The sequence below is a fragment of the Watersipora subatra genome, chromosome 3 (genome assembly GCF_963576615.1).
Source record: "Watersipora subatra chromosome 3, tzWatSuba1.1, whole genome shotgun sequence".
NCBI lineage: Eukaryota > Metazoa > Bryozoa > Gymnolaemata > Cheilostomatida > Watersiporidae > Watersipora > Watersipora subatra.
This window is the reverse complement of record NC_088710.1, coordinates 61,924,743-62,068,921: the sequence shown is the minus strand read 5'-3', so window position 1 is coordinate 62,068,921 and position 144,179 is coordinate 61,924,743. Positions and strand designations below refer to the sequence as shown.

The 144,179-nt window shown below is 36.3% G+C and overlaps 7 protein-coding genes and 1 non-coding gene across 13 annotated transcripts; 6 read left to right on the top strand and 2 right to left on the bottom strand.

Annotated features, from left to right (window-relative positions):
- Nucleotides 1-22,722: 22,722 nt before the first annotated feature.
- Nucleotides 22,723-49,462, top strand: LOC137390832 (laminin-like protein lam-2). The gene is made up of 20 exons (XM_068077148.1): nt 22,723-22,803; nt 24,034-24,249; nt 25,191-25,331; nt 25,416-25,548; nt 25,724-25,870; nt 26,236-26,389; nt 27,239-27,332; nt 28,649-28,787; nt 29,989-30,169; nt 30,581-30,762; nt 35,207-35,341; nt 35,490-35,642; nt 36,112-36,261; nt 37,375-37,737; nt 39,440-39,636; nt 40,420-40,561; nt 42,007-42,139; nt 47,996-48,228; nt 49,133-49,288; nt 49,335-49,462. Exons 1-20 carry the CDS (start codon nt 22,723-22,725, stop codon nt 49,460-49,462), a joined length of 3,258 nt encoding a protein of 1,085 aa, XP_067933249.1.
- Nucleotides 49,463-50,894: 1,432 nt separating this feature from the next.
- LOC137390831 (laminin subunit alpha-1-like) lies at nt 50,895-65,171 on the top strand. The gene is made up of 12 exons (XM_068077147.1): nt 50,895-51,016; nt 52,450-52,611; nt 54,532-55,141; nt 55,615-55,895; nt 58,948-59,115; nt 59,630-59,842; nt 60,676-60,910; nt 61,017-61,142; nt 62,464-62,635; nt 62,720-62,853; nt 64,045-64,270; nt 64,384-65,171. Exons 1-12 carry the CDS (start codon nt 50,895-50,897, stop codon nt 64,518-64,520), a joined length of 2,586 nt encoding a protein of 861 aa, XP_067933248.1. The 3' UTR covers nt 64,521-65,171.
- LOC137390241 (UPF0489 protein C5orf22 homolog) lies at nt 65,096-70,040 on the bottom strand. Of its 2 annotated transcripts, XM_068076561.1 has the most exons (10): nt 69,758-70,040; nt 69,582-69,652; nt 69,325-69,386; nt 68,995-69,120; nt 68,417-68,590; nt 68,131-68,229; nt 67,667-67,880; nt 67,000-67,147; nt 66,640-66,795; nt 65,096-65,408 (listed from the first exon to the last, which is right to left on the bottom strand). In XM_068076561.1, the coding sequence occupies exons 1-10, from the start codon at nt 69,928-69,930 to the stop codon at nt 65,096-65,098; spliced, it is 1,536 nt and encodes a 511-aa protein (XP_067932662.1). In that variant the 5' UTR covers nt 69,931-70,040. The 2 variants fall into 2 exon arrangements, with proteins under 2 accessions (XP_067932662.1, XP_067932663.1); XM_068076562.1 differs by lacking the exon at nt 68,995-69,120.
- A 257-nt stretch (nt 70,041-70,297) lies between these two features.
- Nucleotides 70,298-84,424, top strand: LOC137389629 (ubiquitin-conjugating enzyme E2 Q2-like). 2 transcript variants are annotated; one of them, XM_068075689.1, is made up of 10 exons: nt 70,298-70,651; nt 71,274-71,369; nt 71,560-71,655; nt 71,993-72,146; nt 75,612-75,758; nt 79,264-79,324; nt 80,705-80,795; nt 81,056-81,163; nt 81,773-81,938; nt 83,899-84,424. In XM_068075689.1, the coding sequence occupies exons 1-10, from the start codon at nt 70,475-70,477 to the stop codon at nt 83,928-83,930; spliced, it is 1,128 nt and encodes a 375-aa protein (XP_067931790.1). In that variant the 5' UTR covers nt 70,298-70,474; the 3' UTR covers nt 83,931-84,424. The 2 variants fall into 2 exon arrangements, with proteins under 2 accessions (XP_067931790.1, XP_067931789.1); XM_068075688.1 differs by lacking the exon at nt 83,899-84,424 and adding an exon at nt 83,828-83,859.
- On the top strand, nt 75,866-75,965 carry Trnay-gua (transfer RNA tyrosine (anticodon GUA)). The gene is made up of 2 exons: nt 75,866-75,902; nt 75,930-75,965. It is a non-coding gene; the product is annotated as a tRNA-Tyr (tRNA).
- Nucleotides 84,425-84,857: 433 nt separating the features above from the next.
- LOC137392190 (polycomb protein SCMH1-like) lies at nt 84,858-95,225 on the top strand. Of its 2 annotated transcripts, none has more exons than XM_068078833.1 (12): nt 84,858-84,963; nt 88,041-88,105; nt 88,249-88,354; nt 88,450-88,578; nt 89,652-89,843; nt 92,481-92,627; nt 92,723-92,947; nt 93,111-93,311; nt 93,558-93,722; nt 94,207-94,386; nt 94,529-94,674; nt 94,767-95,225. In XM_068078833.1, exons 3-12 carry the CDS (start codon nt 88,285-88,287, stop codon nt 94,893-94,895), a joined length of 1,584 nt encoding a protein of 527 aa, XP_067934934.1. In that variant the 5' UTR covers nt 84,858-84,963; nt 88,041-88,105; nt 88,249-88,284; the 3' UTR covers nt 94,896-95,225. The 2 variants fall into 2 exon arrangements, with proteins under 2 accessions (XP_067934934.1, XP_067934933.1); XM_068078832.1 differs by lacking the exon at nt 84,858-84,963 and adding an exon at nt 85,565-85,785.
- Nucleotides 95,223-113,343, bottom strand: LOC137390830 (testis-expressed protein 10 homolog). The gene is made up of 17 exons (XM_068077146.1): nt 113,299-113,343; nt 112,996-113,190; nt 112,413-112,576; nt 110,999-111,140; nt 109,645-109,764; nt 105,691-105,914; nt 103,238-103,347; nt 101,751-101,851; nt 101,474-101,599; nt 99,600-99,759; nt 99,398-99,509; nt 98,796-98,950; nt 98,075-98,267; nt 97,781-97,967; nt 97,074-97,203; nt 96,854-96,970; nt 95,223-95,350 (listed from the first exon to the last, which is right to left on the bottom strand). The coding sequence occupies exons 1-17, from the start codon at nt 113,341-113,343 to the stop codon at nt 95,262-95,264; spliced, it is 2,370 nt and encodes a 789-aa protein (XP_067933247.1). The 3' UTR covers nt 95,223-95,261.
- Nucleotides 113,344-119,072: 5,729 nt separating this feature from the next.
- LOC137392147 (glycerol-3-phosphate dehydrogenase, mitochondrial-like) lies at nt 119,073-142,981 on the top strand. Of its 3 annotated transcripts, none has more exons than XM_068078778.1 (16): nt 119,073-119,209; nt 121,336-121,449; nt 121,557-121,704; nt 122,067-122,191; nt 124,037-124,134; nt 128,265-128,428; nt 129,014-129,172; nt 129,647-129,791; nt 137,667-137,860; nt 138,289-138,423; nt 138,570-138,748; nt 138,858-138,989; nt 139,994-140,155; nt 140,584-140,769; nt 141,918-142,016; nt 142,385-142,981. In XM_068078778.1, the coding sequence occupies exons 2-16, from the start codon at nt 121,336-121,338 to the stop codon at nt 142,490-142,492; spliced, it is 2,148 nt and encodes a 715-aa protein (XP_067934879.1). In that variant the 5' UTR covers nt 119,073-119,209; the 3' UTR covers nt 142,493-142,981. The 3 variants fall into 3 exon arrangements, with proteins under 3 accessions (XP_067934879.1, XP_067934878.1, XP_067934880.1); XM_068078777.1 differs by having other exon boundaries at nt 119,139-119,231; XM_068078779.1 differs by having other exon boundaries at nt 119,158-119,179.
- Nucleotides 142,982-144,179: the final 1,198 nt, after the last annotated feature.

The following is a 144,179-nucleotide window of genomic DNA, read 5'->3' as shown; positions in this document are numbered from 1 at the left end:
CACATGATAGATGGGTTGTTGGGGACGTTTTGGCAGAGTGCCTCAAGAAGCAGACTTTATTCTAGTTCATCACTAGGAGATGATGAGATGGACTCAGTCATAGATATAGACCTACAGCAGGTAGTGTGTTAGTTACTTGTGCCGCCATAGATATAGACCTACAGCAGGTAGTGTGTCGGTTACTTGTTCTGTCATAGATATAGACCTACAGCAGGTAGTGTGTCAGTTACTTGTGCTGTCATAGATATAGACCTACAGCAGGTAGTGTGTCGGTTACTTGTGCTGTCATAGATATAGACCTACAGCAGGTAGTGTGTTAGTTACTTGCACTGTTATAGATATAGACATACAGCAGGTAGTGTGCAAGTTACTAGTGCTGTCATAGATATAGACCTACAGCAGGTAGTGTGTCAGTTACTTGTGCTGTCATAGATATAGACCTACAGCAGGTAGTGTGTAAGTTACTTGTACTGTTATAGATATAGACCTACAGCAGGTAGTGTGTCAGTTACTTGTACTGTTATAGATATAGACATACAGCAGGTAGTGTGTCGGTTACTAGTGCTGTCATAGATATAGACCTACAGCAGGTTGTGTGTTAGTTACTTGTGCTGTCGTAGATATAGACCTAAAGCAGGTAGTGTGTTAGTTACTTGTACTGTTATAGATATAGACATACAGCAGGTAGTGTGCAAGTTACTAGTGCTGTCATAGATATAGACCTACAGCAGGTAGTGTGTTAGTTACTTGTACTGTTATAGATATAGACATACAGCAGGTAGTGTGTAAGTTACTTGTACTGTTATAGATATAGACCTACAGCAGGTAGTGTGTCAGTTACTTGTACTGTTATAGATATAGACATACAGCAGGTAGTGTGTCGGTTACTAGTGCTGTCATAGATATAGACCTACAGCAGGTTGTGTGTTAGTTACTTGTACTGTCATAGATATAGACCTACAGCAGGTAGTGTGTAAGTTACTTGTACTGTTATAGATATAGACATACAGCAGGTAGTGTGTAAGTTACTTGTGCTGTCATAGATATAGACCTACAGCAGGTAGTGTGTAAGTTACTTGTACTGTTATAGATATAGACATACAGCAGGTAGTGTGTAAGTTACTTATGCTGTCATAGATATAGACCTACAGCAGGTAGTGTGTAAGTTACTTGTACTGTTATAGATATAGACATACAGCAGGTAGTGTGTAAGTTACTTGTGCTGTCATAGATATAGACCTACAGCAGGTAGTGTGTCAGTTACTTGTACTGTTATAGATATAGACATACAGCAGGTAGTGTGTCGGTTACTAGTGCTGTCATAGATATAGACCTACAGCAGGTAGTGTGTTAGTTACTTGTACTGTTATAGATATAGACCTATAGCAGGTAGTGTGTTAGTTACTTGTACTGTTATAGATATAGACATACAGCAGGTAGTGTGTCAGTTGCTGGTGACACTAGTTTGTTGTGTGGACAACTCCTATCGCTGTTTAACATTTGCGAAAGTTTAAGATGACCTTAAATTTTGACAAGAAAATTGTTTTCAACTTTTGCATTATCCAATTTTTAGTTCACAAAAACTTTCATCAATTTTTTTTCTGATCCTTAAAATTTCTTATTAGCTAAAATTTTGTAGGCATACTATTCTACTTAAATATGACAAAAATGGAATCAGTCAACTCATGCTAGTAGCGTGCTAGGCTTGCGAATATCTTATAAACTTGTTAACGCCGATACTTGTGATCAAAGTACAGTTTGGTCTACTCCAGCACTTAAAATTACTCGTAAAGCTTTTTATTTATTTTCACAGACATTTCTTATTGAACGGCTAATTCTAAAGCTAGGAGATTCCAAAAGACCAAATCACATCTCTCTTTCTAAGTCTGATGATGGTCAAACATGGGTACCCATAGCTTACAAAGTTACCATAGATACGGAATGCCGTGACCAGTTTGGAGTCATGCTGTCTTCTCAGCCAGTGGAAGGCAATAGATATATATGTACGAGTTATGGACAAGAAATGAACAACAGGGATGAAACGGTAATTATTCTGCTTCAAACTTTTACATTTAGAGAGGAACTTGCCAGTTGTCAGTCCCACTGAATAAACTATATTGCAGTGAGTGGACCCTCTAATTTCTAGCAAATTAATTTAGTTTTTGTTGTACAAATTATCGTTTTTTGTAACATCGATTATTTTAACAAGCGTTAGACGTGTTAAATATGTTTTGATTTTGTATATTTTCAGCCAAACTTTGAATTACAATCTTCTCTACATGCGAATTATTTGACAGATGGCATAAAGTTTGAGTGAATATTTTGTTTTGACATACAACGTGGTATTCAACATACGAGAGAGGCTTGCAACTTCTCGAAAAATTACAGTTTTTTAAGCGATAAAAAGCTGATAAAAATTAAAAATAGAATGTAAACATAATATGAAGTACATTCATAAAGATAATTAAATTATTACGTTAAAATTATTTTAACCTATATCTAGTGTAAGTAAATATCACTCATTTAATCCTGAGCTTACCATTCTGTACACAGTCTCTGAGGTTACATGACAATAAAAACATGTTTTACTGTATTATTAAGTATTAAAATTAAGTTGATTATTATAAGTATGTGGTTAATTTGGTTTTTAAACATAATTTAGGCTTATATAGGCCTACTTGACTTTTACACGGTTTCATATAATGCTATATGTGATCACCCGAAGTAATTATAATTGTTTCTTTGGCTCTCAAACGAATTTTACAAAATAAAATTTATTCTCTCTCATTTTATTTATGTATTCAGAACAGTTTCAACATAAAAAACAATTACTAGAATAGATTAGCTTGTATTTCAAAAATTTTTTGTATGTCAATTTATTATAATGTGACGGTAATGATATGCGTATATCATAGTGTTTTAAAAGACCCAATAAGATATATAGCACAGCCCAGTTTTAGTAGTAGAGAACAAGTAGAAGAATTGCGTGCTTCTTTTATAATTGGCAAGAACACTTCGCGTACTTGGGTGGTCCTAACACGGGTCAAAGGCTTCTGTCAAGCTTCTATTCTACCAAGCTACGATAAAGACAGACCCAATATGTTGGAGAGAATTCCAAATGCAATAGCTGCTGACAAAACCTGTACAAAGGAGTACAAAACCTGTACAAGGAGTACAACGTCTGTACAACGAGTACAAAACCTTAATGGGGCTTTAACTACATGTCACATTGAGACACAAGAACAATTTGAAACAGGATGTCATTCCTGACATCCCATAGCAAGGCTCAAACTGCTGACCTTCCATTTGGCAGTCCAAAGCGCTGACCACTGACTGCTCTAGAACTATAACTACACCACTGACTACTTCAGAACTATAACTACACCACTGACTGCTCCAGAACTATAACTACATCACTGACTGCTCCAGAACTATAACTACACCACTGACTGCTCCGGAACTATAACTACACCACTGTCTGCTTCAGAACTATAACTACACCACTGTCTCACCAGAACCTAAGCCTAGTAGTGTAGCTTAATTAAACATGAGGCACACGCTGTATGCTATGCTTATGTGCTTACAGATAGTGTTTGACCTGTCGCAGTCCGAACAGTCGAGCTGGAGGGAAGCACGCTATCTACGACTTAGCTTCTATCAGATGCACCTGACACTTGGCATCAGCGGAGATAAGTTTGTGAGTATATATTATGTCATGCTGTATGCTGTTTTTACAGTAACATTTGCATGCATATCTGGGTGGAGAGAAGGAATAGGGCAGTTGGATGTAAAGTGATGGAAAGGATTTCCTCTCATGCAAATTAGACACTGATGTTACTCAGCGTAGTGATTAATGCCTTTCCTAACCAATAGAGGCTTATCAGCAGTCAGTCATCCATGCAGCGCTTAGTAGGATGAATTGAATTTCTTTCATAAAAAGGACAGCGCACTGCTATACGAAAAGGTTTGACAGGCACTCTATCAGATGCTGTTTTCTTTGAGATGCACTGCGAGCTCAGCGGGTTTATCATATACATGTCTGCTTAGACTATGGTCTGCTTTGCTTGTAATGTTCTCTTGCTTCAACTACACCATCTTTCATGATATCCTTATCGTTAGCGTGTCTCTACAGCTTAAGCAAAATTTCACTTACTATATTTACATGACATTTGAGTCATTGTAGTCAGTCAGGTATTATAACTACACTCACATCAACACTCAAGATAGGTTATAATATTGATTATGGCAGTAAAAATATGTTCGTATTACTATAACTGGTACCCTGACAGTCTAGTGTGCTATAAGAGATCCTCAGGTGTAATAACTATATTTACAATTATTCTGAAATATGGCGATGGTTGATGGTTGATGGTCGCTGGTGCAGATGGACGAATGGATGAACACGGCTCATATTATAGGAAAGACTCATACCCTAGCAGTCTAATGTGCTGTAAGAAATCATCGGGTGTAAAAACTATGTGCACAGTTATTATATAATGTGCCAAGGTGGCTGCGTGGTGCACTAGTTAGTATGTTGGTCCACACAGCCTAATATCTGAGTTTGATTCTCATGCGATGCTTAATTTTTTTCTTTATCTGTAAGCATGACTTTAGACACCCACTGTTCAAATTCTGTTTGCATATTCATAACATAACATTCATAACCATATGTACATGTAATCCAACTGGCATCTGTTAATTAAGTTTTGAAACGAATTAATAAAAAAAGTTGTTTTGATGGTCATAATATTTGTGGATGGCCCACAACCTCTACAGGAAAGCAGTTCAACATGAGCTTCCCCAAGTAATAACAACTGACAAAATAATTAATTTTCTTCCAAAGATATCTTTTTAATGTCACGCCCAGATTAGACTATTTGGTCACCAGTCTTATAAGACTGCCAATAGATAAGCTACAGTGATGCTTAATCCGCTTCCCCAGGTTTGCCAGTGATCTGTCTTTAATAAGGTAACAGGATAACTCCCCGTGCTAATAATTGGAGGTCTCACCTGTTATATGAAAAAGCAACTATGTTTTTCAATTTAGGGCTAACAAATAGTAAGGTAAATTTGTTTTCAAGTAGTAGTATTTGCAGAATACTATAAAATCAATCTGGTCCATCTTTTAATTGCAGCAACACTACACTGTGAGAGAGCTACAGGTACTAGCAGGGTGTCTCTGCAATGGTTTAGCTACCAAATGCCTTTGGAACAATGTTACTGCTGAATATGAGTGTCTGTGTGGGTACAACTCTGTTGGGAGGCAATGTGAGGGTTGTCTTCCATTATACAATGCAGTGGCTTACCAGCCTGGTGTACCTTGTCAAGGTGAGTTTTGCGTCTGGTATTTCCTTTAGTCGATGGTTTTTTGATAATGTTATTGGTGCAGAGCAGATGCGCTGAAAGACCCTTTCGTTTCAATTTGTGACAAATTATTGAGTACCAGCAATGATATACAGCCTCCCAAAGATAGCCGACGGCTGTTATATGGGCGGGGTTTACTGATGGAGCTCTGTTAGGATTATGCTAGCCTGGGTTTCGGAGCTAACACAACTTTCGCGGGGCGATCGCATTGCCTTGTTAGGTTTTGAAAAACACGACTCGCTGTTATCGTTTCATTAGCTCATTCAGTCAGTAGACCCGCGGTTCACAATAGTAAACCTTGAATTTCTACAATATAGGGGTGATACCTAACCAAAATAATACATCCATACAGAATAAGACATTTCAAATTACGTACTTTTAGTAATTTTAAAATTTGTAAAGGTTGTAGTATATGCTTAAAGTTGAATATAATTTACCCGAACAACGGCTTTTTTTCCTAGTTTTTGATTAATATTTTGCCACCCCTAATATAAAATGACAAAGTCTTTCATCGTTTTCACCTTGTTTTACCTGGTCAATAAGATGGGACAGCAGGCAAAGCTGTGCAGTGTAGTTTTCATACTCAAAATCTAAATGCAAAACCGAATTTGAGCTATTTTACGATAGCGAATGGCAACTGACTGATCATAATGGTGACAATATTGGGATACTATATTTATTTGAAAACAAAGTGAATTTACCAGATAAGTAAAATAACCACTATAGTTCATAATATTTGTAAATTTACAGGGGGCTTTATTCAGCATATTTGCTTGTTCGGGTGCCGTGTTCGGGTTCATCCCAACAGAGCTCCATCATTAAACCCCGCCCATATGAGAGCCGTCGGCTATCCTTGGGGGCTGTATATCATTGGTACCAGATTGTGTTTTGTACTTGGAAAATGCCCAACCCTAGTTAGCCCTACAACACAATTGCTCTTCCTACAGATAGACTATTTCATGCTTACATTTAGCTCCTCTGGAAACATTTTACATAAAATAAATTTTTATAAATTTCTTAAAATAGCAATTTATGCCATCCGCAACATGACTCGGTGTTATTTTTAGTGAGAGAACATCTACTTTGTTACATCTCCTGGTTGGAGAGTCATTATTCATAGTAAGCATGCTAGCTAGTCATCACATTACTGCATTTGCTATCATCACTCTATGTTAAACAGTATTATGTAGAGTTATTTCCCTCTATACACCCCTTGATAGATTTTTGTTGAGCTTTGTGTATTGTTTGTCGTAAACAAAGATAACTTTTGAATAATTAGATGTAGTCATTTGTCTCCTAAACTGATGCTAATGAATAAAGAACCCTGTATGAGTATTATAAGTTAATTTGCGTCACTTTTAGTACAGTATTACTCAGCTCATTCTTGGTAAGGACCACGAAGTCATTGATTCAAACAAAGTTACCAATCTGCAGCTAATTGTAATTGTTTTATAATAGAATGAGCAATTCTGTCAACATATTACTGTAGTTATTTTAAATAATTCATAATGGAGTTAGTTAATTACTAGAAATTTGAAAATTGGAGCAAAAGAATATATAACAAGTTGTCTGCCCTTGCTAACAGAGGTTAAAATGCAAGAAAAGACAACTGCTAGTTTCAAGCCTTGAAATTAGTGTGATGCACTGTAATGTTCTGCAATGCTCACGATATGTTTATGACTCAGAACTGCTGCCGAAATCGGTTAGATATGTGTTCATTAAGCAGCTAGTGAATATTCTGTTAATTTTCCTATCATAATGAATCATACCTAACTCAATGAATAATACATCATTATTACTGTCACTAAATAACTTGCTGTTGCCATCTCATGTTTCATATTGACTGGTCGAATGTTCACCTGTTTTTATTCTCAGCATGTGAGTGCAATGGCCATGCAGACTCTTGTGAGTACAATGAAACTCTAGCTGAAATAAATCTATTGAGTAATAAGAAGGAAGGAGGAGTCTGTCTTAACTGTTCCAACTTTACAACAGGCACGTTTGTATTCCGAAACTTGTCTTGTCTTTAACAATGTTACTACTGTGCTTCTATTATCTTATGTCCAAAACTAACTACTGTCTATCTGCAGTCATACTGAACTGTGTTCGTGTTGCAGATTGAAGAAGCATGTCGACCAATAATACAACTGTCACATGTAGGCATAGAGTTGTGACTGCTGTATCATCCTTTGTCATATGAATAGACTAGCTCAGTGTTGCTTGGGTAACAAAATAATTGCTCAACGAATTTGAGTAACTTAAGCTAGTAACTTAAGCTAGTAACTTAAGCTAGTCTGAATCTTAACTATAATAATAGCCGTGAAGCCAGCTTGATGTTATGCGTAATGACGTTACGCGTAACGTCATTACGCATAACATCAAGCTGCCTTAAAGTATTTTTGTAAGCGCTGCACAATACAGCATATGCACGATTATTCTGCCATATGGCAGAGACAATGTAGTGTAGTGGTTTAGCACGTTTGTCTGCAGACCTGGAGGTTCGGAGTTCAGATCCAGTGTAAAGCTGATTTTTTGCTCCTAGATTTTAATAGCTATGACTGGACTCAAGAACACAACTGAGATTTATATACATGTACATGTTATAGGTAGAAAATGTCCTCACTGTATGTTGTGCAAATAAAGATAGGTATTTTAGAATACTGTCCTCTTTGCTTTCTTGCCCACTGCTTTGCATATGATAGCTGATACACCTTACAGGCCATTCTTTATAGTGGTAATTTTGTTTTGGAATGATACGCTACAAAGTAGGCATACCATGCAAGCTTCTGTACATTTGAAATCACCAGTAATCTAGGTGATCAACTGGGATAGTAGAGTGGCCATAGCCTAGTGGCCTTGAGCGTGTAGTCTATGAACCACAGGTTGGAATTCAATAAAAAAAACTTTGATTCTAAAACAGCAGAAATAGTTTATTGCAATTTTTGCTTTTGCATATGGCTTTTCTTTTTCTTATCAAATGATGTATCCTTGAAAATAGAAAAAAATTTTAAACCATTTGTTCTAGCTCTGATACTGTTTTACTAGACAATAGAGAGTGGTACAAGCATGTAATTTGCCTTATGCAATGATCAGTAAATATAAAATGCTGGGATAACAGGCTTTCATTATTACAGGTATCAACTGCGAGCATTGTCTTGACTTCTACTATCGCCCAGTTAATGTTTCTCAGAATCACTCAGAGCCATGTCTACCCTGTAACTGCTGGTTAGATGGAGTTATCCCCTCTCCTCACACTGGACTTCTGGGAGACTGTGTCAGTAGCTCTGCAAAACTTCCTAGCTTTGTAAACACTACAGAGGGCATGGTGGGTAATAGTGAGCACTGTTTATTTATGTTTGGTTATACAGATACATCTGGTTGCTAAATTGCCTTACTACTTCCTGTTACACAGCATCCTTGACTTACAGGTGCCTGGCGACTGCTATTGCAAACTATATGTGGGTGGAGCTAAGTGTGACAAGTGCCTAGAAACCTACTACAATCTATCAAGCGACAACCTCCTCGGCTGCCAAGGTGAGAAGACAATTCATGAGGTTAATCGTTAATATGTAGCTCATAATCCAATATCCTTTAAGATCATAGAACATCCTTCGATGATACCTTTAATGGTTTATTATTGCTATGTCCTTCTGTACCTAGTTTCAATTGCTTATTAGACTTTTTAGTGTTTAATATCAAACTGATTTGATAATCAGGTGCTAGACTTCTGTCAGTATCTTTGCTCAGCATGATATCTTACTAAGCATGGATCATAGATGGTAGGTAATGTGCTAATCAAATGTACCTTTAAAATGGATTAAGCCGCCATAGTTTGGAACTGACTTTTATAGTATGACATCCTAGTGCTCCATACACTAACAATATCCTTGACCTTGGTTGCAAGCAAAGGCTTCAAAGTGTACAACTGCACTCCTATCTTGCTCAGTTATATCATGTTTGTAAGGTGGTGCCGAGAGAGTTAGCACCTCTAAAATATTTAAACAATGCTCAATGTTGCAGATCATAATTATTGGTGTTCGATCAAACCAGTAGCTTATAGTGCTTCAATCATTGCTTACGATGGTATGCAATAGACAGTGAGCATACGTTAGCATGAGTATACTTGGTATGAACATGAATAGTGAGCATATAGTAGCATGAGTATATTTGGTATGAACACAAATAGCGAGCATATGTTAGCATGAGTATACTTGGTATGAACATGAATAGTGAGCATATAGTAGCATGAGTATAGTTGGTATGAACACGAATAGCGAGCATATGTTAGCATGAGTATACTTGGTATGAACATGAATAGTGAGCATATATTAGCATGAGTATACTTGGTATGAACATGAATAGTGAGCATATAGTAGCATGAGTATACTTGGTATGAACATGAATAGTGAGCATATAGTAGCATGAGTATACTTGGTATGAACATGAATAGTGGACATATGTTAGCATGAGTATACTTGGTATGAACATGAATAGTGAGCATATGTTAGCAGAGTATACTTGGTATGTACATGAATAGTGAGCATATAGTAGCATGAGTATACTTGGTATGAACATGAATAGTGAGCATATTTTAGCATGAGTATACTTGGTATGAACATGAATAGTGAGCATATGTTAGCATGAGTATACTTGGTATGAACATGAATAGTGAGCATATAGTAGCATGAGTATACTTGGTATGTACATGAGTAGTAAGCATACATTAGCATGAGTATACTTGGTATGAACATGAATAGTGAGCATATGTTAGCATGAGTATACTTGATATGAACATGACTAGTGAGCATATGTTAGCATGAGTATACTAGGTATGAACATGAATAGTGAGCATACGTTAGCATGAGTATACTTGGTATGTACATGAATAGTGAGCATATAGTAGCATGAGTATACTTGGTATGAACATGAATAGTGAGCATACATTAGCATGAGTATACTTGGTATGTACATTTATAGTGAGCATATGTTAACATGAGCATCCTTGGTATGAACATGAATAGTGAGCATACGTTAGCATGAGTATATTTGGTATGAACATGAATAGTGAGCATATGTTAGCATGAGTATACTTGGTATGTACATGAGTAGTGAGCATATGTTACCATGAGTATATTTGGTATGTACACAAATAGTTAGCATATGTTAGGATGAGTATACTTGGTATGTACATGAATAGTGAGCATATGTTAGGATGAGTATATGTGGTATGTACTTGAGTAAAAACAATTATTTCACTGCTTGACACACCAAAACGGTGAGACTCTAGTCTGTATATCTGCAATTATTACATGTAATCATAAAGGGCTTTGATCATGTATGCTGTTGCAGGCTGCCAGTGCGATCTAGCTGGTACAGTCAGAGGCAGCAATGTTTGTGACTACATCGATGGCAGCTGCCTTTGCAAAGATGCTGTTGTTGGACTCAATTGTGATGAATGCTTGGATGGTTTTTATGGGCTCTCCCATAGCAACCCGCAAGGTACGGTAGATCTATGGTTATGCTGGTGTTCAATAGGTGTTCAAATGTTGTTTTGGCTCACAAGTCACACATGTACCCTTTCCTTTTGTCTTTCATAATCATGCGTATGTTTACAATGCCAAGAGTAATATTATTAGAAGGTAACTGGAGAATTACAATCAGTAGAATATAGATAGTGATGAGAAATAATATTTTCATTCCAGTGTGTTTAGTTGCTGTAAGCATTTACTGAGACTAGAAGTAGCTTAGTTCTAAATCTCTGATAGGTTAGGTTGCTATCAGTTACCTTAAGTGTATTATTCCAATTGTGTCTGATTATTTTTCTAGAATAATTTTTTGTTCCTAAAACTCATAGAGAATAATTGCATATGCATATTCACTGCCTTATAGACAGTGAATATGCATAGACCTCTATGATGCATCAGTGATGACACGATATGAAATATTCATCAATGTTTACTGTTTGTGTGCTATGATAACAGATTATTTATTGAGGTGCTAAAGGTTTTGTTAATAAATTTATTTGCGGGTTTGTCTCTAGTCAATAGAGGAACTACTGCTTACAAGTTTATTGGGGTATGTACAGGCCTCAGCAATCATTCGCTGTGTATATTTCATCAAGAACAGAAACGTTTCATGTCAGCCTATGAAGCATAAGGCTGGCTTGCTATGCCAGCCTCATGTTTAGATCGTATGTAGGGCTGTCAGAATGTTTCCGAGGGCCCTATCGATAGCCTGAGGGGTTTTCATTGGAAATTCAAAAGCACTTCTGTAATGATTAAAAAGTGACTTTAACACACCAGTTTAAAGATAAAACAGTCTGCATAAAATATATAGTATGTTAGATTACCTGCATTTCTTAGAAAACTCATGCAAGTAATACATAGTAATACAAGTAATACATAGTAATACAAGTAATACACAGTTGATAACTATGGAGTTATTAGGTCTTAACAGGTAAATTATGTTATAAATAAAGATTAGCTTGAATGATTTTGAGGACAAAATAGAAATATGTTAGTTTTTTTTCTTTTGATGAAAGTGGTATAATGTAAAGCTAAAAAATTGACATTAACCGAAACAGTTGTTACCGAAATTTCATGTCAGATTTTAATCTGTAACTGGTTTTTAAAAATTTAATATTAACCTATTATTAATATGGGTAAAAGCCATGTAAGATTTCATACATTTTCCCGGTTATTTTTTTAACATGAATAGAAGATTTTTAACCCAACATCTATAAGCAAGAATGCTTTCCTTTTTGCTTGCTTATTTTTATGGTGCCAAATTGTACTTAACCTCTGGTGGGAGTGATATTGTGCTTTTGAAGTACATGTAGTACAATATCACCTGAATGGTAGTACAATATCACCAGAATGTTAGTACAATATCACCTGAATGTTAGTAAAATATCACCTGAATATTAGTACAATATCACCTGAATGTTGGTAAAATATCACCTGAATATTAGTACAATATCACCTGAATGTTAGTACAATATCACTTGAATGTTAGTATAATATCACCTGAATGTTAGTACAATATCACCTGAATGTTAGTATAATATCACCTGAATGTTAGTACAATATCACCTGAATGTTAGTAAAATATCACCTGAATGTTAGTACAATATCACCTGAATGTTAGTACAATATCACCTGAATGTTAGTACAATATCACCTGAATGTTAGTACAATATCACCTGAATATTAGTACGATATCACCTGAATGTTAGTACAATATCACCTGTATGTTAGTTCAATATCACCTGAATATTAGTACAATATCACCTGAATGTTAGTACAATATCATCTGAATATTAGTACAATATCACCTGAATGTTAGTACAATATCACCTGAATGTTAGTGCAATATCACCTGAATGTTAGTACAATATCACCTGAATGTTAATATAGTACCACCTGAATGTTAGTACAATATCACCTGTATTTTAGTACAGTATCACCTAAATGTTAGTACAATATCACTTGAATATTAGTACAATATCACCTGAATATTAGTACAATATCACCTGAATATTAGTACAATATCACCTGAATGTTAGTACAATATCACCTGAATGTTAGTACAATATCACCTGAATGTTAGTAAAATATCACCTGAATATTAGTACAATATCACCTGAATGTTAATACAATATCACCTGAATATTAGTACAATATCACCTGAATGTTAGTACAATATCACCTAAATGTTAGTACAATATCACCGGAATATTAGTACAATATCACCTGAATGTTAGTATAGTATCACGTGAATGTTAGTACAATATCACCTGAATGTTAGTACAACATCACTTGAATGTTAGTACAATATCACCTGAATGTTAGTACAATATTACCTAAGTGTTTGTACAATATCACCTGAATGTTAGTAAAATATCACCTGAATATTAGTACAATATCACCTGAATGTTAGTACAATATCACCTGAATATTAGTACAATATCACCTGAATGTTAGTACAATATCACCTAAATGTTAGTACAATATCACCGGAATATTAGTACAATATCACCTGAGTGTTAGTATAATATCACATGAATGTTAGTACAATATCACCTGAATGTTAGTACAATGTTACCTGATTGTTAGTATAATATCACCTGAATGTTAATACAATATCACCTGAATGTTAGTACAATATTACCTAAATGTTAGTACAATATCACCTGAATGTTAGTAAAATATCACCTGAATATTAGTACAATATTACCTGAATGTTAGTACAATATCACCTGAATATTAGTACAATATCACCTGAATGTTAGTACAATATCACCTAAATGTTAGTACAATATCACCGGAATATTAGTACAATATCACCTGAATGTTAGTATAATATCACGTGAATGTTAGTACAATATCACCTGAATGTTAGTACAACATCACCTGAATGTTAGTACAATATCACCTGAATGTTAGTACAATATTACCTAAGTGTTTGTACAATACCACCTGAATGTTAGTAAAATATCACCTGAATGTTAGTACAATATCACCTGAATGTTAGTACAATATCACCTGAATATTAGTACAATATCACCTGAATGTTAGTACAATATCACCTAAATGTTAGTACAATATCACCGGAATATTAGTACAATATCACCTGAGTGTTAGTATAATATCACATGAATGTTAGTACAATATCACCTGAATGTTAGTACAATGTTACCTGATTGTTAGTATAATATCACCTGAATGTTAATACAATATCACCTGAATGTTAGTACAATATTACCTAAATGTTAGTACAATATCACCTGAATGTTAGTAAAATATCACCTGAATATTAGTACAATATTACCTGAATGTTAGTACAATATCACCTGAATATTAGTACAATATCACCTGAATGTTAGTACAATATCACCTAAATGTTAGTACAATATCACCGGAATATTAGTACAATATCACCTGAATGTTAGTATAATATCACGTGAATGTTAGTACAATATCACCTGAATGTTAGTACAACATCACCTGAATGTTAGTACAATATCACCTGAATGTTAGTACAATATTACCTAAATGTTAGTACAATATCACCTGAATGTTAGTACAATGTTACCTGATTGTTAGTATAATATCACCTGAATGTTAATACAATATCACCTGAATGTTAGTAAAATATCACCTGAATGTTAGTACAATATCACCTGAATGTTAGTACAATATCACCTGAATGTTAGTACAATATCACCTGAATGTTAGTATAATATCACCTGAATGTTAGTACAACATCACCTGAATGTTAGTAAAATATCACCTGAATAATATTACAATATCACCTGAATGTTAGTACAATATCACCTGAATGTTAGTACAATATCACCTGAATGTTAGTATAATATCACCTGAATGTTGGTACGATATCACCTGAATGTTTGTACAATATCACCTGAATGTTAGTATAATATCACCTGAATGTTAGTACAATATCACCTGAATGTTAGTATGATATCACCTGAATGTTAGTACATCATCACCTGAATGTTAGTAAAATATCACCTGAATGTTAGTACAATATCACCTGAATGTTAGTACAATATCATCTGAATATTAGTACAATATCACCTGAATGTTAGTACAATATCACCTGAATGTTAGTACAATATCACCTGAATGTTAGTACAATATCACCTGAATGTTAGTATAGTACCACCTGAATGTTAGTACAATATCACCTGTATTTTAGTACAGTATCACCTGAATGTTAGTACAGTATCACCTGAATGTTAGTACAATATCACCTGAATGTTAGTATAATATCACCTGAATGTTAGTATACTACCAATTGAATATTAGTAGGCTACAATATCATCTGAATGTCAGTACAATATCACCTGAATATCGGTACAGTATCATCTGAATGTCAGTACAATCTCATTTAAATGTTAGACCAGAATAATAGAAAATATTACTGTGACAATGATAAATACTGCTAACAGACAAGCACCAAAATAAAAACTGTTTTGCATCTTTATTTTAGTTCTCTTTCTTTTCAACTTAAAATATACATTTGTCTATTAACTATGTTAACTGTTAACACGTATTTCTATATATTATAGTAATATATAGCTCGCTATACCAGACTCTCAACCATGTTAAAACTTGATAACAAATTTAAATTACAGTTGTGTTGCGATGCTTAATGTCTTTACTGTTGTTCATTACCTTTTTTGTAGGATGTGAACCTTGCAACTGCATAATTGGTGCAAGTATCTCTCCAGTTTGTAACAAAACATCAGCTCAATGTGAATGTATACAAACGGTAATTGGTCTTCGATGTGAGAGGTATGGCTGTTAAACCATACTGTTAAGGCTTGTTTAAGAGAATCACTGTCTTTTATTCTCATGCCAGGCTTATACATGTAGATGGCAATAGAATACAGAGAGTTGAAATGGTTACAAATTGACTTAACATACCTCTTTGTCTTTACATTATTTGTATATGTGAATATGTTATGTATGACAGTAGCACTTAGTTCATTAGAGTTGGTTTATGCAACCAAGACTTCCCATGGCTTAATGTTTGCTTTGCTCATTGCCTTTTATGCAGCTCAATTCTCTACAGCCATTAACACTTTTGAGTGCAAACTTAGCATTATCTAGAGTTGTCTTCTTTCTTTGCATTACTGCGCTCTGCCTTACAGATTAACACTTTTGAGTGCATACCAGCATTATCTAGAGTTGTCTTCTTTCTTTGCATTACTGCGCGTTGCCTTACAGATTAACACTTTTGAGTGCAAACCTAGCATTATCTAGAGTTGTCTTCTTTCTTTGTATCACTGCCTTACAGATTAACACTTTTGAGTGCAAACCAGCATTATCTAGAGTTGTCTTCTTTTTTTGCATCACTGCACGCTGCCTTTCAAATCATATAGCTAAGAAACACAGATAACTGAAAATAATCTTATTCTCTGACAGCATGCTTGAGGGTTATTACTACCCAGATATGGACACCATGTTGATAGAGACTGAAAGCTTCGCTCATTCTTCTGATGTTTCATTTTCGAATAATGGAACTGCTTATATCACAGTAAGTGCCTGAAGATTTATTGTTCCTCATCACATATTGCTGTAGCAGACGGTTTTGGTGGCATACTGTTAGTATCTATAACAGGGTATTCCAAAAGAAATGCTGCTAAAGAGGAGAGACAACTCAACATTAGATTCACATAGTACAATCTATATCATTGCAGGTAAATACCAGCTGGGCTGTAGACTTCCCCTTCCCTGTTGGTCTAGGTGAGAAAGATTTGGAAGGAGTGTTTGATGTGTACATGAGGTACAGCTGTGACAGAAGTTTCTTTACAGCTGCTACAGTTGCTATTCTCTTTCAAGGTACTGTGTCCTGTGGGAAGCATGTTCGCATGACATCTTGAGTCCTCGTATTTTTCAAAGTTAAACTTATGGCTGTTTTATGGCTCTAATGAAAGAACTCTGTGGTTATTTTAACTGGCATTAGGCAGCCGCTGTCTCATTATTAGTTATCTTAAATAGAAAACTGGAATCATATTTGCTTGGGCTATGTATGATGGGTTACGACCTGTTCTTGCAAGTATTGAGGTGGGTTATTACCTGATTGACTCCATCCGTGTATAAACTGGCATTATTAGCAACCATTCTGAACATTTTTTTTACCATATCAACATTCATGTGCAAGACACCCCTCATTTGGTTGGACTAATACAGACTGGGAAGATTGAAAAAGTCTATAAATTGAAAATTGATTACTGTATGTTACAGTCATACATCGACATATGAGTCTCCAAACATACGATAAAATCGAGATACGAGCAGAGTTTCGAGCAAGTTTCTTCTTTGAGATACGAGCGTACTATCCAGTTCTCGATGGCCACTATACGGTGAAGTACGTGAAAGGCCGCTTTCGAGAACAGCATCACTCGGTCTTTCTCCTCGAATCATTTTGAAAAGAGTTTTTAAAAGGTGGGCTAAAAGTAATAGCGAAAAGGGGGCAAAAAGCGCCAAACTGAAAACGGATAATAAAAAGTTAAGATGACAAAATTAAAGTAACTTTAGCAAAAGATTAAAATTTAGCTTTACATGTGTGTTTAGTAAGCTAAATTCATTTAAATTATATTCAAAGCTTCTGTTATGTAGGGTCACATAAGTCTAGTGTACTAAATGCGTTGCTGTCTCTCCGACCGCCGTTAGCCACTCCGTTCGCCACTCCGTTCGTTTCGAAAGTAAAAACTTACGGTTGTGTACATAGTAATGTTACATTTTATTGCAGACTTTACAAACTAAATAGGTGTTTGTTACTTGGTTAGTTAAGGTACTGAATTACAATAATTAAAAACACGTCATTCCACTGTCATGTCCTGTTTTATGTGGTTTTTCTCATAGCATGGTAACGAATTAATTTGTGTTTAGTTATTTCATATAGGAAATAGTGCCTTGAGACACAAGTAAATTGACATACGAGCTCAGTCCTAGAAGGCATTAGGCTCGTATGTTGAGGTATGACTGTGTTGTAACGCAGATTAAACAGCCTATATTGTCTCGCAATACGGTACAACATGCATGTGCACTATACATGAGAAAATAAAATATGTTTATACCTGTAATAGGGTTCAGTATAATATTAATAGCAGTAATAATAACAATAAAAATTTACAGGACAACACTCACTAAGGTCCACGTGTCGCATGCATCATCTGTCATAAGAGCTACCTATTGGTCAATGTTGTAAGTCTTCGGACAGACACAACCACATTGGGCAATCGCCGAACGCCAGACAATGTACAGACAATAGAAAGTCCGAGAAGTGAAGTCTAAAGAAGCGGGAGTCCACTGTATGTTGACCCAGCATGTACCATCCTTTGTTATGGATGACTATACATACTGCTAATGTTTTTCAGTTGTAGAAAGCATCACTTCTCATCCTGCTTGCCCTCAGACATGGTGTTATAGTAAACTCTTCTCAGAGGTTATATCTGCCAAGTCTGGCCAGCTCACGTTTATTAGCATTGAGGTCAATGCCAGCATGCAGCTGGACTCCATAGTTCTCGTACCCCATGAGTTCACAACAGGGATGATGCATGACATGTCTGTGGGTGTGCCAAATGAGTGCAACCTTTCCTCTAGGTCAGTGCCTAAATGCAATAAAAGCAATTGTCACATGCTTCACCAAAAGTTCCTCATTGTATTGATATCTTAATATAATTGATATATCGTGATTGCATTGAGACTTTTAGATCGGAGCTTGTTTTGAGAGCTATTTTTGCTATAGTGAATCGCTGTTATAGTTATGATCATACCAAAAACAAAAAAATATTTCACGGATATAAATCATTGACAGTTAAAAGTTGACTTGCAACAAAATTCACATTACAGTTATTTGGTATCAAAAGATTTACCATGTCTTACTCTGTTATGTTGTAGGTGCCAAATATGTGGAAATGTGATTACAAGCTTTTAAAAGCTCAAAAACGAAAAGCCACTGTAGATTGGAATCTCTTTATTTCTCTGACGTAGTCATGAAATTAGGTTATTGTTTTGTCACGTGATGTTCTCACGTGAATTGAAAGGCCAATAAAAAGCTCAATATAAAACTTATTGTAGCAATAGTTTATGGCAAACACTTCGGGTTTTACCAAAGACCCCGTATCAAATATAGATGCTTGGTACTTTACAGTTTTGTTTCGGTTTGGTCTAATCGGCAAGTCTTAATCTGCTCATGTGACCCAATACTCCGCAAATAATTTCTGCAGCACTTTTCGATTATCACAAGAGACCAACAGGCTCGTCATGATTATCAGACAATGATATGTACTCCTTCGAGGTAAGGTTAAAAAAATTAAACGAATTTTTACAGTAAGTTATAAGATATCACTGCTAAAAGTGACAGCGTTACAATGACGATAAAACAGACGCGTAAGAACAATAAACATGGTTTTATTGAATGTGTAAAGTATATTTGTGAAAATATTCCAACGAATAAGGTTGCATGAAAGTGTAAACAGAAACCATCTCTCACAGCTACGACACATTTGAGCCGTTTTGGAAAGGGAATCCAAACTACGGCGGTCTCGCGTGGCTGCGATTAACTGTTCGTTTTTTAGCTTTTGAGAGCTTGTCATCACATTTCCACATATTTTGCACCTACAACACAACAGAGTAAGACATGGTGAATTTTTTGATATCAAATAACTGTAATGTGAATTTTGTTGCAAGTCAACCTTTAACTAAAACTCAACCTTCCATGCTGTAAACTTTATACAGGCTAGTGATAGTCTAACGATAGTTAGTCTAGTGATAGTCAGTCTAACGATAGTTAATCTAGCGATAGTTAGTCTAACGATAGTCAGTCTAGCGATAGTTAGTCTAACGATAGTTAGTCTAGCGATAGTTAGTCTAGCAATAGTTAATTTAACGATAGTCAGTCTAGCGATAGTTAGTATAGGGATAGTCAGTCTAGCGATAGTCAGTCTAGCGATAGTTAATCTAGCGATAGTTAATTTGACGATAGTCAGTTTAGCGATAGTTAGTCTAGCGACAGTTAGTCTAGCGCTAGTTAATCTAGCGATAGTTAGTCTAGTGATAGTTAGTCTAGCGATAGTCAGTCTAGCGATAGTTAGTATAGGGATAGTCAGTCTAGCGATAGTCAGTTTAGCGATAGTTAGTCTAGCGATAATTAATCTAGCGATAGTTAATCTAGCGATAGTTAGTCTAGCAACAGTTAGTCTAGCAACAGTTAGTCTAGCGATAGTTAGTCTAGCGATAGTTAGTCTATCGATAGTTAATCTAGCGATAGTTAGTCTAGCGATAGTTATTCTAGCGATAGTTAATCTAGCGATAGTTAGTCTAGCGATAGTTGGTATAGCGATAGTTAGTCTAGCGATAGTTAGCCTAGTGACTAACTCATTTTTCTTCTACTCCTCAGTCTATTATGAAAATTCTTTTTCAAATATTATGTATCCATAACAGATTGAACATCATCACAAAATAATTTATCACAGGGCATTTGGAACATGAGTAAATTAAACATAGTTTTGTTATTGCCTTTTTCACTAACTAATCCGAAGAGTATATAAAAGTAAAGACATTATAGTAATTTTTATTAGTGAAAATACTGATTCTTTGGATTTAGACAGTGACTGCTCATACCAAACTTGAAACCAAATTGTGTATTAAATTAACATATCACTACCACATACCTTCAGCACCCCTCTAATTGTGTATTAAATTAACATATCACTACCACATACCTTCAGCACCCCTCTAATTGTGTATTAAATTAACATATCACTACCACATACCTTCAGCACCCTTCTAATTGTGTATTAAATTAACATATCACTACCACATACCTTCAGCACCCCTCTAATTATGTATTAAATTAACATATCACTACCGCATACCTTCAGCACCCCTCTAATTGTGTATTAAATTAACATATCACTACCACATACCTTCAGCACCCCTCTAATTGTGTATTAAATTAACATATCACTACCGCATACCTTCAGCACCCCTCTAATTGTGTATTAAATTAACATATCGCTACCACATACCTTCAGCACCCCTTTAATTGTGTATTAAATTAACATATCACTACCACATACCTTCAGCACCCCTCTAATTGTGTATTAAATTAACATATCACTACCGCATACCTTCAGCACCCCTCTACTCACACATGAGATTGTTTAAAACACTCTAAGGCTGCATATTGGACAGCTAAGAAACTATTGTGTTTATGTTACATGTGAGACAGGTTACAATATTGCTATATTACAATATTGCTAGCAATGATGCTCTTCAAAGATTTTTATTAATACAGTTTAATATGCATAAGATTCTATTAGTTGACTTTTATCTTTGCCTTTTGGAACACTTTTTGTATTTATAATCAAAATTTGTGGGAACTGTTGAGCGCGAGGAACCACTTAACATTGCATAGACAACTGTGAATTAACGCTTCTGTCCCCTTCTTTTTTGTGTTATTCAGTCATGAAATGGAATAAATGATAAACTGATGTGGCAAGCAATATAAATGTTGATGGAAAGTAAATTTTAAATATTGTGTCATGTATGACTACAAAAATATACTACCTTTTTCATGTTGTTTTTTTATCAATGTTAAAGCACCTCGATTTAAAGCTGAAAGTTTTCTTATTTCAATTACTTTCTCAGCAAATCTAAAATATCTAAAGTTAGATTATATAATTAACAATTTTATTATTTACCTGAACTTTATTAGTGGCAGGTTATTCTTTTCATGCCAATAGTTAATTATTAATTAGATTTATTTTGCACATTTGAATATTTCAATATGGGGCTGGTTGTCAGGTCAATGAATCAGCCAATAGGAGAAGAGTGTGAAAACTATATCTACTCAATGTCCCTGCTGTACTATGGACAGAGTTATGCATGTGGATGTGATGTCACAGGCAGCCTTTCTACCGTTTGTCATACTCGAGGCGGCAGCTGCAATTGCAAGAGAGGAGTTGGTGGCCGCAATTGTGACACCTGCTTGCCTGGCTTCTACAATTTCACAGCAGAAGGATGTGATGGTGAGTTTAATGTATGGGGGTAATTTGATATCTTCAAGTCAATTCTCACTTATTACTTTTCGCAATAGGGAAATCTCTGAGTTTTTTAGATGTTAGTCTAGTTATCAAAGCATGAAGATTCTTCACACTTCATGCTTTGAGAATTTAGCATATTGTGATGGAAGACGATTAAGCCCCCAGCCGGACAACGCCAACACTGTCAACCAGCCGGTTACTGCACCAGCTGGCTGGCAGGAAGACTGCTCGGCCCAGTTGGGCCGAGAAGGCCTAGTAGATCAAAAGGTGACTGACCTGGTGGGGAGTACGGCTGGTGGCCAGACGGTAAAGGACAGCCAACCAGCCACCAAGCTGGCGCTAAAAAGATCGACCAGCCTCCAGGCTGGCATTGAGAAGACCATCCGGCCCCAGAAGAAGAAGGCAGAGCCTAGCCATAGCCTAGCCGTATATAAGGAGGTGCTACAGCAAAGGAAGAACAGAGCAAGGGAAAGCCTCACCTAATGCAGTTATATGTATGCGCACACTATTAACTGTATTACAGATATTTGATACAAATATATACTCTATACTCAAACAAAGCGGTTGAATCTAAATGGAGCAGTAAAGGGTTCACAGCGAATCCTTTACAATATATCATTATGTAGCATAGTTTGGGTTTCTGTGCATCTAATTGTTTTTAAACCAAAAAATCCTAATCTTTCAACAAAGTAGTAGAGATCCTTATAGATTATTTTATTACAGTTTGCAGATGCGCTGGAGAGAATAGCCTGTGTGACAGTGTATCGGGAGATTGCATGTGCCCGCCTTCTACTCAAGGACCTCTGTGTGAAAGATGTATCCCTGACCACTGGGGCTGGAACCCTACTGGATGTGAGGTGAGACAAGCTGCTGCACTGCTAGCGGTATTTCTGGTCAACTATCATAATCACAGTGAATATAATTGCCGAGTAGTAACTATATAGTATGTTATTATTGCTTCAGCATTAGTGGTGAGATAACTCCAATTTACTTAGCTTTGCACTTTTGTTGATGAGATGTCGCAAAAGAGCCGAAAATCTTTAAGAAGTTTGGTAATCTCAGTGCTTACATAAATGCTGTCAGAGCAATGTTTAGTTTAAGATGAAAAGCTTCAATTTAAATTATTATAAACTATTATAAATTATCATAAATTATCATAGACTGTTATAAACTATTGTAAACTATTATAAACTATATTAAAGATTCTTTGACTGAAGTATGAGATGCCATCTAAATCCCTGCTCCTGGTTTAGCAGAAACTCTGAACTTCATGTAGGACTTCTTTTTTATCTTTATCGTCTCGTATAATTATTGTTTATCTCCATTTTTAGCAGTCAAAACCAAAATTAATCAAACTAAACATTTAAAATAAGAAGAACGTCACTAGAGACTAACCAACAAGCAGTTTTATAATGATTAGCTAGCATAGAATTCCTACCTGAATGAAACAGATGAGAAAGAAGGTTAAAAAGATTTACAAACATGTTGATCACACGTTTCACGTAAACTTCACATTTTACCTGTTTACTGATGAGAAGGTGACCCTGATTATATAATAATCAGGGCAGGATTTACCTTGCAGCTGAGTATTCTTGTGCGTGCTATCGCTAACAACCCAATTCTTAGTGTAAGTCAGCTATGAGCTACTAGAATAGTATTAATACTGTTACAGCTCGGCTTGGGAACCTCTCAAGAGTTAAAACAAGATCAAACAATCAACTTGTCAATAGAGCAGCGTATACTGTCAAAAACTAAAGTGATGTAAAATTTTTAGTTGCTAACACAAAATACTAATAATTGCCAACTCACTCATAGCTTTATACAGTTTATAAGTTTACAGTTTTACAAGCTTACAGTTTTATAAGTTTGTGATTTTACTAATATATATATCTTAGCTAACATGTCTATACATAGTAGAACTGAAAATTCAACATCCATAATTCTTATGTAACATCATACAGCATTTGTTGAGTTTAGGTTTATTAGCTTAAATGCATTTGAAAAAACACACTGAAAGCACCTGCTCTTGCTGTCAAACTGTCTTATGCCTTGGAGAGTTGGAGTCACACTGAAATTCTTGTTTGTAGCCATGCGACTGCAATCCTATTGGCTCTCGCGTGACCCAATGTGATTCTTTCACTGGGGACTGCTCCTGCATGTCTGGAGTAACTGGGGCTAAATGTGACTCATGCCTAACAGGGTTCTATAATTTTACTGCTGATGGCTGCACAGAGTGTAACTGCAGTGCTCTAGGGAGTGTAGGGGACACCTGCAACAACGTGTCAGGACAATGTTTTTGCAAGGTATGTCATTGAGTTGATAATCCTATTTGACAACCTTATTACTATTATAGCTCTTTTATTATGCTGAGCAAGAAAATAACTTACTTTTTCGACGCACAATCATAGTTGGACAACTCTCCATTAAACAAAACTTATCAATATGGTGCAATGTAGTTGCCTAGAACATGGTTTTTATCTCAGAATAGGTCATCAGGCTAACTAGTAGAATGGATTCATGAGAAGAGCCACAGGCTATCCGTGTCATGAGCACCTCATGCACTAAGCCTATGCATATTGACTTCATATCTGTGTTTGAATGTTTAAACCTTTTTACTGTTTTACATTCAATTATTGATGAAGTATGTTTGATTAACATTCCTGCTTCTCCACAGCCCAGCGAGCTGTTGTCTGCTGCAAGGAACTTTGCTGTTGTATTTTGCTTTGCTCAGTGAAATACTAAGATATAAGTTAAAAGTTTGAGAAGAATATCCTGATCATAATCCTCGTGCACACGCCAACTGGCAACACTTATGTTCTTATTGAGTGTTGTGTGTATTCTATATTTACTAGCATGCTGACATGAGGTAAGTAGCTCCTTGGTATTTACATTCTGCTTAAATAATCAACCTTTCTATGACCTTTACTTAGCTTTCTCTAACCTCTTGTCTAATTGCCTTGTTCTTCTTGCTAGTTGATTTGTGCTGTATTCGCTATCCCTATTAAGTGTTGTATTGTCTGGTGGAGTTGTTTTCCTCAAGAAGTTGTCCTGTCTTTGTTTCTAAATCTATTGGATATTTTTTTTGTTCCTGCTGCTACATTGCGTGGCCTGCATATTATGCTGGGAACTGCATGTTTATAGTGACGTGCTGCATTAACAATCTTATTTGTTTGAATATTTAATATATGAGCTTAAACTGTCTCCTTACTCCGCTAAAAGTCTATTGGATAACATTGCATTGTAGGAGAATGTCATTGGAAGATTGTGTGACCAGTGTAATCACAGTTCCTTTTATCTCGATGGAGAAGACAACTCTGGATGTACTCCTTGTTACTGTTCAGGGGCAGGCGTTGACTGTGACAGTTATCTCCTAGATGTTCCCCAGGTATTGCATCAGCTTGAACGTTTGACCATTAAACAGTCTAATTCAAAGTGAAATGAAAATAAGTTGAGGTCTTCTCTATTCCAGGTATTTCTGGACTTGTCTTCTGCAACAGTGAGTCTTTTAAACTTTAGTAGCATCAGCAGAGAGTTTTCTATAGAAAGCAACACCAGCATTACAGTTGACAGCTCCCTCTCATACCTTAGAGTTATCTCTCCTGGTAATTAGTTACCTTCCTTTTGCTATTTTTACGTTATTACTATATTATTTATATTATATTGTTATAGTTTTACGGTTTTATCCATATTGCATTGACATGTGTCAGGACTTCTATGCAATTCAGTTGATTCTTGGAACTTGTGATCAGACATTAAACGGATAGCCTTTATTGTTAGGGGGAGATAACTTGCTGCTATACTATGGATCTAACCTGGAGGTGACATACACAACTACACCTGTACTTGTACCTGATGTACAACTCAACTTTTATATACAGTCATCCAGTAATGAACTGATTGTCGCTCAGATGAACGTGACCAAGGGTTAGTATATTATAGTATGTAGTCACTTGAGTAGCAGATTCAGTGAGCAATGGTGCAACACATTTTGAAGGCAAGTTCAATCCATTCCAGCATCTATAATGACTCCAAGCTTGTCCAGGAATAATTGGAATTAATAATTTCAACTATTAAATTGGAATTCTTGTTGAAGAGTTCTTAATTTATTAATTAAAAATTATTATTAATTAAATTAAGAATAAATTAATTATTATTAATTTACTGAAATTAATAATAATTAATTTCTGTTAAAATTATTTTTAACAATTTTAACAGAAAATTGTTAAAAAATGTTAAAGCATTTAAAAAAAAATTTTTAACAAAAAATTTGTTAAAATATACACTACCAGGTGTCTACCCTTCCCTTCCTCTGAGGATCTTGCTAAGGGAGAGCCAATGGTGGGCCGCTACTGGAGACAGAGTTTCTAGAGTGAAGTTTCTGGAGGTGTTTTCTACTGCTGACAGCATTTACTTTCCCTTGAATGTTGGAGAAGGCAGCATAAGGTAGGCTTACTCTGTTTAAAAACATATTTGCTTGCATAGTACTGTCTTGTCTACCAAAATCCTGCATTGTAGATTTCTTGACCTTCCAATACTAACATATATTAGACTTTTCTCATTACCTTTGTTGATAGGTTTAGAACTTGCATTGACATGGATGTAGAGTCATTCTTACCCGAGGTTCATCTGAAGGTTAACTTTTTGTACCTGCTCCCAGCTCATACTGCTTATAGGGACTTTGTTTTTGATGTCTAGATAAGATGGTTAACTTGACAGCAAAATTCAAATAAAATTATGCAATGATATTTTCTAATAATGTCCATCATTACAGCATTCCTTGTGGTTAAACTTTCCGTTTCAGAACTAAGGCTGGGCTGCTGAAAAGGTTACATACCGGTAACTTAATTTAGTTATCTATACCTCATACAACCACCATGTCTAATGCTAGTCACAAGAGTGTTCATATTAATAACCATATGAGTTTCATATGTCCGTCTTAGGTGCTTTCTAGATCATACACAAACCATGTCATTATAGTACTTAAACAGTTTGTAATATATATATATAAAAATATAAAATATTTTATATAAATATATATATATATATATATATACATATATATATATATATATATATACATACATATATATATATATACATGTATATATATATATATACATGTATATCTGATACATCAGAGAACTATCTTACTTTAATGTAGTTACGTGTTATGTGCATGCTACACCCATATTTTACAGATATGAAGATTGTACATGTATGTTATTACAAAATTGGTTGAATTCTCTTGTCTTTGTTATTGCACCACAACGTAGTAATCTGTACTTTTTTTAGAATATCAGACGCTAAACTCGTGCCAACTAACCAATCACCTCTGTTGGTAGAAAGGTGTGAGTGTCAGGAGGGTTATACTGGTCTCTCATGTGAGGTGAGGGTTCTCTTACTGCGCATTCGATATCAAATAAGAGAAATAGTCCAAACATTTGTGTTGAAGGAGGCTTCGTCTTTTCTGATTTGCCAATGGCTCATAAGGCAAACTTACCTTCTATAGTGATGGCAAGTTGGTGGTACATAAACACTGGTATATACTACAGTCTACAGGATAAGTGCTATGGTCACTCAGACTTCAGTAAACATATACTTCGAGTAGTTAGGTGATGACCCGACCTGTTTTTAGTTACTGCAGTCACTACCTGCTAGCACCTGCCAATGATATTGTTGGGCAGAATGCCTGCATGTCACTGTGTTTGTTGAGAGCAGCGCATGTTTTTATACTGGTAGACCTGACTTCATTTTGCAGCTCAGGATTTTTGAAGACGCGTAAAGCTTGTTTAGAAGTGCTGTTGTATTATTTTGCAGTTGGCACAGTATTCTCTCTGTTGACATGTGAGAACTGCCTGGAAGCGCAGTCTTAAAAGGTTCATAGCCATACATGTACGCATTAACATGGCATGCATTAAACACATGCACTAACATGTTCACATTTCCATGGCATGCATTAAACATATATACTAACATGTTTACATTAACATAGCATGCATTTAACACATGTACTAACATGTTCACATTAACATGTCATGCGTTAAACACATGTACTAACATATTCACATTACCATGGCATACATTAAACACATCTGCTAACATTGCATATTAACATAGGATGCATTAAACACATACTAATATGGCATGTTAACGTAGGATGCATTAAACATATGTACTAATGTGTTCACATTACCATGGCATGCATTAAACACATGTACTAACACGTTCACATTACCATGGTATGCATTAAAAACATGTACTAACATGTTCAAACTAACATGGTATGCATTAAACACAAGTACTAACATTGCATATTAGTATAGCATGCATTAATCACATGTACCAATATGGCATATTAACATGGCATGCATTAAACATAAGAACTTATGGAGTTGCTGCGTCAGCAATAGTGCTCATTAACTCTATGGAATTTTTGAGAGTTGCTTGTCTTAGATCTATTTTAACATTTTCAAACAGTTTGGACTTGAGTTTGGCAAGTTTTTTGTATCGTTCTATTATTTTTATCAGAGCTTACAATTCTCAGCTATATTTCTATTTTACTCTGGAAACTAGTTCAGACCATAGTAAACTTTTCATACCTCCAGAGCATGAGAGCTGTAGACTAAAAATTGAGTCTCCAGTATTGCTTTAGTTAGTTGCTTTAAGACTCCTCTAATTTCCATAAACATTACTTTTTGGTAGGCATGTGATTTTGGCTACACGAGACATGCAGTTCTTAACCATTCTAAAGGTGTCTGCTTAACCTGTGATTGTAATGGCTACGCTTCAGAATGCTCTCCCACCTCCGGGGAGTGCATCAACTGCCTCAACAATACTGCTGGTGAGTTTATAAAGCTAAGTCACTGATAAAAGCATTTGCAGTCGACTTCAGCAAATAATATAAGTAGTTGTGCAACAGGCGTGTTGATGAGTCATCTCAACTAAACGACTAACATGCCTCTACTAGATCGATGGCAAAGCATATGTGAGGTGGGTTTATTTTTCTCTTATACATATATAGGTTCTTAAAATCATTTCTGACCAGTGCATTACTGTAAACATCGATCACTGAAGAGATGTTTTAGTTGAAATTGAATGGATATGTAAATGTTAACAGTACATGTGAGTGTTAAAAGTACATGTAAGTGTTAACAGTACATGTAAGTGTTAACAGTACATGTAAGTGTTAACAGTATATGTAAGTGTTAACAGTACATGTAAGTGTTAACAGTACATGTAAGTGTTAACAGTACATGTAAGTGTTAACAGTACATGTAAGTGTTAACAGTACATGTAAGTGTTAACAATACATGTAAGTGTTAACAGTACATGTAAGTGTTAACAGTACATGTAAGTGTTAACAGTACATGTAAGTGTTAACAGTACATGTAAGTGTTAACAGTACATGTAAGTGTTAACAGTACATGTAAGTGTTAACAGTACATGTAAGTGTTAACAGTACATGTAAGTGTTAACAGTACATGTAAGTGTTAACAGTACATGTAAGTGTTAACAGTACATGTAAGTGTTAACAGTACATGTAAGTGTTAGCAATACTTGTGTTTTGGCATAATAATTAATACTTCAATTTTATTTGTTCAAGAAATTATTTTTATTTTTCATTGAACACTTTGCTTTGATTCATAAACACCTTGTGTTTCATCCGATAGCATACAACTCATCGTGTTTCATCCGATAGCATACAACTCATCGTGTTTCATCCGATAACATACACCTCCTTGTGTTTCATCCAATAACATACAACTCCTTTTGTTTCATCTGATAACATACACCTCCTTGTGTTTCATCCATAACCTTTAACAAAGCGAACCATCAAAATTTACTCATCAAATAGAATGTTAGCTATGCCGTTATGTTGTAGATATTCAAACCTGCACTGCCGGTTAAACTCACTTTATCTGCGTATAGACAGCCTAGTATATATCTATATACATACGTATACATGTATATGTATATATATATATATGTATATATCTATACACATACGTATACATGTATAAATGTATTACTTTATTTTCAAGGCTTCTTCTGTGACCTCTGCTTACCTGGGTACTATGGTGGAGCTTTCCACGATTATGAGCAGGGCTGCAGCCCGTGCCCTTGCTATGCTCCTGGCAGTGAATCTATGCAATGTGACATTGTCAATGGATCTGTTACATGCGAGTCATGCAAAGACGGCTACACTGGGGATCTATGCAATCAGTATGTTTATTTCATAAGTAGTTTTTTATTTAAATGAAACTTTTAGTCCTGTCTATTGACGTAACTATAGCGGGTTGACCTGCAGTGTTCATCTGTTTAGTATTTGTAACTTTAAACTAGGCAGGTACCAGAGACTCATTCTAACTTCTGAGACCTACCGTACATTGTAAGGTAAGTATTACTTCTTTTTTGACGTACTACATCTTTTTAGCAGCTGGAGGATACAGCCTGATATAAGCCAGAAGTCAGTGTTAACGCATTTTGTCAGGGCTTTTTATTGCTAGCGTCTACACAACAACCAGGTTTAATCCTATCATTGTGATGGTTACGTCTGATAGCTCATTGTTGCTGGTATTTCACTGATTGCTTGCTAGTTGCACTTATTACTGAAGTTATTATTACAACTTGTAGATGCGAAGAGAGACGGTGGTTCAATGGTACCCACTGCAATCTCTGTGAGTGTAGTGGTAACAGCTTGACCTGTAACTATAGTACTGGAGAGTGCATAGCATGTGAGAACAACTCCAAAGGGTGGCATTGTGATGCTTGCGTTGAGGGTTACCACGGATACGCAGCTTTTCAGAATTGCACAGGTCAGAGTAGCATTGTGGATGCACTGATAGCTCTGACAGACACTTTGTTGTGATTTTGTTCTAAGCTTGTGTTCCAAGCAAACAAGATTCTTACTACAGGCACACAATTAGTAGCAATTGACGAATGCTCGTACATGTTGCATAGTTCAAATATGCTGGTGAATGAACTATACTCAGCAATCATGCTGTGAAAATAAAACTGTGATTGTGAGTATGTACGAGTGGGTGATAGTTCTCTGTTAAATTTTTTTTCGATTTGATTGTGTTTTACTGAAAATATCTCTTGTTTTGATTGCTAAAAACTGCAACTGAAATAATAATGAAATTATGCAATACGTTGTTTTCATTATTACGCTTTTTCATGTAGACCCTCAAACTTTGAAGATTCATAAAATCTAAGATTCTGACAATTTGTTCTGTATAGTCTAGTTGGTAGAGGGGGTCTGCGTGCACCCCCCGGAAATCAATTTCTAATTGATGTCTTCCTATGGGGAAAAATGTGTAGAAAACAGTTTGCTATGTTAAAAATTTGAAATATTGTCCCACGTGCCTATTTTATGCAAATTAAGCCGCCATTACATGAAAATACTAAAATCGCTATAACTCCGCCAATGCAACAGATAACTGCAAAAATAAGGTGTCTAGACCCAGGTTTTGAGGGTCTAGCATCAATATAAGACCAGTCTCATAGTGACCACACGTGTTCCTGAAATGTAAGATATGCAAATTAGTGCCGCCATTACTGAAAAACCTATTTTTACCATATCTTTGCAAATGTTATAGCAATCGTGAAGAACGTGTTGTCTGTACCCTTGTTTTATGGGTTGATGTTTATTATTAGACTATATTTGAATGTGCCTTTTGCTTATTTGTTTTATTATAATGAGATATAGTCAGGTAATGAGAGATTCTGAGGGTACTTACCAATTAGTGTTTATTAAGCAGTGAAATATTTTTTATCATTTCATCATAGGTGGCAACACTTTACTGAATAGGAGAGGATGTGATTCATTGAATCCGTGTCATTTGTATTGGATGAAGCAGTGTGTTTTTCAGCAATTTATGAATCATTCTAGGTTTATCTTTTCTAGGTTTATCATAATTTAGTCTGCTTATAGTCAGATAGGTAAAAGGTGTTTATATAATCTCTCAAGCTCTATTTGATAAGACAATTAATGCAATTACTTGCATGACTTAGTGTCATTGGTAGTAATATTTCAAAACACTTCATCATGTTGGTTATAGGCCTATACTTCTCATTTCAGAGTAATAGTTTTGGTATAAGTTTGCCATCATGCCAAAGCGAAGGAATGCTGAATTTGCCAGCACTGAACGCACCAGCCTGAGCAAAAAGCCTGCTTCACCTGCACCTGTATGCATGCTTCATGTGTTATCCATCTCTGATCATGGGCCTTTTACCCCACTCAGTAGAATCAAAGGAACTGCATTTGATAAACTAAAGCACCTTCATGAAATCCGGGACCTGCGGCTCTGTCAGCCACATGCATCTCCCTATCGTATGCAGTCTGTATGCGACCAGATTCCTGAGACTGTCCCCGAGGACCTTGAAAATAATGGGTATCACCGTCAGTGTTATCAGCGGTTCTCTGGCAATCTGCATCTTATAGAAAATAAGACAACTGAGGAACCACAGGCATCCACCTCGCTATTGCATTCACCTCGTAGACATTCAACTGGACCTGTCTTTTCAGAGGAGTGCATTTTTTGTGAGAAAGTAGAGATCAAAAGTGCTGATCGAAAAACTGTACGACCTGTCCATTTCTCATCTTGGAGAAACAAGGAAAATGCATGGGAACAAATTGAATCGAGAGCTGAAAAAATGGGCATGTTTCGGCTTCATAGACGTGTGAAAAATGTAGACCTCTTTGCTGTAGAAGCAAAACATCACCCATCATGTTTGAGATCATTCCACACCGCATTTGCTAACTTTGAACGCGGGGTTAACAGAGCAAATGACCCAAAGCGTACTGAACACGCGAAGATTTCGGCCGCTTATGAGAAGGCACTGAATTTTGTACGGGAGCACATTCGAACTCATGTCATCCAACGGAATGAAGTCCTGCGTCTAACATCATTGCGCTTGCTCTATATTGAAGAACTGAAACGCAATGGGCAGGAGAATGAAAACTACCGCTCAGAGAAACTCCTGAAACGTCTACAAAATGATTCAATCAAGGAGCATGTGTCCTTTCTGAAGGTTGATCATGACAAACTTGATGCAATTTCATTTTGGCTTGTGTACAATTCCAATATTTCGGTTAACGATGCTTTAGCACAAGCTTACACGCTTGGTAGCAAAGACAAATACCAAAACGCTGCTCTGCTTCTTCGCAGTAATATTCTACAGGCTTAAAAGACTCCAAAGTCCTCCCATGGCCGCCAACATTAGATGATATGGACCTCAGCTGTGATGATCTACTACCATCTGATCTCATTCGTTTTCTAAGCATGGTGATGTCAGGAAAAGAAGACATAGATACAAGTGAAAAGATGAAGCGACTGGTATTCTCCATTGGGCAAGACATTTGCCGTGCAGTGTCAGATGGAAAATGGAAATTACCAAAGCACATGCTACTGTGTGTGACCGTTCGACACTTGTTTCGTAGCAAGCAGCTCACCAAGATATTGCACCGACTTGGTCACTCCGAGACATATGATTTTGGTTTAGAGATGGAAACTGCACTGGCCAAGGTCCTGGATGAGGTATCAACCTATCTCACACCCCAGATTGTGACAGGAGAGGGCAACATGGTATTTCATTGTGAGTGGGACAACCTCAACAAAACTACAACGAATGTTCATGGCAGCAATATTGTCAACAGTGCTGGGAGAATCATGGTACAGGAGGTCAAGCCCGGGATCCAAAATTCAAATGTCCGAATGCTTCCAATGATGGATAAATCCAAACAGCGTAGCTTGAAAGTTGATACACCAGAAACCCTCCCACCCCTGCACTTCACTCGTATTGGACCAGTGTTTCCAGATGGCTCTTCATTCACACCACCTGTTAAAAATGAAACAGTTTATACTACCAAGAAAGAAGAGTACTACGTCTGGCTCTTCAGCAGGTATATTGGAAGCAGTGGTGAACAGCCTGTGCCTGGACTAGGGGGGTTCATCTCTGCAACTGGAACTCCGCCACCAAGGAAATCAACTGTTGACTACTTTACACCTATTCATCAACCAATAACTGACAACAGTCGTTCGTGAGCTACTGAAGCGGTCTGAGGCAGCCACAGCCGAGGTGGGTCAGAAATGGGTCCTCAATACATTTGACCTTGGCGTTTGTATGAAGGCACTCCCCATTATTTGGCGTTGGCCAGAAGAGTTTGCCAAACATGTTGTAATGATTGGCCCCTTTCACACATCCATGAACTTCATCGGCATGCTCACAGGCCACAAAATGAAGGGTTCAGGATACACTGAGATTCTCTCAGAGGCACAGCTTGTGACAAGTGGATCCATAAAAGGTGTTCTTAGCGGAAAAGCATATGCCAAGTCCCTGTTTTGCATTAAAACTGTTTGCGAAGCAATGGAAAGGCTGTTGATTTAACAGTTTGCTGAGGAAGAGAACACATTGATGATTTGACAATCCTTCCACACTACTGGAGATTATCGAGTCATGCAACCGGGAGAACCTTGAGGACGCACTCAAAGATGACTCCACCATGAACCTTATCAGAAAGTATCAAGCCTATGAGGACAAAGTACGCCAGGGCCACTTGGGCAAGACTGCTACTTTCTGGATGTTGCCAGTTGATCTCCTTGAAACTATTGATGATCAGGAGGAAGCAGAAGATAATTGCGAAGACGAAGAAACAGATTCATTTGACTTCGACAGCAATGAAAGCGATGACGATTGAAGCTTGTGATGACAGGGAACATTTAGATGATTTCCAGAAGCATCTATATCTTAATTTTTTTTTCTTCTTAATGTGCAAATGACACTTGTGATGAAAAAACGACTGGTCTTATGATGTTCTTTCACCCTTAAAATACGAGTACAGGCAACACGTTCTTCACGATTGCTATAACATTTGCAAAGATATGGTAAAAATAGGTTTTTCAGTAATGGCGGCACTAATTTGCATATCATACATGTCAGGAACATGTGTGGTCACTATGAGACTGGTCTTATATTGATGCTAGACCCTCAAAACCTGGGTCTAGACACCTTATTTTTGCAGTTATCTGTTGTATTGGCGGAGTTATAGCGATTTTAGTATTTTCATGTAATGGCGGCTTAATTTGCATAAAAAAGGCACGTGGGACAATATTTCAAATTTTTAACATAGCAAACCGTTTTCTACACATTTTTCCCCATAGGAAGACACCAATTAGAAATTGATTTCCGGGGGGTGCACGCAGACCCCCTCTACCAACTGTACTAGTAGGCAAGGGTCTAAATTCTGTCTTGTTGTAGAGTGTTACTGCGACAGCGTTGGCAGCGTCAATCAGTTATGTGACTCACTAACGGGGCAGTGCGAGTGTCGAAACAATGTGGAGACAACTAGTTGTGCTGAGTGCACTCCTGGCTACTGGAACTTCTCTTCACAAGGTATTATTTCTTTACGTGCTTTTGTCTACATCGGATGTTTCATACATATTTAAATGTTTTTTCTTATATAGTGCATTCATATTGCACAGTGCCTTACATTAGATGCCTAGTGAACTATTTGTTGATGATCACCTTGCTCTGTATTCAGGCTGCAGCCAGTGCCAATGTGACCCAACTGGTAGCGTGTCAGAGGTATGTGATGTGCTCACTGGACTTTGCTTATGCAAAACAAATGCTACAGGAAGTCAATGTGAATTGTGCGCTCTTGGCTCATTTGGCCTCCCTGAGCAAGAGTGTCAAGGTAAGCCAGAAGCTCTAACTTATCACTGCACTTAAAACATAGAATAGATCAGCATTTATTTCCTGTTTTATTGAGAAGTTAGCTGCCCTTGCATCTAGCGGCTCTGTTTATAAGGGGTAAATGAAAGTATCATACAAAAGTCTGCAGTGTATAACTCAGTGTAGATGTTTGAAAACAGGGAGGAAAGGAGAACAGTGAGAAAGTCAAGGAATAGAGTTTACTGTCACTATACATTTTCCTTATTTCCAGCCAATGAATGTGTTATGCTGTGCAAAATACTATTTGTGGGCTGTATTCACTCCAACATGCAATTTAGCATATAAAAGATAATGATACAACCGTATTGGGGTCAAAGAAATATTTCTGTATGACTGTACAGCAGTATAAGTTTATATCCTTTTGTGAAACTGTAGTAAGCAAATAGTCTTCTAACTGTATGCATGCAGTTACCTGTAAGTTCCTTCCGTAGACTGTGATTGTAATATGACGGGCAGTTATGACTCCATCCCATCTTGTGATGCCTACACTGGGGCCTGCAACTGCAGAGAAGGTGTTACTGGCAGGAAGTGTGACCAGTGCCTCGACATGTTTGACAACTTCACCAGCAGTGGCTGTACAGGTGCTTCTTTTCATCTCACTCCTTACCTAGTCATATTGCTCTAGTTTAGGTACATCTTTGGTGTAGTCTCAGGTGACTAGCATCAGCTGTAGTAACTCTAATATTTGGATCAGAAAAAAAGAGCAAATTATTTTTGCTTCAGCTTATGTTTTCTCAGTTGTGATGTTTCTACTTAATTTTTTAATCTTATGTCTACATTGAAATGCCCTGGAAACACGTACAACCGTCTGTGTAGAATGTGGAATCTGTGAAAGGAAGTTGGCAAGGCTAGCAGACGACAAGAATACTTTAACCATAAGCTACATCCATCTTGGAGAAGACCTCCTTAGATTAGCTAACCACACAGCCATCTTAATTGACCTCTACAGACAGCTACAGCTCAGCAATGACTCAGGTTGTTTGCGATTTCTGATAAGTTTTAGAGTTCATAGCGTTGCAACTGTTTTTGGCTTCCTAGCATTGCTAAGGCACTCATGCTAGAGTGGTACTAGTTCTGTAGCTGAAGATGAGTTATGGGCTCGAAAATCTGCTGCTGGCTGTTTTATCTCCCATTGCAGGCTGCAGTATTGCTTTTGTTGAAATATCATGAAATCACATCTAAAAACAGGCTTGATTAGAGGAAAACTGGTCATGTATGCAACCAGCCAATCATGCCAAGGGCATGCAATCATGGATACAACCGGCCACCCACGTTGGTCATGTATCCATGTATTCATGCCTGTAACCATACAAAGATAAACCTAGCATGTGAGCAGATAAATTAAACTCAACCCTTACATGACATGGTACAATAAACCTAGCATGTATTCAATTGTGTGGAGAAAAACTAGTAGCATATTTAACTATCAAACGAGGAATTTTTTATTAACAACTAGAGTTTTTAAGCTGTGCATTTGACCAAAATAAAACTGCCCATCTATTTCAAGTCAGCCTACCAATGATCTCCGCTCATTCATTATTTATTGCTCTCTAGATTTTTATTGATGATTTTGGTTCTTACAACCTTGCCAACAAGTTTTCGCTTTGCGCTATTTGAAAATGTTATACTAGGCTAGCTGTGGCTGATGCACAGCTAAGTAAGTCTTTAAGTCATAAGTACTTACGCTGCTGCAGTGAGTGGAATTCAAGAGCAAGCGAGAAGGCTGCTAGCTGACACCAATGAACTGGCCAGCATATTCACTGCCAACTACAATTCACTGAGAAGTTCTGCCTCTGCATATCTCATCGCTGCCGAAGAGTTGAAGAACTCGACTCAGATGTCATATGATGCTCTAACTGACATATATGAGGAGGTAAAGGAAGTATCACAAAGCCTGCAGTTGCTTAGCAACCTGACACTCATGAGTGACGCTCGTAAAAATACTTTAGATGAGGAATTGTCTGCTTACTTACTAACCTGGCAAGGATATGAGAGTCATGACAGGCGGCTAGGAGAGGAGCTTATTCTAGCCTCTGAACTAGAACTTTTCGTTAGCGGTAAGTTGTATATCTGAGCATTCTGGTTTAAAGTATTTCTATTGTTTATCAAAAAGTATGTTTCTATTTTTATTGTTTATAATCTGCTGTATTAAAAGACATAGTCATGATTGGATAATGGTAAAAAAGTTTAATTGTACAAGATTCCAACTTATGTCATTCGGTTTGGTAGGCTGACACGCTAACACCTTTGCCAGTCGACTGACATAAGGACTAATTGTGCACATAGTTATTACACCTGATGATCTCTTACTGCACACTAGACTGTGGGGGTACCAGTTATAGCAGAGTACTGGTCTTTACTATAATAATCGCCGTGTTCCTGCATCCCAAACCACTCCTAGAGCTTTAAAAAAAATTGAACTTAGATATTCAGATTCCAGCTAAGCACACTACCATCTGCACCACTTGACTACTTTTCCACAGCTAAGAATATTTGCGCACACGGTTATTACACATGGTGATCTTTCATGGGAAATGAGACTGTCATCATACTAGTGATCATAATATTTGGCTGTACGAATTACTTAAATTAAAAAATTAAAATAACAACTTTTAAATAAGTAGCAGTTGTTTACTCTTGAACTCTTCTGTATGTCACAGTTATTATTATTATCATTATTATTGTCAACAACTCTTATGTTAACAACAAATTATGTTACTTATTTACTCATTTAAGTAATGAGTAAATAACTTCTGTTGTTTACTCATTACTTAAAGGTTGCCTTGCAATAAAATTCACATTACAGTTATTTGGTGTCACAAAGTTCATGATATCTTACACTACTGTGTTGTAGATGCAAAATATGTGGAAATGTGATTACAAGCTCTTAAAAGCTCAAAAACAAACAGTTAGTCGCAGCCATCACTTACTCAAATCGACGTGGTTATTGTTTTGACATGTTATGTTTTCACGTGAATTGAAAGGCCAATAAAAGGCTCAATATAACACTTTTCGTAGCACTAGTTTAAGACAAACACTTCGGGTTCTACCGGAAGACCTTTATCAAATTTAGACGCTTGCTACTTTACAGTTTCGTTTCGGCTTGGTCTAATCATCTCGTCGTAATTTGATCATGTGACCCGTACTTCCTGCCAAATGACGCGAACAATTTCTGCAGCATTTTTCGACTATCACAAGTAACTAGCAGGCTTCTCATGTTCATCAGAGGATGATATGCACTCCTTCGAGCTAAGGTTAAAAATCTAAACTAATCTTTAGGCTAGGTTTTGAGATATCAATGCTCATAGTGACAACATTACAATGATGATGAAGTAGACGCCTAAGAACAATAGACAGGGTTTTATTGAATGTGTGAAGTATATTTATGAAAACATTTCGACGAATGAGGTTGCAAGAAAGTTTAAATAGCAGCACATCGTGTTCAACTACGCCCCATTTGAGCCGTTTTGGAGAGGGATTCCAATTTACGGCGTTTTCGTGATGCCTGCAATTAATTGTTCGTTTTTGAGCTTTTAAGAGCTTGAAATCACATTTCCACATATTTTGCACCTACAACACAGCAGAGTAAGACATAGTGAATCTTTTGATACTAAATAACTGTATTGTGAATTTTGTTGCAAGTCAACCTTAAAATGAGTAGCAGTTGTTTCCTCTTGAACACCTCTGCACGTGTTACCGCTGTTATTATTATTATCAACACCTCTTATGCTACTTATTGTTTTGAGCCTCTTATCACAGGTTATGTAGAGATACTTGAGTCTTATAACACCAACTCAACCAGAGTCAAAGAGGAAGTGCTGAACATCCACAACATATCAGCCGCCTGTGTTGCTCAGTATATGAGACTGGACTCTGCTGTTGCGAAGTTGTCGCTATTAATATCTGAGGCAACGCTCGACACAGACAATACATCTAGTCTTTACAATAGCACACAGGTATGTTTTTGTGTCTTTCAGAGTTTTGTACGCTGTTTGTTTGCAAGCAATGCATACAGAAGGTATAAATCATCCGAACTTTTGATGGCTGATGTTTCTCACTTACTTTATACTCTCATTTTAATCAGATTATTGTTATTTCTATTATCTTCTGATTGATTCATACTACAGTAAGCCTAGTTGCGCCACTGTGGATTGGTGCATAACTTTATATAAAGATATCCATAAAACTTTTAAAGAAAACCTGCTATAATAATAGCAATGGTATCAACATATTTTATGAAACTCTTTTAAACTTGATTCAACAATCACCAAAATACAATATAATTCGCAGTCAAAAGCTCGATGAGTTGTTGTTACATTGACTAGATAGCCGAGGCTGAATAGAGGCTGATTTTTGAATTATATGTTGAAATGTTAAAGATATAAATATAAATTCGTCTAGATTTTTATTTATTTCTAAATTCACCTTTTTTGGGAATTGTTTTGTTTATTGAAAGTTGTTTTAATAAACGACTTTATTATTTTGAGTCTTGAGAGTTTAATTCTTTTTTCTTTATCAAATTTTCGAATTGAGAAACCATTATATTTTCTATATTGTATACTATATTTTAATAGTTACAGAGGGTAAACTGCCGGTGCATACTGTTTTTATATTTATTGTGTACATGTATACTCTGTTAAGTGAATCAGAGCCTTCATTTTTTTTAAAGTTCCAAGTAAATGACGAATATCACAGGATAGAAATGCATTAATATTGACTCAGCCTGTTTTCTATTACAGATATTGGCTGAGGACGGTGATTTGGTGTATGAGTCAGCAATAGCATCCATCAACAGCTCTACCATCCTTCTTGAGGCAGCGTTCTTACAGCACTTTTCCAATCAGCAAGATACGCAAGAGATTGCTCTTTCCCAGAAACAATGTTGGTACAACTGTAGTGCTTTCTTGGAGTTATCTTCTTCTGCTCAGTTTAGGTTTTTGAGTGTGTAGAGAGTAGTGGTATAGCTTCATACTATGCATAAATAGTATAGTTTTACATGCTGCCACAAGGTATGTATGTGTAACTTTTATTGGCATTGATAATCATCTACAAAAGGATGCTTTTTATTACATGCCAAAACACAGAAAAACATATAAAGACAGAAGTCGGGAACTATTGAGTGAATTGAACAGATGTGTTTTAAAAGTTGGTAATCAGATAGTGTTAGTGAGGCTTTCTGTTACATTGTCAAGGGAAGTGCTAACGACTTTATAAACTCTACTATTTGTTATTGAAAAACATTGCTAAGGTCAAGTACTAATGATGCCACATATATAAAAATATTTACATGCTAGTTTGACATTGTGCAATGCCTTAATAAGTTTAGTTAAAAACATTGACCAGTCTGGGGTACTGGTTTCACTTGTCAAATGAAAGAAAACTAGAGTATTGCTAAAACACTCAATTGAAAGTTTGTCTTCAATCCATTTCCTTCTCCATGGCTGCATGGGACTATATGAAGAAGGGTTTTTGTTCAAAGCATTACCTGCAATGTGTGTATCTACATAGAGGCATAGAAACATAGATGCATAGAGACATAGAGGCATAGAGACATAGAGACATAGAAACATAGAGATATAGAGGCATAGAGACATAGAGACATAGAGGCATAGAGGCATAGAGACATAGAGATTACAATTATAAAGCATTAGAGCTGTGCTATTTTCTAGTACTGTTATTTAAATTTCAAGCAAACACAAGCATGGCATGAAGTTCAATGCTACGAAATCCTACGCTTGGAAGGTCTTGCAAGATTGTGAAAAATTTATTTTTAAAAGCTCTCAGGTGTGAAGTTGCCACTCACCGCTGCAGTAACTAGATAGAATGATTGATCAATTAAGATGTGATATTTATTTTGATTGGTTAAATGATGGTCTATGAGTCGTATGGCAACATAGCAATACAGTGGAAGTGTCTCTACCCGAGAAGACTTACCTTTCACTGAAGAGAGAATTCCTATTTTATTGCTAATATTCTTAGGCATTAAATTCTATTATTACATGTTTTGTTTTTTGATGTTCATAATTCCTTTTACTGACTGTTCATCTGTTCATGGCATTGCTAATGGTTAAAGAAGACTAGTTAGGCAGACCTTGCAGGAAGTGGGATATAAAATTAGACGCGCTAAGTTTCTTCACAAAACTTTCCTACTAACCAATGAGGGACACAAGACACTGCTCGACGCTTCTTGATCGCCATATTTGGCGGATTCGGTGGACCTCAATAGATAGAATGTCCTATGACCATATAAGTAAATATCTCTGTTAAAATAGCCTTGGCTTCTTATCTCACTCATATTGTGAATAAAATTGTGTGAATTTTTGCAGTGAATAGAAGCCTGGAGGAGACTCGGCAGGACCTAAACTCTGTATCACAAAGATTCAATGAATCACTGACAATGCTAGCAGAAGCAGAGCTCAAAGTGGATACCCTCCGTCAGGCAGTACTTGATGTTACCAGGTAACATAGTTTCATAATTGAATGTTTATGTAATCATGAATCTAGTTGGTAACTAACTCTTTAGCTTAGAAACTAAACAATAAAGAGTAAAACAAGTGTATCAGCACATGAAAAATTATTCATTTGTAATCTATTTGGGCCACAGGCTCTTATTTTGGTAGAAGTATTGATATATAGGGCTGCATGCTCTGTATAAAGAAGTTTTGATATATAGGGCTGCATGCTCTGTATAAAGAAGTATTGATATATAGGGCTGCATGCTCTGTATAAAGAAGTATTGATATATAGGGCTGCATGCTCTGTATAAAGAAGTTTTGATATATAGGGCTGCATGCTCTGTATAAAGAAGTATTGATATATAGGGCTACATGCTCTGTATAAAGAAGTATTGATATATAGGGCTGCATGCTCTGTATAAAGAAGTATTGATATATAGGGCTGCATGCTCTGTATAAAGAAGTATTGATATATAGGGCTGCATGCTCTGTATAAAGAAGTATTGATATATAGGACTACAGGCTCTGTATAAAGAAGTATTGATATATAGGGCTGCATGCTCTGTATAAAGAAGTATTGATATATAGGGCTGCATGCTCTGTATAAAGAAGTATTGATATATAAGGCTGCATGCTCTGTATAAAGAAGTATTGATATATAGGGCTGCATGCTCTGTATAAAGAAGTATTGATATATAGGGCTGCATGCTCTGTATAAAGAAGTATTGATATATAGGGCTGCATGCTCTGTATAAAGAAGTATTGATATATAGGGCTGCATGCTCTGTATAAAGAAGTATTGATATATAGGGCTGCATGCTCTGTATAAAGAAGTATTGATATATAGGGCTGCATGCTCTGTATAAAGAAGTATTGATATATAGGGCTGCATGCTCTGTATAAAGAAGTATTGATATATAGGGCTACATGCTCTGTATAAAGAAGTATTGATATATAGGGCTGCATGCTCTGTATAAAGAAGTATTGATATATAGGGCTGCATGCTCTGTATAAAGAAGTATTGATATATAGGGCTGCATGCTCTGTATAAAGAAGTATTGATATATAGGGCTGCATGCTCTGTATAAAGAAGTATTGATATATAGGACTACAGGCTCTGTATAAAAAAGTATTGATATATAGGGCTGCATGCTCTGTATAAAGAAGTATTGATATATAGGGCTGCATGCTCTGTATAAAGAAGTATTGATATATAGGGCTGCATGCTCTGTATAAAGAAGTATTGATATATAGGGCTGCATGCTCTGTATAAAGAAGTATTGATATATAGGACTACAGGCTCTGTATAAAGAAGTATTGATATATAGGGCTGCATGCTCTGTATAAAGAAGTATTGATATATAGGGCTGCATGCTCTGTATAAAGAAGTATTGATATATAGGGCTGCATGCTCTGTATAAAGAAGTATTGATATATAGGGCTGCATGCTCTGTATAAAGAAGTATTGATATATAGGGCTACATGCTCTGTATAAAGAAGTATTGATATATAGGGCTGCATGCTCTGTATAAAGAAGTATTGATATATAGGGCTGCATGCTCTGTATAAAGAAGTATTGATATATAGGGCTGCATGCTCTGTATAAAGAAGTATTGATATATAGGACTACAGGCTCTGTATAAAGAAGTATTGATATATAGGGCTGCATGCTCTGTATAAAGAAGTATTGATATATAGGGCTGCATGCTCTGTATAAAGAAGTATTGATATATAGGGCTGCATGCTCTGTATAAAGAAGTATTGATATATAGGGCTACATGCTCTGTATAAAGAAGTATTGATATATAGGGCTGCATGCTCTGTATAAAGAAGTATTGATATATAGGGCTGCATGCTCTGTATAAAGAAGTATTGATATATAGGGCTGCATGCTCTGTATAAAGAAGTATTGATATATAGGGCTGCATGCTCTGTATAAAGAAGTATTGATATATAGGGCTGCATGCTCTGTATAAAGAAGTATTGATATATAGGGCTGCATGCTCTGTATAAAGAAGTATTGATATATAGGGCTGCATGCTCTGTATAAAGAAGTATTGATATATAGGACTACATGCTCTGTATAAAGAAGTATTGATATATAGGGCTGCATGCTCTGTATAAAGAAGTATTGATATATAGGGCTGCATGCTCTGTATAAAGAAGTATTGATATATAGGGCTGCATGCTCTGTATAAAGAAGTATTGATATATAGGGCTACATGCTCTGTATAAAGAAGTATTGATATATAGGGCTGCATGCTCTGTATAAAGAAGTTTGGCAAGTTTAGAAGGTAAATAGATATAAACTATTGTAAGGTACAGTAATACTTCAACTTATGAGTGCTCCAACGTACGAGAAACTTGAGATACGAGCCAGCTTTCAAGCAAGTTTTAGCACTAACATACGAGCCATGTTTGAGATACGAGCACTTGAGTCAGTTGCCAAGTATGCCGGAGGTGTTTTATGAGAACAGCATCACTCTGTATTTTTCAACTGCTCAGGTTATACTGTTGTACCGTGTTTTTGTGCACGATTTTCTGTGCAGAATTGTGTGAATTAAACGTACTGTGCGTAGACCGAAAGTTTGCCAGTAAAATGAAAGATAATACAAAGAAAAAGCAAATGATAACAATTGATATTAAACGGAAAAATATTGAAAAATATGCGAAATGTGTATGCGTGTTTGAGCTAGCTCGGCAATATGACAGAAATACATTCATAATTAGCCTGTCTTGACAAGCTGTTGTTTTTGCGTAGTTGTCCCCCCGTCGAGCGGCGAGCAACAACGTTGTTGCTCGCCGCTCGACGGGGGGACAACTATGCAAAAACAACAGCTTGTCAAGACAGGCTAATTCATAATTATCAAACAGAAGGATTATATTCAGGGCATTTAGTTCGCAAAAGAACTAACCATAGTTTCTAAACGGTGCAGCGATCTTCACGACCGCTTATGGCATTGGACAAACAATTGGCCGGTGACAGCTTAACTGAAACTATGCTATGTGAAAAGGCCGGCGCTATCTATCCAAACTGTTTAATACACATTCGGACAAGTTGGCTAGTAGTCGTGCATTAACCCTTTGTGATGACACTTGTGTTCGTCCTAATCGCAACATGTTGAAAGGGCGACAAAGGCAAACGTCCTTAGATAGGTTTATCTTAAAACGGCCGGCTAATCGTGAAAGCGAAAAAAAAGGAAAAATTAGCTAACCAGCGAGAAACTTCAAACTATGAACGCCGAAGAAATTTTAATTACGTTTAGTTAAAAATGAAAGTTTGCTTTTAGGTTTGCTTCTAAGTTTGTCTTTTAACACTTTGATAAAATCCAAATTTATCTAAGTCAACTGTTGTAACGAAGGATAACTTATATCTCCCTCCCTGGCAAATGCGAGCGTTAACTGCTATTGTATGTATTTAATTTTACATTTTAATTAATCACATTTCCTTGCATTATTTTCTATTTGTTGTTTTTGAAAGCATGTAGTATGTTAGGACAATAACCGACATGTTCTTTCTGTTACAATATCTTGTTTTGAGTGTTTTATTTGCTTTTTTTAGACTATGGAAACCAATCAATATATATTTAATTGTTTTATATATAAATAAATTGCACCAACATGCGAGTAAATTGACATACGAGCTGTCTCGGAACGCATTAAGCTCGTAAGTCGAAGTATGACTGTATTATGGGGAAACTCCTTGGCGTGAGCCTGTAACTTTTAGCCTTTTCAACTGTTTAATTTATATAAATATTAAAGTCTGTGTGTGTGTAATTCAGTATGTCCAGCTATAGCTATTAAAATATTGGAATGAAGAATCCGTTTCGTGGAAGATTTGATCTCGGAACCTCCCATTCACCAGGCAAATGCCTTAGTAATTTAGCTGCAGGGATTGATGGATTAATTGTGAGCGAAAATACCCTACCGCTTTCCGTTATGGTGCAACGTCATTCTATGTATTAGTAAGAGCTTACTTAAATTAGCCATTGGCAATGTGCCATACTAATAGCAAGTGGCATTGTTTATAAGCCGAGTTTGTAAGTGTGGCATAGCTATCACTATTTATAAGCTGATTTTTAATACCTGTGCAACGCTGGGAATTCCACTAGTCTTTACTATAATAGGAGCTATGTCCATCAGTCTGTCTGTTTGTCCGGAGCCATGCTAAGAGCGTTAGCAAAAAAGATTGCACAACGCTGTAACCGAACTTGGATAGGCAGTTTATTAGTCAAACACGCTACCGTCTGTGCTACTTGTTCACTTTTGTACATTTATGAATAATTGTGTACATAGTTATTACAGATGGCAATTGCTTACAGCCCATAGGGCTGTCTGGGTACTAGTAATAATAAACTAGCATTATATGTGGCTACTGTAAACATTTTTACTAAAATGTAAAGCCTTTGTATTTGATCAATGTAACTTACGTAATAAGGAAGGTTTGTATACTAATAAGTCTCTTTTTATCTTAGAAGAAAGGCTAATCAACATGTAGTGTATCTATTACAGCGGGGCCTCCATTACGATGGTGCGCATCTATTACAGGGATGTATCTATTACAGTGGTGCCTCTATTACAATGGTGCCTCTATTACAGTGGTGCCTCTATTACAGTGGTGCATCTATTACAGTGATGCATCTATTAAAGTGATGCTTCTATTACGATGGTGCACATCTATTGCAGGGGTGTATCTATTACAGTGGTGCCTCTATTACAGTGGTGCCTCTATTACAGTGTTGCATCTATTACAGTGGCGCTTGTATTACAGTGGTGTATCTATTACAGTGGTGCATCTATTACAGTGGTGCATCTATTACAGTGGTGCCTCTATTACAGTGGTGCATCTATTACAGTGGCGCTTGTATTACAGTGGTGTATCTATTACAGTGGTGCATCTATTACAGTGGTGCATCTATTACAGGGGATGTATATATTACAGTGGTGCCTCTATTACAGTGGTGTATCTATACAGGGGTGTATCTATTACAGTGGTGTATCTATTACAGTGGTGTATCTATTACAGTGGTGCATCTATTACAGTGGTGCATCTATTACAGTGGTGCCTCTATTACAGTGGTGCTTCTATTACAGTGGTGCATCTATTACAGTGGCGCTTGTATTACAGTGGTGCCTCTATCACAATGGTGCATCTATTACAGTGGTGCATCTATTACAGGGGATGTATATATTACAGTGGTGCCTCTATTACAGTGGTGTATCTATACAGGGGTGTATCTATTACAGTGGTGTATCTATTACAGTGGTGTATCTATTACAGTGGTGCATCTATTACAGTGGTGCATCTATTACAGTGGTGCCTCTATTACAGTGGTGCTTCTATTACAGTGGTGCATCTATTACAGTGGCGCTTGTATTACAGTGGTGCCTCTATCACAATGGTGCATCTATTACAGTGGCGCTTGTATTACAGTGGTGCCTCTATTACAGTGGTGCATCTATTACAGTGGTGCATCTATTACAGGGGATGTATATATTACAGTGGTGCCTCTATTACAGTGGTGTATCTATTACAGGGGTGTATCTATTACAGTGGTGTATCTATTAAAGTGGTGCATCTATTACAGTGGCGCTTGTATTACATTGGTGCCTCTATTACAGTGGTGCATCTATTACAGTGGTGCATCTATTACAGGGGATGTATATATTACAGTGGTGCCTCTATTACAGTGGTGTATCTATTACAGGGGTGTATCTATTACAGTGGTGTATCTATACAGGGGTGTATCTATTACAGTGGTGCATCTATTACAGTGGTGCCTCTATTACAGTGGTGCATCTATTACAGCGGTGCCTCTATTACAGCGGTGCATCTATTACAGTGGTGCATCTATTACAGTTTGGTGGCAAACGTCAGCAGCGCTGCCTCTCCCAGTTTGACTCTATACTATAGCTACATAAATGCCAGCAGACATATTCAACAGCAGGCCAAGACAATGATGGAGCTCAATTTCACCCTGTCTATATACGCTGACATTCTTGAGGAAAGCAGTTTGTCCCACCTGGCTGCCTCTCTAAAGCATTCTGAAACTTCTCTCCAGCCACTCAACATCACTTCCTTATCTATAAACTGTGAGTTAATAAGGTTTATTAGTTCTCTAACTTTCCATCACTCTCTGTTGAGTCTCTTCTCACACTGATAGCTTTTCATTAGAGAGTTTATCTTATCATTTGTGTCAGAAGTGTTTTGATGTATATTATTACTCATATGAATGATGTTTGAACTTGAGAAACATGTTTGTTGTTGAACCGAATGTTACAAATTTATAGAGAATAAGCTAAACCTGTAATAAATTTGACTTAGAAATACTTCATTGCTGTCATTTCTGATAAGAGCCTTAAAAACTATTATACATTATTTTATATATATAATTTATAATATTATATATAATATATATATATTATATACTATTATTATATTTGACAAAATATTTTTGATGGAAGAATACTAGGAGGCCACATATTTAAAATATTTTTGATTTTTTTAACCCGCATTCAGTTCCTTGTAAGTAAAGTTTTATAACCTCCTATCATCATTTTTTAACTGTCGCAATTTAATAACAACTGGATGCTTTTTTTCTAACTTATGAAGTGAGAAAATTTGTGTCATTTCCTGTTATGATGATCTCTTCAGCATGCTATTAAATACCACTGTAACTTGAGTTGCACCAAAATATGCACAGTATTTGATACATTATTAATACTAGTGCCCTGGCTTACTAGTGTGTCGTTTGAGATCGTCGGATGTGTCGATAAAGTGTAGAGAATTAGTAGCTAGTACAAGTGGATGGTTAGTGCAGTTGTTAGGGTGTGTGGCTGTGAAGCTAAATGTTATGGGTTCAAATCCGGTGCAAACCAATATTTTATTTTTATTTTAATTTTCGGACACAGCTCTTTTATTACACTAAAGATTTCTGATATTCAATGCGACGCTTACTAAAGACCGGAGTGAATGCCAATCATGTTCATGTTTCAGCAACCCGCAGTGACCTTCAGAATCTCACCAGTGTTTATCAACAACTCGCTACAGTCTGGGAGGAGAAGAGAGAGGTCATTGCCAACACATCCTCAACATTAGATTCAACGACTTCCAGCTTTGTCAACCACTCTGATCTAGCGACTCAGATACTCGGTGAGTTCCCTAAGCTAGCATGTTTTTCAATTGTCTGTATATATAGGATCACCACAGGCTGAGGCACTGGGAATATTTTTAATATTTAGAAGAATAGAACAGCTTTCATCTACTGTCAGTTTCAAGGATGCGGTCTATCTTCTCATCAGGTTGTACTCTAAAAGCACAGTCTGATGAGACATACATATATCTATATATATGATGTTATGAAGGTATCTTATAAGGCATAGATGCATCACAGAAAGTAACGATTCCTAAATCATTTTTAATGGTAATGGTTTTAATGATAAAAATAATTGTGAAAATACACCTATTTTTTGAAGGCTTATAAACCTGAATATTTTTGTTCCTTCTGCCATTTGTGTGTATCTGCAAATATACGTGAACTATATAGCGATAACTATTCATGTTGCAGCTTCATCTTGCAATCAGTTAAGATTAAAAACGTTTCCGCTTCTCACATTTTAACTAATAGTTTGTCTGTTCTTCACATAAGACATATGAGCTCTGTAATGGCGTATCTTGCATTGCTCTTCTACAGAGAATATTGATGTGGCGCAGGACACAATCGTCGAAGTAAACAATCAACTGACGAGACTCACCCCGACATTTACCTCCTATCACAGACTGGCAGAGCTTACTTATAATGCAAGCTCTGCTAATTTAGTTGAGGTGCTAGAACTCAATGCTACATGTATGTTCATACATATGTAATTCTAGTGTTAAACTTTATTGTCTCTGAATACTGCTAGTGAATTGTGTCTCATTTCAACTCAGTGACTCTGATGCATGAGCTTTAATTTAGCACAAAAAGGATGTTTATACTTATCAAATACGTTAGATAAATCTTCTATGACTATTGTATCATAGGCGCCTGCCATATGTGTAAAAAACACAAATACATTCCTAGAGAACTGATATTCACAAGGCCAAAAACCTATTCACACATCCTCCTATCATCTGGCACTGTATAATTTTTAGTTGGTTCAAACTTTCCATGTACTGTTCCATTTGTACTGTATCTGTTCTCTAATTACTCATTTCAAGGTAAGTTCATATGAGGTGTTTGTATGTGTCTTTGCTTCATCTCAAACTTGATCTCTCTTGATCTCAAATTCTTCAGCTCATTCGGTTTGGTCATTTATTTTTCACATCTCTGGTTTTATTATTTAAGCAAGCTGTATGTTATACTCTCGTTTACTTGCATTATAGTGAGAGAGACACAGGATGCACTTCAACAAGTTGGCAACACATCAGATAGACTAGGATCTCTGGAGCAGGATAACGATCAACGGATCGCTGGCATTGAGCAGAAACTTTCTAGTTTGGAAGCGTCTCTTACTCGCCTCAACTTCTGGACAACAAAACAAAGAACGCCCATAAAATTGCATGGCAATCAGACTTTGCAGTACAATGTGACTGTTGCCGGAAAGATGATGTTTGAGGTCGGCATCATAGATTTCATTGTCGCCATATCTCTGTAGTATTGGGTTTGGGTATTTCTATTACAATGTAGCCTGTGCTACAGGTGTTGCTGGAATTCAGGCTTCCGCACCTCTCAGAGCAAATCCTGATGTCTGTAAGATCAACAAATGGTCAGACTGAGATGGTGCTGTTGGTTGCTGGTGGCATTTTAGACCTGCAGGTACGCAGCAACAGAGATGGGAATGTGCTGAGCAGTAAGATGTCCATTTTGGCTGGAGTATGGACTAGAGCTGTAATTACCAGGTTAGTGTCATACACCAGACAGTACTTGATAGCTGTGATTACCTAGTAGATATCTTGTACTATATCAGTACTTGATAATATTCTAGCTGTTCTGTCATCCTTTAACTCTTTGGAATCTAGTCTTGTATATAGAAGCAGGACTCCTGGTCCCAGACAGTATTACAGACTTCCTTGTAACTTTAATTAACATTAAAGTTACAGTAATTTACTTTAATTAAATTTAATTAATATTTAAGTTAATTAAAATTAAAACGAATCGTGGTATTTTAAGTCTTTCACAGTTAATTAAAGTTAATTAACTGTGAAAGGACTTGAAATACCACGATTCATTTTCAACTGAATACCATCTTGAAGCTTCAAGGTTGTAGAACTCAATGAATAAAAAACAGAAATCAAGTAGAGTAAATTTCTTTTACAATAATTTAAAGATGTGCTGTTCAGAAGTAACTGAGGAAACATAATGATTGCAGTACACCAAGTCTGATAGAGTGTGTATATTTGTTATGACAAGAAAAATACATAGTTTTAGTGTAAAGCTCTTGTTGCTGAAGAGAACCTATCTAACTTTGTCTATTTTTAATCCTTCATTACTAAGAATTTCAATCAGTGTGTCATTAGAAACTGATGTTCTGTAGGCAGCCATGTTTTTATTTCTCCATTAGTTGGAGAAATAAAAACATGGTTAGGAGTACTTTCAGTATTTTGGCAATCTTAAAAACTAATAGTCTAATTGACTAGAAACTGAAGAATTATACTGAAAACATATTACACATAAAGTTACCAGACTTTTGTAATCCTACAAAAACCGGCAGCATGAAAAAACAAAGAAAACTACTCAGCCGAGTTTACTCCGCTGTAGGATAAACTGAGAAAACAACTTCCAAATTGTCTCAGGTCCAAGCCTTAATGTGTGAATCTCTTCTTCTTGAGTGTAATTAGTAAGCGACTAAGACCATAAGTATTAAAGTAGGTTTGTATCATGTTCATGATATATTTCAGTTTAACCATTTCATGCTTCACATTTAAAAGATAACACGACTCTACTTTTGTTAGATTGTGTATGGTTGGAAATTCATGATTAAAAATTATCATAACTTTTTTTATCAGACATGTTTGCTGTTTGGGATTTTGTTTACTACTTGTAACTGCTGTCTATAACCATATGTAAAAGTCTGACAATATATTACATACTGTTTTTATTTTAACACAATTGAATAGAGATTGTCAGCGCAAAGTCTCTTTATGTAATCTGTGATATGTTTGACAGAAACTTGGAGCTTTGTTCTTGTTCAACTCACGTTTCTTACAAAGACACTTAGGCTAAAATCAATCATATACTCTTGACCTTTAACCTACTAGAAGGTCGGTAAGCTTGTGTGACTTCATCATGCACTGACAAAAACTTCTTCAGTACATATATACTCTTGTTGCAGTTACAAGGGCAACATATCTTTTGTGGTGACAAACTTAGAAGGCTTGGCAATTCCTGTGTCGGATTCAATTGCTGCTAATCATGAAGAGCAAACGGATGGCCTATTTAATGGCAATGTAGAACTGGTACTAGGAGGGTTCAATAACAGTATGTTGAGTAAAGGGTAAGTCCTTACATTGGTAAGTTCTTACATTGGTAAGTCCTTACCTTGGTACGTGTCAATGTTTAATATGTAGCTGATCTTAGAAGACAGGGCAGCGCTCAGAGTATTTGCAAGCCGGCAAAGAGAGTGTTTGGCCGTTTAGCAGATACTGTCCTTAACACCGTGGTGCGCTTTGAATGAGTTGTTTACATCATGTCTTGATGTTCATATAATGTAAGGTGGTCTTTCACAAGGCAGGCTAAAAATCGTTAGTTAGCTCTCAAAAGGTGGACTCAAAAGTGTTTCTCACACAAGGTCGATTAGTAGGCAATTAACCTCGAAAGTATAAAGTCACATTAAGCTAATTCAAGCAAGTTAAATTCACTTGAAGTTAACTTTCAAAGGGTTTATTTATTTGATGTTAACTCTCAGAAGGTTTATTTATTTGATTTTAACTCTCAAAAGGTTTATTTATTTGGTGTTAACTCTCAAAAGGTTTATTTATTTTATGTTAACTCTCAAAGGGTTTATTTATTTGATTTTAACTCTCAAAAGGTTTATTTATTTGATGTTAACTCTCCAAAGGTTTATTTATTTGATGTTAACTCTCAAAAGGTTTATTCATTTGATGTTAACTCTCAAAAGGTTTATTTATTTAATGTTAACTTTCCAAAAGTTTATTTATTTGATGTTAACTCTCCAAAGGTTTATTTATTTAATGTTAACTCTCAAAAGGTTTATTCATTTGATGTTAACTCTCAAAAGGTTTATTTATTTGATGTTAACTCTCAAAAGGTTTATTTATTTGATGTTAACTCTCAAAAGGTTTATTCATTTGTTGTTAACTCTCAAAAGGTTTATTTATTTGATGTTAACTCTCAGGTTTATTCACTTCAAATTGACTCACATGTAGAGTTGTCTCATGCAAAATACTCTCACTGTTAGTCAACTGACATGAGACACACTGTGAGAGAGTTTTGCAATAATTGTACATGCATCCTTTACTATATTTGTTGTTTCAAGTAGAAATAATGCATTAGCTATAACATCCAGCTGCATGTAATTCATACAACTTCACTCCATAAGGTTCAGTAACTCTATAAGACCAAAACATCTGTTGTTATCATGCTATGTGGATGCACTGAAGGCATGAGTCATATGCTGTTATCATACCATGTGAATGCACTGAAGGTATGAGTCATAAGCTGTTATCATGCTATGTGGATGCACAGAAGGTATGAGTCATAAGCTGTTATCATGCTATGTGGATGCACTGATGGTATAAGACATAAGCTGTTATCATGCTATGTGGATGCACTGATGGTTGAGTCACAAGCTGTTATCATACCATGTGGATGCACTGAAGGCATGAGTCATATGCTGTTATTATACTATGTGCATACACTGAAGGTATGAGTCATAAGCTGTTATCATGCTATGTGGATGCACTGATGGTATGAGACATAAACTGTTATCATGCTATGTGGATGCACTGATGGTATGAGTCATAAGCTGTTATCATCCTATGTGGATGCACAGAAGGTATGAGTCATATGCTGTTATCATACCATGTGGATGCACTAATGGAATGTGTCATATGCTGTTATCATACCATGTGGATGCACTAATGGCATGTGTCATATGCTGTTATCATACCATGTGGATGCACTGATGGCATGTGTCATATGCTGTTATCATACCATGTGGATGCACTAATGGCATGAGTCGTATCCTGTTTTATTCTTCACAGAAGATCAGACTAAGCATGAAGCTAGCTTCAGTGCCTTCCTGCAGCATTGTACATGTACATTTACGCAGTTTGGTTGTCATTTTTTGCTGAACTTTATGGATTTAGGTTTAGCAATAATTTGTCCTGCGTGCATAAAAACTGATTATGGTATGGCAGTATACTACGTTTTTCACTGTTACATTTCATTTTAGGACGCAATTTGATGGATGTATTCACCTATTGAAGATCAATTCTTCACCACAAGATTTGAATGCAGTCAGTTTGGACATGAGTTGCTGTCATCCTGTTGCTGAAACTACGACTTTTCAAGCTTTTTCGATGAATGGATTTGGTTATGCCTATTTAGACATTGCCCAAGAATTTTTATCAAACGTTTCCTTCAGTCTGTCCTTGAGATCCTACTCCTACTATGGGGACATCATATCGCTCATAGGCACTGACAACTCAAGCCTTGTGACTCTGAGGCTAGTCGACGGAAGAATTCAACTAAGTACTCATACATCCGCATCAGTCAGTCTCCATAGATATAACATCGGACTGTGGGTGGACATCACTTGTTCAGCCAATCATACCTCCTTGAGTTGCTTTATATTGAGCGATTCCACATCTGACTCACTTAATTTCTCAGTCTCAGCTCAACTGGCGGCTATCATGGTTGCTCAAGTTCTACTAGGGACTGAGGCTAACAATGCGGATAGATTTGCAGGGTGTGTTGCTAACCTGACAGTGAATCAATTATTGGTGGATCCATGGCTAGATGTGAACAGCTTTAGAGGCCTGTTGCCATACTGCCCCAATGAGGTAAGATAACTCTGCCTAGTTTTATCTCTGAACAAGATTATCTTTGACCAGTAATCACTTATACTTGTTATAAATGATCTGAAATTATACAGATGTGGAGAGATAATAAGTTTAACTTTAGTCCACCAGAGAATACTTTTATAAATTTTTAAGACTGACTTCTAGAAGCTTCCTAGTTGTTACTATATGGCATATGTAAGAGCAAAAGGCGTGCAACCTCATTCACATAACCATTTTGTCGCCAGTTGTTTATTCACCAGCCTTTTCTCAAGGTAAAGAACCTTACTAGTGAAGTTTGCTATTGTAATATGGGATAGAAATGTACTCCTGCTTAGAGATATTGCAACAACCTTCAGCTGCATTCTCTTCTCCTGTTACAGTAACTTCTAGAACCTTCTAGAACTTTCTAGAACCTTCTAGAACATCAAATGTAAATTTATTTTATGCTCTTTTATTCTATTTTATGAATCTAGGTTGAAGAAGGCTTGAGTCTAGAAGCCAACACTCTTCTGATCTCTCATCAATTGCTGACTGCTGTCGACATCTTCAACGTGTCTGCTGAGGTTACGTTCCTTGAGGCATCAGGCTCTGTGTTGTCTCTGTCCTCACAAGATTTCAGTTTTGAGCTGGGAGTCATTTCATTTTACCCGGCTGTATGGCTCAATATTAGCGAGGTTGAACACACTGTCCTGCTATCTTCTGCCATTCTGGACTCTCAATTTCACATTCTTACGGTGGTTCTAAATGGAACAAGGTATACCACAGTTGCACCATACATATTTCTTGCCAATTTTATTTAGTGTTTGTTAAACTAAGTGTTTTAGCAGTTTATTTAAAGGCACATGAAGACTTGATATATGGTTAAATTATGTTGGTAAATTACTTATTCATTTAATGTTAGAAATAAACTCCGTTTAAAATTTGTTTGAAAATTTATCTGCAACTTGAATATAAAACTGGCATTTTCATTTTATTTTTTAGCTATTAGAAAGCAATTAAGAGTTGTACATGAAGTAGTGCTTTTAAATGTTAATCCTGAATTATAAAAGTTGTACTGTAGCTGTACCAGGTTATGTCTAAGGGTGTGCGTCTACGGGTGCAATAGGACTAGACACAATTCTTTGTGGTTGAATAGGTTATTTTATTATGCGTGCCAGTTCTTGGTATGCACCGTGAAAGCTAAAATAAAAGTCGTAATGTTAAGAGCAAAATACGTAAAATCGGCAAGAATGCGATAAGAGATACGTTTATAAAAAAAAGATTAGTAATTACCTTTTGCCCTTTAATGTTCTGGTACGGCTAGGTTTATGTTAGTTTATAATCATGTATGAGTTGTCTCGCCGTAGTGGTTTCTAACTAATAGAGAAAACAGATTTTAAGAAATATTAATACGCAAATAATTCAAGTTGGTTAAAAAGAAAAACGACAAAATCAGAAATTGGATAAATATTAAATGGTAAATACCTTGTACTTAAGAATAGAGTGGTATAGTTGTCCAATACACGGTATATTAACTCAACCAAACTACAGAGACCGGTGTGACCAACTGATCTGCACTAGATGAAAAGCGTAGGTAATCCTAAGCCGTTCTGCATGACTAACTGAGAAAACGGCACTAAAACTATCGGTCGATACCGCCCCGTGACCGGACGCATCGCAACGGCGAAAACGCACCCCAGCCAAATAGTTTCACTGCACCACTCACACGCATTGACTCAGCATTGTTAGTTTCGTTAAGGCATAAATTAACGAAGTTAAATATAAGGGTTAGTCCAATATAAAAGGCTGTCCTTTACATGTACTTTCAAAATGTTATTTGGTGATGGCTTAACTATTCTAGTCTGAGAATAGTTGAGACATCAAGTGGCCTTTGGTAGAGCCTGCAGTAGCACAATTACCAGCATGTATTCAAATGGCCCTGCTCTGCGCAGGATTTATTATTAACCTCAAGTTTGCCCTTTTATTCGCTAAAGCAGTTTGCTTATACGAGACGCTGTTGATATTTCATTTAAATTTGTTAATTTTGACGAATTAATTAATATGCCATCAATATCAGCTTTCCATAATCTATATATATTTCTCAAAGTTTGTGTTTATGCGTGTCTGTGTGTCTATCTATAGCTATTGAAATCTTGAAATAATAAATCCGCATTGCAGAAGATGTGATCCCGGACTCTCCCGTTCACCAGCCCGGTGCTCTACTAAGTTAGCTACACGAGCTTAATAGATTCGCTAAGCGATATATGTCGCTATATGAGAGCGAATACTCTACCGCTTTAAAGCACATAAATTACATAATTTTTTTATTGTATATTTCAATACATCAGAGTCTTGGCTTTCGAATGAGCTATTGTTTGCCATGGTGAGACAGACATTGGTTGGTGTTTATAGGATTTCCCCAGAGCTCTACCGCGAAAAAGTTTACTGGCATAGTCTCGAAAATTGTGACGTCACAATTCTCATATTCATTGTTGTGTGCTCTTACCGCTTATTTATCAACTACGAAAGTAACAATAATGACGCTAGTGGCAGGCGAAGGTAGGACAACTCCAGAGAACGAATGAAGATGACAAAGGAATCGGTGTCATTAGTTCTCCATGTACATATTATTTCTATGATAAGTACCTCAGACTCCAAGAACCATACTATATTTTCCCGATGATATTATGCACTAGCTCTTTATTTTTAATGCAATGTTAAGGGTGACGACTGAGACTAATTAATTTCAAGCATTGCGTGATCTCATAAAAGTGCGATTGACATTTAGTCCTAGGGCCACGCAACCGCAGTTCATAATTTAATCGATGTGATTTCATTACCTTTATCAACGACAGTATAATTATTTATTGAAGCATAATTAACTCAGAACATGTGTTTGTATTGGTCGGGCATTAGCACGATCGTGGGCATTGTTGATTATCTAGAATCTTAGTTTATTATTAGCGCTCTCCGGGTTTAACAGCACCGAATGTCACAGAAAAACGCAGCCTCAATGGCAGTGAAAGGGATCGACGACCTAAGGCTAAATGAGAATTATGACGCCACATTTTGAGTACCTGAACCAAGTGGTTTTTTTTGCAGGACGTACTTTTGTCACCCTGTTTTTCACAGTTCTATTATTCTTTGTGTATTGAATATAGGCTCATTCGAAAGCCAAGACGCTGATGTATTGAAATATATAATAAAAAAATTATGTAATTTATGTGCTTTAAGTCATGACGCAGGGTTATTGCTTAACGTCACGGGAAGCTGGTAGCTCTTATTAGTAAGCTTACTCAAATTATCCATTGGCAATGTGCCAGCCTAATAGCAAGTGGCAGGCAACTCTCATCTCTCATTGTTTATAAGCTGATTTTTAATACCCAGGCATCGCCGGGTAGCACAGCTAGTGTTCATATAATTGTTGAATAGTTACTATTCTGCTCATGACAATGTAAAATTATTCCAATAATATTTTGGTTTCTATATTCTTTGGTAAGTCCTGGTACCCACCGTCAAGTCTGTATTGAAAAGGGCAGTTAACTAAAAGTGCTATTTACTCTTAATAGTCTGATGAGATTTGTGTACCACCCTACTATTAGCTGTTTTATCAACAGAGCATTGCATCTTTTGTCTGCGTACAAAAGTGCAAGCCATTCCGTTTTCAGCCATATTGTCAGCCATATTGTCTACTCTGCATATAATGAGAAAATATCCAATGTGAAGGTTAAGTTAATGTTTGCTGCTGGGTGTCATCATGTTAGACAGGCTAGATATAGTATCAACATACATCCTTAGACTATCCTAAACACATGATGTAATTACAGGATCCTTATCAGCCTTGATAGGCAAGTACATGTGGAGCAGAGGCTAGATCGACATGTGCAGTTTGCTGAAGTTAATACCACCTGGCTGATGCAGCTTGGAGACTACGGCTCAACACATATGCCATCAGGTTTCACTGGCGGACTACGACAGCTGTATCTCAATTCTCGGTAGGCTTCTCTAGTCATGTATTGTACCTGTAGCTGCAGCACTCTATACATGTAATAATAGCCTGAACTACTTTATGTAACGATTTTTAGATCCTATTTCCTGTGCATTGCTGCTATAAAGTAACTCTCTAATACACGGTTGATGGCGAAGGCTACACATTTTACAAGCTGAATGTATGATTAATATAGAATAAATTGCATATAAAACTGAACATAAATAATAAAGTAATGGGTCACAGTAGTAGTTTATATATACATGTATATATATACAATGTCACGAATTTTTTATAACAAATTAATAATTGTATTAAAAAAGCCAAGTATATGCACAGGTCATATTCAATTGCACCCTTTAGGCGCATTGAAATAATTTGGTTCTAAATTTTTTTCATGCCTCTCACTAATTTTGTAACAAGGCTCTTGCCAGCAAACCTCTCTGTCTAACCCAGTGATACTCACTGCAACCACCTGCTCTTCATGTCACCAAGTTTAACTGCTTGTTGCCATTTGATAGGCTGATACCGCTTGCCTCCACCTCCATATACACCTACCAATACTTGGCATCGCTGAATGGAGTTATCCTTCCTCAGCTTACCAGAACCTCACAGGTTGACTGCCCAACACCAGTTCCATCCCAGTTCTCGCCTATTGGCCTTAGGTTCGGGGATCAGTCTGGCAGTTATGCTCTCTTTAGCTTAGCAAACACCAGTGACATTTTGAACACGAGGTGAGATGAGAAGCATTACTGACCTGTGAGATATAACTATTAACTGTAACAGCAGTTGACTAGTGACTACAATATAAGGTATTCTAGCTTGCTCCAGCTGCCTTAGCGCTGTTGTGCACAATTGGGGCAGCATTCTCACTAGTATATGATATGATTCTACTTTAAATTTTAATGTACACACCTCTTAATGTATGTACTCCCCACAGCAACTGCTCTGGTTTATCTATAGTTCAGAGTTTAACTCTTAGACTTAGTAGAGAGACATAAAACTCTATTATTAGATTTAATAGAGAGACATAAAACTCTAATTTTAGATTTGGTAGAGAGACATAAAACTCAATTACTAGATTTAGTAGAGAAACATAGAACTCTATTTTTAGATTTAGTAGAGAGACATAGAACTATTTTTAGACTTAGTAGAGAGACATAAAACTCTATCATTAGATTTAGTAGAGAGACATAAAACTCTATCATTAGATTTAGTAGAGAGACATAAAACTCTATCATTAGATTTAGTAGAGAGACATAAAACTCTATCATTAGATTTAGTAGAGAGACATAAAACTCTATCATTAGATTTAGTAGAGAGACATAAAACTATATTTCTAGATTCAGTAGAGAGACATAAAACTATATTTCTAGATTCAGTAGAGAGACATAAAACTCAATTACTAGATTTAGTAGAGAAACATAAAACTCTATTTTTAGATTTAGTAGAGAGACATAGAACTATTTTTAGATTTAGTAGAGAGACATAAAACTTTATTTTTTGATTTATTAGAGGCATAAGACTCTATTTTTAGATTAAGTAGAGACATAAGACTCTATTGTAGACTTGCTGTCAGACTGCGGTTCAGAGCTGTTGCTCCTGAAGGCCTCCTCTTCTATGTGTCAGATGAGCAGGCGTCTCCAACACAGTGGATGGCTGTGCTTCTAGTCAGCGGCCACCTTCGTTTAACCATGCAGACCAGCAACCTCCACTCAGACAGCTTCATGTCTCATCGTAGATACGCTGATGGTAACTGGTACACGCTGACCATCATCCGCTACCACAACTTTGCTGCCTTGGTGAGGACTCTGTCTAGTGTCTACTTTTTATCACTTTTAATTTTAGCACCTTCTGACCTCTTGCTGACTTAAATTGATTCAGTCTTTATTGAAAGTATTCTTGTAGGTTATCGACGGAGATGATTACGCTAACAATGGTCAAGATTCAGCTGGTAGATCTTATCTCAATATCGGCAGCCCAGTATTCGTTGGTGGATTTCCTAGTGAGCTCAGAGAAAGCCTGCCACCTGCCGTACGTGTCTTAGTGTCTTCATGTCTCACTGTAATCTCTCAACTGTTTCCAAGTGTATTGTAAAAGCTCTCGTCCAAGCACAATACTCCTGCTCAGGTTTTGCTGAGTTTACTTGGAAGTCATTCATATAGCCAAGATGTACATGCTGTCTGTAACTTGATGTACATTCTGCCTGTAACTTGATGTACACGCTGTCCGTAACTTGATGTACACGCTGTCTGTAACTTGATGTACACGCTGTCTGTAACTTGATGTACACGCTGTCTGTAACTTGATGTACACGCTGTCTGTAACTTGATGTACATTCTGCCTGTAACTTGATGTACATGCTGTCTGTAACTTGATGTACATTCTGCCTGTAACTTGATGTACATGCTGTCTGTAACTTGATGTACACGCTGTCTGTAACTTGATGTACACGCTGTCTGTAACTTGATGTACACGCTGTCTGTAACTTGATGTACACGCTGTCTGTAACTTGATGTACATTCTGCCTGTAACTTGATGTACACGCTGTTCGTAACTTGATGTACATGCTGTCTGTAACTTGATGTACATTCTGCCTGTAACTTGATGTACATGCTGTCTGTAACTCGATGTACACGCTGTCTGTAACTTGATATACATGCTGTCTGTAACTTGTTGCTATTTGTCGCTTACAAAGTCCATACATGCATAAATAAATTTTTTCCACTCTGTACTCATATCGTGACTAAAAATTCTCTTCAAAGCAAATAGGCTTATGCAAATTATCTTCAGGTAATGAGATGTAGTTTGAGAACTTGTTCCCAGGTAATTGCAATTGCGGCTGTTTTGTCAATTTCGTGTTCGTTTTCTCGTAAATTGATTCTAATTGAGTTTATTGTACAGTAATTTATCATTTTGTGCAGTGAGTCAGGACTGTGAGATAGAAATTCATGAAACATCTCTTATAAACTCACTTTTTCAATAATCGTACACAATCTCCTCTTTTCTTCAAATTCATTGGACTATTTTGAGGGCCTTTAAGACACATGATGAAAGGTCTCACCAGCAATTTGCACTTTTAAACTTTACAACACACAGCGGTAACAAGAAAACGGTGAACAGCTGCAACTGCTATAACAATGGAAGAATCTCACTCAGCCATAGTACGAGAGAGGCTTATGTATTTCGTGTATTTCAGTTTTTTATTTTTTGTTACTCATTTTCTTCAATTTTCTATTGTTTTAATGAATATTTTTGTCCTGCAAAGTACTGAAGCCGTAAAAGCTGAACTGCGCAGTAGCAAGGTACATGTATTGCCGTATGATTCTTCAGCTGCCTTTTATAATAATTGTAGGTGAATGCTGACTCTTTCCACGGATGTATAGACTATGTGGTATTCAACTCATTCTCCACCGAAGAGATCATTTTCAATCTAACCAGCCCTGACAAAGCCTATAGAACCAGACCATGCTATGAGGACATAGAAGATAGCTTTCAGATAGTGGGCGCGGGATTTATTCACTTAGGTAAAACTGTACTGATGATGCGGTACTCATCTTCACTGTATATCTATAGCATTGGGTCTACCTCTTTAGGCTGTCCTTTTACAGCTTCGGGGTTGCGCGTATCAAATGATGAAGGATTGACGTTGAGCATGAGGCTACGCAGCAGACAGGAAGTGTATTCAGTTATGACAGTGTTGGATCATTCACAATATGCAACTCTTTTTGTCAACAAGTCTGAGGTAGGTACACCTCAAATAGTTCATCTGTTGGAGTTGGCAAATGTCCAATTTACTCAAACTTGTTTAGGAAGAGTTGTTGGCTCTTACACTGACTTGCGACATGACACAATGTTGCTGCTAGGTAGCTATGAGAGGTACAATAGCTACAAGCAGAATGCAAAACAAAAAACTTGCTTGAAGCATACAATGCTTACATGAATCATATACATAACACTTTCAGATATACACACAAAAATTAATTTTTCTAACAATATTCGCAAATAATACTAGCTGATGGTCACCTCAGATGACTCCCACTATCGTCTTTAGCTGTATGTGTAACCTAAAAATCTTACAGTATCAGAGGTTGTAATATCAACTGTTCTATATGTCTATGCACCTCGTAGGATCAGCAGTAGCTGGTTGACAAGCCCAAACACTTTACACGATCAAAATCATTAATAATAACTAGTCTCCGCCCCACTTCCTCATAAAACTCCGAGTTTCCGCAATAGTTACATAGTGGCGGTAGAAAATTTCTTGATCGATGTTGTCTTGGGAAAACTGATTGATTCATAACTTCGTTGGGCAAGATGATACATAGCATGTTTTACCTTTTAATGTCATTGCTTCTTTCTAAAAAGTTTAGAAATTAGAAACCTGGTTTAATAACAAGTTTTTTTGAAACTAATACTGTTGACAACCTTGATAGGACATAACTTACATTGTTTGATCTCATAAGGAGAACGTTAATAAAATAGAAGGAACAATTTTCTCACCGGTAAATACGAGAGTGTGTAATGAACTCTGTTAGACTATCCAATATGCTGTAGTTGATATGAGACTGTGTAATGAACTCTGTTAGACCCCTCGATGTGCTTGAGGTATTTCGTAAGTGAAATTGGAAGGTTTGTGGCAAAACAAATGATCATCTTCATTATGTATGACAATCAAATTACCTTATATTTACATATGCTTGAAAATAACTTGTTGGTATCATAACTTGGCGGTATCATAACTTGGCGGTATCATAACTTGTTGGTATCATAACTTGGCGGTATCATAACTTAAAATAAAATAACTTGTTGGCATATCGTGAATTGCTCGTTTATCTCGCCATATAATAAACCCAAAGGTATACCCAACTACATGTAATGGCTATATAATTCGTGTCCTTCAAGTAGTTACATATTTATTAGTTTGTACTTGTAGATTGGTGTGACAATCGCTCATATCAATGGAGGTTCTGAGGAGTTTCGTGTTGACATCAAACAGCCGGATATTTATCAGTGTAATCTATCTGTTGACTCTCTTACTGTGCTGATCTCCGCTAGAAAAGTTCAACTAACCGTCGGAAATGAAATCTATCAATTTATGTTAACCTCTATGGCGCCATTTCAACTCATCAATGCAGAGCTCTACATCGGAGATGTGCCAGGTATGGGCAGCTACACATGTACTGTAGGTAATTGTAAGATGTAGACCTATCATATGCGTAGGTAAGCAATGCATATTGCCAGTGCAGAATTAAGTATATATATATTTTTGCAGATGATATACTGGTCGCTAAAGTTAATACAGAGAGCACAGGCTATGCAATCTGCATGGGCACTATTACACTAAATGGAAAAAGATTCTCTCCAGATGATTTTGTTGCTGTTAGAAATGTTACCCTTGGGTGCTTATGATACAAATAGTGCCTTAAAACAGAATCATTCTAGCATTTGCTACACACATCATCCTTTCGTTTTATACATAATAAATTTTTAGCAATAACCCACTAGTGCTTTTTGCCAGCTTGGATTGAGTGAGCCCAAGCATCTAAAATTCCATTACCAAAGTTATAGCCTCACATTCAGAAAATCATACACCATCAGGAGCTTACCATAGACAATTCATTAGAGGAGAGCAACACGACCTGTTGTATCCAATTGTAGATATAGCAGCTAGTAACAAAAAATCGGAACAGTCAAACTTTAAAATCATAGAAAAAGTTAGGAAGAATACAAAGAATAACAAATAACAAAACAGAAAGTGAACAAGAGTTAAAAATGACTAGAGAAAGGAATGGAGTATATTATATCTCAAATGCTAAGTAACAAGGCTAATACCTTGACCTAGATGCAGCATAAGGTTACGGTCGTATACTATGTTAGAATCTATAAATATCTCAAATGCTAAGTAACAAGGCTAATACCTTGACCTAGATGCAGCATAAGGTTACGGTCGTATACTATGTTAGAATCTATAAATACCTCAAATGCTAAGTAACAAGGCTAATACCTTGACCTAGATGCAGCATAAGGTTACGGTCGTATACTATGTTAGAATCTATAAATTTTTTCTGTAATGACAGTAGTATATTCTCTTCAATTTTCTGTTGGAAACTGCGAGGTGTGAAACCATCCCGATTTGACCGAGCAACAGTGACAAGTTTTACACGATCAAGAGTTATGACTTCCAATATCGAGTCTAAGGTGTCTGTGACAGTATCGATCTCAGCTGTCGTCGGCAGGTGAATTTGGTTATCCATTCCGGGAACATTTATTCCATGACAAACAGCGATAGATTCGTACCTGAAGCAGAAAATTCAAATGGTATATTTACACTGGTAGTTTGTTGACTATTCTATTACTCACTCGACGGAAAGCATTATACCGAGTGTTCAGTTCTCATCCAATGCATAAACAGTTGGAAACATGGAAATGACAAAGAATGAACAAAGCTAACTCTCCTACCGTATTATGAAGCTTACTGATGAATACAAAAGGTAATTCGATAAACCATCTTAAATGCAATATCTACATTAACATACTGTAAAGGTTTGATGAAATATTAGGCATATATAAATATTTATTATTTTTGTTTTGTAACATTATAGTGGAAACTAGAAGCTAATCTACTATTCTATTATTATTCACTCGACGGAAAGCATACCGAGTGTTCAGTTCTCATCCAATGCATAAACAGTTGAAGACATGGAAACTGTAGCCTTAGCAACTAGCTTTAATTTTTTCATTATTTATCATTTTAAAATTTTCATTATTTTGAAAGTTTAAATCAACCATTTAGAGTACTGAGCCCTGCAGTCACTAGCAACTTGATCGTTGATCATCATTATCAACTTTCCTGCCAGTTATTGGTGGCAGTTGGTAGTCCTGTCACAACACCTCAACAATTATATAAACGTTCTGTTCTCACACGTTAGCTAATTTGTCTAACGGCAAGTGCTTGGACAATTTGATGAGTTTTTACGTAATGAATAGTGATTAGGAAGAGTGTAATTGAGTAGCAGTGCCATTGCTGAAACAAAAGTAGTTTTATTTTCAGCAAAACTCTCTACAATATCTACAGCGTGCCCAAAATAACTCGACAATTCTTTTAACCAGTGACACGGGTGAATAACTATTGCAGAATACGGTGACTATAAATACAGAAAAGTTAATTTTTAAAAACAGAAAATCATGATTCAATGTCATCCCCATACTTGCTAAAAACTGAAATAATCCCATGACTAAACACGAGCGAAGCGATTGCTTGGGAGCTTTATGATAAATGCATATGTGCACACAACTCATGAAAGTTTAAAAACAACAAGCACAAGTAAATGCTTATATGGTATCAGCATAGTGAGAAGTTCTAGAACAACATGCAACTTAGCCAATAGGAAAATGTTAAAAGAGTCTAAATAATCACAACAATTTCTATTGGCTTGTCAGCTCATGTGCAATGCGTTTGTAATCATAAGATTATTCCTAGAGCTTGAAAAAAAACAGCGTATCAGTCTATAAAGAAAAGAATGTGTACCTAATTCTCCAGTGCTCTGGTGGTACATTGAGCTTGTACGTCAATGGACTGATGGGCATGCAAAAACCTGTTTGCAATAAATGCTCTATATTTTTCTTGGAGAATTTACTGGACACAAACTGGACAACCTTTTGAAGTTCATCACTCTTAATTGTTCTACAAATGTAAGACTAAGTTATAACATCCCATCAAATTTGGATTGATGAATAGAAGGTAAAAACCATCTCATTAGAAAATGTATGTTTGCTACGAAAAAAGCTAGGAAAGGTATAAATAGTTAGATACGGGCTGTCAAAGAAATGGTACCACGTATGAGTTTTAACATAGTATATCAAGCGCTTGAAATCGCAGAGGACTTACCTTCCACCAATAGGTGTTCGCTCCCTTCCGGTTTCTCTAATAAAACGTTGAATCTTTCGAAAGTCTTCTCGACTGCACTCGTCAGATCCGCACGTGGCCTTGATCATATGAAGTATATTCTCCAGCAGAGAATGGGCTAAACCTTCATCTATACAAAAAATTTAAACAGAAAATCTTTATATAGACTCATTTTTTTGGAAGAAATAAGCTATTTCACCCAGTAACTTACCTGTAGTTTGTACATTATAATTTTATATGGCCGCTGAATAAAAGGAATACAGGAATTTGTCGAATTAAAGCATGTAAGCCACTAATACTGAAAATTGGATTCCACAGGATTCTAATATGCAATGCACAGACAATTTGAATAAGCAAAAATGAGCAGAAAAATCAAATTTATCAACAAAAAAACAATAAAAATCGATTCAAATAAAAAATCTGATTTGAAAAAAAGTCATGTTTTCTTCCGACCCCGGAAATAACAGAGCAGCTACTATAAAACATGTTGGGTACATAGCAAACCCACCTGCAGGGTTTAGGATATAAAACACAGAGGGTACATAGCAAACCCACCTGCAGGGTTTAGGATATAAAACATAGAGGGTACATAGCAAACCCACCTGCAGGGTTTAGGATATAAAACACAAAGGCTACATAGCAAACCCACCTGCAGGGTTTAGGATAGTGAATGTATCAGCAAGTAGATTGTTAAACTGTTCAATTAGTTTAAAATCCACATCTCCAAGCGAATCGGAGCCTTTCATAACTCCAAAGAAATCTTCATCAATATCTAGCATGATAGATGATGGAAGAGTTGATGTTTCCAGCGTTTCAGGAAGACCTGCCGCAGCCATCGACGACTTCATCATATATAATTCAATCTACAGAAATAGTGATACCTCAAATGCATCATTGAGCGCGAGAAAGGTAATGTCAGCTCTCCTTCTTAACCAATACCTAGTTTCGTAGAATTAAAATCTTGCTGATGAATGCGCAAAAAACATGTTATAACCGTTTGCAAAGAGCCTGAAAGTGCAAGAAGCTAATTGATCTGGCATCTTACGCATCAACCAGAGTCATGACAACTTGATACATTGGCCAAAGAATATCACTACCACCTTCTCAACTCACTACTTTATAAGTGTTGCATTGGCCTTTAAAATCCTCAAGCAGGGCGCCTGTCCTATCTGTGAAGTCACACTCGCCCTCGCCCTCTCCCTCGTCAGCCTTCTGCAATATAAGAGTGTTAACGCATATTACAACCAACATTGTCACTGTCCTCAGGTTATTAACTGCGAGGCTACAATATTTTTAATCCATTCATTCACATAATTCATCATGACATAGTCTGTCTTTCAAAAACAACAATAGTGCCAAAATGAGAAAATATTAGCGATCGACAGAATTGCACACTTACATAACAAGCGCAAAAGCCCGATATCAAGCGTCCGTCATGGTAAATATCGTAAAAGCCTAGCTTCATATTCAATTTGTCAATTCCAGAAGCTTCTGTTCCACCAAACCCTGAAACGTTCACCCAATCTGGATAGATCCAGATGATTGTTGAGATCAAATCCTGATAAGCAGCTGCCTTGAAAAAATATAAAATTAATCAAGAATAAAAGGTAAAGTAAATGTTTATGGCAATATAAATTATTTATTTATATTATTTCTCGAGCAAGCTGCGTGTTAGAATTACTACAAACTGGTCCTGATCACAAAAGACAATACCTCAATGAAAGAAAAAATGTCACAGTAGTTGTTGCAAACCTTTACACAATGATTATGTATGGTTAATCAATATACGCATATAATAGTTTCCATTATAATGTCAGACATCACTTTTTATGAAAAAGAAAAACATGATAAATACTCTAGCCAGTAGGCTATAAGGCTATTACACGTATGTAAACATTTGTTACAAAAACAATGCAAACGAATAGCATTCGACGATCCTTGCGCTTCTCGAATGTATCAGGTAGCACGAACACTTACTGTTATGAAAATATCATTGCGCTGCATGAGCAGATGTATTTGTTTGCCCGTTTCAGGTGTCTTGAATTTTGATATAGCTGGATCGTAAGCCAACACACCTGTGTCGGGGTGAGCATCCACGTGAACCTATCAGCAATTTTATAAAACAATTACTTTTTAATTGCACAACATATATGATTCAATTGGGTTTAACATATAGATGTTTAATATATAGATGATTCAATAGGGTTAAACCTACGTGTAGCATCGTAGGTTTAAACATATATTAAACCTACGATGCTACACGTAATATCAATATATATATTCTAAAAATGGATTTTACAGGATTACCAGTATGTTTCCATGGCTAGGAAGAAGGCCTTTATGGGATGCTGCAAACCAGTAAGGAAGCACTACAATATAAAGTATAAAAAAGTTACAAAAATAAACAAAATCAGTCCAAGATTTTATTACAAAAACTTAGTAGACAAGTTTGGTAGTGTTAGCAAATAATAGAGCATAATAATAATAATGCAGAAATTTAGATAGTCATGACAAATAACACTGCATAAAACCAAACAATGCACTCAAATGAGTGAAATGTTTACCTTCGTGATGCTCTTCAACAATTGCAATAGTCAGTGTCTCAGAACTCAGAGATGCAAGCATTTTATCATACCTATTTGAAAGAACATGTATGAATCCATCATCAGAAACCGATTGAGGCATGATTAAGCAAAATATTATGGAAAAACAGGTAATAAGTTCTGTAGAATCCGCTTACCACAATAAAGAGCCATTTTGAAGATTAGTGTAATAAAGGGTAACCAAGAAGCCGACTGATAAGATGACTAACACTTTTGCAACCTTTCGCCATAGGTTTCTTCGGTAAGACATTCTGAGCATGTAGTTGCAACCGCATAAAACCGGTCGTACAAGAATGTTGTAGAAAATCATTGCTTCAATAGCGAATGCCCTACATCGGCAGAAATCAACTGCTCGAATATCGAACAAATTATTCAACTTTCATTATATTATACATGTACATATTTTACGCAGATAGCGCCAGTCCGGGTAGATAGGAGCGAGCCAGAAAGGGTGTGTACAATTTGGTATTGGATGTGTTACAATCTAAATATACAACAGGAAACAACTCCTGTCGTATTGAAAGATTTTAGTGTTGTAACGTTCGTCTGAAGTTGGCATAAATTATCTTCCCATAACATATAGTCTCAGAACCCGGACGTCTGTTGCTTCCGTTGCTTCAGTGGCTCATATTGAACTATAATCACAACCGGTTAGTAAAGAACGAAGGCGATCCTCTGAACTTTTTGCGAGCAAGTGAACTATCAAACCAGCGCCTACTGACTTGAAAAGAACTCCTTTCTAATCAAACGTTCTACAATCACCTGCACGATAAAGCTAGCTTACCTTATCACATCATTATCAACTTATTAAAGTCTTATATACTGGACAAATACAAAATATCAACCGAAAATTCATGACAGATGCAAACATGGCCTGTTTTGCTAAGCTAAAAGAAGATTTAAAATTCTTAGAAGAATTGTTTTCTCAACAACATCAATTGTTTCAAATAAACTCAGCAACTGTGGATGATCTTACGTGTACCTTTTTGCCGCTAAAAGAAACGCCTGTGGTAATACACGCCAATATTACGGTACGTGGATATATATTTTAGAAAGTGACTCGTTCTCTAGTTATTCTTATTCTAGTATTATCACATATTGGTAGAAATTATTTGAGTTCTATTAGTTTCGTTTTGTCGTCTGTGTACTCGCTGTAAGACTTACAAAGTTTAAGGTTTGCCATTCGCCTCACCGTTGATCAGACTCTAATTAAAGTAAAAAGTTAAGTTTGCACAGTTCAAAGTAATGCTACTATAACTACAAGCTTCTAAACCTTTCATAACATTATCGTTGGCTAGTGCTCAAATGATTATTTGGCGATTATATCTGGGTCCAAATCTTGAAGACTTAAAATTTATATATACACTGTATATAACTGATATATTATCATCCTGATCATCCTAGTCCCCTGATATGTTCAGATATGTATCTATAGGTCATAAACACTGTTGTCATAGTATAGTCTGCACGTTAGACAATTTGCCATTTAATGAGCAGAAGAAGACCTCATTGATTATGTTGAGTAATATTCTTCTCTTGACGTTTTTTTGATGTGTTTAAAGCTGATTATTACTCTGGTTGTCACCTTTGTCAATTGATTGAATTGATTAAAATTTTATCAGTTTTTATTTTAAAGTTTACTCATTTATACAGGATCCGGGAAATGCACCGATTTGGTTTTGTGATCGAGAGAATGCGCTGGTAGAAACTGCCATATCACAGCTAGAAAAAGCCAATATCAGCAGCAATGTAAGTATAATGCCTGATTACCGGGAACATGTTGAAAATGGTTTTTTTGATGTTGGCTATTTGGTCAAAAAACTGGATTTAACAGCGACCATTTTACGCTTTTCTCCAAAATCTCTTTTTATCAAATGAGTAGTTCTCCGAAAAAGCGCTCTCATGTCATAAGCGCTCTCATGTGAGGATATGGTTGCAGATAAAAAGTCAAGCAGCCCATCTAGTGAAGAGTTTATGTGAGCTTCACAATGAAGATATTCCTTCGGAAATAGAGAAGATCATACAGTTCACTGGGGTGAGCAATTTCATTTTCTAACATCATACAGTTCACTGGGGTGAGCAATTTCATTTTCTAACACATACTATATATAGTTTTATGGCTAATTCCTTTGCCTGACATTTGGATTGCATAGCGTATTACACCATGTGAGCAGGTTTTTTGCTTTGTAGTTAAAAAGCTAAGATATTTTATAAATATCACCATACATGTTATTATATTAATACTATTATTATTGTATTATTAGCATATTATTAATGTTACTTTATGTCAGTGTGTAACTACCTTCCTTGATAGGTCTTTTGAACTGAACTGAAACCATGTATATTGCATCATGTCATTTTGCTGTGAGCAGACAGACACAGGAGATCCTTTAGAAGAAGAGAGTGATGAGGAGATGGAACTGCCCTCAGCAGATGAAAGTGATGAGGACATTGGTTTAGAGCCAGTTGAATCCTCTGTCCACGGAGCTACTGGTCATACTGCCCCGAAAGAATACAATGGAATTGGTAAGATCACACTTGAGACTGGTTCACACTATATGGTCGTATGACGGCGTTTTTCTTTCGGCGTTCATCGTTGATTATGTAAACCGTAAACTGATGGCATCGACGAAACAACGCGAATACATCAAGAAAGTTTGCAGCTGTCACACTTTCCCGATAGTTCGCCGAGCATCTCCGACTGCCTTTTTAATTTGAACCATTTTGGCAATAGTAATTCGCGGTTAGCGTGATCTATTTATTTCTGTTTATGATAGTTGCTGCGAGACTAGTATTTGATTCAAGCGAAAACAAAGAAGTTCCTTCAATTTAAAAAGAAAATGAGAACACTATGTCACTAAGTATTTGTTAATGCAAATGCGAATGGGTTTGTGATAGTGTGAACATTGTTTTCATTGACGATCACCGAAGTATTGTGACATAACACTGAGATACGGCGATATAGTGTAAACTAGCCTCTAGTTGAAGCTGGACAACCATGCATCACGTTTTGTCATAAGGTCATCTATTGAAGCTGTAGTAGGAATTATTAAGGTAAACTCTTCGTGTGTTGTGTGTCTGAGTACAAAGACTTTCCCATATTACAGCCGTTTCACAGTCATTGCTAGTAGGCAATGTATTCTTGGCTAATGCCATGACAATCACACACTTAGATCTTTTCACATTATGGTTGAGGATTTAGTTCTGCCGATCGTTTCTTTACTGTTCACACTTCAAGTCTTACTTGCTTTGCGCTTTGATGTTTAATACAGAGTCTAGTTCCATTAGAGTAGTTGCCAATGCAGAGTCTAGTTCCATTAGAGTAGTTGCCAATGCAGTCGCACGTCATGAAGAGCAAAGAAGAATTGAGCAAAACTAAAAATCTCAGTTTAATTTTGTTGTGCTCGTCTGGACACGCTCTCGTCTTGCATGTCTGTAATCAGCAGGTTGTGATGTGAAAATTGTTAGAAAACGCAAAATATAAGCCTTGATTGGCTAATAAGAGTGCAATCATTAGGGAAAGATCTTTCAGCAGAAAGTAAGATTGGGTTGAAATACCTGGTACTTATGATTAAAGATCTCTCAAATGCATGGCAGTGGTCATCAAATGGTTTACTTTGTGCGCTCAACTCTAGATAACTCTAGATAAAGGTATTCATGGTGGTAGTTTCAAAATTGTGCAATAGATTTCATCATCTTATCAGCTAACTTATCAATGCGTTCTACCTTCATGGAATCCGTAAGAAAATAATAACACATTTTAACACCTAACATTTGGTCATGGAGTAATTTTTACAAGACATCATTGCTGTTAACACAAAAACTGAAAAAATATCTATAATATGTATTGCAGTCCTACTGTATGTAGCTTAGCTAAAAATACTTGTTAAAATCAATAAAATACAAAGAAACTAAAATATGTTGTTCATGACATAACCTTACCATAACCTTACTCGGTTGTTCATGTTCAGCAAAAGGTTCTTTAGCTAAAAATTACTTTTGCTGGTCTATACTTTTAACAAAGGAATGAAATTTGAATTGTATTTTTATATTTGTAAAGTAAATAGTACTAATCAAATAACTTCAAATCAACTGCAAATGGTCACAGTGGAAAGTCTAGTTTCAGTTTACAATTTTCAACAATTCCAAATGTTTAGTTATGCTTAATTGTGAAACACAGACTGGTAAAATGTTCTTAAAAGTTTTAAAAATATTTCTGATAAAATATTTTATCAGAAATATATTAAGAGCCGCCGCTCTATAGCTATAAATAGTCATCACGATCCTAGTACAGCAGATGTTAAAGTGTTAATCTGTTTTGACTGGATTAATGAAATGTAAAACTTTGTTTTTCATTTACTTTATGTTATTAATTAATATACACCCAGCTATCTGTGTATATATAATAGATGTCAGTAAGGTTCAAGCCTGCAGCTCTTAATATTTTTATTTCATGTAATGATAGTGAATAGACATCTCATGGTCAAAGGACATGCTGAAATATTTGATTATCACGTGAACCGGTTTTCTCAAGTGGGATTAAGGGCCATAGCTGTTACTAGTGCTAACTACTAACGGGTAAACTACGGTAATGTTGTAATCCGAAGGAATAATGGCCATTTTAAGAGATACTTAGGGATTACAGAGCAACTGCAGAGCTCATAGTAATATGGTTGGCACTGTGTCCATAGACCACTGTTAAAGGTATTTAAGAATATGTTTGCAGTTATATTTTGTGGCAAAATGTATTCAGAAGTTTGCTAACTTGATATTTGTTTGAGTCGCCAGTATGTGACTGGCTTTTAAATGTAAGCTAGTTGTATTACAACAAAAGTGATCCACTTAACTAGTCCTATGCATAGATTCTTATGATCATGCCTTTGTATTGCAAGGACTGGCCAGGAGGCAGGCAAGATTACATTTGAGAACTTCATAGTCAATTCTAGGACACGCTACTGCAAGCATTTGGTAAATGACTGAGTTCGTTGGAATGCAATGTTGTTAGTTATATCCTTGTCCACTATTTGGATAGGTTGGGTACCATAGCCTTAGCATTGCGTATACAACTGACTCAACAAGCAACAAGGTTGTAGGCATTTTAATGAGACACAAATAATGACAATAATAACATATTGGAGCTATGTCCGGGTAAATGTGTTTAGGTACGAAATGGTGATGCATATAACCAGTATGTGTGAGAGGTTAGCTCAGTGTACATAGAGAAGAAACATTACTGTGTTGGTTCAGTTGTTCTAGGGAACTGGGTGTTAACCACTAAACTCAGAAAAGAAAAAAACTGATTTGGTCACTCGGTTGAACTATCCTTGGAGCATGGCAGAGCCCCAATATTGTGGGGTGCGACAGAGTTTATCAGGCTAGGTGACCTGATAAGCTCTATGGTTGTTGGAGTTCCAGATGCAACTCTACAGAGTTGTAGACTTGACTACATTATTGGGAGTCGATGTGGAAGGACATCGAATTATTCAGCTGCGCTAAAGTCAGCTAATGTCTTACCGAAGGTCGTACTCATCCCAGGCTCTTGGAACTAGGCTGATGATAGGAATATGTACAAGCTAGCCTAGGCTGCGAGAGAAATCCAAAAAATACAACACATTTGAACTGTACTGAGATAAACATGGCATAAAAGGGACCTGAACAGCGCATATAGTTCGATATGCCCAAAGTTGTCAAACTTGGGTTTTTTGTTGAGAAAAGATCAAATTGTGTAGAAGTGCGTAGGTTGTTACTATCAGGTAACACATACTGCTAGTCCACAAGAGTGGCTGGTAGGCACTAGTTTGTGTAACTTTTCTCTCCAAAAAATTTCTTTGCACAAATATGCAATGTTGGAACCTGGTATGCATGGTGAGTAACAATTCTGGGAACTAGGGTTTAATTGGCTGAATGTATTTGAAATTGGTGACACAACGCCGCTACAAACTTCTGTGCACTTGACAAGGTTGTTAAATTATGATAAACTTATTTTTACAGCCTCTAAAAATATTTTGGAATTGGAAAAACTGAAGCAGATGCAAAGGCAAGACTACTTGACTGGCTCACCCTCTGGTTCTGTACAAGCGACGGATCGTCTAATGAAGGAACTAAGAGATATTTATCGTTCGGAAAGTTACAAAAATGGTATGCGGAATATGTATGTACGAATCAAAGCCATGCGTAAGATTACTAGTTATTATAGGTTTGTGAATGTAGATAAGTACTTATTTATCAGCATTGCCGACAGCTCACCCGCGATAGCTCAGTTGGTAGAGCGGAGGACTGTAGTGGTAAGGGAGGTCACTCCCGACGGCAATCCTTAGGTCAGCGGTTCAAATCCGCTTCGCGGGATCTTTTGCTTCGCTGTTATTTTTTCTTTTTTACCGTTTCAGGATGAACTTTTTGTCTTACAGATTTTGCCAGTATGGTACCAACACTGTTTTAGGTCATTATTTTATCTTGTGAGTGTGTTCTATATAATGAAGAGAATAGTAGCCATTTTGAGCAAAGATACTGGTTTTAAAACATGCTAATTGGTAAACTATGCTTTAGGGGAAATCCTAAACTCGGCTCCATTGTTAATATGCTGTAAAAGAGTTGCTTCTATCCAAACCAGGTGTAATTTACATCGGCTCAGTGAATCCAGCCATTTGATACAGACTCATTTTTTGGAAAGCATTCATGTCCAAGTCAACTGATGCAATAGGTTAGAAACAGCAGCAACAATGTTAATTCTCTTCTATCGTATGCGAAGTACAAGCCACATTGCGTATTTAACCAACTTTTAATTAAATACGCGGAATCCATGCGGATGTCGGTCGATGAAATTCTTTTTAACTCTAGCAATTCTACATCCTAAGTATTGCCTATTGTATGTTAGTGCTCAATATTTCTATTCTACAGTCAAACCTCTACGTGCTAAGTTAGTTTATTTCTCAATATTTGCTTAATATGTTGGAATCATATCATGTTTTAAGGAAATTATTGTAATCGATAACTGTAATTTTTTTTTAATTTATTTAACAGCTCGAAAGGCTAAATACTTTAATTACCTGTACCATTAAAATAAATGCATTATGTAAAACTATACAACAAAACTATGTAAATGCCAAATATCAAACTACGTGTAAAAACCACATAGTATTCAGCGAAAAAAGTTTTTATGGTTTTACCTTGGAGAAATATGAATGGAAGTGTAAGATGAGTGATGTGATCAGTATTTGTATTATCAGTGATGTGATCAGTATGTATATGATCAGTGATGTGATCAGTATGTGTAAGATGAGTGATGTGATCAGTATATATATGATGAGTGATGTGATCAGTATGTGTATGATCAGTGATGTGATCTGTATGTATATGATGAGTGATGTGATCAGTATGTGTATGATGAGTGATGTGATCAGTATGTGTATGATCAGTGATGTGATCAGTATGTGTATGATGAGTGATGTGATCAGTATGTGTATGATGAGTGATGTGATCAGTATGTATATGATGAGTGATGTGATCAGTATGTGTATGATGAGTGATGTGATCAGTATGTGTATGATGAGTGATGTGATCAGTATGTGTATGATGAGTGATGTGATCAGTATGTGTATGATGAGTGATGTGATCAGTATGTGTATGATCAGTGATGTGATCAGTATGTGTATGATGAGTGATGTGATCAGTATGTGTATGATGAGTGATGTGATCAGTATGTGTATGATGAGTGATGTGATCAGTATGTGTATGATGAGTGATGTGATCAGTATGTGTATGATGAGTGATGTGATCAGTATGTGTATGATGAGTGATGTGATCAGTATGTGTATGATGAGTGATGTGATCAGTATGTGTATGATGAGTGATGTGATCAGTATGTATATGATGAGTGATGTGATCAGTATGTGTATGATGAGTGATGTGATCAGTATGTGTATGATGAGTGATGTGATCAGTATGTGTATGATGAGTGATGTGATCAGTATGTGTATGATCAGTGATGTGATCAGTATGTGTATGATGAGTGATGTGATCAGTATGTGTATGATCAGTGATGTGATCAGTATGTGTAAGATGAGTGATGTGATCAGTATGTGTATGATGAGTGATGTGATCAGTATGTGTATGATCAGTGATGTGATCAGTATGTGTATGATGAGTGATGTGATCAGTATGTGTATGATCAGTGATGTGATCAGTATGTGTATGATGAGTGATGTGATCAGTATGTGTATGATCAGTGATGTGATCAGTGATGAGATACGTGTCAAAACTCACATTAATGTTGACTAGATAAAGTTTGAGATAACTTGGCTTTTCTACTGATCCAGTGTTATGTTTTGTTAGTAAAATGTTTCAAGGCAATTGCAAAACAAGTCTTTCTTATTTCGTTGATTTTGGTGTTAAAGGTTTATTTTTGTGAACATTACAGCGCCTCTCTGGGTTATGATTAGGCTACCCTGTTATACAGTTTTTTCGTTTTATGATGTGGAGCATGATGTTTTTTTTGTCCCCGCCGTATGAAATTTTTTTCGCCATGCGATATCCACAAAAGTTTCCACAAAACAATATTTGCACCTTACGGTGCCCACGCTGGAACGAATTAAAATCGTATGGCGACGGTCCACGCCGTGTATTAATTATATTATTATTAGGGTCCACTCTATTACTCTGACTGTAAGCTCCTTGTAAACAATCTATAATCATTCGTCATGCTCGTGCATGATCAGTACCACGGGTCTGTGACAAATGGGAATGCTCTAAACAGTAACTGTTTTCAGTGGACCTAAGACTTTGTAGACCTCTGTTTAGTGTTTACTAATATTCATCAAGAAAATGCAGCTCATCACTAATTTAATTACAACGTACTCTTCGGCTATGCGTTGCTAAAGAATTTAGGTCTATTGCAGACAATACAATTGTTTTTGGACACAAATCAAGGCAAGGAGCTGTTACTGTATCAAGTTGTTAAAATTTCTTGTCTCGCATTTCCTTTAAGATTAGCTTTCTTGCAAATGTCAATTGTCAGTCAAAGCCTGTACAAGCATTTGAAGGACAAGATAAAACACAAGCGTTAGTCAAAGTTTGCTTTTAAGGCTGGCCTAATTATACTTACTGTTGTATATAAAGTGAGCTGGTCAGATACCCTATAAAGGTTGCTTTTGCATACAGGTTGGCATCTGTATATTCTCATCGGTGTCATACTGTTGCTCTTGTATGAAGACCACAACTTTAAAATTGTCACGTACTTTCACCAAGTTGCTAGCAACATGCTTTTTGCTTTTAAAGCTCACATATGGGTGAGCAGTTTGTCCAAAGGCACTTGTAGAATCTGATCTCTGTCTTATCATTTCCATCTTGTTTTGAAATTTTATCGTACGAATCCATTTGAGCTCTTTTACAGAGTCTTGAACATTTGTGGTGAGTGTTTCTGACGGAGAAGGCTTCGGTTTCGTAATAAAAAAATAGAAAAGTTTAGTGTAAATGCTCAGTAAATTGTATAAAGCTCATAGATTACTAAAGTGTAAAATTTTCTGGTTCCTTTTTTAAAGTATGCCTACACAAGTTGCTTTTCATTTTTGTGAACCAGTGCATGTGTATCAGCTGGTTATCTGTGTTACAATGAATTGGCAAAACATTGTGTCACTCGTTATCGCAGGCATTTATGAAGTGGAACTGGTCGATGAGTCATTATATGACTGGAATGTCAAACTCTACAAGTAAGTAAATCCTCCCATCTCATCGCAGCATTTAATCTGACTGAGTCACAGCTAGTTACTATTATCAGTTTCCTGTTCTCTATGCTCTGCGCTACACGAGTATTTCACTCAGTGTTTAGGATTGTTTATGTAAACATAGTTTCCGTCATAATCTGTTTGGGAGGCTTGGTCTTTCCTATTATGTCTTGTGGTACAACTTCTAAATTTCATCGGGTCTTCATGAAAGTATAGAGTAGTTATTTTTAGTACTAGAGTTTAATTGATTACATCAATAGAATAACTGTGATGCGTTGTCTTTGCATGTATGAGCTTGATGCCGTAAGTGCTGTCAGTCTTCCTTGTATTCACTGTAATAGAGCTGCTTAGCGATTCAGAAGTACACGCTTAAAGTTATTATTTTATTAGCGTATCTGTAGTCCACCATCTGTCACATATATGGAGCCCTCCAAACACTGATCTGATGCTGAGCTCTCTAGATGTTTCGCTAGATGCTGCCGCTAACCTGCAGCATCTGTTATATAATATCTTTATGATTTTGGTCTGAGTAAGCTCCTTTTTCAATCAGCTCCCTGATCAGGTCATCAAGTTGAAGAATCGATCAAAAAATGATTTACATTCTATTGATTTTTTATTTTACCGTTTGCGTCGCGTTGTAACCAATCTCACTAGCACTTTTTCTGTCCTGTCACATACATTCTCATTCAGATATGCTCAGTTGATCGACTGTATAATAAAATGGGAAGACTGGTTGGTAGGTTCATGCACGGCTGCATTACGCTAGCTTGTCTTTCAAGTTGACTAACTGTCTTTTCATTGTCAGTAGCATTATTACTACTAACAAGAAGCTGATACTCAGAAGAGCTTCAAGCAGTCATGCTTTGCCATGGATAAAAATTCAAACATTTAGGAAGTTGTATGTTCAGCCACTGATATTCTCTAGGGATTAACACACATAAGTGTGCGTGTCTACAGGACAGATCCATGACACTTGAAAGTATGAATATAGATTTCTATATACGTCACATGTATGATCTACAATATTTCCTACTGTAGTGTGCATTTCCTCCGTTGATTATATTTTGCTCAGGTAGCATTTTTTTACAGTTATTTGTTCTCGAGCTGTAAATTTTATGACCTGCATATGTTTACCTAAATAATGATTATAAACTTGCTAACGGACTGTTAGGCATTTTTGGAATGTCTGATAAATATAGTTCAAGGGTAGATTTACATGCACACCCTAATATACCTGCACACGTAGCTTATGCAAGAGAATATTAAACACTCACTGAATCTGATACAGTCTGCAACAGTGTATACTTGAATTTAGCATACGGTCACTTCGCTTGATGCAAATGTATAGGCCATTGTTTATTTTAGGGTTGACCCAGACAGCCAACTCGCAAATGATCTTGTTCTCTACAAAGATAAGGAAGGAAAAGACTACATTCATCTCAATATATCATATAAGGTACGTACACAGATGGTCTGTCAGAAAACTTGATCAAACTTGGTATTCTTCATATTTATTTCGAGTAAGTCTTGGAGGTAAAAGAGTGAATCTGCGTATAACATTACACCAAGTTCTTTTCTTCACATTTAGACTTTAGTTTACCCCGAGTCGTTCCTCTCGCGGCTGTTTCAATCACAAGTGTGTTCCTATATTTATTCCTGCTATATGTACTGTAGTGATAGTTCTTAAAGCTACTGCCGGTGGCTTGCTCGTTGTAGAATACATTCCCTTTCGCACCTCCATTTGTGAGGATTATAGCCCCTGTCATTCTTGGAGGATATGTGTTAAATGGTGGTGCTATATGCATGGAGCTCTTGACTACACAGGTGAGTGGAACCTGCCTGTTTAATTCAGTTTGTTCAGCTCACAACACGTGCTTGTGCATATTCTAAAGCTCGTCCGGTAAAGTTGATTGATGACAGAGGTCTGAGATGACTTGACCTTCTGAATAGCTGCCATGATGCCATCTATAACTACGTGTAAGTCAGTCGTAAAGACTGGGTTTATTCATCTTCTGTTTCACGGTTCAGTTTACTAAAAGTAAAAGTCCCAACAAATTTAAAGATGACCTTGTCATATTATTAATATCCAGTAGTAAATTACATGGCTGCATTAGGTGGGTCTTGATTATTGCATAGCATAGACTTAACTTTGGCACTTCCAAGTTATTGTATACTGAAGTCTGTAAGGTGACATGGCTGTGCGTGTGATGACAGATACTATACAAATACTATACACTATACACTGTATACTATGCATATACTATACACTGTATACTATACACTGTATATTATACAGATACTATATACTACATACTATACAGATACTATACACTGTATACTATACAGATACTATACACTATACACTGTATACTATATACTATACACCATACACTATAATCTTGCGGTAGAATTCATTGTTAATATGTTGTTTAGGGTTGGAGCAGTGCATACAATTTGGAGTCACTCATACTGCAAGTATCAGCTACTCTAGTTAAAGGAAAGGCTAGAATTTCATTTGGTTCAGCCGCCCGCAATCACTATAGCCTGGGCAGAGCGCAGCAATCACACCGACATCTCGTACAGATGCACGAAAAAAATGGTATGGTTACTCGTTCTTCTAGTCTGGAATGTATACTCTACCTGTGCTTCAAAAGCAGTATTAGTGGTTAGTATTTTCTTGGGATACAATCATACCTTGACATACGGGTGCCCTAACATTCGAGTAATTTGAGATTTGACCCAAATATCGAGCCGGATTTCGCCTTGAGGTATGAAACAAAATTGAGATGCGAGCATATGAGAAGGTTGTTGATGCGGCTGCTAGGTGGCAAAGTGTGCCAGAGGCTGATAACAAAAACAGTATCGCTTGGTCTTACTCTTGTCGACTCAGTTTCGAAAAGTCTTAACAAGGTCGGCTAAAAGTAATTGTGGAAGCGATACAAAAGGCGCCAAGCCGGAAGAAGATAATTACGAATGGAAACAAAATTAGAATTAAGATTAGTGCCATATTTTAACTTGTTTTTAAGTGTGTGTTTAATAAGCTTAAATTAATTTAATTTAAAGTTGCGTCTAGTGTAGCGTATCGAACGTTTTGCAGAGAAGTCTCTCTCACAATGCGATTAGCCGCTACTGTTTGTCGTGAAGGTAAGAACTCCGTACAGTACTGTATTTAATAATGTTACATTTTATTGCAGGTCATAACCACTAGATAGACATTTGTTACTTCGTGAGCTTAGAGGCTGGTTTAGAACACATAAACCACGCTTTTCCATTGTAATTTCCTGTTTTTAAGTGGGGTTTTCAGAGGATGGAAACGGATTAATTTGTATTTTACTATTTTATGTAGCAAATATTGCTTCAAGATATGAGAACATTGACATACAAGCCTGGTCCCGGAGCGCGTTAAGCTCATATGTCAATAGCCTGGGCATGGCTCTCGTGAGGGATTGGGAGAGAGAGCCTGGGACACGTAGCAACATGCGGGGAAGACAACTCTAAAAGTCGACTTCTGCAGTCGCTAATATCACAATCGTTATTTCCGAAGGAGTATCATGTGACGGTCTTTTTTATGATCTTCGCGAGTATTATGTATTATTTTTAATTTGAATTGGCAGCAAACAAACGCTGGTTGGTAAGTATGAAATGTTGGTCGCATAATAAATCAATCACGGAAGTTATATTATTTCTTATGTTTAATTAATGAGGTTTTGATTTAATTAGGCTATAATCGAAAATTAAATCAATTGAATAAAATATTTTCTCAATAACAATACAAACGAATAGCAATAGAACAACAAAAATGAATCGCACGCTGCTAGTAAAGAAAAGTTTATTTAGTGAAAAGTAATCTCAGTTTTATTTTACTCGCGAGTATTGTGATTACTCGCAACAGTTATTATGAACAACTCCGACCTACCACTGCAAACGTTGCCATCTGAAAGCAAATACTCTTTCCGAAGCCAGTAGGAAAAACTATAAATTAGTCAAAACCTACGATAATATGTTGTAAAACTTGAGACTGTTTTGGTCTCAGCGTGACTATGCCTAGCTTTGATAGATGATTTTTGAATCGCTCCATTTTTTATCAGTAAATGAAATGAAACCGCGCACATGAAAACGCAAGAGAATAATAACCTATGGTTCTTATCGTTTTGTTATCAAACGGGGTATTTCATAACTACCCAGTCTATCAAAAACATAGGGCCTTTCACTAGATCAAGTCACGTTACCGTGACGATAGGCTTTTAAACGCGCCACATCTAATACATCGTGAGATCTGAATCTATCGACACGCTTTCATTAGTATCAGTCTGAGCGTCATATGTAACATATGCCGCTCATTTTGCCGAAGTTATCTTACCTTTTTTTCGCTGTGTGTCCCCGGCTCTCTCTCCCAATCCCCACAAGAGCCATGCCCAGGCTAATATGTCAAGGTATGACTGTATTTGGAAATGTACCGCACCTGCACTGTTTGTTCTTGTGTTACAGGCTGGTATACGCCTCCTAAGGCAGACGGATAGCCAGGTACCGCACCTGCACTGTTTGTTCTTGTGTTACAGGCTGGTATACGCCTCCTAAGGCAGACGGATAGCCAGTCGAAGTTCTCGCTCTTTAATCTTACTCCGCCCTTTATTACTCGTTTTTATTCACTCCAATTCGTGCCTACAAGAGAGTTTATCTTTTCACCCTCCAGCCACGTCACTGCACCAATCCTGGCTGACTGTCCAAGGTTTACTGTTACGCAGCTGCTACCAGTTCATTGATATGCGGCAGCGATTTACTCATCTAATAATTATATCGATGGGTTTGACGGGTCATCTACTGGTTGATACCTCTTTGAGGTTGTGTCAGCATTGCAATTGTTCCGTATTTATTTAGTAGCTTGACTTGCTGGTCAATAAGTCTTCAGTATTTTTTCTACCTGTTCAATGGAATAACATAGCTGCTACATACACTGTCTTGCTGTTCTAATGCTTTTTAAGAATAGTTCAGTGTATCTTCCTTATTAGATATTTGTCTTTATATACTCTTTTATAATAAATAGTTTACTCTGCATCAATAAATAAATGTTCTTATGTTCAATAAGTGTAAAACTTATGTTTAACAGGTTACATTTGGGGTTGCCTTTTTAGTGAAAAGTTTAAAAATAATCTTATTTGCTTCAATCTTTTATTCTGTCATTGGAGTAAATATTCCTATATTACACGCTCACCTCTGTTATCTGCAGATTGTTTGTTCAAATTGTATGAACAGCATAGACTTCCCTACTAAAGGAGCAAATAAGATGCAAATCGTTCCTAATAATAGGGACGAGTGTACTAGTACTAATGTTACAGCAAAAACACCAATCAAGGTAAGTTCTTCATATTAAGTTCATGCAAAGGCAAAACGTAGAGGAGCTCATTGGGTGCAGTAATTTGCTTCAGAGCATTTCATATTTGTTAGTTATCGACTAGTTGTAAGTTATGTATTTTGTTTTGCGATTATTTAGCTTTGTTTTAGTAAGAATGCGTTCTTATACTGTGGATCTCACGCTATCTGTAGTTCTGTACTGAGTAGAACATAGAAAAGTAAAGACATTCGTGTGAACATCGTTTGTATAAAGCTTCACTTTCGGTGACAGCGTACGTTCAGAAAATTTGCATACACTTGCCTTGAGCTGAATTTCTTTTACACTTTTTTTAAGCTTAAAACCAGTGCTAAAAAATAAACAATGACTGGAGGACGTTTATATTAGTTTAAACTGACAAAGAAGTTTAAATTCTAATAATCACTAAAAAATTAATTATTATTCAACAAACGACTTTTACCAATTATTTGATATAGTTTTGGAAATTTTTTTTAAACGTTTAGGAAAATAAAACTTCTAATATATGAGAATCAACAACAAAATAAAGAATGGAGAAGTAGAATTGTTGTAGTTAAGTAACCGTAGCTACATTTTGAAGTGGGTTTTTGAGAGGTGAAAGTTAGTGTCTTAGTAATATGTAATCAATTGGAGGTGTGGCATTTTCGCCGCCTAGGTTAACCAGTTTGACGCCATTGTGTAAACTTCTATAATCTCAAACTCAGGTTCTGTACTGTATTTCCCTTACAGTACAAACGTTTGCATAAAAAATTTTAATATTAGTAAACTACTGCGCCGTGTAATACATCAGCATTCCGACTTTATATTACGACGGAGTAAATCAACCGATAAACTAACTTTTTTTAGCTTTCCGAAAACTATGTACCCATTATAAGAGTTACCGCGTTTGAAAGTGGTTTTGCTAGTCATTAAGGCAACAAATGTAGTGGCATCAAAGGGCATGTGAGTGGTTGATTCCGTGGTTAAAGGGCGCGTGTACATGCAACATATCGTGCAATGTCATAGTTGACAATGGCCAAATCTACCGTTTCCGCAAAGAGTGAGACGGTGCAGCAAGCTGCAAATACGTCTAATAAAGGTAGTAATGATGTATAATGGATTACGGTTTTTATATATCTGTTATATTTGCTAAATGTATTAGTAACATTTTCATTTCAGTGATTTGTTGGTTGATTTTACCAGCTTTATATCTTAATGTTATGTCAGTTGTAACAGTAGATAATAGGACGCTCTGTAGGTCAATATTAAAACTAAGTTTTTAGTCATCATTTATTTAACAAAATCGGCACGTGTAATTGGTCTATCGTTCTACATTGATGGATTGTTTGCCAGTATACGAGGTCTATGATGCACAAGAATCGAAGCATCCAAGTTTACGTTCGAACAGCTGACACAACTCAATCGCTGTCATGTTCTACTATAGCTTTCTACTTTTCTAGTCGAGTGGTGCATGAAATTGCCAAAGCTTTTATTCTCAATTACATTTGAAACGTGTGAGTTATTGTTATAATGTCAATATGGTTAGGTTGACACAATAATCATTAGCAAAACAGTGGGTGTTGGAAAAAGGTGGCAGCATCCATGGTAAAAAAATAGACTTTTGCTATAGAATTTGGTCAAGGTATATACTCATGTGTTAAGCAGTGTTTATGTATCTTACTGGCACTTTAGAAGACGGGATAATAGTTAAACATCAGTATGTTCCATTTCCTTATCTTTGTTAAATTGTATTTTTAAAACATTACTCATGTTTTGCTCTTCAATTTTTTCACTTATCAGAGTCTGTTTTGTGGCCTTTTTTTGGCGATATCGCTTGTGCCAATGTTACTGATTACACAGAAAAAAGTCTTCGAGATTAAGGTAAAACTAGAACTAAAAGTTGCTGGGGCAGCAAAAATGTAGCGCTTACTTAGTACCATTTTTATGAGTACATGTATTGAAGGCTGTTGTGCTTAGTTAGGCAATGTGTAAAATCATCGAACGTACCTAGATGGTCCAGCTAGCGTACCAGGGCTAATCTATATTTGGCTCAAAATTCTTTTGGTAGTTTTTATGTAGACAACTTGAAGTTGTCATCCATTTGCAAATATAGATTGTTCGAGTACAAGGCAGGGGTGTGACCTTTATAAAAACTTCATACTTGTGTGTTAATACGCACACACTGATGCCTTAACGTAAAGTGCATTGCAGTTGCTAGATATCTACGTAGTTTCATTAGCAGTGCAGTAGCAGCAGTAAAAAACATGTCTCAGCCATGCAGTATAGTTGCATTATGTGCTGTTACTGCTGCGCAGTATGCAGTATATTTTTCATGTCATGGAATTGTCATGTTGTCATGGATGTCTACATTTGATCCATGACACTTCAAATATTTAAAAATGTATATGCGGTACAACTATTTCCTAATGCACAGTGAGTAGTATTGGTGCTATGACAGTATTGCCTATTGCAGTGTGCAGTTCTGTATTCAGTGGGAGTGCTGCTAGTGCACTTATTGCAGTGCTAAAAGCAGTAGAAACTTCTGCATTACATTATACATACATAGCACATTACAAATTTAGCATTGAGTTGACTTGGTTGCAACTTGAGTATGACTGGGCTAACAAATGACCACAATTAGCATGTTGTATATGGTTGAAAGTGACAATCTACTAGGTTTTTAATGCATGTAATGTTACTGAAAATACAATACAAAGACCCCAATTTCATAGATTGGAATGGGGATAATTTCTTACTCCCTATTCTGAAATGATATGGGACAGAGCATAAGTTCATGAGCTTGCTGAACGTAGCATCTGGAAATTTTGTGCAATGCAGTACAGATGATTGGAGAGTCAGCAGTGCCAATTGATCCACATTACCACATTCAGACTAATGTGCAGTTGCAGTAAACAATTAGTTTCATGTTTTAAAGAACTCTTATTCACAGAGCTTGAACTGTTGGGTTTTATATAATGTGTCATGGAAGTAGATGCGCAGTAAATCACAGTGGGCAATTTGCAGTAGGAGCACAGCTGCAGTGACAGAAAATGTCTAGTACAAATCTTATGAACTCATCAAAAGAGTTGTCTGCACATGGAAACGATGTTAGTTGCTAAAAGCGTCATTAAAATACTGTTGTCCCAACTAAATACTAATTTGTATTATAGTACATGTGTTGGTTTATTCTTAGAGCCGGTTAAATTAATTTTATGATTGGTTTGAAAGCTAAAGATCTGGTTATTATAGGTTTGCCTGTTTGTTTTGTTTAATTTCAACAATGCTCGCCAAAGTTTTTAATCTATTCATGCTGGTGAACCCAAACATGCAGTAACGGAACTTTTTTATTTTTAGGACATGTGGAGGATTCTGCAAATAGCAGTGAGCTGGTTGCTGCCCCAAAGTCTTGTTTTAAGCAGGTACAGCATACGCAATTGTCAAGGAAATGAAACAGGATTTGGATTAACCTGTCGGGATATTTTGTAGTATTTGATGCAATCATGGCAGATTTGTGTTGATAAGATTTTAGCGCTGTAGAAAGTTGATTGCTCTTACCCTGTAGACAGTTGAACTGCTTTCCAATGAGTTCAAGCCTGACATGAAGCTCGAAGCTAGGGATCCTCGCAACTCTACATCTATTTGCATTGCCTCAGTCATATACGCTTATGGTAGGTGAAAAACTATTTCTAGTTCATTTTCAAGTTTATTACGAGCTGCTTGTGATGCTGTCAAATACATGGTTTGCCATCTGTAATATTCGCAGGGCCACGACTATGTCTAAGACTGGATGGTAGTGACAACAGAAATGATTTCTGGAGTCTGGTTGATTCCGAAGATATTCACCCTTACGGGTGGTGTGAAGAGCAAGGGGAGCAACTTCAGCCACCGTTAGGTAGCTACTTATATATTGCTCTCTTCTGACAGGTTACTCTCTAGCTCATATTGCTAGTTTTACTATGAATAAGTATAGTGTCTTTTAAAAAGATGTATTTATTTCAAAGGCATTTTCTACTAGTTGCTATGCCCAGTTTACATTACAAACTACAGTAGACGTATAACCAACTATAACGTATACTTCCTATAATGTAAATTTCCATATAACGTAAAGCGTCCTGTCAGGCGAGTTCTCAAATTCAAGTTGAATGTTACTCTATCTCAGTGCACTTGCGAGAAAACAAAACGACGTGCATATAGCGTTATATCTACTATATATAGAACTTCCATGGAATTTTATTTCCTCGCGATAGATCGTCAGATGTGTCGACAAAACAGAAAATAAGTAGCTCCGCAATCGCTCATACATAAAGGTGATTGATTGGTGCGGGTGTTACAGCGTCGGGCCACTAATCTGAATGTCACGATTTGGAGTAGCATCGAAAGTTATCTTTTTTTGAACCTTAACCCCCCTAGATACAGATAGATGACAAACAGGTAGTACCACTTTGTACAGGAAAATTATTTTGCTTCGATGTAGATGTATGAAATATTTGTTATTAGCTTTACTTTGCAGAATAGACCTTGCTGTTTAGAAAAAAAACTAAGCAAATCTTTGTAAATGAACGTCGAAGATGTGCGTCCCCATTAATTATTGTAAAATTACCGCAGTCATGATCTATTGAACCAGTGAGATGTATCAGAAAACGGCGAAAAGTTTTCGATGCAAGACAATATACCGCAGTTACGGTACAGCCCACAATTTAAAAACGTTGAGTCAAGTTTTTTATTTTTGTATGACCAAAGGGGTGAGTTTGGAAAGATCTTGGAACGGATTAGGCAATTTACATGTATTTTACTGTCCTTGTAATGTAAAATCCCCATAATGTAAACATTCCTGGAATAAATTATTTACGTTGTAGGGGCACCTACTGTATTATACATCATCTCAAATAATGAGGTGCACTGCCATTAAGGCTCTATCAACTCTGCACTTCCATCTGCACATGTTTGTTCACTTTGATTTTTTAGGTTTTGCTAAGAATGCGTCGTATTACCCAGCATTTTTGAGCAAATTACTACAAGAATCGAAGCACTTGATGGCCCCTAAGTCATGTTTTAAACCAGTTCCTCCGTCGCCTGAGAGAAACATGTTTGAAGTTGGTATGAAACTTGAAGCCATCGATAGAAAGAATCCTCAGCTGATTGGACCTGCTACAGTAGGTATGTTGCTACGGTAGGTATGTTGCTACGGTAGGTATGTTGCTACGGTAGGTATGTTGCTACGGTAGGTATGTTGCTACGGTAGGTATGTTGCTACGGTAGGTATGTTGCTACGGTAGGTATGTTGCTACGGTAGGTATGTTGCTACGGTAGGTATGTTGCTACGGTAGGTATGTTGCTACGGTAGGTATGTTGCTACGGTAGGTATGTTGCTACGGTAGGTATGTTGCTACGGTAGGTATGTTGCTACGGTAGGTATGTTGCTACGGTAGGTATGTTGCTACGGTAGGTATGTTGCTACGGTAGGTATGTTGCTACGGTAGGTATGTTGCTACGGTAGGTATGTTGCTACGGTAGGTATGTTGCTACGGTAGGTATGTTGCTACGGTAGGTATGTTGCTACGGTAGGTATGTTGCTACGGTAGGTATGTTGCTACGGTAGGTATGTTGCTAAGGTAGGTATGTTGCTACGGTAGGTATGTTGCTACGGTAGGTATGTTGCTACGGTAGGTATGTTGCTACGGTAGGTATGTTGCTACGGTAGGTATGTTGCTACGGTAGGTATGTTGCTACGGTAGGTATGTTGCTACGGTAGGTATGTTGCTACGGTAGGTATGTTGCTACGGTAGGTAATGTTGCTACGGTAGGTAATGTTGCTACGGTAGGTATGTTGCTACGGTACGTATGTTGCTACGGTACGTATGTTGCTACGGTACGTATGTTGCTACGGTACGTATGTTGCTACGGTACGTATGTTGCTACGGTACGTATGTTGCTACGGTACGTATGTTGCTACGGTACGTATGTTGCTACGGTACGTATGTTGCTACAGTACGTATGTTTTTGTGATTACAGCCAATCCTTGTCTGACAAGCACTTGTTGATGCAAACACTAAACGTAGAATTTGAGACAAGGTTTGTCTCGTAATACGAAGTAATTTTTAACATAAAACATCTTAAGTTTCTAAAGTTCATATGCATGTAGCTCTTCACATAGTTGGGTTTTATGTTGTTCTAATACTATCACACAATGCTTCATACCTTCCATTTTTGGTTTTAAAATCCTGGATCCTAAAAAGACTAGTGTGAATGATAGTAGTTGTGGAAAAAGGAAGAGAGCTCCTGCTTTTCCTAAACTAAACTAGTAGAAAAGCATAAACAACTATCTATGGCTTTAGCCTACATAAAGAAATTTTTGAAAATGAAAGTGATTCGACGAAATAAAGCCAGAAACCATCGAAAGTGGATAGGCTGACCATGCCAATTAAAAACAATATTTAAAAAATAACAAATATAAAAACAAAAATATATGCGAATAAATTATGTTAATTTATAAAGTTTGCCGTCTAAATAAGGCTGGCTCTGTATTTCTGCCACCATTTCTACCTACCCACCATCTGTCTCTCACTACTTCTACCTATACACCATCCGTCTCTCACCAGTTCTACCTACACACCATCCATCTCTCACCACTTCTACCCACACACCATCCATCTCTCACCACTTCCACCTACACACCATCCGTCCTCTCACCACTTCTACCTACACATCATCTGTCTCTCTCCATCTCTCACCACTTCGACCTACACACCATCCGTCTCTCACCACTTCTACCTACACACCATTACGAAAAATACTTCTTAACAGGGGCATCGTAATGCGTGGCCGCATTGGTAAAATAATCAGCGTGCGCTATAGTTATAGCCGAAATGACACAGATCCACATACTTTGAGAAATATATATATATATATATATATAGAAGATATAAAGTTCCTAAAACTTTAATGCTCTGAGACACGCGAATGACACAAACACTGAGATTTATATATATCTCAGTGTTTGTGTGTCTCAGAGCGTTAAAGTTTTAGGAACGAAAAATCCGCTTTACGCTGGATTTGAGCTCGAAATATCCAGGTCTTCAGACAACCACTAGCTACATTGTCCTTGTCATACTATGGAATAATTTTGCCCATACTTATTCAGAGCTTGCGAAAATACTATTGACCAGCTTGCCGTTAACCGTACATGTACATTTTAAAGGTAAAAGTCAAAAGTGTATTCCCTTGTAGGTGTGTTCTGTAATGATAAATGTTTTTTCATCCGATTATGGTGCTTTTACGGAATGATTGGAAACCTTTCTGGTCAATAAATGCTGACCGGAAAATTTATTGAACTATAAAAACTAATATTTATTAGTTTTCATTGTTTTAACAGTGAAAACTGTGTTGCTCAAGAAATGTATTGAGGAAATCTTAAGTTGATTGCTAGATAGTTTTTGGTGAGCTATCGCAGTTCACCTTTTATTTTTTAAAACGTTATGTTGGTAAAAATATTGACGTCGCAGTATTTGTTCTCGCTGGAGTTTTTAACAAATCCAACTGTGTGACATTGTAAATCATTAAAAGCGTCTTGTATTTATATCTGAATAAATTCACTTATTGGAAAAAGGAGATTGGTAAAAATATGCCTATTTTGAAAGCTTTCGAATTCCATCATTGATGTTTTGCACAAAGTTATTAGTACTTTAGGTTGGTGATAACTGTTTGCTAATTCATTTCCAATATTTGCCGAGCGTGTGTTGCCAAGTCAAACTGAGATGTGGTGGTTCTAACTAGCTCGTTCAATTGTTTAACCAGGGGAGGTGAAGGGAGACAAAATATACATCCAGTTTGATGGCTGGAGAGGAGCTTTCGATTATTGGTGCCGGTACGACTCACGAGACATCTTTCCTGTCGGCTGGTGCACTCTCACCAATCATATTCTCCAGCCACCCGGTACTAAAGGTACAACACTAAACTACAGTATATACATTGTAGTTTGATTCGGCCGAGCTGCTTTTTTGCTTCGTATATAATAAGTACACGTGTCCACTCCTTAGGAAACCTGGCACGAGTACGCGGCTCTGGTTCAAGCAAGTCACAAAGCGTCTCTCCTAATGTGGCTATCCATGTCGAGACTCAGTCACAAAGTATGGGTATCCCATCACCAGGAAGTGCTCGTTCTAGTGGCAGTAGACGAAACAGTCCTGCTGTCTCAAAGGTTGTTGCTCTCCGTCCCTCTTCCCCTTCCACAGTATTAACCCCCATAAGCTCTGGTGCTACAGGTAAACTGCATTGTATCGAGGCTTAGCAAATATAGTTTCCATCACATGATATTTTCAATTACAGAATCATTTGTTATCGTCTATCGAATGTTTTATGAAAGTTTCTACAAATTGCTGATATTTGTCCGAGGCTATTAAGTAATGAGCAAATTTTCTGTTATAGTCACAGCTTATATAAACCAGACATGCTGTTCTGGACCTTTGCTCAACCAAACTAGCATTATTAGACTCCCGCTACACTATGGACCTGCACCGACTCCAAAGATACTAAAAAAGGTTGTACAAGCTCTGGTCGATGGCGCAATAAACCCGCTGCAAGTCTTCAATAGTCTAGTAACGGCTCCAAGTGATATAATTATCACAGGTATGCCTTGACATGAAGGTTATATTATCATGTTGCAAGCAAGTATTCACTTATATCAGGATGTAATTGTTAAATTTGCACAAAGAGAAATACTAACAATGAACTTCTTGCAAACAGCTGAGATAAGATGACGGTGGCTCAACATAAAATGCGTTTATTTATTTATTTTATACGCAAGTATTTCAATTAATCCAAGTTTCTTACGCTTCAGTTGAAAGAAGTGTTAACACGAATTTTGTTTTAAAGCGAGTGGAGGTGGCAACACGATGATCTGCACCATTCCAGCCATTACCACAGTCGAGGGATTTAGTGATTACATTGCCAACTTTCTACAAAGTATTGAGAGTTGTGTTAATCTTGTCACACTACAACCATTACACCAGGTCTGCCATAAATGCTCCCAGTGGAGAGGTAATTATTAGTCTTGTTTAACATCACTACATGTGCTATAGTTATGTTCTAATCATCACCACCACAAATTTTATTCTCTTTATGGTCTACCTTTTTGATTGTTTAGTTTAACCAGAAATGGTTAATTGTCATTTCATGCTCCTTCAAACTCTACAATATGCTCATGTTTTATTGATTGGTGAGCTTCAGTGTCTAAGAAGGAATAGTGTATAAAGGATGTTCTAGAGCCTCTACTACCTGTAACAGATGCTACCACCAAGTTCTTTAGTATTAAGACTCTGCACATGAGATGTCTTTGTTCCAACTACATTGTGGCTTTTTTGTTGCATTGAAACAGATTCGTGAGAAAATTAGTCACAGTGTGAAAGCTGTCTAAACTTAATCACATTTGTATTAGACTTTTAAACTGGTTGACTTTCAGCAGGCATGCATATTGTATCGTAGCGATTATTTATTTTATCGAATCTTTCTTGATTTTTAACAGGTTCCTCTCAAACCCTGAAAAGGGCTCAGTCTACAGTTAACAGTCTCAGTATTCCAAGCAAAAGAGGAAGAGGTCTTAGGCGAACCCTTAGCGTACCAACACGAGGTCGTAGAAAACAGGCGACATCATTGCGGGAACACAATCCACTCAGTCCACCCCCACCTTACAGTCCACAGCTAGGTAGCGTTGTTAGTTACCCATCTATTCACTCAAGTTATTTGCAGTACATAATTGAAGAAGATCTGAGGTGATTTCTGATGCACAAGTTTGCCAAAGTCGTGTCTAGCTTGGTCTAATGCTTATTCCTTTTCTACATGTACAGAATCATTGGCTGGTATCTCCCAACAACTAAATGCCGAGACAGCTGTACCTGCCAACCCTTTAGATTGGACATCACAGGAGGTGATCGAGTTCATCCGAGCCGAAGATCCGTCTCTCTCAAAGCATGCCCATCTCATACAATCTCATGTAAGTACATATGTCTATGTTGCTGCTAGCTTTAATGCCTCTAAATAGACATATAGTTTCACCGTTCTCATGTACATATATGCTTATACCAGGAAATTGATGGCCGGGCTTTCCTACTCATGACAAGTGACATTGCAATAAAGTACATGGAAATGAAGGTTGGTCCTGCACTGAAGCTGTGCAGCCTCATAGACAAGTTGCGTCATAGTATGCGATACTAAGCTACCCGCAGTGGATGACTGCCTTCACTCCTTGCTGTGGGAGTCAGCTTCTTTTCTTGTGCCATCTCAGCGTATTTACAGACTAACTGACACTCATTATAGTAGTTAGTCAATTTCGTTTCCATGACTGTTCTACTTTCTATGCCCGGTTGTTTATTTTTTAATTACTATTTGCAACATTGCAACCTTTCACATTTTTACAAGAACTGTAGACATGGGTGTGTTCTCAAGGAGTGATGGTTTTCACTAAATGCACTTTTATATTCCAATTAATGGTTAACCATTTATATGTGTTATAAAATGCTTTCCTATAAATATTACAGACCATTATGCTGATCCATACTTCCATTGACTTCGCTCTGCTGTTTAACCAATTTGGCAATCTTCACAGCTCCATTCAAAATTTCTTGTCAACAAAATGGCCTGTCCATATCGTTCCTTGTTGGTATTCATATCTAAAAAATTGTTCACGCTCCTTCAATTGTTTTACATTCACAATTAAAGGTGTTCTCAAGCAAAGAATTAGAAGCGTTTAGTTATGGACTTTTTTCTAAGATAACTGAATGAATTGATCAATGTTTACATTTCTTTAAGTATCGGAATTTCCAACATACAGTGAATTAAAGTTATATTATATGTAATTATCTAGCTATGTAAGTGCAATGAATTAAATTTATAGTAAATATATTAAACGCTAAAATGCACAAGAGATTTTCACTTTTGCTCACTTTTCAATAATTTTCCTTTCACTCACGGATTATCAAGCATTTACAAAACACGAAGAATGCTGAGAGAGCGAGCATCGTATCTCTTTCAGGCATTGTGGGAGGGATTTCGGCAGAATATCATATCGGCATCTTCATGATTCCGACGTATTCAGCATACCAACCGCTAAATTTTGATAACATTTTTGTTGATATATGGCAAATGAAATGCCATAACGAGGGGATGAAAAAGACCTTGTGTTCAAAGAAGGCGAAAAAACCGTAAACCGGGGACGTCGTAACCCGGGGTTCACTGTACTTAGGACTTAATAAAGCATTCGATGGGGGAGGGCACAGTAACTTTGCCTTACTAGAAGTTGTATCGTTTCGCTTTGTTACAAACTCTTTGGTGAGGTCAGGAAAGTTATTGCCAAATATTAGTGCTATGTTTAGTATTACAACCCATGAATTAAGGTAATCTGTGCCCTCATTTATACAAAAGTTGTTGGAATATTTTAGCCAATGACATAACTACAGACTATAAAGCTAAGAGCTCACACTGACTATTCATTTCAAGCCAAAACCAAGGAAACTACTGAGCATTTATTTCAGTTCACATTCCTTTCAAATATGCGTGAGGTTAAACATACTGCTGATATACAATTTCCATCTTCCCAGCTGAATTGTTGCAGCTTGTATTGTGAGTGCATCTTACAAGCTAGCCTTGCACACCTGCACCTTACGTGGAACATAATATCCTAAATGAGGCAATATTATTGCTAGCAATAGTAGCATCAGTCATATGAAGAAAATAGTCCAAGATCTAAGGGGAAACTTGTTGAGGATAGCGCTCAGTACCCATAATATGAAGGCAATCTAAGTTGAAGAAAAATACTTATAGGCTATTAGGTGTGAGTAGATCGGCTCTGAACTATTGCTATTAGTTAATGATACAATGACACATAAAAATCGGTAAAAATATGGCAAACAGGAAAATGGGCCACTAGCATTGAAAAAACAAATGGTATGTGAAATTTGAAAGCAAGGTAATGCTTTTAATAAAGTAGCTCATTAAAATCCTTGCTGTAATAAGAACACTTGCTGTATCCGTGGTCATCATTAGGTATACAAACAGAAATTTCTAAAAAGATTGCATTGTGGTCTCCAGGTTGGTTGCTCATATCATGAGCCCTTTTGCCGGATGGACATATCATGTTATTTTGCACACATCCCACTATTCAACTACTGACTTACCAAGTCGCTTTTTTAGCCGAGTTCGGACAGCGTCTGGTATGTCGGGGCTAATAGTGACAGCTGGTGTGAGAAAGCTTTGAACTGAGAGCTGTTGAGCAGCATCAGGCCGCACCTCCCCTGCAATTATACCAGCCAATTTGCATTTAGGAGCCAGTTTCATTTGGAACATGTGATTTAAGGCAACATCGAATAAAAAACAACTGCTTGCTATACAGCTTACCCTGAATATCTGCAGCATGAATTAAGTATGACACAATCAGCTCCGCAATGAAGTTGGATGAGAAATATCTGAGTATTTGAGATCCTAACAGGATACAGCATAAAGCAGCTGATAGCCTGCCTTCTTTGTCCTGAAAGGTGGATAACATAAGCTATTTACGGGGTCATAAACTTGTGCTGAATAGAAGAAATCGCTAAGAGCAGGTTAAACAATCAGTGGAAAGAAAAACTTCTGAATCAACATAATTCAATCAATGGAGTCGATAAACTGATGTCAGAGAGACTGAACGTCAGCGAAGGACAAAATATTCTTTCCATGAATTGATGAAGCTGAATATTTCCACAGAGTTCCGAAGAAACTGGCCGAGACAGCAAAAAAAGCATATAAATTAATCGCTGCTTGTTAAGACCGGAGATTTAGAGCTGCTGAGGAGATAAATATACATTTACAAGAAAGATAAAAAGAAGCAAGTCGCAAGTGCCCAAAACAGTAATAACCAGAATAATTGTTGATATGTGGGATGTTAGGTTGTACAGAGAACAACTGTACACTGTACATGTGTGGAATGCACAGAGAACAACTAAAATGTGGGCAGATGTATGGAGAATGGCAGACCCTTTGATGAAGATATACAACTACACCATCAACATCTCAAGTAGGCATCATGAACAACAGATAAATACTAACTGTAGAGAAGGATCAATCACCATTTTATTTGTATAGTGGTATTCCATGACATTGGCTATTTGCTCTGGGTTTGGAGAAACATAGCATATGTGCTCTAAGACTGGTCTGTATTTAACAGGCTCAGGTGTATCACGGTCCATCCCTTCACTCAGTAATGATATTAGGAAACTAATGTACAGCTCATTTGCTAAGCCACCACTGCATGCCCTGCAAGTACATCACAGAACAAACATATCACAAAAAGCAAAATATTAGTATGCTTATGTATCCAGTGATTCCTCAAGCCTAGAACAACAAAAGTTTCAGTGATATACCTTCTGTTTAGTATGTGAAGCAGGAGGCTAACCAGACAGTGGGAATCACCATGCAACAATTGAAGTAGTTGCACAGCCCGTAGACCGTCTGTAGTTATCCGATCCGTGTGTTCGAGGAGGGAGATAACTAGACGCAGCATATGCAGCAGATCATCAAGACATGGCTTACTCCGCTCAGCACAACGAACACATTCTGCATAACGTAAGAACACGATTAAAGCGACTCAATTCCAGCTGACCATTTTATCAACATAAAGTTTAGTAACATTAGAATTTATGTATCAGCGAAAGGAAATAATATTACCCTATTTTTATTTAGCTATCTTAAATAATACTTTCATTTCTGAAATTGAAAGTGATACAGTTTTTAATTCAGCAATTTTGAGATCAAAGCACACGAGAGAAAAAAAGTTGAAAAATAAAATTCAACAAAGTTTTGTGACTTTTTATGACATAACACTCAGACTTTCTGCAATGTTGATACATTAGCCAGCATGGCCTGATCGTTAACTACATCTACAGTAAGAAATACTCAGTTCTTGTATTGCCACTTCTGTCTTTTCTCTCCACACTCACAGCACGCAGTGCTTCATTGTATTCCATTCACACTCAGTGACTCATTACATTTTAACAACAATAGCTTGGCTTAGTGCTTATTTCAAATGAGGTAGCTATCAGATTGCCAAAATAAACAGCCATCCGAAAAGGAATATGTATGTACCTTTAATAAATGTAATGATAAGGGCTTCTGAAAGGACCATCTTAGACGTAAGGCAAGCTCCGTTTATGACAGCAAGCAAAGATGTAAGTAATGGAACTGTCATCTCTGACCTCACAGAAAGACTTGATATGGCAACCACTAATGACTCTGACAACCTGTATAATGAGGCTGAAATGGGTAATATCAGGGAGCAGCAATACATCAAAATGTAATTAGTTGTTTTCTCTTTTTTAATAACCAGATCATAAGAGATGACGACTCTTGACTTTGCAGCTTACAGTAGACAAGTGTTTTTGAATCGATTTGCAGTTTAGTGAATCTACAATTCACTAAACTGCAACATAAATTAGCTAAAAGAGTATATGGTAAGTGTCCGGTGAACTAATGACCATTTTCTCAACTTTCAACTTTCCAAAAAGGTTTCGACACAATCACAACCTACGGGTATATTAGCACATATATGGCTCAACAATAAGAGATCAAGGAATGAACTGGCTGCTGGTGTCCTGTCAAAAGGCGATAAAGGAGATAAAAGCCAAGAAAGATGCGCTGTTCAGGTAAAAAAGATGTTGAACAACATGCATACAGCTTCCTTTTCAAACCTTTCTGCTCCCTTCACCAATCTGTCTAAAGCACTGACTATGACAGCAATCCTTTCAGCCGACAGCCTCTGCCCTTCTATCATGTGCACAATGGACCCTTCTAGAAGTATTCCTACAGCAAAGAAATTGTTAGCATAAGAACACTGAGCTGGCTAAAGAACCCAGATAAGAAATGAAGACAAAAAGAGAAGGCGCACAGTACCTGGCTGTAGGTTGGAGATAATCGTTTCCAGCTGATCATTTAGAAGAGACAGGTTTGAACTCTCGAGGAAGTCAAGCATATAGCTTTGGGTTTTATGGTTACTGCAGCCAAGAACAGAAGCAAGGGAGCAGAGCTCAACATTTAACATGATGGAAGTCCCCTAAAATGAAGGTAAAATTAGCATTTAAACTGGTGTAAGAGACAATTCACTTTGAGTCTGCTAGTAGGCCTGGTGTTTATCCACCTCAGATGAGATGGTCAGGTCACCTCACGATGATGAAGGGGTGGGGGTCTCACCAGTGTTACAAAACTTAGCACATTTTTAAAGAATAGAGAAAGCATAATATTATTATGATTTATTAGTTATCTTGAGGTGTTGACTGATGTTCTGAAAAAAGAATCAAGGAGATTGACCCCCTAGAAGCTGAGATATAGACAGCCAAACACAGGTCTACCTAATAAAGAATCAGAGGAAAACCCTTCGAAAATCCCGAAAACTATGACGTATAAAATCGACTTAATGGTCATGTGCCGGAGTTGCGCACCCTTACCGCCGTTACTTATAATGATTGTTTTGGCTACGAGATGTGAAACGCTTCTCGCGATAGTAAATAATTTACATACTAGCTCTGGTTTCTCAGGAAAATCATCCAAACATTGTGTGGTAAAGGCATTTGCCCACAACCCCTCGTCATGATTTTTTAAAGCAGAAGAGCAGATTTTGACTATTGTGCTTCAAATTTTAACTCGATCTCCACGGATATGCTCCGAAGATCATCTGTTCAACGAACGGCGCGTGTATAGTCTATATGCGATATCCGCGATTGCAGTTTTTTTAGAATACGAAATAGGAATGGGACTTTTTGTTCCTTTATCATTTTTCTACTGTGTATCTACTGCAGCATTCAGTTGATTTTCATGATTATCGTCACTATTAACAGACTGGAAGTTCACTACAGCCATAATCTTAAAAAGACTAACTTGACCGTGCTGCTTTTGCTATAAGAAAAGAAAACGATAACTTTTGCTTTGATTTTTCTATTGAGCTATTATCTTATCTATGATTATTTTTTATGATTTATATAATATTCATAATGCATATTATACAAAATAATAATATAACTGCTTATAGAATAAATGATGTAACTAATATAATTTGTAGAAAATTCCAAATGATAACTGAGATTGATTTAATTGATTCTATTTATTAGCTATAGTTAAAAAATCTGAACAACGCTAAAGATGAGTCTGAATAGGGAAGCTAAGTAGGAGAACAACAAAACTGAGCTGAACTAGCAAGATAGCGAAATGTTGCGAAATAATAGATGCGTGTAATTATTTTATTCTAAAACTAATCTACACGTCAGAGGGACTGGTTCGGAATTCTAGGAGCGATGATTGTTAGGCCCAATTTGATTGTTCTATACTTCCAGGGATTAAACCAATTAAAACGCCGTGATTGTTATAGGAGAGCGCATTAGTTGGCTTAATTGACCAATGACACACAAGTCGATTTCATACGTCATATATTGATGATTACCAAAACACTTTTGTTTTTTGGTAGACCTGTGTTTGGCTGGCTATATCTCAGCTTCTGGTTGGTCAATCTCCTTGATTCTTTTTTTAGAACATCAGTCAACACCTCAAGATGAATAATAAAGCATAATAATATTATGCTTTCTCTATTCTTTAAGTATATCTCATCATACAATAATGCTGCGCAAAGTTTAATGAAATCAACTTGTTTTGAGATAGGTACTAACAAGCGCACTCGTGCACGTGGTCAGTGTCAAATTTTTTTACAGGTGATCCCCAACACACCCATGGCCAGCAGAGACTGTAGACAACATTTCATATAATTCACTCATACTCACATGGTTAGCAGGCTGCGATGAGGTATTCTTCGGTTTGTTTTTGCCACTTTTTCTATCGATACTGGCTATCGGAAAACCATTAGAAATATAATTCCGCACATCAGCCCGCAGCAGTTGAATTGTGGGCTGCGAGAAAAGCCAACAGACAACAGTCAAATAAACATAAAAATGTAGAAAAATAGAAAATAACACATAAAAAATGCAAGAACAACCAGTGATATACATGAGAAACTGCGGAGTTGACATACTTCCTAGAAAATATTTTAAGATTAAATACCTCTGGGTCTTTGATTTCTGATGAACGAACCATACGATAGAGGTGCTTTATAATATTTGTAACCGACAGCAAGGTGAGGTGGGCATCGGCTCCTACCACTGCTATAATAGAAGTGAAACAAAACAACAGCTAAAACAACCATCTCCTGATAAGCTGCAGTGTGACACTAGGTGTTTGATATTTTCAACTGTAAAATCTGTAGTAATCAGAAAGTGCTTTTAATATTGGATAATAGCAAGTACAAGTACACTAAATGTTAAATAAAGATAAAATTATGAAACAAAATTTAAAAATGGTAAACCAACTGCAGTCATGCTTTCTTGTTTATCAACTATACTATAGAGGAAGTTAAATAGGAGTGATGAGGCGAGATCACATCATGTTACTGGGTTACAATCGATCTGAAGGCAACAAAAAAGAGATGTTTGCAACTTTTTTAAAATGTTTAGCGTTTGCTAAAAAGGAAAATTCTGCCAACATATAACATAGTGTTTTTTTGTAATAGCTGCTGAAAGGCAAAGTAGTTATGTGTGCAGTTTTGTACTGTAGGTACTAGTTTCGTTTGTAACTCATCATTGATTTGCAGCATCCTTTTGGTTTGTAAGGTTGTATCGGTCTGTAACATTGAGGTGCTATATAACACAGCTTTGGAATGTAAGATTTTGTTGTTTTGGAATACCACTTTAGTCATGGGAAGATAATCTATATTGATATTCACTTCATTTATAAAAACTGTCGTGCTGGATTGGTTATTTTATAAAAAACGCATTCCTTTTCGTTTAATTCGTTCCTGAGTCACAAAATAAAGGTAAATACTTCAAGTAATTACATATAGCGTGATAAAAAATGCATCAAATACATCATAAATCAGTAAAAAACTAATTATTATTAATTGATTAATGAAATAATAAACAATAATAGAGGCAGTTATTGTTAGTTTACCTTAAAAAGACACTGATAGGAAGTGTAGTCGTGGCAACGCTTAGGTTAGCAAGCAGAATGAGTACCACAAACACCTAACACAACTTACTCTAACTTCCGCTAGACAGTCTAAATTGGCTTAATTGATATCTTCTTGGTTATTTTTTATTATTTTTAATTAACATTTTCTATTTCTAGTAATGTTTTAACTAGCATTTGCAAAACTGCCATGTTTTGACAAGCTTGAGACACTGTGGGCTGAAAATTACTGTGAGTATTAAGAAAAGCAATTGCCCAATTTTTGTGCCGTAAATAAAAACTCTTTTTCATGTTAAGGTGATTCTAAGTCAAAATCTAAATACGTATGCCATTTTGAATAAAAAAACTTGATATCCAAACAATTGCAGATACAAACAATTTAAGAAACAAGAGAATTGATATATATAGTTTGAGAACCAAGCAATTGTAGATATGAACAAAGTATTATAACTAATTAAGCTAGGAACTCAGGCTATCTATACACAAGGTCTCTAACTAAAAGAATAACAGAAATGTCTAATACTTACCACCATCAGTGACTAGCTCAACCCAAGTTTCTCCCAGAAGAGGCATCAATTCTCTAACAAACACTTGCAAACTCCTGCCTACATCCTCATCACATCCAAGGTCATATTTTCTATAACAATGAAGAAGTCCGTCTATTATATATACCTTCATCCATAATCAAAATCGCTGGCCAACAGATATATTTGAAAGTATTTGTCGACTTCTGAGCATCTTTCCTCGCCGATAGAGAGAGTGTGAGAAAAAGTATCTCTGATAAAAATCTATTAAAATGTATTTAATCTATAAACATTATTATATGATTATATAATAAAATTAATAATGTATATATAATTTTATATATAGATTAATAATCTATATTATTAATCTATATATTAAAATCTTTGTTTTTTTTTTGTAAAACTTTGTGTCCTGGTATAGCAGTTAAAATATAGCATATTTATATGCTATATTAGTATATAAATATGTATATAAATATGTCCTGGTATAGCAGTTAAAATCTAGCAATGAAAATCTGCACAGCGCTAGATTTGATATCTGAACCTACAGACCTAGAGACAATGAACTTAACCATTGAGCTACATGGAATACAATGGATTCATTGGGCAAATAGTTATTACATTGGTTAAGATACTCATGCTCAAAGCGCTTGCTGGGGTTAATAACTAGCACTGTTTACTGTTACACGAAAGTTTAGTAATGATTAGTTTTAGTAACGATTTTAGTAACGATCTAGCTTTTCAGGTAAGTTACTCCAAATCATTTAGTAATTATTCTATTACTCTTGCAACGCCGTGCATTCGGCTAGTTTTCCCTATAATCTTTACTATAATAAGATTCGTGTTCATCTGTTCATCCATCTGAAACTATGTTTGAAGTGTTAGAAAAAAGTTTGCCTGGCAGGGGAATCAAACTCAGATATACTTTTTCATAGCGAAGTGCCCTACCAACCACACCACTCAACCACCTTGCAAAATTGAAGAAATATTGCTCATATAGTTACATACTGCACATTGTGCACATTATGATCGCTCACAGTGCACGGAACTGACAGGGTACTAGTTATGATAACAAATTGTAGAGGGCTTCACATGGCAGTGTGATACGATTTTTGAGATATCAAAGGAGTGTGACATGAAAATTAACAGTATTAATGTTTTTATATTTTGATCGATACTTTGATTTGCTGCTCTCAGTCTATTCTTTACCCAATGACATGTTCAGAGGCTGCAGACCAAACATGGTCATGGCTGTCTACGTAATTCTTCACATATACTTACAATATAAGGTACGGTAAAAATTTGAAACATTACTATGGTTTCATATTGCCAGGGCATTTAAAACCAGACACTGTATGCGCTGTTCTTCAACAATTAAACAAGTTTGTTAAAACAAAATAACAATTGTATAGTAATACACTTTGTTGACTTTTAAGGCATGCAATAGAGGTATACGATAGAGGTATGCAATAGTAGTATGCAATTATAGAGGTATGCAATAGTAGTATGCAATTAGAAAGGTATGAAATAAAGGCATGCAATAGAGGTATGCAATAGAGGTATGATATTGTGTATAATGATAGATTAGGGCATATAGCAGAATTAAATTCCTTAGCAAATGAGCACACAAAAACAAAGTGACAATATTATGTTGTCTCTAGAATAAAGATTTTCATGTAACTATTGTAACAGTAATTTACATTTGTCATTCACCTTAATTACTGCTCTGGAATAACCACGGTAAAAAAGTAAAAGTAATTTCTGAAAAAAATCATTCTTGACTAAATTGAAGTTGTCTTTCCTGTATTTGTTTTTCCAAAAATGTATACAGACTTTACTGTTGTCAGTTGTCAGACCTTTAAGACAACACATCAATGACATACATAACCAATACGTGGATATCAGCTGTGGCTACTCACACCGGCGTTATAAACAGATTGGTCAATGAAAACTGGTATCAATCAAGTAAATGGCATGTCCTTGGTGGATTTTCCAATATCATTATTGATTAGCTATTAAGAACTTTTAATGGGAATAGCTTTTGTGCAGAACTTTACGCAGCCATACTTTTTTGTTGAAAGAGAAAAAATAATACTCGTTAACGATACAACTAACCAAGAGTATAAAATAGGTTGTGTTCCTAAAATGAGTGGAAATAGAGTCCACCGACGGAAAATAACACGTCAACAATGCCTTGCCAACACGCTACCGACAGTTTGGCTTCACAAACAACAAATTTCGCTGGTGTTGGTAATCCCACCCTTCGGTAATCCCACACTTTTCTGGAGACGTTGCCAGAAGTGTGAGAGAGCTTTAGTTCAATTTCTATACACTTATGTTCTCTTTGTATGAGTTGCAACAGTATTACTGTATTACAGTATTACACGCGGTAACATAACATCAACACAATGACAGACAAATGAGATTATGAGAAACTGAGAATCCTGCAAACACACCTTAATAACACCTGCTCCAGACCAGCGGTAGAGAGATACATGGCATCATTAACCTGACGATTTACTGTGCAAGATTCTGTCTTGAACACGTTTGTTACTTGACCCGAATGTTGTGTGTGTGACTGTGATACGACTTGCCCTCCCTCGATAGACAGAAGCTTATCAAGATGATCAAATGCCTGCTGGCGCCATTTAATCGTTGATAGCTTGCTGCTAGGGGAAACCTGCGAGTAGGATATTGTTATGGGTGAGTTTCAAGCCAAAGAGCTTGGTTATTCAAATCAGCCGGTTATTTGCAGGTGGTTGGTGGAATTTTATACAGGTAGAATTTTTTTTCTGTGTCTTACAACCTGAACGTGTGTTGGCATACAGCATTTAAAAAACTATGCAAATGAAAATCTCAAAAATCAATTTTATTGAAATTCAAACCATAAAAAATAATGGGAGTTCAGTTCATTACCACTTATGAAGTCAAATGCTATTTTTAACAGCAATATAGGCATGTCATATGAACAATGTATTTAAGCGATAAAATAATGCGTATTAATCCTCACTAGACACTATAAGTACAGTAATACTTCAACTTACGAGTGCTCCAACGTATGAGAAACGTGAGATATGAGCCAGCTTTTAAGCAAGTTTTAGCACTAACATACGAGTCATGTTTAAGCTACGAGCACGTGAGTCAGTTGCCAAGTGTGCCAGAGGTGTTTTATGAGAACAGCATCACTCTGTATTTTTCAACTGCTCAGGTTATGCTTTTGTATCGTGTTTTTTGTGCGCGATTTTCAGTGCAGAATTATGTGGAAAAAAAAGTACTGTGCGTAGACCGAAAGTTTGCCAGTAAAATGAAAGATGAAATGCAAAGAAAAAGCAAATGACTACAATTGATATTAAACGGAAAATTATTGAAAAATATGCAAAATGTGTATGCGTGATTGAGCTAGCTCAGCAATATGACAGAAATACATCCACAATTATCAAACAGAAGGGTTATATTCAGAGCATTTATTTAGTTCGCAAAAGGACTAACCATAGTTTCTAAGCGGCACAGCGATCTTCACGACCGCTGATGGAGAGACTGCTCAGGCATTGAACAAAAGATAAACAATTGGCCGGTGACAGCGTAACTGAACGATGCTATGTGAAAAGGCCGGTGCTATCTATTAAAACTATAAACATTCGGACAAGTTGGCTAGTGGTCGTACATTAACCGTTTGTGACGACACCTGTGTTCGTCCTAATCGCAACATGTTGAAAGGGCGACAAAAGCAAACGTCCTCAGATAGGTTTATCTTAAAACGGCCGGCTCGTCGTGAAAGCGAAACAAAGGAAAAATTAGCTAACCAGCGAGAAACTTCAAACTATGAACGCCGAAGAAATTTTAATTACGTTATGTTAAAAATGAACGTTTGCTTTTAGGTTTGCCGCTAAGTTTGTTTTTTAACCCTTTCACTGCCGTAGACGCATAAATGCGTTTTCGTGGGACAACTGCCGCAGACGCATTATTGCGACTTTCCCAGCAATTGCGTAGTTACCTCAATTTATTATTCGTTGACAGCATAACCCACGGTCTTCAAGACTTTTTTGAAATTAACAGTATTGTCCGAAGGTTTGTTTATAAAATTAGCCTAAAATAACGAAGCATTTTTAAACTTTTGTTAGAGAATTTATAATTTAATAACAAACATTTTTTTGTGTGAGTTCATTAATTACCGCGCGCGAGTCAGAAAACAGGTAATTAGTAATGTTGATGACATTATAGCCATTTCAGATTCAGATTTTTGTGATTATACAGATAATTAAAGCAGCAGCACTGTCTCTGAGAGTGGTGAAAGTAATAATTTTGTAAGAGTAAGAAACATGGAAGATCGTTTTAGCTTCGCATCGATCATAGCATCACACAGCTTTATCATCGCACAAAGTATAGATCCATTGAATTTTTGCATAGCAATGATGGCTAAAATGTTAGCAAATTAAAATATGCAACAAAATTGTTCTAAATAGAGATTGAAATTGGAAAAAAATACTGTTTACATATCATGAAGCAATATCGGCAATTTCCGGTAAAATGGCTGGCACTTGGCAGATACCCAAATTTGTACATGCTCGGCAGTGAAAGGGTTAAGACTTTGATGAAATCCAAATTTATCAAATTCAACTGTTGTAATGAAGGATAACACTTATATCTCCCTCCCTGGCAAATGCTAGCGTTAGCTGCTACTGTATGTGTATTCAATTTTACATTTTACTTAATCACATTTCCTTGCATTATTTTTTATTTGTTGCTTTTTGAAAGCATGTGGTCAGTTAGGACAATAACCAACATGTTCTTTCTGTCACAATATCTTGTTTTGAGTGTTTTATTTGCATTTTTTAGAGTATTGAAACCAATCAATATATCTTTAATTGTTCTATATAAATAAATTGCACCAACATGCAAGTAAATTGACATACGAGCTCAGTCTCGGAACGCATGAAGCTCGTAAGTCGAAGTATGACTGTAGTGATATATAAATATTACCAGCTCAGTCAGTGTACTGTATGGGCCAAATGAATACGAGAGTACAAACTCAATGAGAAAGAGAAAACAGTTTAATAACATAATGCTAGATTCCATATAACATGATTATTCTAAAATAGTAATGATAGAAATTGCTGTCACAAGCGACACTGCGGTGTTTTATAGTCACCCGCGGTTACTCATCAGAAAATAGTATCAAATTCGATTAAATATTTGCAAGAGATGTTGGTAAAATGTGTGAATTAACCCAAACCACATTGGTATATAGATCTTAAGAATATCTCCTTTGTGAATTTACATAAATCGAAAGGCGTAACTTGAGATGCATATGGATAACTGACACTGCTATAGGCTGCATTTGTGCGCACATTTAATATTAATATGTCGAAACATTTTCCTTCAAGGTTGGTATAACACATCACCCAATGCATAGGAACAAGAGCTAAGGTCAATCTAATATCGATGATGATTCAACAAAAATCAAGCTTTTTTAAAAAAGTCATTTGGAACTTGATAATATAAACTAGAATAAATGTAGTTTTAAACACTATTATAAAGTGGTTTCATAAAGTTCAATTGGCCCTTGAAAACGCAGCAGCAGATAAGATTGTGAGACAGCACTATAATTTATAAGGGCTACAGCAGTAAGTCTGGCAACACCACAGGATTTCTTCCATTTCATTCAGGAAACCAAATATGCTAGGTGACCCGAATGCACAACAGCATATGGGTGACAAGGTTAGATGAACTGGGCCATGAATGTGAAAACACATGCGCACGCACGTACGCACGCACACACACACACGCACGCAAGCACACACAAGCACAATGACAATGTGGGATTTATTAATAGAGATGAAATCCTACAGCTTACATAGTTTTTGTATTTAATACAAACAAATGCATCTCAGCACTAACAGTTGTTTATGTAAAAAATAACTAAACATTTCATGATAAAACAGTTTATAAATCATTTTCTTTGTTCATTTACTTAAAACCAGCTGTACTATTAATAACTTCTCTCTGTTCTTAGATAAAAATAGTTGATGCTGAATGTTACTTGCATTCCTGTGTAACTACTAGCCGATCCTTGGAGTTATATTCTCATGTTAGCTGTTGGTGGATAAGTACCAAAGCTTTAGTACACTCGCTACCTCAAAGTGGTTTCTGTATGCAGAAATCTTTTGGCAAAACTCATAAAAAAAGTAAGGGTAAATCATCTAACAAACATCTCATAATTAATTGAAAAATGATAAAAGATCATTATATGTATCAGAAGTTTGATGCAAAGTTCATGTATTTCCGAAACCAGACAAACAGTGATCATTTTAAACGCGAATTTTAGACTGTAACAAAGATATGGGTGAGAGAAACAGATGACTGCTCATTTGTGCCTTTCTCAGTAAGATTGCCATAGCAAAGACACATACCTTGAGGGAGCGGTTACCCTTGTCTCCTCTCGTGGAGATAAGATCGAGAAAGTTTTGGGTTAATTTGAATAAGTCTTGATTTATTGCTTGCGGATAATGTGACACGAGCAGGTCAAGGTACTACAATCCAATCAGGAGTTGTCAGCCCAACACCAGCAAGTGGCTACTTTAGACATACTAGATACAATATTTATTATGGTCAATAACCAATATCAGGCAAAAACATTTTGGTCAGTTGTATAGATACTGTGATTACATTTTAATAGCTATAAGCTTTGTATTCTGGGGTATTCTGGGTATTTTGGGGTCTATGAAAGAATAAATGAACTGAATTGTAATGCTTCAACTAAGATAAAATAAATACAATAGTAATAATAATAGTAATAGTAATGCAAAAGTTCTATCGTAAAAAATACTAGTTAACAGCTCAGAGAGCAAAAAAGCCTATGCCTAGGCTATCAGGCAAATACATGATCACCAGTTTTAAACTGACTGCAGTAAGTTCAGACTCTACAGATCAGGTTTCAAGCTAGCCACTAAAGTGTTTCTAGAATACTTTTGACAAATGAAAGTTAAAGATTGACTTGCAACAAAATTCACATTACAGTTATTTGGTATCAAAAGATTCACCATGTCTTACTCTGGTGTGGTGTAGGTGCAAAATATGTGGAAATGTGATTACAAGCTCTTAGAAGTTCAAAAACGAACAGTTAATCGCAGCCATCGCGGAAACGCCGTAGGCTGGAATCCCTCTCAAAACCGCTGTTTACACTTGCATGCAATCTCATTCGTCGAAATATTTTCAAATGAACTTCATGCATTTAGTAGAACCATGTTTATTGTCCTTACACATTTATTTCATTATTATTGTAATGCTGTCACATTGAGCACTGATATCTTAAAACCTAGCCTAAAATTTGTTTTAATTTTTTAACCTTAGCTCGAGGGGGTTTGTCATAAACTAGTGCAACAAAAACGTTATGTTGAGCCTTTTATTGGCCTTTAATTTCAAGTGATAACATCACATGTCAAAACAATAATCACGTTGAGTTGAGTACGTCATCAAAATAAAAGGATTCCAACCTACGGCCTTTTTTTTAACTGTTCGCTTTTGAGCTTACAAGAGCTTGTAATCACATTTCCACATATTTTGAACGTACAACACAGCAGAGTAAGACACAGTGAACCTTTTAATACCAAATAACTGTAATGTACATTTTGGTGCAAGTTAACCTTCAAAAAATCTACTGGATAAGATGGTCTGAGGGAAAAAATGGTGAAACTTGGTCAATGTAGACCTTGATCATTCTAGTATACTAAAAATTGGAATTAAAACTAAGTGACGTTGGAGTACCTGCAAGGAGTCTAGTTTCACAGACTCGTTGAGGTGGGTCATCGCACACCTCAGATGGGCAGTGACTGTAGGAATTAAGGCTACGACTGAGTTCGCATTCAATGAGCCAAAAATGGTCTTCAGACAATCCAAAGCAGCAGCTCTACAGAGATATTCCAATAATCAAATTTGTGTAAAGTCGGCTATGTACTTATCTTCACACTCAAGTAGTAACACAATATACTAACCTAGACCATCTACCAGCACAAGTCATTCATTTAAAGATGTACAACATATTTAATAAGAATAATTCATATAAAAATTCCCAAATTTGTTCGCAAATTTTTTCACAAGCTGTACAGAAAACAGTTACGGCAAGCGATCAGAGTGACAGGTATATCAGCCATTAGTATATTCTGAGTTTACAATATATTGCGTAACAGGCTTTAATCAGAGTAACACTGGCCAAAATACCTCTATTAACGATTGTCTTCTTAGTGACTATTCTACAGCATTCTAACACAGTTACTTGATATACCTGTATGCAGCACAAATGATATATTTCCAAAGTAGACAGTTTAAAACCTGCTGCCATAACAAGCACTCCTAGATTGAACATAGAATGATACTTCAGTTGATAGATTTAGTTTTACTTGGCTAGCTATAATGCTATTGTAATTTTGTTTCAAAATGATGTGATGGTGATGGGAAGGAGCCTTTTAAAAATCTACATTTTGCAAAAGAGAAAACTCATGAGCTTTGGTTTGTATATGGCTAAAAACCTGGTCTAAATATAAATCTATCATGAAAGTCTAATTTTTATTAACTCTTTTTATCACCACAAAAACTGATGAAAAATAACCCATTTTGGCTTCAATGCTGACTTTGGATAGATATACTATTCATCGGAAAATTTTGGTTACGAACTCAGGTACAAGCCTTCCAGCGAGATTGCACAACTTAACCAAATTTAATTCATAATTCAATGTCAGATTCTTCTCAACAGATTGCAGAGAACAATAGTTAATTTTGTTAAATAGAACTTCCTAGTTCAACCATATTGTCTAGGGTAAAAGATATACTATATTGAGAGCAGAAATGCCGAACATTAACATTAGCCAAGTAAGCAAAGAGTGCAGAGTGAATTTGAAGTTCCTTAGGTTACTATTTCTAACAGTGTGGGATCTGGAAGACATTAGTCATGAATATATCACAATTTATAAAATATAATATAAAGGAATAACAAACTAATGAAAAAAATCATTAGTGTGCAGCAAGCAATTAATAAAAGCAGAGAAAATGAAACGTTAGATTACTATCAGCTGGTACTCCTGTCACACAAAATGAAAATGGTTGGCATGCAAATCTTATGTTCACCTCAATGCAACATGATGAATATAAGTGACTAACAGACCATATGATGTAACATTCCCACCGTATAACTTTTTCAGTATCAGATGAGAGAGCTGACACTTTGTCAAGTACAGAGCCCATATACAGGAGGAGTTTACAGGGATCACTTGTCATTATAGCTTTAATAGTGTTGAGGGCGTTCAGCCTAAATGATGGATTATAATGCTGCAGATGGGTCAACAACTCCTAAAATAATAACAAGTAATATACAGCTTATTTAGTGAGCAGCGAACGTTTATGAACAATATCAAATAAAATTCTGCAAGATTATTCACGAAAGAGCTCAATTAAATGAAACAATATAGAACCAGTATTAATATTAATTATCCATCGTTTTTTTGACGCCATCAAGTCGTTTGCACATGCGCTCGTTCACGAAAAAGCCGCCATATTTGTAGAAAACGATAGTTTTTCTTTTATTTACTAGTACTTTTAGGTGTTGTTTTGATACTATAATAAAAAATTGCAAATAAAAACATCGTTTTGAAATTATCATTGCAAAAGCTTCGTGTTTTTAACGATAAAAGTTGTCTATAAAGATGGCCGACAACGATGAAATGATGCCACGAAAAAACGAAGGATATTAAATAAAATGTCCTACGAACTTGGGGATCTCTACTCTTTCTGAAGATTCCCTGGCGTAGGTCATCAGCTGACGTCTCCTTTAGTTGCTCTTTTATGACAATAGCCTTTGATTTAAAAGCGGTTGAAGTTACATTTTCAGCTTTTGGTAGTTTCTTTCCAACCTTGAACTTGACTTTCTGAAAATCATTATTTTTTTTCACTTTTCTCTTTGGCATCTACAAACAGTAAGAAGCCTAATGTAAGTGCGCATTTTACAATACTGATCAGTTGTTTTTTTTCACAAAAAAACTAAAACATATTGGTGAGAATGAACTGAAACCAACCAACATGGCGTGCACATTAAGATTGTTGTTGAATTTTAAGGACATTATTGCTTGATGCTTAAAAATAGACTTGAAACAGTTGTGATACGTTGATTAGGCTAAAGAGTCCGAGTCATGAGAAATTGCACTAGGATTAAACGCAGCACCATTTGAATGTGAAGGCTTAACCTTGCTATTGACCAAAATTCTATATAAAACATGGCTTCTCAAGGTATTGCTGTATATATTTTATATTTCACACATAATCTGTAGCAGGATAAACATCTCGTTATTCCGCACTTAATTAAATGAAAGATTTTATTAGCTCGGTATGTTTTTATAAGTTTAGTAAGGGTGTAGTTACTCATATATAACACACATTACATGCAGCCTTGCATAAAAGTGCCAAAGAATGATCAATTTTCTGAAGTTAATTGTCAAGTTTGTCCAAAGTAGTCTGTTTCTTTGCATTGTATGATCTTTGCATTGCATGCATGTATACAATATTCTCAAACCCTTTCATTCATGTTAAAGATTTTTACTGTACAAAAATGTGAAATAGCAAAACAGAAGCAGCTCTTGGTTTAACCAACAGGAAACTAAAATCGCTAATGTGACGAAAGTGCTTCCGATGGGAAGCTCACGAAGCGTTCAGGAAATAACCCACTAGTGACCATACGCTAAAAAAGGGGAAATGTTGGGTTTTGCTAGTCTGATTAAACAATTTTGCATGCAACTGGCAAGGATATGAAGCAAGTTGTCTTTTCAAATTTTCTCCTATGCCAATTTTGTTTATACGGGATGTATAAAAACGCATTTTAATAAGTTTATTAATAATGTACATACTAATGCCATGAATGTTCTTGTTGATGTTTAAAGAGATGGTGAGCTAAACAAAGATTGTGAAAATTTGTAAATAAACAATTCCTCAATGTCAACTCAAAACGTTAGGGCAGTGTAAAAAAGAGGACAGAAAATGGCTTGAAGTTAAATCTACATTTTTAAGCCCAATTCCAGTATAAAGGCAAGTTCATTGTACTGTATGTAGTTGCCTTACATACTATATCATGTATTCCTTATGAAATACTTTAGGGATATGAGTTGGTAACCTGCCTGGCTATTTCTGTGTACATGTTGAACAAGGGAAGTGAAACTATCGGTATGTCTAATTTAAATATCAGTGCATGGATTAGTGGTAGAACTGGTGGATAAGTTACAAAAAGTGGTTGATCTAACATCATTTGTACCTATTACTAAATGGGCCGGTTTTCAAATATCCATGCAACAATTTAATGACATGGAATAATATAAAACAAAATAAAAAAAATTAATATCCATATTCAGTACCATCTGCTAAAATAGCTAATAACATGATATTATGTAAATAAATGTTACAGAATGAAGCGATGCATGGCATGCAGCTGGAAGATCAGAAATCAATAAAAGCAACAGATCAATCAAATTGAAATGCTGCTGACAAGTGCTTTTCAATATGTTTCTGAAGTAAAATTTGTGGTTCTATAAATAGTGTGCAGTGATGTCGCATGAAGAGCATGAATCAGAAAAAGCATAAGGTGATTCAAAATTGATGCTATAGACACAGTGCAACCATGTTTTCAAATTGGAAACAATATGCCAGTTTTTAAATAATAAACTCAAGGTATCAAGAAATAACTTATCATACAACAGTTAAAATTGCACTAATCAGCCAAAAATAATTGCGGGTCTGTATCAGTCATCAGCTTCATTCGCACCCAATCAATTCAATTCAATGTTTTTTATCAATTAGTGATGAGATAACTATAAGATTATTGTAATTCTACTGTGTTACAGGTTCAAAAAAACAATATAAATGTTAAATGGAGAAGCTATAGAATGACTCCGAAAAATTGAAGTAACAGAAACAGCATATCGCAAAATTAGTTGGTGAATGTATTGCCTTGTTTGGCCAAATCGCCGTTAGCTCAAGTAAGAGTGTGAAGTTAACCGAGATGATGAATAACCGAGATGGATAAACTTGAATCCAACAAGTACTCAGATAATAAAGATTTTGATTTGTGTGCTAAACAGCTTTTGAAAAGGTAACATACGAAAAGCCGAGGCAAACAGCACAAAGTAAGAACAGATTGAATAGCAAAGGATAACAATGAAATTGGGAACTGAAAATTTATGTGAAAAGATCATTGAAATAACTAGTTGATAATTTTTTGCTGCACATAGTTAAACAAAAATGAGGAGAGCTTCAAAAAGCATCTGCCCTTCTCCAAGGAGCCAGTACAGCTCACCCAGTAAGAGTGATGTCAAAAATTGACAGTGCCTAGTTGGGTAAGATAAGTGCATGAACTACGTGTGATAAGATTGTTGAGTGTTGAATGTATTGAGGTGAAAAAAGAAAACTAACTTACATTGATGAGAGTTACGTATACATATACAGTGTAGTTGGAAAAATATTTACTTGTGATGTAGCACTGGCAGGTGAAATCATAAACATATGTTACAACTTACATGAAAAGCATCATCTAGGAGTTAATCAGAATTGAATCTTTCTATAACCAATTGGAGTCGCATGTTCAACAAAACAACATAAAATAATGCCATGTGAAAAATTGGTATATTTGAAGCGGAGTGGATTAGTTAAATACAGAGATGGGTGTCTGTTGTCAACTTGAACAACTTACTGCTTTGGCTTTAAATAAATATTAATTGATCAAAAACCAAACTGTATTGCCATGTAAAGAGAGCCACGAACTTGAACTAGTACCACGACTATTAGAACACATGCACTAAAACAGTATTATAATTATTAACATGTACCATTATTCCCAACAAAATTTGAGGCAGACGACTGGTTATGATTCAGAACAGTAAAACTTTCGCTAGATAATTACCATTAATTGGTATGTCTGCTGGATGGTCTGTGGTGCTTATTAGCCTGTGAGATTACAGAAATAAACGTAGCTCCAGTACCAATTAGCAGATTTTGACTTGTTCACGTGGTACTGCATGAAAATTGCCACTTTCTGTCTAATAGCTTCCTATGCCTTCACATCCCATATATCGATAGAAGAAATGCACCATTCAAGCCAATGGTAGATGTCATTAATATAAACAGATCTACATTATTGATGTTGCACTAAAGATAATGATTTTCTGTAAGCCTTCCACGATGTTACAGCAACAAATTTATAATTGCACACCCAACAATATTATGCGATCTCTGACATTAAAGCGCATAAAGACTATAACTGTGTATTTGCATTGTCTACTGTATCAACTCGCTTCATGATTTATTAAAATATAGGTGCGTTGATGAACTTTCAAGTGATATTTGCTTGCAAAAAGAACAGCAAATGTAGCTATGATAAGCTTTATACGTGTTTAGCAATGTTTCACTGCCAACGCTGACCGTTTGTGTACAAAACGTGCAAGAACAAATCTAAACGTTTTGCCATTGATATTGTAAGCCCTCATCGAATTCGACAAGCCGCCGGCAATCAGATTTAAAATAGAATAATCCCACTTAAAGTAGATAACTCCAAATTCAAGAATACTGACAACTCATAATTTTGAGCATTAATATCACAAACCCTCGTATGATTTTAATCATTTTATAATATATTTTTTAGTTTTAATTAGCATTTTTAAATGAAAAAGCAAAATTCTAGAATTTATCCTTGTATCAGTGTTACCAGCTCTTTTATCACCAGAGAACCACTTGTAGGCTGAATGTAGCTGGTATGAATCACAGATCACTGTGAAACAGCCAACATTAATCTTGATGTTGATAACAGCATTGACAATTATTTCGCTTACAAAAGCAGATTAAAAGTTGACCTTTTTATAATAGGAAACTAAAAAACTGCCAATTTTGAGACCAGAGAAGACTGTGATGGTGCTGCAGTGAGGTTCAGATAATCATTACTTTCTGTATCATATGTTGTATATTTTCCATAACTGTTACTGACAGCAACATGTCATTACTATTCAAAAGAGTTCAACACAAATAGAGGGTTTATATACTTTTGCGATGAACAATGAAATAATTTTTTGTGTCTGATGTAGCAAATGCAATCACAAAACAAAAGCTGAAGCTTTACATTTAGACTCATTGCAAAAGTCTACTGTGCTAAAAACAAGCAATCAGTTCATATATGCCAAAAAAATTGTTTGAATCTACAATGTATAGAGCTTCAACGCCAACTCCATTTAAAAAAATAGAAAACAACTAACAATAACATATAACAAAGACCAATGATATACAGCCCCCAATGGGGGAAGGGGGCTGTATATCACTGCTAAGACGTTGTCAAAATCACTAAAAAAGTGTGTATGCAGTTGATTAGGTGTAATAAAAAACTAGTTTAAATTATTTACGGGTTTTTTGCTAGTGATAACAACATGATAACATGTTCACAAACCCAAGCAATGTGAAAGCTTTTTTTCATGCTCAAAGTTGTTTACTCCCAATTTTATTAGTTGTGCAACCAGTTTGGATGTAGTGCTCTGCTTGTAGTGATGGCATAGTCTATTTAGCTGCTCAATGATTTGAATCCTCAAGTTCATACTATAAAAAGTTTAAAATGTAAAAATATTTTCATGCTTTTATTAAGTTATTTCACGATCCATCCATATTTGAAAAAGTTATGCAACGGTTTAGTCATTTATAGACATGTTTTCATGTAACAAAACATTAGGTATAGTTTATTAAAAAAATATAAAAACATACAGCAGTGAATAATAGATTGAACTAAATTAACAGGCAGAAAATAATCCACCAGCTGACATCTTGCTAATTGGTGAGGTACAGTTTTATGAATCAAAGAACTCTGGTTATTCCCTAAGTAGTAACTTGAAAACTTGTTTTACCAAATAAATGGTCAGTATGTCAGTTTTGTTTTTAAGATGATGACCTGGCGTTTAATTTGTCTTCATATCATTCAAGAATAAATATAATGCTGAAAACATTCAGATCTTTTACAATTGCTTTAAAGAGCACTTTGCTGCATTCAAACAATGATATACAGCCCAAATTGGGGCTGTATATCATTGATTCAAACATCAAGTTGTGGATGTAGTATTATAGCCTTTCACTTATTTAATCAAGGATTACTTGCTCATTAGCATCTGTGTTGAGTGCTCTTAGCTTCTTTAACATCAGTATGCAAAGTATCATTCGTTTTTTCCAAAACATAGATTTTTTAATTCACAAAAGCAATTGCTTCTTGTGTGGCAAAAACTGTCACATGTTTTGAGAAAATCAACTAACTTTATATGAAACAGTAATACTGTAGATGCTGATCAGAGAAAGAAAAAGTCAATTAGATTATAAGCAATAAGCAAAGCGTAAAATGAACACATTATATCTATTGCCATGTAGGCTACTGTTTTTTATACGTCATCACATTTAAATGAAATGAGCATTTGAATTTGGCAAATATGCTATACATAGTTTTTCTCTTATACTTATTCTTATACTTATTACTTATATTTATAGTTTTTCTCTTTTACTCTTATTACTAGGACGGGTTCATTGAAAACATCCAGCTAAGCTCACAACTACTCATACACGTTGGACGATATTGTGATTGCTATTTTGGTAGTTGTCGTCTCCTAGCTCATCTTCACACTGCGTTAGGCGACCAAGCTAGGCGTACCAGTTCTAAACCTAAAGTTATACTTTTGTAGTAAACTGCGCTCGTGATCTTTTAACAGCCTTGACCGCAACCGAATTTTAACAATCTTTGTTGGACATTTTTTATGGGAGCTGCTGACAACCAGACGGTCAGAGCACAGTATGTCTTTGTAGAGTATTGCTTCGGTTGATGGGCAGCGATTATTATCGTCGCATTCATCGCTTATCGTTTACATGGAGTAGCCCACCGCATAAAACATTACATCAAATGTAAGGTGGTGTACACTTGGACGCAGAAACGTATGTTTAATCTATGGTTGCAGTACGTTTTAAATTTGACAATATCTAAGTAGAATTTCCAGCTTATACTATGTAAGAGTCAACAACTTTGTAAATGAACTAGTTCAATGTCCTACTGGTAATACTTTAGTAATAGGGCCTAAATGATAGTGATATGCATTAGAAATATATTCCTTTTCCTTATTTGTATTCACTGCTCCATTATCTAATAAGGAGGCATATTTGATTGGAGACTTTTGTGCGCCTCTTGACTGATGCTCGTCTATGAACCAAATATAGAAACCCTCAGTGGTGCTCTACTTTTCTTTCTGCAGCTTTTACGTGGTACTTATACGCTATTGGTTAAATGTGCCTTTCATTGATAAGTATGTGAAAAAACCTCTGAGCAGTGTAGCCAGCCAGCACTAACAGGATTTCACTCAATGGCTTAGACCAGGCCATACTAGAGTTTGTAGACATTAAAATATGCGTAGCATATGGTATAGGCAAGGCTGTGTCGATCTCGGAGTTGTCACACCTTTCATTTAGCTTGTTGCTAAAGTTAGTTAAAACATGTCAGTTTAACTAACTGAGTCCAAGCATACAAATCTTAGATCTCTTTCAGTGTGGTTAGCAAACTGGTGAAAGAATCAGCAACTTCATTTGGTGAAAGCCTAGACAGGCTTAAGATAAGTACTACACTAGTAGTTGGGCAGTGCAAGCTTAAATAGGTGTATAGATTTATTTGATATCAACACTATAAAAGGCTCTCCTAGCTTGTTTGCTACTTCTTTTGTGACAACAAAGCTGATCCATATGCCAATCAATGACACAAGCGACAGAGAGCGTCAGTTACGGTTATAAATTATTTAGCGAATTATAAAGATATACCTTGAATATAATCTATTATGCTGTACTCTTTTTAGGCTGAGGACTCTGAGAATAGAGGTTATTTTTAATGAGATTTAGCCAACCAATGTGATACGTTAAAAGAGCTTGCAAGTTCTTGCTTATGGCATTTATAAGACTAGTACACTGAGCCTTGTATATCAGCCTAGATTTACCATGTCATAGAAATGCAAGTTACAGCTATTGAAATGGTATTCGTTGAGAAACTGAAGAGAGAAATGGGAGAAACTATTTTTTCAATACTACTATGCTCTATATGAAATAGAGATATTTTATATAGATGTATAGATTTTATATAAAATTGAATATTTTATATTAAGGTATTCTCCAGTATAACTCAATTGTACTAACATGATACTCTCCGTGACCTGGTGTCACAGGTCACCATAGTCTATAATAACGGAAGTTTTTCAGTGTGACTTACTCTTCATTAGATGTATGTCGGCCAACATAAAGTTAAACACTTTGTATAATCATGTTTGACAAGCTGCGCTTGCACTATTCAAATTGTTTTATGCCACCATGGGCATGCTTTGTTTTTGCTTCCATACATTCATTATAGCTTAAAATCAATGTGCAACATTGTGTTGCAGGAACCAACTTCTACTAGCCTTCAATGTGTGACTTGTTCAATTTTTTTGTTCAATCAAGCGACAGGTTTAACACTCCCTTGAAAAAGCTTCTTAAAAGTGCATTGGAAATTCTGGAAGTCGAAAGTGCTACATTGTTTTTTCTCGCCCCTTGTTATGACTCAGATTATTATGACTTTTTAAAAATATTTACAAGTTTAAAAATTTTATTGCACATAAGTAAAAATCTTTTTTTAACATTTTTATCTAAATATGTTTTTGATAAAAAGTAATATTTGCTGTAAGAGATATTGCTCCATTATTTCAAAGAACATATACTGCCCAAACATACCGTCTATGAGTCATAATCATCAAGTACAGTGATAAATTAGATATCTAAGTAGCATTGATGCACGCATGAGAAGTCTTGTGGTGTAATCCCAATATGGAACTCAGTAGGGGAAAATTGTTAAATTTGAAAACATTTTTTTATAGATATTTTGGGTTACGATAGCAGCATTACTAGTATTATACAATTTTATTAAATATCAAGGCCTCATTTTTTATGCAGTTAGCACCCGGCTACTTGTTAACTTGAAGTCGCTTGCAGGCGTTAAGTGTTGATGCATAGCCTATAATATGTATTATATATAGCTTCTTTATATTTAGATGTGGCGCCGCTTACCACAACGTCGAGGATATGTAGCTGCCTCTGCGGCGGCAGTGGTCGGAGGGGCTGCGCTTCTCTATGCTCAAAGTAAAGCCCGGCTCTCTAATTCAAAGGTACAAGTAAAACATGTGGATTTATTAAACTATGAATGCTGTATTTGTAAAATGCTCTGTACTTCTTCGTGTCGTTGCAACTTTTGGTCCTGTATTTTTATGGGAAGTTTCGCTCAGAAGTAAACCATCACATGAATGAAAGATTGCCTCCTCGACAGTATCACACGGATGCTGCGAAATCGAAGGAGTTAGATGTGCTTGTAATTGGAGGGGGAGCGACAGGAGCAGGATGTGCTCTTGATGCTGTCTCAAGAGGTCAGTTTCTTTCATATTTGGCAGTTCATACTTTCTAAGGATGATGTCATAATAATTACTATTTTTAATGTTAAGTAGATATATAATACCCTTTGTCATAGTACATTTGCCTGCTGAAGAAGCTAGTGGCTAAAAAAACATTTTACATTTAAAAATATTATTTCCAATTGAGATGGTAAATGTTTTGTATATAATCTTGTACAGAGTTGGAATTAAGAAATGGAAAATCCAAGAAGCCTAAGAAGTATTACATGTCCTACGTTGTGTTCTAAGATGATGCTTTTTGTTTTTTGCTCTCTTTTTTTACTGCAGCTTTTGCTGTATCTGGTCTATACATGACTGTTATGGTAAATGTCTTGAAGGACTCTCTGTCGCTATGGTTGAGAAGTTTGACTTCGCATCGGGCACGAGCAGTAGAAGCACTAAGCTAATACACGGCGGAGTTCGTTATCTGCAGAAGGCTGTCTTTAATCTCGACTATGTACAGGTGTGGTATAAAACTTAAATTTAGGGAGTAAGGGTGTGCATTATTGTCACTTTCATGCAAATAATTTCATATGAATAGATATCATGTATGGCCTGGCTGGTACACATCGAACACGCTTTTTTTGACCAAAGCTTGCTATCAAAAGACTCCCTGCAGACTGTTCTGTCGTGCAGCTGAAACTAATGGACTAGTAAATGGTTGACCGACATTTGGCTTATAAAACTGTGTAAACCTACTCATGCGTACGTTTCCTTTGCTACGAATTGTGCCATCCAAGCCAGCGGCTCACTGGAATCATACAATAGGCCTACTAGACACAATAAGCACATGTAATAAGCACATGTAACCTCTTAGCCTTTATAGCCATGGCCCTTTTAACTTCAACTTTCCTATGGATATTCATCATGAATAAATTGGCTACAGTAGCCTTGGTTCCTAATAGGGTTTTAGTAGGGTTTAACTTATATTAATCAATTGATTTTATTATTAGTAGCCTTGTCTAATTTCCCAAATAGTGAAAGTTCTCTAGTAGGTTCAAATACCTTTATACTGAGCATCTTCATATGAAATACCTACTGCTATAGCACGCACCCGTTGTGTCCAATTTTAGCCTCTATATGACCTCTTTCATGTCTCTTATCACATACGCATTTGATAAACCAAGGGACATGACAATTGTGAATATTGCCTGAACTATCAAGCTGACACTGATGTTGACCCCTTGTTAGGGTGAAGGTTAAATGTTGAAGATACAACTGTTGGTGACAGTGTTTATAGATAAGTACAGAGTACGTGTATAAGCTAAATAGATCAATAGCTGTCATCCTACACTCAATCTGTCATCTCTTGAGTACAGTGTTTTATAGCTGCATTATGATCTGACTCATAAAGCAGCTTTTGTATTTTGTGTGTCTTTTTAAAAGTGATAGTACTAAATGATTGAATTAGTGAGAAGTGTGAAAGGCAAATTTTACAAGCTTCATATAGCAATAACTCCTCAATATTTGACTTGTGCCATTATCAGTATAGATTTGCCTCTCGCGTCTTGGTTTTTCCGTAACAGCGTGTTCAAATGCTTCTGACTAGAGTTTCTTACTGTTACCTATTCCATACTTCATATAGGCAGATATAGCAAAATTTTTTTCATACACAGCTAAAAAGCACAGCTAAAAAAGAGCACAGCTAAAAGAGCTCTTTTCCAGCACAGCTAAAAAGAGAGATTTTGCATGTACTATTTTAATAGTATTTCAACAGTTTTTCTCTTGTATTTATAGCTAGCGGCACGTTGTAGTGCTAAATTCGTTAGCAATGCTTACCCAAAAAACTTACATGTGATAGTAACATACCCTGATTATATTGTGGTTATATTGATCGTAAGATGTGTTGTAGCGATGAATTTTAGTCTATTTTAAACAAAGTTGTTCATAAACCACGGACAAACTAATTAGCTATAAAATTTTTTTAATTTTATCACTTTTTAAAGCTATAATGTTTTAAAGTTAGCTGAGTAGATAGTTAGCTACATAGCTATAATTGCTACATAGCTATAATGACAGCACCTCTAGTCTGTATGAACCTGCACTGCTAGTCACACCCAGGTGTTTGGAATGACTGAAAATAGTTTCACGAGAAGATTACTTCGGATTAAAATAAAGTTGCCTACCCTGTAATCAATTTTACAAAATGTCGGCACTTGTCTCTGTTACACTGTCTTTAAAAAAAAGACATGTAATGACAATATGTGTTATATACCTTCCCTTAAACACTTCGGACTCTGGCCTAAGGAAATGTGTACAAATGAGATAAATATAAAGGGTGTTTATGTCTTTGCTTTTGTGATGACAGTACAAGATGGTCAAGGAGGCGCTCTCAGAAAGAGGGAACCTTCTAGAGATTGCACCACACTTAGCCTACAAGTGTCCCATAATGCTTCCACTATACAAGTAAGATAACTCCAGCGCGTCAGTTGTGTTGTATTGCCGCTAATTTGCAGCAGTTTGATAATTATACTATTTAAAATTGTGGGATGTTGTTCTTTAAAGAGTGTCTCTCTCATTCACTAAGTTTCTATGAGGTGATGGTCATAGTAGATTTCTGAAAATATGTCGGAGCATCGAAAAATGATCCCTTAAACCATAACTGTCACGTACAACTTTTATCGTATTTACTAGGTAAATCAGACACGCTGATTCCGATTTTGTACTAAAAATAAAGATTTGTCCACTAACTTTCAGAGTAATGAAGGCTTTTTACAGCGTTTTAATATCGGTCTCGAAAACAACACGATCGGCACAACAAGCTCCGCCCATAAATAAGTGACGTAACCTAGCTTTTTAGGAACAGAAGTTACATAGGGATGTTTAGACTGATTTAGAATAATAAAGATGGGTGTTTTAAAATCCATTAATATCTAAATTCAACCTTAAAAATAATCTTAGTCTTTTCTGAAAAATAGATAAGCTATTTAACATTGCATATTTAAAATAGCGTGATAACAACGCTAGCTTGTGATAAAACCTCGCTTTTGAGCTCACTTTTCTCGGCGTTCAGCCTATTTAAACATCATGTAACAAGATGCAAGCAATTCTACATAGTTTATATACCTTTCATAAAATACTGAGATTATTTCACAGGCCGGATTTAGATAATAATGGGTTTTAAGACACCCATCTCTATTATTCTAAATCGGACTAAACATTCCCAACTTCCGTTCCTGAAAAAGCTAGGTTTCGTCACATATTTATGGACGGAGCTTGTAATGTCGATTGTGTTGTTTTCGAAACGGATAGTGAAACGCTTCAAAAAAGCCTAAATGACTTTGAAGGTTAGTGGACCAATCTTTATTTTGAGTACAAAATCGGAATCAGCGTGGCTGATTTACCTAGAAAATACGATAAAATTTGTTCGTGACAGTTATGGTTTAATGTAGAGAAGTTCCTCAACTGAGTTGACTCATTTATCGCTGCTTCACAAAGTCACATCGCTCTTAGCCAGCTGATGTGTCAAAATAATAATATGAAGTTCTCTCACAGACTAGATCGACCATTACACCATATCTGTAGCACTAAGGCTATTATCTCAGTGATTATTTGGTTACGCTTTGACTGTATATCGACTAACGCTTATATAGAAATTCATTGTGATCATCAACACAGTATTGTACAAGATATGCATATATAATTCTCAGTGTATATTTGTCGTCTATCGTTTGTGTATCCAGTATCATTTCTATAACTTCATAAAGTTATAGAAATGAAAAATCCACTTCATATGGGATTTGAAATCGGAAGCCGCAGTTCTCGAAACAGGCGAGCTAACTGCTAATGCTCACAGCCTACTCGCGATATAATGAAATAATTGTGCACCTTCTTATTACATCTGCCAAACTTTAATGATGCTTGATTAAAATGCCTACGCTTCACGCTTGAACTAATTTACTAGAAGAAAGTTTTTTTATTAGAAGAACAATATGTGCCCAGCCTTAATCAAAATGCTATAAATACATGTCTATTTAGCATAAACTTAACTAAACATAGCACACACAGAAATAAACACCTTCATTTAAAAATAAGATGGTAAATAAATGTTGATTTTCTGTACAACAAGCTTTTTTTATTACTCATGCAACGCTGGGCATTCAGTTTGTCATATATATAATATATTTACATATATATAATATATATATATACAGCATGTATATGATATTTATTGAGATATACATATATATACCAACTAACCGAATGCCGGCATTGCACAGGTAAAAAATAATTACCAATGAATTTGATTAACTTACCTTGTAAGTTAATAATCTAAATCTTTACTAAAACAATAGCTGTGTTTGAAGCCAGCTTAATAATCGTTCTGTGTGACGATCAAACGTGCTAGTTAATAACCCTGTAAGAGTGAGTATTCTAATCGATGTAATGATGTCATCACGATTATTCATCTGGAGTTCCAATCAGACCTGGAGGTTGTGAGATCAAACCCCCTGTGAAGTGGGTTTTATTATTGCTAGATTTCAAACGCCATATATGGACACATAGACACATAGACATGGACACATCTATGGACACATAGACAAACCAACAAACAAAAGACACGCTTTGATATTTATATAGACTACTCCAAAGTTATAGTGAAAATGAGGCAAAAAGCGTCAAGCCGGAAACAGATAATAAAAAATTAAGACGAATGCAAAATTAAAGTTAAACGTTGACTTGCAACAAAATTTACATTACAGTTATTTGGTATCAAAAGATTCACCATGTCTTACACTGTTGTGTTGTAGGTGCAAAATATGTGGGAATGTGATTACAAGCTCTTAAAAGCTAAAAAACGAACAGTCAATCGCAGCCATCACGAAAATGCCGTAGATTGGAATCCCTTTCTAAAATGGCCCAAATGGGACGTAGTTGAGCATGATGGCTTCTGTTTACACTTTCGTGCAACCTCATTCGTCGAAATATTTTCACAAATATACTTCACGCATTCAACAAAACCATTTCTATTGTTCTTACGCGACTATTTCATCATCATTGTAATGCTGTCACTTTGAGCACTGAAATCTCAAAATCTACCATGAAAATTTGTGTAATTTTTTAACCTTGGCTCGAAGGAGTGCATATCATCATCTGATAAACATGACGAGCCTGTTGGTCACCTGTGATGGTCGAAAAATGCTGCCGAAGTTGTTCGCGTCATTTGGTGGAAAATATAGGTCACATGATCAGATTACGACTAGATGGTTAGACCAGGCTGATACGAAACTGAAGTAGCGAGCATCTATATTTGATATGGGCTTTCCGGTAGAACCCGAAGTGTTTGTCATAAACACTACAGTGCTACAGTGCTGTTGTGTTTATGATAAACAGTGCTTGTAGTGCTACAAGGCGTTTTATATTGAGTTTTTTATTGGCCTTTAATTCCACGTGATAACATCATGTGTCAAAACAGTAACCACAATGTTTGAGTACGTCGTCGAAATAAAGAGATTTCAAACTACGGTGTTTTCGTGATAGTTGTGATTAACTGTTCATTTTTTAGCTTTTAAAAGCTTGTAATCACATTTCCACATATTTTAAACCTACAACGCAGCAGAGTAAGACATGGTAAACCTTTTGATACCAAATAACTGTAATGTGAATTTTGTTGCAAGTCAACCTTTGAGCCCTATGAACTGAAACTGTATAAAGTAGAACTGCATACACATATACTGTACTGATTTATAGACTGCATACACATATACTGTACTGATTTATAGACTGCATACACATATACTGTGCTGATTTATAGACTGCATACACATATACTGTACTGATTTTATAGACTTCATACACATATACTGTACTGATTTATAGACTTCATACACATATACTGTACTGATTTATAGACTGCATACGCATTTACTGTACTGATTTATAGACTGCAATGTTTCAAGGAACTTAAGAGGTTGTATGTTGGGAATCACTTGAGATGTTGATTTAAGTATTTGCGCAGGTTTTAAGTCCAACAGTTCGTAAGTTAACACCATAAGCTGAGGTTTGACTGCAGTGCATTATTATGAACATCATTGCTATGTGGTGTGCTTGCAACTGAGCAGTTTATAGTTGGTAGTCCATAGTCTGTTTTATTAGTTTATAAGGCATAGTCAATATTCTATAGTACAGTATTCAATTTATAGTCAAATGTGTATTTTCCTGTGGACTGTAGGCTATAGTTAGAAGTATATAATTTATGGTCAATAGTCTTCATTCTTTAGTCTATAGTAAGAAATAAAGTCTGGAGCCTATAATATTCTATAGCCAATAGGTCTATATATATAATATAGATCCAATATAGGTCTAATATAGTCTATAATATATACTATAATCTATAATTTACAGTCTATATTTTGTAGTATGTAGTCTTATTTCTCTAGTCTGTACTATTTTTCTATAGTCGACTGTGGTGCAAGTTTTTAATCCTGAACCTTCTGCTCAGCAAGTAAAGGGTGTGATTGGTACTTCTGGATGACTATGCATAGCTCAAATGGTGAGGTCAGATATTGATGCATGCAGGTCAATATTTTCTACAGGTACTGGCAGATTCCTTATTTCTGGGCAGGGCTCAAGACCTATGATATGGTTGCTGGCTCAAAAAAGCTCGAGTGGAGCTATTTTATTTCCAAGAAACGAGCACTGGAGTTGTTTCCCATGTTGAAGCCTGAGAGTCTTGTAGGAGCTCTTGTTTATTATGATGGTGAGCGGCTACTAGCCCGTATACTTAATGCTTCATCATGCCTAATACTACCGATCACGTATTCCAGCTTACCACACTTCCACCCATCACATCATAGAATCTTAGGACATATTGCCTTATTCCGAAATTGCTCGTTTCTACGTTGGTGTGACAGTTTTCAAAATCGTGCGTAAACTTTGCCCAGAATATTTGTATGTATCCACACATGACCAACATTTTTTATTTCATGACACCGACATACTACATACACCATTGTATGTTTCAGTTTATAAACTTTTTGTTACTACAACCTATAATTTACTATCCCGTCTTTTCCGCAATACTATTAGATTACCAACACGTCTGTTCAGCTCCCTCAAGAGTCTTTTTATTTTTTTCTTTCTTTTTGCAACGAAAAACATCATTTTATTGGTGATTACCAAGGCCAATAAAAGGTTATGCATACATCAGTGCTTTACCCTTAGCCTGTGGTACAACCCTTAACCTAACCATCTCTACATCTTTTCATATCAGACAAACACTCAGATATGTGACACTTGCTAGCTTCTGATGTGAAGTATAAGTTTATTGTCTGGTTTTATGAAGGTCAACATGAGGATGCAAGAATGTGTCTCTCTCTGACCATGACAGCTGTGCGGCTAGGTGCACACGCCCTCAACTACACAGAGGTAATTAGCCTACTGCATAAAGATGATGGTGATAAGAGAGTCGTCTGTGGGGCCAGAGTACGGGACAAAGTTAGCGGTAAGTTATCTCCTCCTATTCAGCTAGCTTCTGGGGTAGCTGCCTTATATGAAACTTAAGCTTAACGAATATAAATAGATTTTTATTTGTCTATAAGGTGATTGCTTTTATGTTTAAGGTTGGATAGTATAATGCCTGTCAGCAGAACTGGAGGTTTTCAGTTCTAATCCAGTGCTTAGCGGATTTTTTTTTCTAAAACTCGTTATAACTGGATAAACAGACAAACATTGAGATTGATATATATCGATTTCTGTTTATCTATATGGTGGTTTCTTTCATGTTTTAACGTTATATTGGTGAAAGCAGCTCATATAATGTCCATTACGGTCAATTGCTCCTATAACAAATGACTTATTCCTTGGTGTTCCAACAGCAAAATGAACTGAAGTTCTTCTTGTGTAGTCTGTCTTATCGCAATGGCTCCCAACTGCCTAAACAATACTATTCCTTTTAATCCACTTTATGGTGTTGCAGGGGAGGAGTATGACATCAAGGCTCGGTGCGTTGTCAATGCTACTGGACCTTATACCGACCAGATCAGAACCATGGAGAATGATGATGTGAAGAAGATATGCCAACCGAGTGCCGGCACCCATATAATTCTGCCCAACTACTACAGGTCCGTGTGTGTGTAAGACCTTGGGAAGCCTACCTTAGATTTTACTCATACCTTCATGAAAGTTTTTTTCACATCTTAAACATGGTAGTGTTGGTAGTTGTTTTGGAAGAAACTAGGTTTTTGTCGTAGACTGCTTTGGTGGTAACTTAAATAATGATTAAAGATTTCGGCTGACTTATCTGAATAGATTAAAGGTTTTGAGGTTATATAAAGCTGTTTGACTAGGTTAGAGGTTTTGAGAATATATAAAGTTATTTGAACAGGTTAAAAGTTTTGAGAGTATATAAAGTTATTTAAATAGGTAAAAGGTTTTGAGACTATATAAAGTATTTAAGTAAATTAAAGGTTTGATTTAGAAACGGGTTGAGTTGTTAATGGTGCTGATTTGATGTTTGCAACCTGTTAGTTGCAATGGCCTACAGCTGTCTATCATTAGATATTCGTGTTAAATTATAGATGATGGTCTCATATTATTATATTAGTTGCAATGGCCTACAGCTGTCTATCATTAGATATTCGTGTTAAATTATAGATGATGGTCTCATATTATGTAATCCTTGTTAAGCAATTTTTCATTTTGCTATCATAATCAATCATAAAGAGAAGCCATGAATGACGTTAAAATAGACCCAAGTATATTTTCCGTTGGTACTCATTTTCAGTGTATTGTCAAATGATGCTAGATGGTTGACATGCTCCCATTCTAGTATTACTGTGATATGGCATTGTTATGTATCTCACACGGATTTTTTCTAATGCTATGCCAGTGGTACTAGAGTATTATCATCGTGCGATTTGGGTGTTACTATAATACTAGTATGGTGGTTTTTTGGTGCTACTGCAACTATAGTAACATAATTATGGAGCCTTCATGGCGCTATCTACTATATAAATGGCAACATTTGTGTGCGTGTGTGTGTGTTTGTCCACCTTATAGAGTGGTCTTTTCTTTTTTCGATTCAGTCGTACGAAGCGAACTGAATTAATATGAGTATAAAATAAATTAATGAGTAGTAAATTTAATTAGTAAATGAGTAGTAAATTAATATTTACTGCCAAAGAGAGGTCATGTGTCTTTTCCGGCCACCCAGACAATTGTTTTCGCTTTGAAAATTACATATTAAATTACTACTTCAAAAAGGTAAGTACTTCTCATTCAATGTTGTATTGTCTATGAATTGCCACATCTTCACTTCTTAAAAACATTGGATTTGTCACTGTTGGTGATAGTAAACAAGTTCATTTCCTTCCGCGGCTGAGTTACTTTTATTTTTTTCAGCTACGAGTACTACAGCTACTACAGAACTTGCACGGGTACTCTGAGCGTTGCAATAGGCGACGATGAGGAGAAAGAGCAGGGTATATTACAAAAAAGCACACCATCTCATTCACTTTTAAAATGCTCCCAATTGAAAATATACCGTACTTTTCGACCTATAAACCGCACTCCTATATAAGCCGCATCTGTTTTATTTTCCAAAAAACAATAATAAAACAATACATAGGCCGCACCTTTGTATAGACCGCAGAACTCAGGACGGTGCTTTTTAACACGGCAGCAAGTTTGCTGTTTAAAACGGAACAGTGCCAACGGCACTGTTTCGTATTAATCGACACTTTTTAACCTAGTGCCTAACGGAACAGTACCGTTAGGCATCGTTTCGTATGTTCTTTCACCGCTAGAGGCGCACTAACCGGAGAATCTGGTTAATGCGCCTTAGCGGTGAAAGAAGAAGCCACAGAATAGCCACACCCTTATATAAGCCGTATGTCTCAAATCGTCAGAAAAAAGTAGCGGCTAATAGTCTGAAAAGTACGGTACCCCAAATAACCTAAAAACCAGAAGTTTTACCAATTAAAACGCCTCCCTCTTGAAACAGTACAATGCCTCCCAAAAAGCCTACGGCCACAATGCAAGAACAGATTGATTCCTGTAGAGAAAGATACTAGATTCGCAAAACAGCAGCTAGACGAGCAGAAACTGCTGAGCAAACACGGATATGGCTAGAACAGGCCGGAATAGCTACTGCAGCTGCTATAAGTGCAGAAACTGCAAGGCAAACACAGCTATGCCTACAACAAAACAGAATAGCTACTGCAGCTGCTAGAATTGCAGAAACTGCAGAGCGAACGCAGCTACGTCTACAACAAAACAGAACTGTTACAGCAGCTGCTAAAAGAGCTGAAACTGCTGAACAAACACAGCTACGTCGAGAGTAGGCCAGAATAGATGCTGCAGCTGCTAGAAGTGCTAAGACGGCTGAGCTGACCCAGTAGAGACTCGAACAGCTCAGAGCAGCTGCTACAGCTGCCAGACGTTCAGAAACCACTGAGCAGATGCAGCGGGCGACAAGAGCATGATGCACTAGCTACAGCAGCTGCTTGGCGAGCTGAATTTCCGGAGCAGACGCAACTGCGATAACAGCAGGATGCACTAACCTAACTACAGCAGCTACTCGGCCAGCCATACGTTGCCTGCTCAAGAGTAGACGCAAGCCGAAAACTGTTTGTTCATACACCCAACAGAAAACAAAAAATGTTGTCTATCCGCAAGTGTTGCGTTGAATTAACATTGTGTTATTGTTATGTCATGCTTGCATTGAATTAACGTTATGTTATTGTTATGTCATGCTATGCCCTCCATGTTCTGCTATATCTTCATATTATCCACATGCAGCATTTTCTAACATATCTTTCAAACATATACATGTATATGTTTTCATGCATTCGTTTTCCTTATTGTATCTCATAAAAAATCTTTCACGTTGGCGTTATTTTATTATTGTAAGGTGCTAATGCTGTATCTGTCTTGACATACTGTTTGTGCTGTTATACATGAGAATTTTACTGATAGTAAATTTTATCAACACAACCACATTATTGCTGCACTGTTTGTATATACCATGTCAAAACACGGGCTACAGACGAAGAACTGGTGAGCCATGATTAGTGTTTTAAGCATATAGAAGTCTCCATTCAATAAATGCTCGTCAGTGCAATAGCAAAATATTTTGTGGAATTTCTTAAAAGATGCAAAATTTTTCAATACAGCCAGTTTGAAGAACTTCAGTTTGCCTAGCAATGTCAATTTCATTATCAGTTTTCTATACAAAAATAGAACAACTCCGATTTGAGTGGTTTGAGACAGATGCATTGTAGACTAGCTGTAAAACACATCGCAGATTTCCATTGTTCTCCCCAACATTATTGACATGTATGACTGCATATGTTTATGCATAGTCTGATCAGCACAAGAATTACAGTAGACTGCATAATTGGAGCTGTTTTACAGTATGAAAGACAACTCTCAATAAATGTTTTGCTGTATGTGAATCTGTTCCCGTGGACAGGTAATGCAGCTAGTGTTGGTATAAAAGGCACTACCTTTATGGTGGTATTGCTGTGGTACTATCATAGCACCTTTATATTGATATATTAGTATTACTGTGGTACTATCACAGTGCCCTTATGGCACTATATTGTTAGTACTGTGGTACTGTCACAGTGCCCTTATGGTGATATATTGGTATTACTGTGGTACTACCACAGTAATACCAATATATGTATTGGTATTACATATATCGCCCTTATGGCGCTATATTGTTAGTACTGTGGTACTATCATAGTGCCCTTATCGTAATATATTGGTATTACTGTGGTACTACCACAGTGCCCTCATGGTGATATCATGGTATTACTATCATTGGTACTATCATAGTGCCCTTATGGTGATATATTGGTATTACTGTGGTAATACCAATATATTACCACAGTAATACCAAGGTGACTGGCGCATGATATGTTTAACAATCCAGTATAAACAGCAACAAAACATTCTTTTTGGTCATTGTGTCATTCCGGTTATCATATCAGAACGCTCGTTTCTTTCCCAGGGTTGATATTCCACCCAACAGGCCCATTAGGCTCAGCCCAAAATCACATTTTAGGGGTTTCAGACCATGGGGCACTGTCAATGAATTGCTATTTAAGGGGGGTTTCCACAGCCAAGTCAGTGAAAGGGCCTGTGAAAATTATTTTCATAGCTTCTGAATCATATTATATGTTTAGTGGGGCGTGGAACCTGGGCGCCCCCTAGAAAACTCCCAGTGTTTAGGCGATGTATTTCAAATTGACCAATCAGGTGATTAGGAGTACAATATCTAAGTCTGGGCCTAGCCAGCTGGGTGTTTCTTTCAGAGTATCAGCCCTGAAGTTTCTTTGGTTACTTGTCATTGTTGCTCACAAAGTATGATAGCTGTTTTTGTCTGAACAACTGCTTTAAACGCAATAGCTTTTAAACTTTCCCAGCGTTCTAAATTTATATGCATGAATATTTTAAATGCCCAAACTTATTTTACGTACCATTTCCAGAGACTGCTCCACATTCTTCCTTTTTTATAAAAAGCTAATTGAGAACCAGTTTTGCAAGGTACTCCTTACTAATAGGATCTATGTACTGTTAGACTGTGTTTTAAGCTAAGGTGCTCCATACTAATAGGATCTGTGAACTGTTAGACTGTGTCTTAAGCTAAGGTGCTCCATACTAATAGGATCTGTGTACTGTTAGACCGTGTCTTAAGCTAAGGTGCTCCATACTAATAGGATCTGTGTACTGTTAGACTGTGTCTTAAGCTAAGGTGCTCCATACTAATAGGATCTGTGTACTGTTAGACTGTGTCTTAAGCTAAGGTGCTCCATACTAATAGGATCTGTGTACTGTTAGACCGTGTCTTAAGCTAAGGTGCTCCATACTAATAGGATCTGTGTACTGTTAGACCGTGTCTTAAGCTAAGGTGCTCCTTACTAATAGGATCTGTGTACTGTTAGACCGTGTCTTAAGCTAAGGTACTCCATACTAATAGGATCTGTGTACTGTTAGACCGTGTCTTAAGCTAAGGTGCTCCATACTAATAGGATCTGTGTACTGTTAGACCGTGTCTTAAGCTAAGGTGCTCCATACTAATAGGATCTATGTACTGTTAGACCGTGTCTTAAGCTAAGGTGCTCCATACTAATAGGATCTGTGTACTGTTAGACCGTGTCTTAAGCTAAGGTGCTCCATACTAATAGAATCTGTGTACTGTTAGACCGTGTCTTAAGCTAAGGTGCTCCATACTAATAGGATCTGTGTACTGTTAGACTGTGTCTTAAGCTGCTCCCAGTCTAATCATTCTAAGGTCTGCCCTGATCTTGGATGCTCTTCATCCTGACAACCTCATTGTTTGCAGCAAGTTTTGCAAGCTTTTATTCTTTGCATAGCTTTGCTTTTTTTCCTGTGAAGCTAAAGAAATCTGCTGTTCTACTGTCAGATAGGTGGCAAATAATAGTTTGCATTATGTTTTAGCGCAGCTGGTATTAATGGAGGGTAAGGACCTCAGCTCGTGATGGCTGATTATTTAATGTAAAGAACTTGAGGGCAATATAGGCCAATTACTATTACATGCCATTTAATATTACATACCATTTACTATTACAGGCCATTTACTATTACAGTCCATTTACTATTATAGGCCATTGACTATTATAGGTCATTTACTATTATAAGCCATTTACTATTATAGGCCATTGACTATTATAAGCCATTTACTGTTATATTCCATTTACTGTTAGGCCATTTACTATTATATTCCATTTACTGTTATAGGCCATTTACTATTACAGGCCATTTACTATTACAGGCCATTTACTGTTATAGGTCATTTACTGTTATAGGCCATTTACTATTATAGGCCATTTACTATAATGGCTACCGTATAATATTGCAGGCCATGTAATCTTTATAGGCCATTTTGCACTGCAGTGCATTGTGTGCTGTATGTTATTGTTGACATCAAAACAACCACACTAAAACTAATCATTTGACACAATTGTTTACCACCAACACTTTAAAAAATGGGGAGTGAAGTGTTGTGTTCATTGAAATGTTTGAAGAAGTCCATGCATTAATTAAAACTTGGTTTCGCACAGTTTATACTCTATGACGTAATGAGACTAGCCCACTTCTCTGTCCTGATGTATGATTTGTTTCGACGGAGAGATGGCCAAGTTTTATTTTTTACCTTTTAATACCATAGTTAGTAAAGTTATTCTGATTATCTTATATTTCTAAATAAGAGTACACAACTCCACTAATTTTTTACAGCTTCTTACTCTTCCTCTAGTAAAACACATAGGCTACAAGAGAAGTACTCTTATGGTAGTTCAGTATAGCTCAAATGCTAGTTATCAATTAAATGCTAGCAATATTTTGGATATTTCCTCCTGAATTGCATGTAATGCACAGAATATATTGATTACCCTCGTATTGTTTTTCACATATGGATCAGATTCTTTTGACATAGCAAGATCTTCTTAAAGGTTGACTTGCAACAACATTCACATTACAGTTATTTGGTATCATAAGATTCACCATGTCTTACTCTGCTGCGTTGTAGGTGCAAAATATTGGAAATGTGATTACAAGCTTTTGAATGCTCAAAAATGAACAGTTAATCGACGCCATCACGAAACTGCCGTAGATTAGAATCCCTTTCCAAAACGGCTCAAATGGGACGTAGCTGAACCAGATGGCTTTTGTTTACACTTTCATGCAACTTGATTCGTCGCAATATTTTCAAAAATATACTTCACGCATTCAATAAAACCATTTCTATTGTCCTTACACGTCTATTTCATCATCATTGTAATGCTGTCATTTTGAGCACTGATATCTCAAAACCCACTGTAAAAATTCATTTAATTTTTTAACCTTATGAAGGAGTGCATATCATTCTCTAATAAACATGACGAGCCTGTTGTTCACCTGTGATAGTCGAAAAATGTTGCGGAAATTGTTCGCGCCATATGGCAGGAAGTATGGGTCACATGATCAGATTACAACTAGATGAATAGACCAAGCCGAAAAAAACTGTAAAGTAGCGAGCATCTATATTTGATGCGGGCTTTCCGGTAAAACCCCGAAGCGTTTGTCATAAACTAGTGTTACGAGAAGGTTTATATTGAGCCTTTTATTGGCCTTTCAATTCACGTGAAAACATCACGTGTCAAAACAATAACCAAATCGTTTGACTACGTCAGAGAAATAAATTGATTCCAATCTACGGCGGTTTCGTGATGGCGGCGATTAACTGTTCGCTTTTTAGCTTTTAAGCACATTTCCATATATTTTGCACCTACAACACAGCAGAGTAAGACATAGTAAATTTTTTGATACCAAATAACTGTGATGTGAATTTTGTTGCAAGTCATCCTTTAACAAGTGAAAATGGGTAGGCACATTTCCATATAGGAATAATTAAATGCCTCTTCTGGACTATTTATCCTCAATAATTTTTATATATATTGTATCTCATACAGTTATTCACTTTGCATTTGCACCACAGCTAATAGCATTATTTTGCAATTATTCAACATTTGATGCTTTTCTCTATGCATATCAGCTGATATCCTTTTGCTTGGCTCATGCAGATACTGTTCTATAAACCATTGCCCCTTTTTCTCACTTATGACTGTTAAACAACTAGCATGTACGATGTGTTTGTGTTTCTTTGGCTAAAAACTGTACATTTTATATTTATAAACATTTCGCAGAATGCTATTGTTTGTCAGCATCAAGTTCGACCCGCTTCATTTCTTAACACCAGCACAGCTTTTATACAAGTGTGTTTTATTATGCGTTTTAACTGTGTTGTAGACAAATCCTGTTGTTTCATGGTTTTGTTGAACTGTGGTTGCCGTAAGCCTAATTTAGCGTAACCCACACGGCTTGTTATAATGCTATTAATTGTTGTGTAGCTTTTATGTACATAAATGCTTTTTTTTACGGTCCGTAATGGTCACATGGACGGCTGTTCATTGAAAACACATTTATTGTAGCCCTCAGCGAATGGGTTTGTTGGACCCAGCAACTAGCGATGGTAGAATTATCTTTTTTCTGCCTTGGCAAGGGATGACAATTGCTGGCACAACAGACAATAAATGTGAACTTACTGACAATCCATCTCCCACGGAGGAAGAGGTGCAGTTTATACTACAGGAGATAAAGGACTACTTGAATCCTGATATCAATGGTAGGTAAACCTGATATATGGCAGGCATCTGCAGGTGCTTTGACTATGTCTAAACTCTGACTTTTTGTATGTATGTATAACCTTTTATTGGAGTTGGTAATCATCAACAAATTGATGGTTTTTATTACATACTAAAACGACAAAAAACTGAAAACAAGAAATCAGGAGTTATTAAGTGAGTTAAACAAATGTGATTTGGAAGTTAGTAATCTAATGGTATTTCGGAGGAGTCAGGATAGTGGATTGAAGGTTGTAGTAACAGAAAGTTTATAAACTGAAACATGCGGTGGATGTAGTATGTTGGTGTCACGGAATAGAAAACGATGTTTGTCATTTGTCTGGGAGGATTTTTGAGAGCATATAGGTTGTAGATTACAAAGTCGCAGTTTTGTAACATGTGGTATCACAGGTCATCACAAATATTTTAGTGAGAAGAGGAGATGTATTATCATGCTGGACAGGCCTGAGACCTCTCGTAATGGACCCAAATAAGAAGGATACCCAATCTCTTGCCAGGAATCATATCATAGAAGTCGGAGCCAACAAACTCCTCACAATTGCCGGTGAGATTCTATGATCCTCATAATTAGTTATTTTACCTGCTGCTATGCATTAAGCTGCATGCTGTTCACAATAGCTTGGGCATTGAGGCACAGACATATCAGTCTCTAGATCTCAACAAATAAAATGGCCAATTTTATGATCTCAGGAGGCAAGTGGACGACATATCGAGAAATGGCTGAAGAAACAATCGACAAGGCAGTTGATACATGTGATCTTAAACCAAAGAGATCGTGCCAAACACTTGGCCTGACATTGGATGGTGGACATGAATGGTCACCAACCATGCATATCAGACTCGTCCAGGACTTTGGTCTTGATGTTAAGGTTTGACTCATCCGTCATGTAATAGCACTCGTGACCATTTCTAATATGTAACTCTACTGTTTAGGTTGCAATTGCTGTCTGGTAGACTCAAATTTTTCTTACTGTTCAGGTGGCGGAACATCTTTCAAGAACATACGGGGACCGAGCTCCCAAAGTGTGTAAGCTAGCCCAGATGACAGGCAGAGCTTGGCCTGTGGTTGGACGAAGATTGCATCCAGAGTATCCCTACATAGAGGCCGAGGTAAACGTTAACTATTGATAGTCTGCATTGAAAGAAATTATACGAGTATGCAAATCTCTGCATGGCCAGCTGGCATCCGATGCTGCATTTAGTAGTTTATGGTGGCCTTAGTATGTTCTTCTATGTTCTAGAATGTTCTAAAATGTTTTAGGTGTGAAAGTAGCCGTAAAACTACCAATATCTGTTGATTTGTTATTATGTTAGAGGAAAGCATTTTAACGGTGAAAATTAAGAAGTTTTTGCCTAAAAAATATTTATTTAATTTTTTTCACAACAACCTAATTGTATGATTGATATAGATTATAGAAGATTATTTTTTATTTTCGCTGCCGTAATGAGTAAACTTTAGGTTTGTATGCAAATATGTTTTATGCAATGATTTATCACATATGGTAGCAGGCTGAGAGGTTATACTGTTATTGCATATAGGAAGATTTTAAGGTGAGGCTGCCATTTTGTTAGAAACAATTTTAATCTTGGAATGGTAAAATTATTAAAATTTGAATTAACAATATAAATTAACAGATTAAAATTAACAATCAGCCTAGTAATGATTATTTGCATTTTGAAGCAGTTTAGCGTTACCCGTAGCAATGGCAATCCTTCTTAATACTTCAACCTATGGTTGTGGACAGGTAGCCTAAGCCCGGTGACTTGAATTGCTCTGCTAAAAGTTGAACATTTGAAATTTTATAATTTTGTTGAAATTCATTTTCATTGGACCACTCATCTCTTAAATGAAGTTTTTTTCAAATCATGCATAACATATATAATTTTAGCTGTTGAAAATTGAGAAACATTTGAGCGTTTGAAAAGTAGCCAACAGAATATGAGATAAGTGCATATTATCCAATCGACTATGGTAAGGCAATTTGTGATGCAATGTGTAGACTGGTTATATATAACACTAATCATTTATGGAAGCCCTCATCTGAAAGTAAAATTGAAACAGACACATACGGTTGTATGCCACCTATATTATGTATGTTGGCTTTAATGTGTAGGTGCTATGGGCAGTGAGGGTGGAGTACGCGAGAAGAGCCTTAGATGTTGTGGCTCGCAGAACGCGCCTCGCCTTTCTCAATGTAGCTGCGGCAGAACAGGCCTTGCCACGCATTGTAGAGATCATGGGCAAAGAACTGGGATGGGATGCACAAAAGTGTAAGGTGGGTGAAAGTGTGAGATAATTCTTTTGAATGTTATATATGTACGACATTGAGGAACTGAAATGCTGGTTTTTTTAAAACTGGAAATTCCTTTATAACTATGGGCTAGATATTTTGGTAGCATTCATGAACAAACTATACTGTATGTCGACTGACATATTTGGATAGGTTAAAAGTTTAAAGGGTGTACAAAGTGAAAATTTAGTTTAAAAGCTCTGAGAGTACATGAAGTTATTTTAATAGATGAAAGGTTTTCAGGTTATATAAAGTTATTTGAATAGGTTGAAGGTTTTCAGGGTGCAAAGTTCAATATCACGCATGTTGCATTTTTGCTTGTAATTCCTTAATCTTGGGTCGGCAGTACTTCTGCCTCATGCTGAAGAAGAAACTACACTGTATGTATGTCTATGTATTACCTCGCTTGTTAGAATGAGCTGGATTACTGCATTGGTTTTCTGGAGAAGGAGATGGGACTTCATCTCAAGCCCAAGATGACTGAAACCTCCTTGGCACTCTCCAAGGATGAGGTCAACCTATGTGTTGAGAAGTTTCAAAAAATTGACAAGGAGCATAAAGGTTTTGTCACCCTGAATGATCTGCGGAGCTTTCTCAAAGTAAGGAATGTATGGCTGTCATACGAATAAAACAACTTCCTTGTATGTACATCGCTTTAAATATTTGTGCAAATCTTTTTAGATGTGAAATTTTTAGATGGGATGGCTTGATGGCGTACCGTAATAGTTTGTTTTTAGTTTTAGTTCTCGAACTATGGTGGCGTGAAACAATCTGTTAACACTGCAGCAGATTGTTTTACGCATAACCCCAAATTTTCAGGACATTTGAGCTATTAGTCTTTTTGCACCTAGATAAAATGTACATGCATGTTTCGCAACCAACGGGAAAACATCTTCGGTCTCAAAAAGTTAGATGATGATGTATATGTACTCTAGCATGCTATTTGTTATGGCAGCAGAATAATGAATTTCTAGCATGTGTGACAATTGATATAGTTTGTATCACACATGCCAGCCTTGGATATGGAACAATTATGTAAAACGAATAGACAGATTTTTCAGGTATACTATTGAATGAAACCAAATCACTGTTGTGACAGATATGGTACCATCACCCTCGCACCTCTTTTGCTAATTTCTAATAATAGTATTTTTTAAATGTGTTTGTGAACCTTGAAAAAGTAAGATATGTTTACCCGATATGGACAAAATTTGTCATTTAGGTCAAATCTCGCTATTGTTTCCATATACCAACCATACTGTTGTTATTACTTGCATATTGCTGCTTCACTACTGGCAGTAATTATTATTCAAGTGATTGTGACTAGTTGACGCATTTAGGAACTTGGACTAGCTGTTCGTAAACTATAGTAAACGGGAGTATGCATGAGATTATCATTTAGCTTGTTGAGGATAGATTGTTTTCAAGTTGGTGATCAAATAAGTTACACCAAGGTTAATATTTCGAATGGCTTGAAATGCGTAAAAAGACTTTGCTCCATAATATAGTGTTAACAGACCATGTTACATCGCTATACGCAGTTCAAGGATTCCTTTAATTTGATATCATGGGGATGGATGTAACATCATTTACCACATGTTTCAAGCTGGCTGACTTGCATTGTTTGCTTTTGGAATTGCCTGAAAAGCTTTCTCTTTATTGTTTTTATTTCTTTACCACAATACTTGCTACATAACCTAGGAGTTGCCATGTTTGCTTATGTACAGCAGCAAGAACCATTTTGTAGGCTAAAGGAGAAAGTATAAGTGAAGCGAGCCTGAGGGAAATGCTAAATGAAGTGGATCTTAACAAAAATGGAGAGATTGACTTGTCTGAGTATTTACAGGTACAGACCCTAGCCTACAAGTTCATAAGTGGAGTCATTTTTGGCTGACAAACCTTAGCCTACATGTATAATTATATTCACGAGTTCAGCCATTTTTGGCTGATAGACCTTAGCATATATGCTCATAACTTCAGCCATTTCTGGCTGATCTCTTTTAGTATACCAAAAGTTACATGTATTCGTCCAAATAAATCTCATTGTGAAGTTTGATCTCTTTAATCACATGCTTTGATGTCATGTAAACCTATATAATTGGAAGCTTTGCGCATGATGCTATTAGCGAAGGCCGTTGAATGTATTTGCTCTCATAGACTACATACAAACAGGTAAATCTTTCTTTTAAAGTGGATGTTATTAAATGTTTACAGCTCATGTCTGCAATGAAAGGAGGGAATGTTTCACACAGCAGGCTGGCTTCTGCTACTCAAATCGATCGAACGCCGATACCCACCGACAGAAGTGGTGGTGGACTGTAGATCCTTAATTAAATCTTTAATCTCTGAATTAATAGTCAATTTTTTAATTTTGGAATTAAGTTAGAACTGTTTAATACATATACATTGATACATTGGAAATGTAGCCCCTAGTTCGTCTGTCCTCTCTTATAGTCGTTTTATATTACATTATATTCTTGTCAATGTAAGGTCTGTAATGAATGGTCTGTTAGTCCTAAGTATTGTTTAAGCTATATTTAACAGAGGAATTATATTTTACTCTTTTTGTATCGAATATTGCTCACCATTCAGAGGATTTATTTACATTACACCGTTGTGTTCTTAGAGCCTTTGCATGTTTTAATGTAATGACTATATAATTGTATGAAAGGCATTTGTAATGTTCAACTTACCATGTGAGATAAAATGCACGTTAGATGCATTTTATGCGAATTTAATGTACAACGATGGCAAAATTAATTAAGACGCAGCTGATGAATTAAAAAATAAAATTTTAATTTTGCCATTATGCCAGGTGCGTACCCAAAACAGTATCAATAAATAAATTATTAAAATCGTTGGACTATAAGAAACACTAATCTAAGTAAGAAAAAATTGAGCTAGTACACCTTTTGGGGTATCATTCATTAAACGTTAGCTTTTGTTCTCACATCCACAGTCCTAACACAAAAATTTGCTCACTTATTGTTTCATGCTCTAGCTAAACAAGACATTTTTAAGCAGTTGCTCAAAGTATGCTTCCAGATTGTTGCATAACATTGTTACTCCACTGCCAGTTATTTGTGTTAGAATCGTGTGTAAGAAGTGAGAATAACGTACAATTTTCAAAGATGGCAGCACTTCATACTAAAATTGCAAATTTTTATGAAGTGAAGAATTTCAAAGTGTACCGTTTACATCATTATTAAAAATAGAAGGGAAAGTCGTTCTGTGCAAAGCCTAAAATATGAAAACAGCTGCAAGCATTTGCCTACACGCAACAAAGTGAAACCATTATACAAAAAAAGAGCCATAGCCAAATGCAAGAGATTTGTTCGACAAAAAACTAACATCCCACCAACAACCAAAGGCAGAGATAGCTACAATCAAGAAGCAAAGACCGACTCATTTACTTCTAATCATGTACCAACCAACAGAACCACAAGAAAAGGGTTAGAGTTGAATCCACCTTCACCCTTCGCACCTCCATCACGCTGAAAACACATCCCAGACAGCAAGGAGGAAGACTACAGAGTTGTCACCTCTTTTCTGGTCACTGACATATTCGCCGCCTGAGCCCTATCTAATGAATCCACTCTGCAACATTAATTATATCTTAGTCAAAATACATGTATTTCAAAATACCGAAAGCCACACCAAATATCTATAAAAGCCTATAATTTATGACTGCTTATCCTCTTTTGATCGACTGATACTGGCAGATTTGTGATGAACTGGACAAAGAGCATGAGCATCTTTTTGCGTAAGAGTGTGACATTTTGTGATGGTAGAAGACAGGTGGTCCCAAGAAATCTATTAAAACCGACCGACTGTGCTGAGGTCAAGAGGAAAGCTCAGCCTCTTCGTACTGCTAGGGACTCGAAGAGGCCCAGCCAGACTGAGGCAAAGTGAGATTGAGCCAGCCTCAACCCTGTAACCCTGAAGCACTGCTCGGCTGACCACCAAGCTGGCAGATGAAAGACTGGCATGCTACAGCCGGAAACTGAAT

Coding starts and splice junctions, on each gene's coding strand:
- LOC137390830 (XM_068077146.1), bottom strand. CDS start 113,343: ATGTCCTTAAAATTCAACAACAATCTTAATGTGCACGCCATGTTG. Junction 112,577..112,995: donor GAAAGAGTAGAGATCCCCAA/GTTCGTAGGACA, acceptor TTATTATTTTAG/GAGTTGTTGACCCATCTGCA. Junction 96,971..97,073: donor TCATGCTGCAGATATTCAGG/GTAAGCTGTATA, acceptor GTATAATTGCAG/GGGAGGTGCGGCCTGATGCT.
- LOC137390831 (XM_068077147.1), top strand. CDS start 50,895: ATGGTGCTGTTGGTTGCTGGTGGCATTTTAGACCTGCAGGTACGCAGC. Junction 60,911..61,016: donor ACCACAACTTTGCTGCCTTG/GTGAGGACTCTG, acceptor GTATTCTTGTAG/GTTATCGACGGAGATGATTA. Junction 64,271..64,383: donor CTACATCGGAGATGTGCCAG/GTATGGGCAGCT, acceptor ATATTTTTGCAG/ATGATATACTGGTCGCTAAA.
- LOC137390832 (XM_068077148.1), top strand. CDS start 22,723: ATGTGCCCGCCTTCTACTCAAGGACCTCTGTGTGAAAGATGTATCCCT. Junction 35,643..36,111: donor CCCTGAGCAAGAGTGTCAAG/GTAAGCCAGAAG, acceptor TTCCTTCCGTAG/ACTGTGATTGTAATATGACG. Junction 37,738..39,439: donor ACTAGAACTTTTCGTTAGCG/GTAAGTTGTATA, acceptor CTCTTATCACAG/GTTATGTAGAGATACTTGAG.
- LOC137390241 (XM_068076561.1), bottom strand. CDS start 69,930: ATGATTTTCTACAACATTCTTGTACGACCGGTTTTATGCGGTTGCAAC. Junction 67,881..68,130: donor AATGCAACACTTATAAAGTA/GTGAGTTGAGAA, acceptor CTATTTCTGTAG/ATTGAATTATATATGATGAA. Junction 67,148..67,666: donor CACTATCCTAAACCCTGCAG/GTGGGTTTGCTA, acceptor TTTTTTGTATAG/ATGAAGGTTTAGCCCATTCT.
- LOC137389629 (XM_068075689.1), top strand. CDS start 70,475: ATGACAGATGCAAACATGGCCTGTTTTGCTAAGCTAAAAGAAGATTTA. Junction 70,652..71,273: donor TAATACACGCCAATATTACG/GTACGTGGATAT, acceptor TCATTTATACAG/GATCCGGGAAATGCACCGAT. Junction 81,164..81,772: donor TGGAGCTCTTGACTACACAG/GTGAGTGGAACC, acceptor TATGTTGTTTAG/GGTTGGAGCAGTGCATACAA.
- LOC137392147 (XM_068078777.1), top strand. Junction 122,192..124,036: donor TTAATCTCGACTATGTACAG/GTGTGGTATAAA, acceptor TTGTGATGACAG/TACAAGATGGTCAAGGAGGC. Junction 138,424..138,569: donor CAAACTCCTCACAATTGCCG/GTGAGATTCTAT, acceptor TTATGATCTCAG/GAGGCAAGTGGACGACATAT.
- LOC137392190 (XM_068078832.1), top strand. CDS start 85,719: ATGGCCAAATCTACCGTTTCCGCAAAGAGTGAGACGGTGCAGCAAGCT. Junction 88,355..88,449: donor CTCAGTCATATACGCTTATG/GTAGGTGAAAAA, acceptor TAATATTCGCAG/GGCCACGACTATGTCTAAGA. Junction 92,948..93,110: donor CATAAGCTCTGGTGCTACAG/GTAAACTGCATT, acceptor TTTCTGTTATAG/TCACAGCTTATATAAACCAG.